This window comes from Pagrus major, chromosome 11, assembly GCF_040436345.1.
Source record: "Pagrus major chromosome 11, Pma_NU_1.0".
Taxonomy (NCBI): Eukaryota; Metazoa; Chordata; class Actinopteri; order Spariformes; family Sparidae; genus Pagrus; species Pagrus major.
The window spans coordinates 21,580,184-21,720,507 of record NC_133225.1 but is presented as its reverse complement, the minus strand read 5'-3'; the positions used below and the strand labels follow the sequence as shown (position 1 = coordinate 21,720,507).

General features: G+C 39.8%; 6 protein-coding genes across 6 annotated transcripts; all 6 read left to right on the top strand.

The window, feature by feature from the left end:
* Positions 1 to 5,458: 5,458 nt before the first annotated feature.
* On the top strand, positions 5,459 to 21,470 carry slc5a5 (solute carrier family 5 member 5). Its single transcript, XM_073476469.1, has 16 exons — positions 5,459 to 5,752; positions 6,685 to 6,750; positions 6,960 to 7,011; positions 8,729 to 8,796; positions 9,513 to 9,667; positions 10,208 to 10,348; positions 14,727 to 14,856; positions 15,161 to 15,249; positions 15,828 to 15,940; positions 16,213 to 16,283; positions 16,576 to 16,662; positions 17,393 to 17,595; positions 17,705 to 17,802; positions 20,163 to 20,248; positions 20,678 to 20,734; positions 21,372 to 21,470. Exons 1-16 carry the CDS (start codon positions 5,459 to 5,461, stop codon positions 21,468 to 21,470), a joined length of 1,809 nt encoding a protein of 602 aa, XP_073332570.1.
* Positions 21,471 to 30,028: 8,558 nt separating this feature from the next.
* On the top strand, positions 30,029 to 35,907 carry cluap1 (clusterin associated protein 1). Its single transcript, XM_073476371.1, has 13 exons — positions 30,029 to 30,105; positions 30,608 to 30,675; positions 30,798 to 30,909; positions 31,184 to 31,268; positions 31,374 to 31,553; positions 32,277 to 32,372; positions 32,867 to 32,950; positions 33,061 to 33,194; positions 33,458 to 33,599; positions 34,018 to 34,090; positions 34,186 to 34,296; positions 34,530 to 34,579; positions 35,547 to 35,907. Exons 2-13 carry the CDS (start codon positions 30,654 to 30,656, stop codon positions 35,721 to 35,723), a joined length of 1,266 nt encoding a protein of 421 aa, XP_073332472.1. The 5' UTR covers positions 30,029 to 30,105; positions 30,608 to 30,653; the 3' UTR covers positions 35,724 to 35,907.
* Positions 35,908 to 36,496: 589 nt separating this feature from the next.
* On the top strand, positions 36,497 to 39,693 carry ccdc124 (coiled-coil domain containing 124). Its single transcript, XM_073476372.1, has 5 exons — positions 36,497 to 36,590; positions 37,201 to 37,378; positions 38,532 to 38,730; positions 38,876 to 38,981; positions 39,129 to 39,693. Exons 2-5 carry the CDS (start codon positions 37,220 to 37,222, stop codon positions 39,331 to 39,333), a joined length of 669 nt encoding a protein of 222 aa, XP_073332473.1. The 5' UTR covers positions 36,497 to 36,590; positions 37,201 to 37,219; the 3' UTR covers positions 39,334 to 39,693.
* Positions 39,694 to 43,934: 4,241 nt separating this feature from the next.
* Positions 43,935 to 51,188, top strand: kcnn1b (potassium intermediate/small conductance calcium-activated channel, subfamily N, member 1b). The gene is made up of 9 exons (XM_073476369.1): positions 43,935 to 45,053; positions 45,222 to 45,641; positions 46,498 to 46,593; positions 46,939 to 47,357; positions 47,554 to 47,695; positions 48,519 to 48,629; positions 48,813 to 48,940; positions 49,171 to 49,240; positions 50,795 to 51,188. The coding sequence occupies exons 1-9, from the start codon at positions 43,935 to 43,937 to the stop codon at positions 51,080 to 51,082; spliced, it is 2,793 nt and encodes a 930-aa protein (XP_073332470.1). The 3' UTR covers positions 51,083 to 51,188.
* A 3,093-nt stretch (positions 51,189 to 54,281) lies between these two features.
* Positions 54,282 to 65,584, top strand: uhrf1 (ubiquitin-like with PHD and ring finger domains 1). Its single transcript, XM_073475788.1, is given in 18 exon segments — positions 54,282 to 54,348; positions 54,351 to 54,429; positions 57,157 to 57,319; positions 57,611 to 57,877; positions 58,649 to 58,800; positions 59,468 to 59,683; positions 60,261 to 60,376; positions 60,543 to 60,729; positions 61,034 to 61,157; positions 61,266 to 61,373; positions 61,498 to 61,602; positions 62,171 to 62,277; positions 62,386 to 62,548; positions 62,761 to 62,898; positions 63,275 to 63,377; positions 63,531 to 63,679; positions 64,352 to 64,450; positions 65,334 to 65,584. Coding segments are annotated over 18 exon segments (2,490 nt in total). The 3' UTR covers positions 65,481 to 65,584.
* Positions 65,585 to 67,959: 2,375 nt separating this feature from the next.
* kdm4b (lysine (K)-specific demethylase 4B) lies at positions 67,960 to 116,293 on the top strand. Its single transcript, XM_073476495.1, is given in 24 exon segments — positions 67,960 to 68,031; positions 68,033 to 68,051; positions 72,243 to 72,256; positions 72,258 to 72,692; positions 73,259 to 73,434; positions 74,535 to 74,649; positions 75,092 to 75,285; positions 84,752 to 84,801; positions 89,573 to 89,676; positions 91,733 to 91,870; positions 99,685 to 99,881; positions 100,120 to 100,367; positions 100,593 to 100,840; positions 101,251 to 101,371; positions 102,362 to 102,522; positions 103,090 to 103,294; positions 105,117 to 105,193; positions 105,487 to 105,542; positions 107,061 to 107,169; positions 110,136 to 110,324; positions 110,768 to 110,944; positions 111,502 to 111,621; positions 112,958 to 113,050; positions 114,180 to 116,293. Coding segments are annotated over 24 exon segments (3,849 nt in total). The 3' UTR covers positions 114,711 to 116,293.
* Positions 116,294 to 140,324: the final 24,031 nt, after the last annotated feature.

Here is a 140,324-nt window from a genome sequence, read left to right as displayed (position 1 = left end):
ATAATCACTTTTCTTTTTTAAATAATCCTTATTGGTGCAACCCAGCTATAATCTTTGTCTTTGTTTGTTTGTGTTGGCAAATTTAGTTTTAAGCGTGTAAGCATGCTAACATGAGCAAACTAGCTCTATAAACAAAAAGTACAGCTGAGGCTGAGACATTTTAGCCTGGAACAAATGATGAAAGACCAACCGAATCTGGGCTGGATCCAGGCATAGGCATTTGTAGGCACATGCCTGGGGCCTCCCTACCACTAGGGGGCCAATAATGAGGGGAAAAGAACATCAACTACCTTCATTAAATAATGTTGAACATATATTTCAAAATATTTGAAAAATCTGAAAGGATGTCAAACTTTTTTCCAGTATTTATGTATGTAATATTTTTCTTTAAACATACACAACATTAACATCTACGTACAGGAAGGAGTTTTTAAGTGGTTTCACCTCTTCAAAAGTCAGGAGAAAGCACATGTAAATGTATGTTTTCCATTTAAATATCTAAATCTGAAAAAGTAAAGACACATTAAAATGAAATGTAAAATGCATATAAATGAAATGTATAATATAGGACTATACATTTCCTATACGTGACTAACCAACTGTAATTTAAATGCAGAAATAATAAACTAACACATATATAAATAGACCCTTTTCACAGCAAACATTTTGACTTCACCAAGCAGGTAGAATTTCTAACATTAGTGATGGCTAGATTCCATTCAGGTGAACTTGTTCCAGGGCTCTGGTTCTGTGCATGCTCACTCTGACATGGCTTACTGGGTCACTTAATAGAATATAGCCATCGTTAATGTTATTGGTGACCTGTGCTTTTCCTGCTTTGACAAGTCAAAATGTCTGCCGTGAAAATGGTCTATTAATGAGATTAATATTCATATGGCGGGTTAAGTTTTTGTTTGTTTACCAAATATCTAAATATGTATATAGTCTGTGTAATCTATCCATTTAATCCAGCCTGCCTAGAGCCATGCTGCTAGTGGGATTCAAGAGGTTTAAAACAAACTCGAATATCCAGTTCTGTTGAGCCAATTACCTTAAAACTCCTGAGCATATTGACATTGGTGCTGCCTTGAGTGTTGAACCTTGTACACCTCTTTCTAGCACCTCCCTCAGGTCTATCAGTCAACAGCACCAGCATGATCTCAGGTAGAATCATTCTTCAGAATACGTATGATCCATTTGAGGGATTTTTGTAAATTTACAAGAAGTAGGGGTCATTTTTAGAAACTGTCAGCCCTTGAGATGATGGTTGTAATTGTTTGGTGTGGTTTGTTGTGGTCATACATCACCTGAGAAGAGGAGGAGGGAGATAATCAGTGTCTACAAGGAAGTGGGATGATGGAGAATTTGTTATTTCACCCGTCCTCAGGTCAAATCCACCTGTTAAGAACAGTCGATCACTGAGAGGTCACGTCACTCTAATTATAATACCTATAATGCCTAAAGTATAATGCCTGGCAGCATGCTGGAACTGGAAGTCACCATGTCACTTTTCACAGTGCTGTGAAGAACTTTCGTTGTTTTGATGCTCATGGAATCTGAATGAACTGGATCACAGTGTTCCCGTTGCAACATGAAGCTTCATCATGCTTAAATTCTTAAAAACAAGAAGGAGAAACCTCGTTAAAGATTCTGGATGAACTAAAGTGATCTCTTTGACTTGGTTAGCCAACGCCTAAACAGCTTGCGAACTGTATGATCTTTAACCTTTATTTCGTGAGAAATACTTTTATAGACTTATGGATTTTACATTATGTCCGCTTTATGATTGACTTTATCTGATGCCGTCTAACTGCTTGTGCTGCCATGTGTCACGCCATCAAGGGTGTGATTTCTTGTTTGGAAGATTTTGGATGAACTGAAGTCTGATTTCTTTGATTTAATTCGCAAACAAACTAAACAGCTTGCGAACTGTATGATCTTTAACCTTTATTTCGTGAGAAATACTTTTATAGACTTATGGATTTTACATTATGTCCGCTTTATGATTGACTTTATCTGATGCCGTCTAACTGCTTGTGCTGCCATGTGTCACGCCATCAAGGGTGTGATTTCTTGTTTGGAAGATTTTGGATGAACTGAAGTCTGATTTCTTTGATTTAATTCGCAAACAAACTAAACAGCTTGCGAACTGTATGATCTTTAACCTGTAGTTTGAGAAAAATACTTTTATAGACTTGATGATTGATTTACTTTCTCTGATGCCGTCTAACTGCTTGTGCTGCCATGTGTTATGCCATCAAGGGTGTGAACAACAACACAGCAATACTTGATCTATAGCCTCCCTAAGGCCTCAGCCAGCAGCCACTTAGCTTAGTTTAGCACAAACCGCTTACCAGCACCTCAGTGTTTAACCTGTTCAAGGACAATTCTGCATTTTTATGGGGTGTTATCTACCCAAGTGTTTTCGGGCAGGTAGCAGGAACTTTCTTTTTCCTTATAGAGAAATATTCTGGCACATAACCCCCTGTAAAACAAGGTACAAGGTAAATATGTGAAGATGTGAAATCTCTCCACCAATTGACACCTTTTCCTGTTTTAGTGTGTCTACGCAGACTGGTCCCACAGAGTATTTAGGCTAAAATATGGTTAGTTGAAATAATACAAGATAAAGAATAAAAGATAATACAGGCAAGGAAAAGAATGATAACGCCAGAGCACAACACATTATCATGAAAACACACACACACACACACACGCACACACGCACACACACACACACACACACACACACACACACACACACACACACGGGTTTCCAGTCCTTCCAGCCACTTCACCATCCTTATGTTTTTAGTCACAGACTGTCAACTTCCGACTGCACTCATGACACACCCATCCACCACACACACACACACACACACACACACACACACACACACACACACACACACACACACACACACACACACACCTAAGCGGAGGAACCTCCACGGGAATTTTCACGGTGTGCGCACGCCTTACGAGTGCGTGCACGCTCATGGAGGCGAAGCAGCTGCTGAGCATTTAAAGGGCTGTCAGCACATTCCTGTTACGACCCGCGGGAGAAACTGGACTTCATAGCGGAGTAGCACACCAGTGGTGAGTCTTTGGACATTTTATTCAGTTATGATTAGGAGAAAAAAAATGCAGATTTATTGTCGGCAACAGGTAAAAACAAGTGTTTCAACCTGATGCGTAATGACCACATTTTAGCTGCAGCTTTCTGTCCTATCAGCCGAATCAGACGCACTAATAGACCTTATTCACATATTATAGATTATTCACCTCCTAAATGAAAGAATATTGAATTATAGGACCACCATAGACTTATATAGGCTACTCTGAGCATGTTTCTAATTAAACTGAAACATTTTGCTCTAATTTGAGAATCAAGATCGCACTTTCTCCAATTCTTTATTCTTTACAATGGAGAGACAACAAAATAAATCATTCAAGGGAAATAAAAAGAAATTAAAATATTCATAAATAAATATTTATAATTGATTTAATTCGATGTTGTATGAAAGCACTCAGTCCTATGTTGTAAATTAATTACTTTAATTGCTGCATTGCTGGAGCTTTCTTTATGACTACACATGCAGCATATGTCAACAGCCCATATGAGCTTCTTTCAGGTCAGGTTCAGCTGTGGTTAGAGGACGTTACATCTGCAGTAAGTTTAGTAAAAGATTGTAATCTTGGTAGTTATGGTGGCACTTTAAGGATTATATAAGCAAAACTTTGGTAAGAGAAGGGTGATTATCGGAAACACTGATTGATTGCATTATTTGCTTTGATTGTTGGGAGAAGACCAACCTGACCTGCATGTCAAAGTCAGGTGATTTGTATACCCATTCATACCCACTGATCAAGACACCTTTGCTGTTGTTTCACTGAGAAAAGATTAAATTACAGAGTTGATGAGAAGTGGGAAATGTTTTCATCAAGAAGACCTGTCGTGGTTTTTTTTAAATTCTAAATGAATAATTAAATGTTTGTGGAAAAATATTATACATTTATTACGTTTTTTTGCAGGAAAAAATTAATTTGTTCCATTGTTTTAGTCTCATTCCCAGTGTATCTTTCCTGCGTACAAGCAGCTAAAAGTTAGAAGATTGTGACCACTAGTAGTACTAAAGAGTAATGTTTTATGAGCAGGTCCAGTTTTTATTTTCACGCACAACAAGATATGCTTTCCCAACAAGAGTTTTATTCCACTTGTTGAGTTTGTGTCAGTACTGAGCCTGGAAGCGTAACAATGAGCCATGAAGGGATGATGAGAGGAGGAAGAAGGAAGAAGAAATGGGAAGAAGGTTTAAAATAAACTACATTTGAAATGTAAACTTCCCTGGGGCTCGTTTAAAGGTTCTCTGTGGAGTTTTTGACCACCAGTAGCTCTACTGAGCGATGTTTTCACAGGTGGGTTTTGTTTTAGTATATTAGCAGCATGATAAACATTCTTCCCACCAGCTATTCCAGTGATCAACTGTTTTTGGCAGTGATGGGCAATGACATGTAGCAGTGCACCAACAAAGACGTAGAAGAAGAAGACTGCAAGCAAGATACATGGCTGTAAAAACGACAGATCAAAGATATTCAAAAAAATTGACTTTGTTTTGGAAGGAAAATGCATTTGACATCTGGGTTTTCCATATGGTTTTGTGGAACGCCTCGGTGCAAGTATCAGGTGGTGGGTATGGGGATTAATTAACTAAACTGTAAACAGGTTGAACCTTGGGGAAATGTGAGCTACAGATCTATTTATTCTATTTAAATAGTTATATAAACGTGCCTGAGTAATATTGAATAAAAATCTAAATGAAGTACGTTAGCCCTTGCTTTGCAATAAAGGTAAAAGTACAACATACCTCTTCACTTCCAACAACTTTATACTTCCCCCCAAAGCAGGAACATTAAAGATCTCTCACTTTTACAACCATCAGTACATACACATGACGTCCAGCCTACACTTTCATATTTAGGTTCACTGTAGTTGGTTGATCAAATGAATTTACATTTGGGATAAAGGAACCCTTGTAGATATTCTGTATCGTCGCCGGGGCATGTTTTGTCATTTATGATTGACAGGGCTTATCTGTGCTGTAAAGATCATTTAGCTGCTTCTGTTGCCGTCCTTTTATCCTCCCTGCTGTCTTAACAAACCTATAATGCCTAAACCTTATCATGGTGGAACACGTGTTAAAAAGATGTCAAAAACTCACAATGTTTTTTGGTGAGAAAAACTGAATGTAAACTGAACTTTTTTCGTTTACATAACATGATTTATTTATGTGAAAGTAACAAATGTCATGCCTTGTGTCTGCATCAGTTGTTGTATGGTCACTAATCGACTCGCATTCCCTCTGACAGATCTATCAAACAACAAGGCAGAGAGCATCAAAGTAATATCATGGAACAGCAGTCCTTCGTCTGGGCTGACTACGCAGTCTTTGCTGCCATGTTGTTGGTCTCCATGGCCATTGGACTCTTCCAGGCCCTGAGGAAGAGCCCAAACGAGGCCACTGCAGACGACTTCTTCACCGGGGGTCGGAGCATGCCGGCAGTACCTGTTGGCCTGTCTCTCTGTGCCAGTTTTATGTCAGCTGTCCAAGTTCTGGGTGTTCCTTCTGAAGCTTTTCGCTACGGCTATAAATTCCTCTACATGTGCCTCGGACAGAGCATCAACTCCCTGCTGACAGCTTTTCTATTCCTGCCAGTTTTCTATCGACTGGGCATCACCAGCACCAATCAGGTCAGAATGGGCTTCTAGCTAGTTTAATATGTTTTCATGTAATCTGTCAGCAAAGATCTAGAGATTTAAATTTTGGATTGTTTAGAAATAATAAAAACTGTTAACAAACAGCAGGTTTTCACAGTAAATTCTTGCGGTGAAGTACTGTAATTATGCTTTTGACATGTATGGCGGGTAAATATTTGGAATAATACCGTAAGATGCTTTAAATTCTAATTTGAGTGGTATCTGAAGCCACCGTTAAAAAAACAAACAAACTTAAAAATGGTACATTGCAAGGAAATACTGTATTAGGTTACTGCACCATACAGCAATTTAGTGATAAAATATTGTAGGCCAACAACAGGCTTACATGCTAGCATGTTACCAGGCCTACAAGTGGTCTAACAAGGCTGCCAGGCTAACATGCTAACAAGCAATATGGTTGGGTTAACATGAAAACACAGCACATTGCTGTAATATAACTGTAAATTTACTGTAAACTTGTATATTTACAATAACTCCAGATGCCTATTACAATAACATAGTGTAATTCTACATCAAAATAATGTATTTCACAGTAACATTGTCTCTGTGTCACTATAGAAACACAATATATTACCGTGATTCCCATCTATATTACTGTGAATAATTACAGTATAGTACTATGAATTTACTACAATTATTAGCCAGTAATCTGCTGTCAAATTATTTGTTTTTGATGGACTTCTGAGAGTTTGATATGAGAGTTTAAACAAACTAAACACAAAATGATGAAGCATTAAGTATTATTCAGCGAACATAGCGTACAAAAAGGGTCAGGATTTCTCTGACACGATGATGAAATGCACCTGTGGGTCATTAAAACGAGGAATATAAGAAGTGAGGAAGGATGAGCGATGCGTGCAGAGATACTCCGCCGTGTTATAACTCCAGCCGTCTGCCTGTCACAGTACCTGAAGATGAGATTTGGCCGAGGGATGCAGCTGTTGGGGAGTATCCAGTTTCTTGTTGCGACGGTAAGAAAGACATCTCTGTGTTCTCTGATACTCTTCAGTGTTAAAGACAAAATCATGCTCAGTGCTCTTACTGTAACTTCATGCAAATATTTGGTTTGGTTTGGACTCAGTCATCTCCAGTCAGACATTTTTGTAGTGCCCACAAACTGATAATGAAGTCTAAAACTACCTGAGCCCAGTGATTGTCACTGTTGTTTCCTCTTTCTCAGCTGCTTTACACAGGGATCGTCATCTATGCACCCGCCTTGATCCTCAGCCAAGGTAGCGGGATCTTCCTGAAACCCATTTGTCTTGAAATGTTATCAATTTTTTATATGATGAACTGGAATAAGGAAATAACATCTTGTGTATATCCTCAGCATTTATGGTTACAGATTGTTTGTTAAGAACATTTCCTGTCCTTGATTAAGCCCAAGGTGAAAGAATAATTAACTAAACCGTTAACAGGATGTTTGAAATGAACCTTGGAGAAATGTGAGCTTCAGATGTATTTATTCTATTTAGATAATTATGCAAAAGTGCCAAAGTGATATTGAAACCCCACTGAAACGTATAGTGTGATGAGGTTTGAGGAATTTTACATAAAGATTTTCAAAAACCTGAGAATGAATATTTGATAAAAACCCAAATTAAGCATGTTAGCTTTTGCTTTGCAATACATTTGTAGGTAAAGCACAATAAACTTTTTCTTGAAGGTTAAAGTTAGAATCTTTAAGACTTATTACACTGTAAAATTCTGATTGTTCAAAATTACCAAATAAAGTAGACTAATAAAAGTTGTTTAGCTCATACGGTTTTCTGACTTTTTTAAAGTAATGTCAACTTTTAAAATGTACAGTGTGTCAGGAAACTGCAGAGGTTATGTTTGAAGTTATCTGAGAAAAACAATGGCCACATTTGCTTGCACACTCATAAACCGATCATTATCTGATTTATGGAGTTACCAGATTATTCAAGTGGTCATGTAAACAGCCTAATGCGATATGCTTAATGATAAAAAGCTGTTATCAGATTATGAGAAATCCAGTAAACACACCTAGTTTTTTGCTCAATGTCACCTTTAAATAGTTTATCCACCAGCACAGGTGTAGAGATTTTATACACACTATGGATTTACAGAAGAACGTTACCTGCAGGTGCTGGATGAGATTTAGATGACAAAAATAATGTGATATTGGAAGACAACAGTCAATCGTGAGTTCGGTATTGCCACGTTATATGTTTGATCACACAGAGACACATCGCTCGAAAAACTGTTGTTTTCTTATGGTACGGTGCGTCTTGTGGGAGCTCCTCTCCTGCGCTCCGGCTAGTTACGTATGATGACCTGATGCGCCGCGCTGTTTTTGCGCTTTTAAAGTGACTGCATCTGTTGTGACGAGTCTCTGTGTGATCTTTAGATCCTTGGACTAAGGCTTTGCAGCCTGCGAGTAATAATAATATATTTAAAACATTATAACGAGTCATTTTTACAAGATGTGTCGGCACAAAAGACCCATCATGACCCTCATCATGAATACAAGGATGCAACAGTGAAGTCCAGATTATTAAATTCTGTAACATATGTGAAAATGAACCTCATAGACCGTTGCTGATTGCTACAGTTTAAGTTTTCTCTTCCGTCCTGATATTACCAATATTGTCATCTCCAAACCAAACACTACATGTATTTGCTTAGCACACAACTACACTAAAGTAAAGTTTAACCTCATCATTCCTGCATGGAAACATTTTCATTTGAACAGCAGAAATTTAAATAATGGTTTGTATGGAACTGCTGCAGGGCAGACAAAGCTTTATACATTGTTTTCAAAAAAGGGCTTTCAACATCACACATTTTGAAAATAAAAGCCATTCAGAATGTGGCGAATGCTGTCAATGACTTGTCATTTTCTGTAGTTTAAAAATAAATGTTAAATTAAAGGGATAATCTGTATTGAAACACTCTAAGAACACCCGTTTCTCTTTTTAATTTCAGCTACTGGACTCAACATGTGGGTGTCTCTGTTTTCTACTGGGTTTATTTGCACCCTGTACACCACACTGGTAAGATCTTTTTTTATTTTCATGTCATCAAACCAGCACAGCGCTTTGCGTAGGCACGCTTAAATCAAGAGGTTTCTGTTCAGAGTCCCATCATTTCTAAATATACTGTGTCCTTGACCTTGATGATTTTATCATAGCTGGATTGTCTAGACCTTCAACCAGTGTTGCAGTTAGATATAGCAGTTCATGTTTGCTGGACCTAACTAAGGACTACTCATGCGTCTACCCACAGTGATGTTAGTCAGTTTTTAGGGTTGTTTCCTGGAGTTGGTTGGGAGTACAATGCCACACCTGCATTGGACGATTGTTGAACTTTCAAAAGACAATACGACAAGCGTGCCCACTTTAATTTGCCTTCTTCAGTTCTTTTCATACATACAAACAACTTCAAAACTATGAGGATCGATATTGGAGGATAGAATTTTTAGAAAGTATGCAACATTATCTGAATTTGAGCAATTATCGTGTCTCGCCTCAGAAAGGATTACTTTTATAACATTACAAATGTATCGTTGGCTGGAAAGAACTGCACTGTGTTTCTCCTGGAAGAACCATATGTTCAGTTATCCAAATGCAGTGCAATGTACTGTAACACCCATGCCAGCCGTAGACACTTTAGTAGAACAGCATAGGCGATGAATACATTCTGCCCTTCTTCAGTTTTTTGTAAAAGTCTCATGTTGTGGTCTGTCTGTCTCTCCCATAATCTCTAACAGGGTGGCATGAAAGCCGTGATCTGGACTGATGTGTTCCAGATTATTGTCATGTTTTCAGGCTTTGTGGCCATTTTTATCCACGGCACAGTTCTGGTTGGTGGTCCTGCACGGGTACTGGAGATCGCCATCAATGGATCACGGATTAATTTTAACAAGTAAAAGCACTGTTATTTTTTTTCCATTTCGACACATGACTATGAGTACACAGTAAGATGCTCACACTGTAGAATCTTATCATAGACCTACAGTTCCTTTGCGACATACTTTTTGATGATTATGTATTGATTTTAGATTTTTTAAAGCTGGTAGTGGCTGAAGATAAATTACTACTGGTAGCCACTGGTACTGTTGACATGTTCTTTCAAGTTTTTCAATCTGGGCAAAAAAAAAAATATTACAAAAGCAATTTGAGGTTTGCTTACCAGTTTTTTCTTGAGATTTCAACCACATCTCACTCCTTGGGATGGACTTTGTTCAGTTGCCCTCACAAGACCTCCGTATGGAACTTCGATGTGGCGATGGCCGTCTTTGTTTCTCTTCAAAGACAGCCATTGCATCAATGAGATGCTCTGGAAAAAGCTAATAAAAGGTCATGGTGTTAAGATTTGGTAACAAAATGACCTCATTGAAATGTACTAAATACTGTACTTATTATTATTATTATTATTGATTTATTGTATAATGTTTTCCAATAGTTTTGATGTTGACCCGCGGCAGCGCTATACCTTCTGGAGCCTGACTGTCGGGGGTGCAATGGTATGGCTGTCCATGTACGGGGTAAACCAAGCTCAAGTCCAGCGCTACATCTCCTGCAGAACAGAAAGACAGGCCCAGTGGTGAGTTGAGACCTGTTTGTGATTCATATAAAGTTCTAGCTGTTCAAGATTTACTATATCAGGTGTTTATGCAATTAAAAAGCTTCCATGAATTGAATTTAGTATGCTGCTCATTTTCAGGTTCATATTTTTATTTTGGGGGGAAGATGAAACAGAGAGAGATGAAACATCTTTAAAAAAAATTAAACAAGTCCAGTTGCCTACGATATAACACTTAGAATCACTGAGCATTAAGTTTTCCAGGAAAAGACATTTAAAAAACAATTACAGGCATCCAACCTATGACCGTAATATTTGGTTGCCTTCAAATGAGGTTTAACATTCAGTTCAGACCAGAAATCTGGACTAAGATGCACAAAAATATTTCTAGTTTAAAAGTCGTTGTGGGAACATTTTCATTAATTTTCATTAAAAAATCTACTAGTTCTTCATGGTATCTTCAGATAGTAGGGGTGCATGAAGAATTATGTGTCGGTTGTTGCAGCCAACAACAGAGAAATTGGTGTGCTTTGCTCGCACCTCTGACAACTGTTACTGGAGCCAGTGTTAGCAAGGAAATAACACCGGAAGCTGGAAGATGGATTTGATAAACTAGGGTCACCTAGCTTGAGGACAAGAGCGAGAAAGGTCTTGTCTCATATTTTGAGGTTCTCTAGACACACCAGAGACACATATTTTTTGTTGAAAAACCTTAAAAAGTGTTCTTTGCTTAATATGTGACCTTTATATCTCAAAGAAGACACACAGAAGTGAAATTACCGGTAGCCATTGAGTCCTCAACAAGCTTTTGAAATAACTAAACTGACCCTCTCTTTCGATAGCAAATTAGGGAAATTATTGTACTGACATTAGGTAACTCAGAACTGTTTTTTAATAAAGAAACGTAATATTTCGTAACCTGGGGCTTCCCATAACCTGAAATCATTTTTTACAGTATATGCAAATAATCCAGGGCTCAGCTGATGCCAGCACATGCCACAGCGTCAAAACTGGTTTTCCCTGCACAGTTTGATGAAACTTTAGCTATAACATTCCCTCTGTATCACACATATTTATTGTGGCATGTGCTTTTAGGTTTTGATGTCTTTGGAAATGCCTGTTAAGTTGGATGTCATGCTAGTTTGCTTGGTCATGCCGCTAAATTAACAAAGTTAGGCTGTGACAGGTCATGGTGTTGAGTCCTTGAACATAACACAGCTAAAATGAAAATGAGGAAGTTGACGCTGCAAGGTAAACTGTTTAAGTTGGCTCTTCTGGTCTGGCAGGTAGTATTGGATAAACAAGAGACATGTTGACATTGAGAGACATCTAGGCGACACCACATAATATTTACCAAGGTGTTCTTTTTCAAACCATTGTGTTTCAATGGAAAGTGGAGTCTTTGATAGTCAAGTTAAAGAACAGGGTTTCATTATTTAAATGGCGCATCGTCACGTTGTTTGTTTTATGTTGACTTACCAATTTACTGCCTGTTTACCTTGGCTGCTTGTAAGGGTGTTGAAACAATGGTTGTATTCATTTATACTGTATTATGAAACATTGAGTAAAGTCTCAGCCGTGTTGGACTGGGGAACACACACACACAAACACACACACACACACACACACACACAAAGATACTAGAATAAATAACTGTGGATTTGGGGAGGTGTCCAGAGAGACTGCGTAAGAACAGGGTTTGGAAGTTTGTGCTACACCCCTGGAAATGGACCGGTATGAGGTATTAATGAGGGAATGGGATGCAGATGAGGAGGTGAGGTTTAGCTGAAATAAAAGGCAGCAATGGGTTAATTGAAAGGGCAAGAAAAGGTGGCTGTATCTCCAAGAATTAGAGATGGGCATTTTATTACCATGTACCATTTATTTTTGTAGGCCAACCCGGAAGTTAGCCTTGCCCTGGTTCCCTCGTCAAAAAGCCTGTGGGATTTTTCCATTGGATTTTGGAATATCCCGGAAATATGATGATACATTTTGTTCAGCAAGATAATCTGCACAGGTGAATTTAATAGCTCAAAGTGAAAAACGTTAAGCGTTAAGCTATAAACACACGACATTGCGGTTGCATGATTTAAATGTCACCGCTACTAAGCGTCTTATTACACAATTACTATGCATGTTTTCTGTAAATTGATCTACAAGTTGTAAAGTTACAGTTTGAATAATTTGTAACAAAAGTCGGTCTTGTAAAGACGGACTAGTGAGGAGATGAGTCTCCGTGTTCGGTGTGATGACGTTTAATGTCTGTAACAACTCAAATCTCATTTAGCCACTTAACCGCCGTTTTTAAGACACGTAGGCCCTGTCTTTACCACAGACTTTTTTTCAGGCATATAGCCTAAAATCAATTCAAAAACCTCATAGACTTTGAGACGAGGGATCCGGATGTGCAAAGATGCGAACCGATTTCCGGATTTTAGGACTACAAGCTCCACCACTTCTAAGTGCTGTATCAGAGGCAACTGGACTGGTTTCAGTTACTTGAAGACGTTTCACTTCTCATCCAAGAGGCTTCTTCAGTTCTAACTAACTGGAGGGGAGTTGCAGGCTTTTAAACTCTGTGTGGGAGTGTCCTTACAGAGTTGTTTAGGTCATGTGTGAAATCTGAGTATCAGAGTCGTTAGCGCCACCCAACCGGCATTCCATATGGGATGTTAGGGTGAGGTGAGCCCAGGTGTGAACATCTCGCATGAAGGCCAGCCCGGGTGGCTGTAGCTCAGGAGGTAGAGCGGGTCGTCCAGTAATCGGAAGGTCACTGATTCGAATCCTCGGCTCCTCCGGCTGCATGTCGAAGTATCCTTGAGCAAGAAACTGAACCCCAAATTGTCCCTGATGAGCAGGTCGGCGGCACCTTGCATGGCATCTTTGCCATCAGTGTATGAATGTGTGTGTGAATGGGTGAATGTTGTAGAGTGTTTCAAGCGGTCAGTAGACTGTAAAAGCGCTATAGAAATGCAAAAGTCCACTTACCATTTAATAACAGATGTTTTTTTCCATGTGATGGAATTCACTTCATGCAATACTTCACTGGAATGTTATTTCCCATTGTTTGCATTAAGAACTTCTCATCTTTACTCAGTTATGCTGTCTTGCACACAGAGCAACTGGGCCAAGTGTGAGTGCGCCCTAACTCCCTTTGGTGTGGGCTTTTTCACTTTGTCGACCTTTTACATGCACAAAAATGCAACATAACACAATAAAGGGAAGGCAAAAAGCAAATTTGACCTCTTTAACATTATAGTAATGTTAGTAGTAATTTTTTATGCCACCTTTGTCTCCAGGCAATCCAAGGCCAAAAGATATGATATACTCCTAGAGGCAGACAGTCTCCTATTATATTGTGTTACATGTGAACTTAAAATAACACAGCGTCACTTAGGATAACGTAGGTAAACTTAGTTTCTTGTTTAGTTTTCAATAGTCAATAGAATCCTTACATATGTATAGATGAATGAAGAGAAGCCTTATTTGGATACTTAGTAGGTCTTGTGGCTCTGGTAAGGGTTAAATACTCCCCATCCAGGAAGCTGCCTTCAGAATTGGTCTGGCACTACACAGTGTTCTCACATGTAATGCTTATGCCTAATCTCCTCGATCAAGCTTCAATAAATGTTTCAGCGCAATACATCCAAGTCTCCTGAACCTCTTCCAGAAACAAGTTGACCAGTTCTCAAGAATTCTTTTATTGTGATGTTATTGTGAAGTAGCACACAACAAGGCGCTGCACATATAACTGACCAATGATCCATTGTGCACTGCTTTTAAATCCCCCTGTCCTCCCCAGCCAACTCTCCCTCTGCTCTCCAAGTGGCCTGTAAACCGAGGATTAGTGGATAAGGAGTGAGGGAAAGTGGAACTAATAATGAAAGGCAATAATGATACGAGAGGCAGAGCAGGAAATGTGAAAAAATGAGACTAATCATGGGGTGGTGTAGGTCAATGGTTGTGACACATTGTCACCAAACACCTGATGGCATTTCCCTCTTATTGTGTATGTACAGCTGACTTCTGAGGAAGGACATGGTTGAAGTTAATGTGGATTTTTTTGAAAGGGTGTAAGTCACCACTCCTTTCATTTTGACTTCACAAATGAATGACATGAATCTATGAATCTCCGGCTGAAGCTGACTACTCTGTATGTTGCCAGTCAAGCCTTTCATTAACATGCAGTGCATCAATACGCACCTAATTTCTCACAAATTACAATAAAATGATGGAACAGTCCTCCAGGTTTTGTGCTTGAAATCATAGATTTTATGATTACAAAACTATCATCAGGCTGTTTGAAGGTGTATTTTTCCCGACCTGCTAAATGAGTAAATAGTGAAAATGCAGAAGACGAACATCAAACCCTAGAGTGAAGTTTGCCTTTATTTTCCAGGGCGCTGTGTGTGAACCAAGTGGGCCTGTGTCTGATTGTGGGCAGTGCAGCAACCTGTGGAATCGTCATGTTTGCTTATTACATCAACTGTGATCCGCTGAAGTCTGGGAAGATTTCTGCCCCTGATCTGGTACTCAAGACACTGCAGAATAAATATTTATAATGATCCACAACTAGAGCATGATTCTGTGAAGGGTTTTGACAGCTGATGCCATTACTGTTATTATTAATTACAGATTCAGATTCAAAAATCATGAATAGGGTAAAAAATGTATCTTTTACTGTTTGGTGAGTCAAGACAGAGAGAAAATGATTACTTTACAACATGAACAATGATTTTATTTTATCCAATGAAGAACAACTTGAAATAGTTTATAATTGTGCAACAAAAATATTAACTTTTCCACTCTCCCCCTCTCTCTCGTCTGATGAAGTATATGCCGTACTTCGTTTTGGAAATATTCGAAAATCACCCTGGCTTTCCAGGTCTTTTCCTCGCCTGTGCTTACAGCGGGACTCTCAGGTATTTCGATCTTGGTTTCTAAACTAAACTTAGTTTCCCACTTACATTACAGGGAACCAGCAGTGGAAAAAAATAAGCACTAAGATATTTAGATGGTAAGAAGTATAATTTTGGGGTTACTGTATTTAACCTGAGTATTTATACTCAGGTTAAATACAGTAACCTCAAAAATTATACTTTGTACGATCTAAATATATAACTTATACATTCATACATACATTTGAGAGGAAATTTTGATACTTTAAGACATTTTTTCTGCTGATACTTTCATTATTATTCATTACTATTGAATATTTTTACATTATGGGATTGGTACTTAAATAAACAACATGAGAACTTCTTCTGTCACTACAGGAAACTAATTCCATCAATCACAATATGTAGAGTTTTGAAAATGTAAATTGTTTTCAGCCTCTAGTCGTAGTATCAAAAGGCAGATACCCTTGCACACTGTTGTCTGATTGACTATATATTTTGTACTGAACTAACTACTAACTTACAAAAGAGAGAATATTAATAGTGGGTAAACCTGACCAGTGAGCAGTTGAGGTGGAGTTACTGGTCTGTCTTTATTACAGCACGGCCTCTACAAGTATCAATGCAATGGCTGCAGTAACGATGGAGGATCTGCTGCGACCCTATCTGCTCCACATGACCCAGAGGAAACTGATCCTTATTTCCAAAGGACTGTGTAGGTTGATTCTCATGTAAAAGTCCACTAAATTGAGTTGTTTTACTCCAGCATGAACTCTTAAAACCACTTTTATTTTAAACCCTGACGTCAATCATGATATCAGACAGAAAACTGCCACTTGATTTCCACCAACTATAGAGCATGAATCATATTTTATCAGTTTCAAATTGACTCATGAGTAGATGATGCCACTTCCTGTTTATTTTGAAACCAGGTTAAATGCAAAAGGAAACATTTTCACAGGTCATTATTTTCTCTTCTTCTCTCAGCGTTCCTGTACGGAATTAGTTGTATCACCGTTGCTGCTCTCTCCTCCCTCCTGGACTGGGGAGTACTTCAGGTATTATATATAAATATTACTATATTACATAATATTTATATCAGTTGTGCAATCTCCAGTGCTTTGTAAAAATGTAGCTTTAAAGGTGCTTTAAATGGAACACAATAGCCCAATAATAATAGTTAGAGCAAGAATTAATGAAGTAAAGCTAATTAATTTTCTGACCTCTTGGCTGATGAGCAATGTTTCAGACTGAACTACAGAATAAGATTTGAACTCTGCAATAACTGTAATAAAGTCTCAGTGGTGTGTTTGGTTACTTTTCCCGAACTGCTTTTTTTTCTCTATTCAGGGCTCGTTTACTGTCATGGGTGTGGTCAGTGGGCCGATACTGGGCGTCTTTATTTTGGGGATGTTTTTTCCAGCAACAAACAAGCTGGTGAGTGGATTGATTTGTCCTGCGTTTGACACCGTAGTTTGTTTGTCCATTCTCTTGAGAAAACCCATGAGAGATTTTCATAATGGACAGACCTTTAAATCATTTCAAAGTAAAAGCCAGAAATGAGGGATTTGGTCTGAAAGAAAGAAAGAAAGAAAGAAAGAAAGAAAGAAAGAAAGAAAGAAAGAAAGAAAGACATGGCTGCCAACGTTGATTTTGTTGCCCCGATCACAAATATTACAACCAAACTATGACTCCTAAAGAAAAAGGGGATGCACAGCTGACCAGAGTGCAACTGGTGGGGAAAAAAACAAAAATTTTAAATGAATCCTGAATTATTTTTAGACGTTTGGATTCATTTAAATGCATTTCCCATAGAATCTCCTGCTTTGTCGTTACTAAACCTTTCTGTCCTTCACCCAATTTATTAAGGAAGTTCATACTTTCGTTATTAGTCACGATATTCCTTATTGACTCAGTGTTTACTGTTTCATTTCCTGATTTCAAGAACGTCACTATGAAAAGCCAAACAAAGACATTTAAAATCATTAACTTGACACCTCATTCATACAACTTTCACAGCAAACAGCCAGGTTTTCTGGAAATCACCCTTTCCCTCACACAAAGCCGACCTCAAACAACTTGCATCTACAAAGACCAACCTTCTTTATGTACTGCTTCCCATTTGCCCCGAATTTCCTTCTATTAAAAGTTGTTCTTGGTCTTTCAGGGGGCGTTCTCAGGAATAACAGTGGGCTTCTGTGTCTCTATGTGGCTGGCTATTGGCTCAACTTTTTACCCGCCCAGTGAGGAGACCATGGGTGTCCTGCCCAGCTTCACAGACGGGTGTGGACCCAGCAACATTACGCTGAATAGCAGCCCGACCCCGGACCAACACTCCATCTCCGTTCCGCTTCGCCCTAATATCGAGGGGTCAGTGAGTTCTTTATTGACGGATCATGTCAGATTAAATAATGAAAACATATCCTGACATTGTACAAGATACCTGTTGCAGCAATAAAACAGTCTTTTCCCAAGCTAGGGGCCTGCACAACTTCTACTCCATGTCCTACCTCTACTTTGGTGCCATGGCGACAAGTTCGGTTGTACTAGTTGGGCTGATAGTGAGCTATGCCACAGGTAAGATGATAAAGAGACTACAAGAAAACTGCTGACACACCATGACATGATCGTTCAGAAGACCTATGTTTATTCAAGCCAATAAACTACAATGAATAGCCAGTATTATAGATTTACCAACCTTCACTCAGCGCACGACAGCACCATTGTCCTGCAATAAAATCTTGTAATGTTCCATTTTTATGAATCAGGAAGCCGTGATTCAACTTAGGTATGAATGTATTTCTCAGGGGTCAATGCAGGTTCATCAGTCAATAAGCCTCTGCGTACACACACACACACACACACACACACACACACACACACACACACACACACACACATACAGTGATAGAGTGAGGAGTCATTGAAATTATACACCCATTGGGCTTGAAACAATTTAAACCAACAACTGTAGCCAATTCCAAATTAAAATTATACAAAATAATTATTTTTGGTTCATTTATAAATCAGTTTTTTCAGAAAAAACCTAATATGGCTAATTCATTCATTCAATAATGCAACAAATTTAGCTAGGCTATATGGTTCAAACCCAGTGTACTTCACACACAGTTATGAAATACTGTGATTCAACCAACCAACAAAATAAACGAAAGTTTCAGAATGAAATAGTCTCTCAATAAAGTAAAAAAAAAAAAAAAAAAATAGACAAGTATGTTCCAATATTGAATCAGTCTTTAGATGAGTTAAACCCTTTCATGAATCTTTTTTGAGTGCGAGTTCAGTCATACCTCTGGGGCTATATGTAGATCCCATAGTTCCATACTGACTGCCATTAGTTCCATGTCCAGGATCAGGGGTAAGACCAGGCTGCCTTGTGGGCAAGTGAGCATCACTTTGCTGGGGAGGATGGGTGTCTGGCTGAAGGGTTTGGAGCTTGTTTTGAAGCACATCAAAAAAACCTGCTTTACTGTTTCCATGTAAAGTTCGCAGTTCAGTCAAGTATCTTTCTGCTAATTTTCTGCCCAGTTCCTTCTGACATATTTCTCGGATGGTCCTCACATGCCATGTCACATTAGGATCTCTAGAGCTGGGTAATTTACCCACAGTTGCAGGATCTAGTCTTGGGATTGCCATATCTGAAGCATACTCTATTAGAGCTCTCTCTGTAGGTTGCCCTGGCTCATCTGGGATCTTAAGAATTTTTGCAACTTCTCCATTTACTTTAAAGAAGTCTGTGATGTCTTTTTCTGAGTACAAAACGTCAATGCCAGTTACATACAGGCAATTTTGTCCGCGTAAATCATATCTGTTACAAAGGTCCATTTTTTTCTGTTCGATATTTTCTTAACACTACATCTAGTAATATCTTGTATTGGTGTTGGTGTGAGACTAAAGTATCCACTATAGTTAAATAATCAAAAAGGGAATACTGCTTTCAAATACACCAAATATCTCCTGGCCTCTAGCTCGCCACTTTTGTAACCAACTTGGCACAGGTAGCCAAGTTTAAAGGGTGGATCTAAGTGTCTAGGTTCTAAGAGGAGACTGGCGCACGATGAAACAGTGATGTACAAAATGACATATCTTAATCCCTCCCTTAATAATAGCTCACACCAACAACTGAATACTTTTATGTTTAACTGTAGAATAGTCTCAACAAAAAACCAGCCGGGATACTCAATAAAAACCAGCCGTTTGGATGGGTCGGCAGCTCCATGGCTGTTGTATAACTCTTCTCTCCAGCTTCCAAGAATGTCTTCTTAGTTATCTTAGTTAGTTTCTTCTCTATTAATTTATCGTCTTATTTCTAATTTCTTGCAAAGGGGCTGCCTGCTGGCACTGCCTTGTGATCGTGTCGGTCTCTCTTTCTGTCTCTCTCTCTTGACAAAAAACACGTCAATATGCGGTCTTACTTCCCTCGCTCAATTACGCCACTAGGGTGCACCAATGGACTATAAAAACAGAGGGAGTAATTATTCTAATACTATCATACCTATTCTGATTAATTAGGTTTTACAATGACTGTTCAGACATACTGGTTACATAATCAACTTATTATCTTTAATAGAGTATGGAGTACAAACTTGAATTAAAATCTAAACCATTCATCTGCATTTTTGTGACCAATAGGGCTATCCGTCATACGGACATACAGACAAAAAATATATAATATAAAAATATATAAAATATAGATATATAAAATATATATACAGTAATATATATATATATATATGTATATACACAATGAATAGCCAGTATTATAGACCTACCAACCTTCACTCAGCGCACGACAGCACCATTGTCCTGCAATAAAATCTTGTAATGTTCCATTTTAAAATTATACTTTGTACGATCATACGATCAGGAATCAGGAAGTATATATATATACAAATGATGTTGTGTCTCTCTACACACAGGAGCAACAAAGAGGAGTCATATAAAAGAGGGCTTGCTATGGTGGGATCTGAACAAAAAGGAAGTAGAAGTCCCATCAAAGTGCAGAGTAAGTATGACTATCACCAGCTCATGACTTTCCCCCTTGTTTTATTGGTATAGATGCACTTAAAAGGACAACAGGATGAACCAAACATCTGAATACATTTGGGAGATTATCTGTTTATCATCACAGGCTCGTTAACACACTGGACTTATTGGTTTACATTCTCTAGGTGTGTGTTTATTTTCCCCATTTAATGTGGAATTCTACCTGGTGCTCTTTATTTTTTAAACAGTCCAAACATGTCTCAGACTTTAATAAGCTAATAAAGGATTTTGTTTCAAAATGTCATACATCCATTTTTTTATACAATTTTACAGCAAAACGTCCCAACAAAAACTGCTTTATTGCTGTTGATGGATCAGTTTGGAACAGATTTGTATTGATGCTGCATGTTTAAATGTTAATGTGTTTCCTGGCTGTGTTTGTTTTAAGACTGGGAGGATGTCCAGGATGTTTCCCTGCCATGTGAACATGAATAGGAATAGCCAGGTAAAAAGATTAATGAATAAATCATTATCTGTGATTAGTTGCTAACAAAAAATGCAGGCAAAATTTCAAGTCAGAGAAATCAGTCCCACTTTTGATCACCACTTGGAGCTTGACACGTGATTTTTCTTTAACTAGAAGCACACTATTGCTTAATTTCCACTACATGGCGCTGCTCGGCTCTGCTAGGCTTGGATCGACTAAATCAAGCTGGGTTGAGACCAGGGGCTGGAGTTAAAACACTGCAGACTACTGATGGAACGAGGAGAATATCGCTACTTGAATCATCTGCGCAAACCCACCAAGTTAGCATCAACACCGACCTGCAATTTTTCATTCACTTGAACCAGATTTGACAAAACACCGTCCCTTCCATCCTCCATTGTTACTGTGTTTGTGTTGCGTTGAAGATGAGCCATACCATTCAGTGGAAATTAGGCTTTAAGGTATGAATCTAATCTAATGTATGGCAGATCTACAGAAACTCTGAAGGGCTTTACCCGACAGCTACCAGAGTCGCAACGCTGATTGATTTAAAAAAAAAAATCATGATCGATCATGTGCACCTAGGCATTACTTTTCAGTATGTGTATGTTTCATTTTTATTGTTTTAAAACCAGAATCTTGGTATCTTTTGCAGGGAGACAAGGTGACCGTTAAACCACAGCTTGTGCCTTTGGAGGACCTGCATAAAGAAGAGGAAGAAGATGGGAATATTAAATCATCACTCAGGGTTTAGGTGTTGGACAACCAAAAGTTTTTATCCAAAATGTCACAGATGACATTTATTTTTTTATTTTTTGTTCATTTTTGTCTCTTTGTTGGTCTGCCATACATTTGGAGGTAAAACACATGACTGTGAATGAAGGTCTTTGTAATTGTGCCAAGGAAGGTGTAGACTATAATCAAATACCCTCTGTGGTTATTTAAATTCCTTTACTGTTGAAAGGCTCTTGTCTCTTGTCAGGACATCCATGCTGGTATGTCCCATATCTGTAGCAATGCCCACCTGCACTTCAGCCAGTGTTAATAGATATGTGACAGGCAGAGTCTGTGTTCGCATCAATAGCTCTTGTTTCCTTCTTCTCCACTCTGAGTTCACCTCCTTTTATGATGTTACATGAAGCTGCCTCTTAAATGGACAATAAAGGGAGACATGGTTTGTTGGTTTGTTCGACTCCTATAAACGTGAGATCTTCTTAGCAGTTATGGCTTTAAATATGAAGGGTAGTGACACTGTAAAGATTTCACAAGCATTTTCAGTCACAATAGGTCTTTAAAAACTTTCGAACTCATGGGTCATCACGAATTTCAGTCTACATAAATTCAGTCAGCTTCACTAGAGACCTAACATAAGCAGTAAGCAGCATCATTATCATCTATAATTTAAGGCAATTTGCCATAAATAGCAAGGTAAACTCTACTCTCTCTGGAGTGAATGCAAAGAAGCAAAGGAGGCAAAGGAGCATTGAAGGCAACTTCTGTTGTGAATAGTTTAGTACTTTGTGGGTCATTTTCCCCCTGGGTTTGACTCTAGTTGCCACTATTCATGTAAGTCATATACTGTATGTAAGCCACTTGTTGGATCCAGTATGAATGCAGGAAGATTAAAATGAGATTAAAATAAAAAAAACAACACAATCTTTCTCTTGCAAATGAAAAGCTGAATTCTTAAGCAATAAAAGACACTGATGCCAAGTTCAATGCTGACTTTATGACTCTTCTCACCTAATCTACTGTTCTGCTGTCTTAGAATAAATCCCATGATTGCAAACACCATCTCTTTATTTTAGATACAGTTTTATGGTACATGTTTATTGTTTATTGAGTCCAAGAGTTGTTTTTCTGTCAGTGACTACATGTATAACATCCCCAGTGAGCTGGAGGTTGGTTGCCAAGAATGTTGTTTTCACCCATATCCATTTGTTGGTTGGTTGGTTTGTCTGCAAAATTACACAAAAACTTCTAAACGGATTTTCAAGAAGCATGGATGGAGGATGGATCTCAGCCCAGAAGACCTCATTAACTTTTGGTGCGGCTCTGGATAAAAGGGCAGATACGGGAATTTTTTCTCACCTTCTTTAACATTGTGAAAGAGTCCACTTGTTTGTTAATTTCTCAAGGAATAATGCATGCGTCTTGATTTTAAAAAAATAAGGTGTATTTGGGTGGTTGGTATCTATAAGTGCGTACATTTAATGCGGTTCCTAAATCTGGTGAGCTTAAATTATGGTTAAAGGGTTTGTTTTCATTACTGAATAAACTGAATAAACAAACTGACCTTAAAGGACACCACAGTTTCATACTATTTAACTTTGTTTATATGTGGCAGACCCTGCCACCTTTCTAGCTTCAAACAGTGTTCTGGGGACCTTATTTTCCTCTGACAACAGCTTGTTTATTCAGTTATGGAGAAAATAAATATGTATTATTTGTATTATTACCTCATTAATATTGTAAATATTAATATTCTGAGTTTGAATTTCTTCTCCAAAACCGCATAGTGCTTCTTTAAGCAGTTAGGGGTAGTTTAAAATTTGGAGTGACAGAGGGCTATCGAGGTTGATATTGGATTCAGGTTGATTGAATTAAAGGGGATTGTTGGGGCTTGGTGGAGGTATGCGCTCTGTGGGAGAAAAATATGATTCTCCCAGGTCATTCTGTCCTCAGGTCATACGTATCCTGTACAGACGTTAAAGTGTGGATAAGGATAGTGAAGACTGCTCTATGAGGTTATACTTCATGGTGTCTGCAATCTAGTTATTCAAAGCTACTGTAGATATGTCTACAGAACAGATGTCTGACGACCCAAGCCAAGGCTAAGCTGACTGTTTGTGTAAAACTCGTAAGGAGGCCTTCGATCTATCTATGTTAGCAGACTTAGTGACTGTGAGCTATTTAACTCCTACTCCTCTGGCTAGAGGTGAGAAACTCTGCATTCACATCCCTTGCTATATTGTTAAACAGATAACCATGTATGGGAGGGATGCCTCCTGAGCTGTAGATATAATTTGAGCATTTGGGAAGACTTGTCAGGATTTTTGGTATTTGGTATTTTTTGGTATTTTTAGATCATGGCATCACTCCGTGCAGACAGACGTGCTGTTATTTTGCTCCTCCATGGCCATGTTTTATAAACTATCTCAACGTAAGTCATCGGTGTCTCTGAGTCTTCTTCATCTCTCCTGAATGGTCAAGCAAGCCGAAATTCCACAACAGAGGTATGCGCTCTACTGAATGCCTTTCTAATGTCAAGAATGAAGCTGGGTCATAAATCATTTCCTGTGAGAGTATCTTGTAGTATCTCTCTAGTATCTTGTACAAAATCTACCTCTGGGTACTAATAAAGTAACTTGAACTTGAACTTGAGGTAAAATAGCAGTGTCTCCTGAGATAATGATTGCCAGAAGCTACTTCACTTAAAGCTGTGCAGGCCTCATTAAGATTACAGATCAGTACAGGTTCAGTTTTGTTGTCAATAAGGGATGATTAGTGGTTAAAGAACTCAGATCCTGTAATCAGTGGCAATTCTATAGTGTACCGGGGCCCTTGGCAAACATTTACATGAGGCCCTTCCAACCAGTGTTTAATCTGACACCACATTTTGAGACAATGCTTTGGAGTGAAGTCTTTCAGCCCTCAGAAGCCCCCTACTGACTTGTGAGTCCTGCTTTCTCCTGATCCTCCCACCGCTCCTATAAGCGGCCCCACTTAGAAGGTTGCTTTGAGGCATCAGTGATGCACTGTATTGTCTTACTGAAGGTTTCAACAGTTGTTATTGCAAAATGTGTCGGAAGGATTTGCCATCGGGGGCCTAAAACATTTGCCTGGATTGCCTCTGCATGCAACAAGTAAAAGTCCTGCATTCAAAACTTTAAAATAAAAGCATGTATGAGAAAAATATACTTAAAGTATAAATAACTAAATGTATAAGTAACTATGTTCTTGTGGATCTGTTGCAATGGTTTCTTCAGTTTATTTTCTTGTAAATTTGGTAATTTTTAAAGATTTCAACTACACTGAATGATAACACCAAAAATAACATATACACTGGGACCCAGTAAGTAGTATTTCATGTCTTCTTTCACTGAGGTGTATTTTTAAAATGAAATATTAAACTTATTGTATTTTTAAGTTGAGAAAAAACCTTTGTGATGATGAAAATCTGGTCACAGTTGGAGCATCACTTAACTGGAGAAGCAGTAGTCGAGTTTTTAACTCTTAAAACAAGATTCCAGGAAGTAACTTAACTTTAACCAAGATGTTTTTCTACACAAGTATATTTACTTTATCTTGTGCAAATAAGAAAAATAACCATAGCCTACTTCTACCTCACACAACAGTTTAACATCTTCAGTCAGTTTGTTTATTTTGATTTTCAGGCCCTTAAATTGACAATAAGAAACTTTGTGGTTATATCCTGCCAGTACCAAGGGTTTTATGCTTTCTAATATATTTTGGTGTATACTGACACCTGCTGATGACTGAATGCCACTTCAAAATTCAGACGTACACACAAGCCTGACACACTTCCATTATGGCTGCCAGATACGTGAAACCAATGAGTACAAAAGCACGTTGTATTACATGATGGTCATTTATTGCATTTTCCTTAATCATTCACGCTTTGTCTTTATACAAAAGTACGCATAACATCTCCAGACACTCTCCTCTTCCAGAATCAATCGGTAGGCCTGACTGGTCTGTCTTTAATGTAGAGGGATCGTGCTTTCTGTGCACATTGGTCCTGAATCCCTCAGCCACCTCCATGTTGCTGCTGCTGCTGCTGCTGCGTCTCAGCCCGGTGCCTCACCACTCATCTGCGGCCCTGTTTGAGTCCTCGTCCGCTACGGCACAGTCCAGGCGCTGAACACCAGGAAGCGCCAGGTCCCTTTCGTTTAGCTTCTCCAGAAACGAGGAGAGCAGTCGTTTGTTTAAATGGTCCGTCAGGGTCCTTTCTTCTTCGACCCGCTCCTTGGCGACATTTCCACCAGACTCCACTTCCTCCTCCTCGGCGTCCGCGCTGAGCTGCGGCGGGGCCGGCCGGTGGTTCAAGGACAAGCCGTTCGACTGCTCGCCCTCCCCGGGCTGCTGCTCCGTCCAGCTCCCGGCGTCCGCCCCTGATTCCGTCTCCATCCGTGATATTAAAGTGGTCTGCAGGGCGGCATTCTCCAGCTCTTTCAGGCGTTTACTGTGGAGGCCGCAGGCAGGAGGCTCATTACCAGCCGGGTTGTTGTTGCTGTGAGGCGGCTCACCAGTTTGCTCCATCATGTTCTGCGTTAGTGCAGCCCATAGACAGACCTCTGAGGGGCAGACTGACAGGTGTCGCCCCCCTGTGGCCAGCCACAGGCATTACTGCATCAAGACGCACACTGTGGACCTTTGCCAGTGAAAGAAAGTGGTAGAAGAGTATTCATCAGCCCTTTAATCACTTAAAGGCACTCTCACAACTGCAGAGTACTGCATTTCATATAAATAGAACATTTTTACCCAAGTAAAAGTACAGGAGCATCAGATGAAATATATTTGTGTTGACCACAAAGAGATGCTCAACATTAAAGTAACATAAGAATATAAATTTAAAAACACAAAAGACAAATAATGGAAATGTGTAAAAGGAGTAAATGCTGGCATAAGAGCCAATTACAACAACAATTAAATCAAGATACATTTAGGAAAAATAAGTAAATACGATAAAAACTAAAACAGACAAAAGATATTGAGAAGTAGAAAAAAAGCTAAAATTGCACATGATTTGCTAAAAGTAGTACTGTCAATGATACTGACAAGTGGAAAAGTAATATTGCACATGATATTGATATTTGTGTTAATGTTGATATTAATATTTTCAGTGCCCATCAAAGATGTTGTCAAGGTGGGGCTAATTTGGATTTAATTGTATAATATTAGTTGGGTTGTATTTTATAAGCTAATTATATTAAATTGTATGTAAGCTTCATCTCCGTTCTAACTAGTAACTAGTGTTAAAGGAGAAAACAGCAGCAGAAAACATGCTGTTGGAGTCCACATGCACGTGGGTCAGACTGACAGTGACCAACTACATGCTGTCCAAATCAAGTAATGTATAAAAAGTTAGCTGTAAGATAAAATGTAGTGGAGTAAAAAGTATATTTTCCCCTGCATGATAGCGGAGAGTAAGAATAAAGTGCCTTAAAATGGAACTCAGCTCAACTATTTGATTAAATCTTTGTAGTCGATTTCTATCTATGATAATAATAATAATAATAATAGTGAAGAATATGGAATAACAAAACAAATTTAGTTAGGTTTTCTAAAAGAAATGTTGGTAGTGCAAATTTAAACACTACAACAAACATAAACATAAATGAATCCATTTATAAACATTCATAAATTCCATATTTCATCACTGGCCACAAGTGGTTTTCCAACAAACTTTGCAACAATGAAAAGCCCACATCTTCTTAAAAAGAGGAGGTGTAGTGCCGAGAAGAGACTGCTTGCCGAAAAACGACTGCCCCCGACGGGAACGCGCATCAGTTCAGAGGAAGTGGGCTTAGGTCTACTACGGGTCAGCTGGCAGACGCAGCACCGAGAGAAATGTTTTTTTTTACTGTGCAGTCCTGTAGCCCAAGTGAAGAGGCTACGGAAAAAGAACGGCGCAGATAAAAAAAGTAACCTGATGTTTCCATAATGTAGGCTAGTTGTCAACAATTGATGAGGGTAGATGCTTTACCTTGCCACTTTTATTGTTGTTGTTGTTGTTATCGTTGTTGCAATGTGATTTTACACTGCTTTGATCTATAAATAAAGTCATAATTCAATATCCCTGTTTCAGTGATTTTATAACGAGGATTAGGAAATCAATGCAGAAAAGAATGCAGGAGTGTTTCCACGTCACATTAGATAGCAATAATATAACACATACTGAGAAATTATTAAGTGCTATCAGAGGTGGGTAAAAACGATTTACATTTACTTCATTACATTTACTTAAGTAACTTTTTGGATAACTTGTACTTTTAAGAGCATAATTATGAATACAATGATGCAGTATATATAGAACTGTATGCTAACTGTAACGGATTGCCTTTACATTCTGCATAACATTCTCTGTTTGCCAGGTGCATGTACAGTGAAGTTGGTCAATCCAGAGTTACAGGGTGCAGTCACTTTTCGGCAGGCCCTGCCGAAAAGTGACTGCACCCTGTAACTCTGGATTGGGAGGGGTTACATTCTCTGTCTTTTCAGCATTAATAGTAGAGGAAACCAGGTGCATGTACAGTGAATTTGGTCAATATCACTCCTTGCAATAAAGACTTACAGGGTGCAGTCGCTTTTCGGCAGGGCCTGCCGAAAAGTGACTGCACCCTGTAACTCTGGATTGGGAGGGGTTACATTCTCTGTCTTTTCAGCATTAATAGTAGAGGAAACCAGGTGCATGTACAGTGAATTTGGTCAATATCACTCCTTGCAATCCAGAGTTACAGGGTGCAGTCACTTTTCGGCAGGGCCTGACTGCACCCTGTAACTCTGGATTGGGAGGGGTTACATTCTCTGTCTTTTCAGCATTAATAGTAGAGGAAACCAGGTGCATGTCCAGTGAATTTGGTCAATATCACTCCTTGCAATAAGGACTTACAGGGTGCAGTCACTTTTCGGCAGGGCCTGCTGAAAAGTGACTGCACCCTGTAACTCTGGATTGGGAGGGGTTACATTCTCTGTCTTTTCAGCATTAATAGTAGAGGAAACCAGGTGCATGTACAGTGAATTTGGTCAATATCACTCCTTGCAATCCAGAGTTACAGGGTGCAGTCACTTTTCGGCAGGGCCTGACTGCACCCTGTAACTCTGGATTGGGAGGGGTTACATTCTCTGTCTTTTCAGCATTAATAGTAGAGGAAACCAGGTGCGTGTCCAGTGAATTTGGTCAATATCACTCCTTGCAATAAGGACTTACAGGGTGCAGTCACTTTTCAGCAGGGCCTGCCGAAAAGTGACTGCACCCTGTAACTCTGGATTGGGAGGGGTTACATTCTCTGTCTTTTCAGCATTAATAGTAGAGGAAACCAGGTGCATGTACAGTGAATTTGGTCAATATCACTCCTTGCAATAAGGACTTACAGGGTGCAGTCACTTTTCAGCAGGGCCTGCCGAAAAGTGACTGCACCCTGTCACTCTGGATTGGGAGGGGTTACATTCTCTGTCTTTTCAGCATTAATAGTAGAGGAAACCAGGTGCATGTACAGTGAATTTGGTCAATATCACTCCTTGCAATCCAGAGTTACAGGGTGCAGTCACTTTTCGGCAGGGCCTGACTGCACCCTGTAACTCTGGATTGGGAGGGGTTACATTCTCTGTCTTTTCAGCATTAATAGTAGAGAAACCAGGTGCATGTACAGTGAATTTGGTCAATATCACTCCTTGCAATAAGGACTTAAAGGGTGCAGTCACTTTTCGGCAGGGCCTGCCGAAAAGTGACTGCACCCTGTAACTCTGGATTGACCAAATTCACTGTACATACACCTGGCAAACACAGAGAATGCAGAATGTAAAGGCAATCCGTTACAGTTAGCCTACAGTTCTATATATACTGCATTATTGTATTCATAATTATGCTCTTAAAAGTACAAGTTATCCAAAAAGTTACTTAAGTAAATGTAAATCGTTATTACCCACCTCTGATAGCACTTAATAATTTCTCAGTATGTGTTATATGATTGCTATCTAATGTGACGTGGAAACACTCCTGCATTCTTTTCTGCATTGATTTCCTAATCCTCGTTATAAAATCACTGAAACAGGGATATTGAATTATGACTTTATTTATAGATCAAAGCAGTGTAAAATCACATTGCAACAACGATAACAACAACAACAAAACAACAAGTGGCAAGGTAAAGCATCTACCCTCATCAATTGTTGACAACTAGCCTACATTATGGAAACATCAGGTTACTTTTTTTATCTGCGCCGTTCTTTTTCCGTAGCCTCTTCACTTGGGCTACAGGACTGCACAGTAAAAAAAACATTTCTCTCGGTGCTGCGTCTGCCAGCTGACCCGTAGTAGACCTAAGCCCACTTCCTCTGAACTGATGCGCGTTCCCGTCGGGGGCAGTCGTTTTTCGGCAAGCAGTCTCTTCTCGGCACTACAGAGTAACACTTTGGACACGCTTGGTGAATCCAAAGCTGTCAATTAATGTCAATTCATTCATCAATTTGCCCAAATCAGCATCAGAAATAAACGCAAATGGAGATGACGCCACCGTCATAATATGTCCTCGCTGGTCTTTTTGGCCGCTTTGAGTTTCCGTAGAGCAAGAATCGGTTGCCATAGAGACCATCCCTGGCAGAGCGAACGAACCTCTAAGCTAGCTCAGATACAACACCGACAGGTAACAAACCATTATTAAGTCCGTAAACACGATATGTCACGTTGCTACCTGCTGATCGGGTAGTTTAGAAAATTCTTCTCTTGTAGCTGACAGGCTAACCTGCTATTTACCTTCAGTGACAAGAGGCCATAGCTTTTTGATTTGGTCGATGTAGCCACAAGCTAGCTAGTTAGCTATTAGCTATGTAGGGACAACTCTGCTATAGAGTTATACTGACGTTTCCTTCACACACTCACATTCACGGTTTTATTTAACGTTAAAATTGCAGTGAGCCTTAGCATAAGGGTTTTTTGTATCTTACATCACCCTAAAATGATGATGGAAGTCAGCTGTATTCATGTAACTCTAAAACATATTTATCTGAGAGGGCTTTACAGTCTGTTCAGCATAGTTATAAAACCTTTGATGCTTTCCTTCAACGGACTCAAACGAAAATACAAATTAATGTTCAGAGTCTGTAGCTTGTTTATCTGTAAACACATCTTCTCTCCTCTGCTGTTAGACGAGGAACCAGTGCATGTTTTGCTGTACTGTTCCTGCAGGTCAAAATGTCCTTCAGAGACTTAAGAAGTAAGTGATGCTCGCTATCTGCTCCCTGCTGTATGTTATAAACAATGAATTTCTTAACCAAACTGCAATCTGTTTTGTGTCAACACACAAGTTGGTAAGTTGTGTTGCATTTCATTTGACAGATTTCACGGAGATGATGAGGGCGTTGGGCTATCCTCGGTTGATATCTATGGAGAACTTCAGAACACCAAACTTCACTTTAGTGGCAGAAATCCTCATATGGCTTGTAAAGAGGTATACTTCAACTAAAAACAAAAATCTAGATTATTGAAGTGTAAAGTCCAATCCCAGAAATCTGAATGGTTTCTAATTTTTACTCAGCTCAGATTAATCACTTACTTTTGCTCTGTACTTTGTTTTTAACCTGCCCTGTGGTTTTGATCAAATGTCTTTTTTTTGTGTGCTTGGATCAGCCAAAACTTGTGTATATAAATCATGTATGTAAATGGAGAATGCTGTAATATATTTTGCTGTTTGTCTTTAACTCTTTGTCCTTCTTTACACGCAGATATGAGCCTCAGATGGATATCCCCACTGATGTTGATACAGAGTCAGACAGAATATTTTTCATCAAGGCCGTGGCCCAGTTTATGGTGATGTATTTTCTTAACTTTACATAATGTACAGATTATTATTAGCTATTGAAAGCTTGCTGTTGCTGGTCAGTCTGTCCTAACCAGTGTCTCACGTGGTTGCAGGCAACGAAAGCTCACATCAAGCTGAACACCAAGCGTCTCTACCAGGCCGATGGCTACGCAGTGAAAGAAATGCTGAAGATCACCTCAGTGCTTTACAGCGCTATGAAAACCAAGCAGATGGCCCTGGGAGATCGAAGTGAGGAGGACAACAGCAAGTTTAAGTTTGACCTCGGATCACGGGTGAGATTTTTATAGGGTTATGTATGTTACGTTGAAAACCAAGCAAATGCCATATATTGTGCAGTTAAGCAGATGTGAATGTGCCGCCCATTCCTTTGTTTTATTAACTTTTGTAACATTATCTGATTTCAACAGTTGATCACCAAGTCTGACCCACCTGCATGTCTCATTTTTAATATATATTTTTAATTTAAGTTATTATTTTGGTGTGTTTTCTATCTGTTAGACTTGGATATAATTAGTTCCCTCAGCTTTCTATTTTATATCTTGTTTACTGTTGCCCTTCCTTTTTAAATCCATCTTTGGTAACACTCTATAATAATTGTTATTAATAAGTTGTAATGTTGTAGTCAATTAAACTTTATTTGCTAGTTATTTTACTGTTAAAATGAAATGCTTGATAAACCATTTTTTAACCAATTGTTTATTGCCATAACTGATGTTTATAATACTTAGTAAATGTTTAATAAATACTGTGAAGTTCACCTATAAACATTATTTGGATGGACTTTACAAAGTTGCAACTGATGATTATACATTTTTGCAATTGCTTAATAAATAGTTTATAAAGCATTTGATTGTTAGTTAACCGTAAAATAACTGTTAATTCAATTGACCATTTTTTAATGATCATAATTATAATGTCTTACCCTATCTTTTATCAAATCCTAGGTAGAAGAGAAACTGTTTTGCTGATTAAGTGTCAATCTGTCTTCACTATAGATCTCAGATCTTAAAGCAGCTCGGCTGCTGGCATCTGAGGTCACATCTAAAGGAGCATCTCTGTATGATTTACTTGGAAAAGAGGTGGACCTAAGGGTGAGGGAAAACACAGATATTACATATATAACACATATAACAGACACACGTTTGTTTCCATTTTTCCTGAGTCAACACCATCGTAGACAGAAAAAAAAAATTAAGAGTTAAATGTTTTGGTAAAACCATAATCCAGAAATGACACAGAAAGTTTTTTTTTCTATGTATTTTTCATGGTTATTACATAGTAATATCTTGGTCGTACAAGACTTATTTTCTTTGTTAAATTTCCAATTTTTTTAATTTTAGTAATGTTCAAGAAAATGATCTCATTCTTCTTCAAGAAACTACATTCTTAATCTGATTAATCTGACATATAACTGTTAGTGGCCATCCAGTAACGTTTGTGCTGGCGAGGGGGATAGCTTTGTTTTTCAGCAGTTAACCAAAGCAGGGATAACAGTCATACAATTACAATGCCATCTATTTGAAAAAACATCAGTGACAGTGATACAGGTGGTGCAGGAGTTAACTCATATTCAATGTCCCCACAGGAAATGAGAACTGCAGCCATCGCCAGACCTCTGGAGATCAACGAGACTGAAAAAGCCCTGAGAGCTGCCATCAAGGAGGTTTTGGTATGAATTTATCCTGAAAACACTATTTTTTTAGAAATTTACACAGGACCTGTTCTTATCTATGAAATGGCACTGAATCTACAACCATGCACTTTGTGCTCATTGTGAAGGAAAGTGTGGAGAAGACCAAAGACATGCTGGGTAACGTTGTGTCTGATGAAACCAGTCTGGACAATAAGATAGAGAAGAAGAAACAGGAGCTGGAGAGGAATCGAAAGAGGCTCCAGACACTGCAGAGTGTCAGGTCAGTTCACAACCTGACAGGTATCAGATAGGAGTGATCCCACAGTACTTTGGATGAATTAAAACAAAGTATGGAGTAAATGGGAATGAGCGTCATATTTAGTTGAATTATTGGCACTCTTTGCTCAAAACTTGTGTAATTCAAGTTGTACTATTTTTAAGCTTTTAGCCACCTTCTTTCTTCAGTCTTGGAACAAAAACTCTGAAAAGTGTCTGTGCTCACCCCTTCTAAGTGCTTGTTTTTTGTTCCTGTCATATTTTTAGGCCGGCCTTCATGGATGAATATGAGAAGATTGAGGAAGATCTGCAGAAGCAGTATGACACATTTGTGGAGAAGTTCAGGAACCTCTGCTTTCTAGAGTCTCAGCTGGATGAGTACCATAGACTGGAGCAGGAGAGATTTGAGGTGTGTGTATGGTTCATAGAACATTGATTCTCAAACTAACACTTGCGTCATTTTGCTAAAGCATATTGACACTTTGTCTCAGTAATCCTCAGCATAACCCAGAGACCTATATTTGTCTGCGAAAATGGGTTTTAAACACACAAAAATATGGAAATTAGTCAGTTTGTAAAAAAGAACTTCACTTACCATCACTTTAGTCTTATGTTTTGGTCTAAAGAGAGCATGACCTTTCCTCTTCTCATGTTTTGTCTTGGTTAAACCATTGTTTTACTGCTACACTAAAGCATCTCTAGACATTCTGTGCAAGTCCAACTAACTGAATTTGACTGATGTACAAAAGTTTGCACATACATACTCTCACCAGCCCTCTTTATTGCTGGCTATACTGTATGTGTTTGTCCATTTATTTCCTCTGCAGGAGGCTGAAAACACACTGAGGATGATGCAGCACAAGCTGAGGGAGGAGGAGAGGGATCTGATGAGGAGTTCCTGTGAGACAGTCATTCAAACACACTGTGAAAGCAAAGCAATAGTCACAAGAGCTTGATGTTTCTTTTATGAATCACACAAAATATGTTTTCTGCAGTGAAAGATGAGGATTCTGACATGGACGTTCCAGAGGACGAAGGATCAGACAGTGACATGGAAGAGATTCGACCTTCGAAGCCACGGCCCACACGAAATGGCATAATGTCAGGTACAGCGAGGAGGGACAGCCATGTTCTTGTGATTATCAATTATTAATTGCTTGGAAATATTTGCTAAGACTTAAGTTAATCATAGACAAAGCTATCTCCCTTTTGTTCTGCTTTCTATGATTCTGATTTATTTTATGTCTGCAGTTCAAAAATAAGTGCCCTACATCAAATTTCACATAACTTAACAGGCTTCTTTCACATAAATTGAGTGTTGTTTCTGTTTGAACCATAGAAAGAGGAGCGCGGTTTATCGGGAACATGCAGGGTGGTGATAGTGATGAGGTCAGTAGCAACATCAATGCAAGATTCCTTCGTTTTCCTTTCCTAAAGACTTTTTTTGCTGATTCTGCTCCTAGTGGCCAAAGATGGTGCCCTCTGTGCTGTCTCTTGCTACAGAATGACATGCTGTGTACTTAAATATTTAACGTTTCACATCCCTTTGGTTTTCGATCTTGTAATCTATTCCGTAATTTGCCTTTCTCTGGTATTCACTTGTATTTTAAAAGCCCTCTTTAGCTGTTTCCAGAAGGTCGATCCCTCATGCCAAAAAACAAAGGAAAGGAAAGGTTTGTGCAGGACCAGGATCTAGTCCACCACTCATACTTCTGTGTGTTTAAAGGAAAAATCCACTCTCAAATTATTGGAAGGGTTTGTTCTGCTGCAATAGTTTCTGCATTTTTTTTCTTCATGTAAGACACTGAAAGTACACAAAGAACATGACTATTTTTCTGCATCATACAACAAGAAAAGCACGTATACAGTCACAACCTCTCTACCCTTGTCTTGATGCATCTAAAGAATTAGTATTTCTGTCTTTTTTTAAATGCATTTTGGCCTGTATAGCGTGAAACGTTGGTGCAGATGTTTTTATGCAGATGTTTGGGATGGATTTTTCCTTTAAATTAGGTAAATGGTTTAACTGGTCCCTGTAGTTATTTGGCTCCAGGTGGACACGTCCCAGTTCAATGATTCACTGTTGAATTAGTTCAGGACTGGGTGTGTTTTCATTACAGCTGAAGAGGTGATTGAGTCATTAGATCTTCCTGTCAGATAAACGTTTTTGTGAGAAATTAGCTGGTTCAGTGTTTAGTTAGAATGAAAACATGTCTGTTCCTGTTGTAGTTCCACACTGTGTGTGTTGACTAGTTGCCCACGACAGTGAAGATGAGTATACGTTTTTAATATTTGATTCTAAAAACTATGAGCTTTTTGTATTAATTGTCGTAATTATGTGTCTCTGCTGTTTCAGACTGAAGACAGCGAGATCGATGTGGACGAGGATGACGAGGAAGATGAAGAAGGAGAGGAAGAGGAGAGCAAGGATTTGGAGGATGACAGTCTAGAGGGCCCAGTGTCCAGGGGTGCTCGCCCTTCCAGGGGGGGCATGAGACCGCCTCTGCTGGAGGAGAGCGACAATGATTTCTGAATGAAGAAGACACACATTGACACACATTCAGATGAGCTCCAGCTCAGATTAGACCATCATTAGTTTTCAGAAATATGTATTTATAATGCTCCATCATGTTGTTACTGCATTGTAACATTATTACAGTTCCCATTTTTGAATATATGTGTAAACTGTTTGCCTTAATAAAATATTTTAAATTGTATTCCTCTTTGGTGTATAAAATGTTATTGTCTTTCAGGTCAATCAATCTTGTATTAAGGTGTTTAGATTTTGTGCAATATACATGACACTTTTAGAGGTAAACTCTGCCTTAGTTTTAATTTTAACTCTGCTTAGGCCTTCAGATAAATAATACTTGTTCAGATTTAAAATTTGTATCTTAATGACATATATTTTCTTTGACAGTAAAAGAAATTAGGAGGTTTGTACTGTTGACTTGCTCAATGACTTTTAGATAAAAACAAAAACGAAATTCAGACTGAAACATATCGTTAAACAATAAAAACTTAATAGATACTTCTTGAGGATAGCTTACAATGACGCAAATGTGTTTACAACAGACCAGAGTTTGAAATTCACGTGAAGCTGTCTGACATAATATTTCATCATTGGCAACAATAATGCATCGTTCCGTTTTAAAAAGCAATAATATTGCTAAATGGAAAAAGGTACGTTTCTTGACATCGAGATATGAATGTAAAACAACTAATACTATTCGTTTATATCTCTAAAGTCGAGTATAAAGTCTAAAAAAGTAGAACATCTCAGCGTCGATCGAGCAGCACGTCATCAGAGTGCGCGGTGCTTTCAGAGGAGGTGGCAGATGCCTCTTCGAAACAACAGTCAACTGTCGTCTACTTACGACCAGTTTTTCCTCTTATACTGGTATGTAACCATGTTTATACGAGTACGTTTGGGTGTTGTGATCATTATCCTCTTAGCTAAAGTTCGGCGATATTATATTTTGAGCGGCCAGTTGTTTGACAAGCAAACCATCCTTATTTATCAGGCTAACATCAGCTAGCTAGAGCTAACTAGCTACACTGACAAGCAAAACTGAAACAATGTGTAGCCCGTTTCAAAGAATTCAGTAAGCTTATTGATTAGTTAAACAACTCTTCTTTTCCAAGTCGCCTGTTTTGTTAAACTGCGTGTTGTTTACCCAGATGTTCAAACTGATACGTAAGCTAGTTCTGATAGATAACTAGCAGGCAGTATCGACTTGCGTTACTGTATACACACGTTATAGGAAATTAATTTAGGTAGATTATTGCTACTAACTATACATGTTTCTCAAAAGAGCTGCTGCACATTGTCCATCGTTTGTTTTTGTCAATATACAGGTGATAAACACCAGTTAAAGTCTTCGACAAAAGTCCTATTTTTGTAGGGTTTTGAATCACCAAATTATATTATAAATAGACTATTTCACCATTTGACACCAGCCTTGAAAAGTGACTTGTTAGTCAGACTCCTCCTTTTCCTTGTTTTTCAGCTGAAGAGGAGCTGTTGGGATGCCAAAGAAGTTCCAGGGCGAGAACTCCAAGGCGGCCACGGCCAGAGCCCGCAAGGCTGACGCCAAGGCAGTGGCAGACGCCCGCAAGAAGCAGCAGGAAGAGGATGCTCTGTGGCAGGAGACTGATAAACATGTACTCAAGAAAGAGCAGAGAAAGGTGAGCTGTCTCTCCAGGGCAGTTCCATGTGTAAATTGTGGATTTTAGCATAGTTGTGCAGCTCCGTTTGGCTTCAAGGATTTGCTGCTACGTCTTTAATCATGTGTGTACAAGTTATGACTGAAACACAAATGACATGGAAGAAAATCAGGATTAACACATCACTCTGGACAGGAACCCTACTTGTGGCCTCTTATTTATCATACACAATTATCCTCATGTCTAAAGTCTAGATGGGATTAGGTGTCAGTTATCCCCAGTTGGACATTTGGGTGTTGTATTAGTAAGGAGTTACAGAACAATAGGAATAGAGCAAAATACTTTAAGCAATTACAAGATCAGCATGTTTTAAGTGAACTTGAGTTTCACCATGTACACTCATTGGCCACTTCATTGGGAACACTTGGATAACCTAACTTAATCCTTACAGTGTAGAAACTGTAAAGCCCCTGATGCACTGTGACTGGCAATTGTGAGCTATATAAATGAAACTGACTTGACTTGACAAAACAACAGCTCAGCCATAAATTCTGCTTTTACAAAGATAATAATGTTCAGTTTTGATTCTTACGCTGTCAGACATGTTTACAATTGAGGTATACTTTGCAATGATGCATTATATTTAGGGGTGTGTCTAATATTTTGGCCACGCCATTTGTATACATGAGAGGGACAGAATATTAGAAATACCTTTTTGACAGTGTCAACATAACCTAAAAATTCTTGGAAGCTGTGGAGCAACATAAAGTGTATATATGCTTGATTCTGAGAGAGGGGGAATTTATTTTGCTTTACTTACTGCACTTTACTTATTGTACTGTAGCTAGCGTTCTCTTAGACACTCCCCCTCAGTTTCAGCTCGGCCTAACTTCACAACTTACCATTTACCTGCAGAAGTCCAATGACTACAGGTGACAGTCTTATTACAGAGTATTTAACATGTGATACATTTCAGCATTTCTTTTTTTAGCCGTGTATATTTACTGCAGTGTCTTTATCCTCAGTGATGTCAGGGGCAAATTAGCAAAGCTTGTTGAATGGTGAAAGATTGCATATGCCATGATACATGTAATAGCCAAACTACTGTAAAACAGCAGATTTTACAGATTTAGAAGTACAAAAGTCTGATGAGAAATGCTTTCTGTCATTGCAGGACGACAAGGAGAAGAAGAGGCTCGAGCTCCTGGAGAGGAAGAAGGAAAACCAGCGACTTCTGGATGAGGAATCTGCCAGGATAAAAGGCAGAGCCCAGAAGGAGGCTGGACCTGGAGGAAAAGTGACTCGTGCCCAGATTGAGGAGCTGCTTCAGAATGAGCAGCTGAAGCAGGAGGATGAGGAAATAAAGCCGCGAGGTAAAGTTGAGGTTGTTAATGATGGCAAAATACTTGGGTTAGAATAAGATACAATCTGATGATGTCTGTTTGGGGTTCAAATCAGTTAATTTTCTTTCCCATGGCACCTCCTTTGTCATCTTTCATGTAAAATGTGTTCCCACAGAAAAGAGCCACATGGAGATTCCCCTGGAGGAGAATGTGAACAGAATCATCCCTGATGAAGGAACCATGGAAGCCAGAACAATAGAAGACGCCATCGCTATGCTCAGGTATTGATTGGTTGGCCATTCATACTGTGTGTGAAATCTGATTTACCTTGTAATTACTCTGATGTTGGGTTTAGTTTAAGTTTCTTAGGCTTACAAAACATGTAAATATTAACAATCCATCGATACATCCTCTTTTCCTGTCTCCAGCACTGGACCTGAGGACTTGGACCATCACCCAGAGCGGAGGATGAAAGCAGCGTTTGCTACCTTTGAGGAGGCCAACATGCCTCGCCTAAAAAAGGAGAACCCCAACATGAGGTTGTCTCAGCTGAAGCAACTGCTAAAGAAAGAGTGGATGAAGTCGCCAGAGAACCCCCTGAACCAACGCTTTGCCAGCTACAACGCAAAATGAATGCACTGTTTCCCCCCATAGCTCCATCTGAAAACTGTCTGCCTATGCACATTGGAGACTTCATTGAAAAATTGAATAATTTCATCTAAAAATGAGCGTTACTGATGAGAGCCGCCCAGAAACAATCTCTCCAGATCCAGAGGACTTGCTTTGTTGGTTTACTCACTAGAAAGGAGAAGCTGATTTTCCCTTATCAAGGTCACAACTGATCATCATGTCTGTGCACGTGGCCTCTAATAAGAAATTAAGCATCTAATAAGTTTAATTAAATTTGATTTTTTTTTTCTCTAGCACTTCTGGGGAGGTGGGAGAGCAGATGTTTTGAGAGTAACTTATTAAAGTTCACCACTCGATCATCAACATCTCTTGTTGCTTTTCCCTTGTTGTAAGAAGGCACATAAATCAACTCACACACACTGAAGTCAACATTTTTGCCAGGTGCTGCTGCTGTACGATCCTTACTCCGAGTATTACATTACAGAGGTAAAAATGTACTTCTCATTCATGCAAAAAGTTTAAGTAAAAACATCCTCACTGCCATCAACAAAAATCGTGGTAAATTTTAAGTAGTTGCTTGAAATTGTTATTTTTTTCTGTCCTTTTTGTTACTTTGGCAAGTGAACTAGCTTGAAATGCCTGATGTTTGTTTGCTTACATAGTAAAACGGTTTGACATTGAACGTAAAACCACAGTGAATTAACAGCGTGAAAATGTGCACTTGGTTTCTACTAAGATATTTTTCCTGTCATCATGTCTGTCAGCTAGTAAACAAGGACCCAAGATGCTCCAGAAGAGAGTCTGTTAAATGCAGCAAATGTAAATGTGACAGTCTTGGCTGCCGGTTAGGGCTGTTGCCTCATAACCTCAAGTATTTTCACAAGATAAAGTTAGTTGATACTTTCCTTCCAATATTTTAAGGCGTCGTTTCAAGCAGAGGTATATCAACTTTACCCAATAAAAGAAACTGTCACTTCGTGGCCTGATAACTCTACTGCAGAAAATAGAGACCTTTAAAGGCTGACAGATGCTCTTCAATTCGTTATTAGTGACAAAAGTTTTTTTTTAGCATACAGCCCTCATCAGGCTTACACAACAAAAATGACTGTTTTGTTATTTTGTAAACATCTCCAGGCCTCAAACTGTGGCTGCCTTTGGCCTCCCTTATCTGCTCTGGCAGACTTCAAGGTCCCATTATCTCCACAAATTTATTGGTGAAATGAGAGTGGATGGATGGTGACCGACTGAAAACAGAGGACACTCAGAGCTGTGGTGTGCGTAGATGGAACTTTCCTTTTAGTCACAAGCCTGTTTTTATAATAAGTAATATAAAGTGCAGAACCGGGTCGTACACTGCTCTCTGAGAAATGTCTCCAGTAGCAAAAACAAAACAACTTCAATCCAATTAACTACAACAACAGAATTAACACCGTAGGTACATACTTCCTGTTTGCTTTTGCCATCCAATCCAACATTTCCAAAATTATTTCTGTATGAGCTCAACACAAACATGGTTGTACTTGTTGCTTCTGAATTAGTTTGCACTCATTTATAAGGCCAGCAATGGTGTCCAGTGCTGCCATTGGTCACAAAGGTTTTCTCCAGCACAGCAACATTTATATACTGAGCTGCTGAGGCAGCAAGCTGCAGGCTTTGTAGGTTTGTCTGTTGCCAGTGAGAGAGACAGAAAGCAGGAGTAAAAACTGAGCTTTAGCAGCCTAAACGTAAGAAATGTTTACATACAATGAGATCACAATTAAATTAAACTGGTGTTATAAAGGAAATGGGGTTTAACAAAACAAGGCTCCTCCAGCAGCATGAAAATTACAGGAAAAAACTGCAGAGTGTAGCCATTTACAAGTTTTAAATGCTCGGTAAATGTAAAAAATTGCTGCTACGATTAGTCGATTATTTGCCAACTATTAACTGTTTATTTGTTCTAAGTCATTTTTGGAAAGAAATGATCTGATTTCAGCTTCTAAAATGTGGACATTTTCTGGTTTCCTTTTGTCCTCTATGGCAGTAAACTGAAAAACTTTGGGTTGTGGACAAAACCAGACATTTGAGGAAGTCATCAATTAATATTTTTCACAATTCATCTGACAATTCATGCATCAAACAACCAGTTAATCAAGAAAATGAATGACTGATTCATCGATGATAAAAATAAATGGAACTTGCAGCCCCCTTTTTTTGGATGATAATCAAGAAAAGCAATTATGTTTCTGGAAATAAGTTTGTATTTTTATGTATGTACTTCACGCAGAAAGGCATCAGACTTGTTTCACGTTTGCCTTTCTGTTTTTCTAAAAAAGAAAACTCCACTCCTGCTGACAGAATGCAGATTTTGTACATCTGAGATGATGGACTTCATCGTATATTTTAAAAATCAATAGTTGTATTTTTTACCTTTTTTTAAATAGAATTATTGCTTGTTATTATTATTTTAAGTTATTCTCGTTACATTCGTTGCTTCATCTCAGACACATCTGAGGAGGCTTTGCACTCACTGGCTTTATCCATTCAGAACCAGATTTTAAAAAAGGCCACCTTTGACTAGTCAGGTTGTTGCGGCGGAGGAGATAAGAGACTGTGCAAAGGCCTTTGAACTGCAGAGGTTCAATGACAAGTTTTTTTGCATTGTACAAAACCAGTCCCTTTTCTTTCCCCTAGCAACCAATCAGCCCATTCCCAATTTATTGAGATTTCTTTGAGCTTGTGCGTGTGATGTTCTGCCTTAAAACTCTGGTCTGATGTTACAGGTTTTTTGTTCTTCTGCATTTAAACCTGTCACTGCACCCTCCCACTCCCTGTCCATTTGCATGGCAACCCTTTACCAGGCCAGCTGCTGCTGCCCATTTCTTTCTTCATGTTGAATTCTAATCATTACTTTCAAAGGAAAGCGTCTCCAAAGCTCCTTTATCAAGTGTCCGTACTGGGAGGAGGCAAGCCGCTGTCCAACACCCACTCAGGCTGCTCCTCTTCATCTAAACACTTCTGATCTGCAGAGCGGGAGTGACCTGCCTTTTCAAGTTTGGACGAAAATAACATATGGAAGAATAAGGTAAGGATCACCAGTAGTAGTGAGGATTTGTTTATATGTTATTTTTATTTATTAAGGAGAAAGTTAAAAACACAGATGTTAGATTGCAGCTGAAGGGTTACATTTCCAAATAGGACATCCACCAGTTGGACTGATTAGGTTTGCACTCTTAGAAAGTGATTCGCACTCACAGAAAACTAAGTTGTAAAGCCGGTTAAGATTAATTATTAGTTCTCACACTGTTATCTTTGAGTGTTTATATGTACTCCAGAGTTAATTTGACAGGGCACACTTCAGCACCATTTGCTAAATCTTTATTTGCAGTATAGCAATGTACTCGTTTTTTGAGCTGAGCTTTAGAAATTAAACATATAGTACACTTATCAGTCCTCTTAAACGTTGTATCAGGATGACATTTGTTATGAAATAAAAGGATAAATCAGAACTTTTCTTTTTTGGTGGTTGAAAGATGATCACTGCTTGTGCTTTGTCACAGTAAAAATGATAAAATAGTAAACGACTCCAAATAACATCTACTCCTTAAACCTGCAATTTAAATCTTTAGCACAATAACAATCAATGATTCTAAATTATGAATTGCTTTTCTCCAAAATGATCAGTATACATCTCCGAGCCATGAGAGGAGGGTGGTCACATCTGCTTCTGACAGAGTGTTTCACATTCAAAACCAGCTGAACACACAGATTGAGAATTAACAAATCATTGCTTTAGCTGAATAAACAGACCACATGTAAGCACAGGAGTGTATTAATAGTCAAATTATAACCGACTGTTATGTTTACTGTTTTTCCTGAACGATTCACATCAAACAAAGGTCATTATTGAGGCTGAAGACAGACAAAAATCAGAAATTAAAAAGCCCCATCAAAGTTTAACAATATTTATTTCTAAAGCAAAATAATACAAGTTTCTTATGTTGCATTACCATCCATATGCTGATACTTCGACATGCAGCCGGGGGAGCCAGGGAATTGAACCAGCGACCTTCCGATTACTGGATGACCAGCTCTGCCTCTTCAGCTGCCACAAATGAAATGCTTTATAAACCATTCATCAAACACTTATTTATTGTGAAGTTGCAACTGATGTTCATAATACTTTGTAAATGATTAATAAATACTGTGATTCAAACATGTGGATGGCCATTTTAAAGCTGCAGCTGATGTTCATAAACTTTTACAATTGCTTCATGAATAGTTCTGTAGCATTTCATTGTTTGTTAACAGTGAAATAACTATTAACTAAAGTTAAATTAGCTATGAATTTAACATTTATGAATGATGATTATAAAAATGTTACTGATCTTTATTTTATGTCATCCTGCTCCTTCTAATTTTCCATCTTTCTTCACAGTCAAAGGTCGGGAGGGCAATTCTGGAGAAACGTAGTTGATTGAAGTGACTCATTCCCAAGTCGTCAAATACTGACGCTTTGGGTCGCAAAATGTCGGTATTTAACGACTTGTGAATGAGATTCAATCAACTATCTGAGAGATGAATGATCTGCGTATGTGATCTAATTTCAGCTCTGCAGTGATGCCATGAGGTTGATTTTAGTTAAACCCACCAATGCAACGCGTCGCCTTGACTCAACGGGTGAAGTCTTCCACGATGGGGACCACGAGCATTGCACCTCAGGACATCCGTCACGTCTGACAAAATCTCCTGAGGGGGTACACGACCGATTCTCTGGTTCCTCTGTGGAAGCATCGTCTTCCCCGCAGGAGACGAGTCTGTGCTGTGTTTCGTCTTCGCCCCACGAAAGGTCAAATGGAATCAGTCCGCCAAGAGTTTCAGGCCAGATGTCGCCACTGAAAACCCGAAACCTAACTTTGTCACAGCTGAGTGACCAGGACTGGCTGCTGCTTTGCGGCCAGGTTAGCAGTGTAGGAGGTGATTCGCCCTCAGCAGAGAGGGCAGGGGCCAGTGTGGGACATCCAAACCATAGTGACAGATGTGGCTGTTCCTGTCCTGATGCACACCAACATTCAGACTCTTCGAGTTTTCATCCACTCTCCAAACAGGACACAGTCCAAGACTGCCTCTCCAGAGTTTCAAACAAGAGAAGCCTTTCATCTTCACCACACACCCATCTTTTCTCCCAAAGCACCCAAGCTCCAACAACCTGCCAGGCTTTACCACAACAAACAAACCAAAGGGATCTTCTGAAACCTGCGACAAACCATCTGCAGGAAAATTACATGCTCCAGTGCAGTGACCAAGAAGGTCGGAAGGAGCCATCGCAGCCTTGCGATCATTCTAAACTTAAAGACGGCGGCCAAGCAACTTTATTCAACATCCCTCTGAACTCCATCGGGCGTGCTGACACAAATCAGAAACATCTTCCTCAGCCTGCTATCCCAGCAGACCTCAACTGGAGAGAGCTTTTTGGTAAAGAGCCACTGCTGGTTCAGCAATGTCAAAAGCATGACTCCAACTGCTCGATGAGCGACGATCAAACCTGCAAGTCATCTGAAGATCCCTCCATTGTCCTCAAGTGCCGCCACCTCCCTTACAAACCTTTAACCAGCGCTCCGAGGGTGAAGAGGTCGTCTACTCCGGCCAGTAACAAAAGCGTCCAGTCCTTCTCCATCAGCCAGTATAGCTCTTTGGACAACCAGGATTTAGTGGAGGAGAGAGCTAGACAGCGACAATGTCAGGTACGTGAATTTTTCCTGACAACTTTATATAAATCTTAAGGTAATGCTGGGAAAGTTTGTTATTATCCGCCTTAAAAAGATAGTTCAGTCCCTGATTGTAAGCAGTCAGTAGTTTGTCTGCTTAATGCCATCTCCTGTACTGACTGACCATCTTACTTTCTTTTGCAGACAAACTCTCAGCACCTCAGTGGATCCAAACCCACTCCTCTACCTCCTGACACCTTTGAAACCGGTGACGTTAACGGGGACGCACTGCGATCTCTGAGCGGCCACGGCACTGCCAGGTCCAGTCTCGCAGATGTCCACTCAGGCCAGCAGCCTCTTCAGCTTCTTCACAGCGCCATCCTGGAGGACGCCTTCTCCAAAGTGATCAGAGAAGATTCCAGCAAGGCCAACAGTGAGCACCTGACCAGGGAGGAAGGCACCGTACCACAGAAGAAGAGCAAGGACATCAGCTACCGGCTGGGTCAGAGGAAAGCTCTCTTTGGGAAGCGGAAACAGTTGAGCGACTACGCGTTGGTCTGTGGGATGTTTGGCATCATCGTGATGGTGATCGAGACGGAGCTGTCGAGGGGATATTACAGCAAGGTACTGTGCTCCTCTGTAGACTCACTTTATTCATAAAGTAAAGCACAAAAGAGTAGAAAAATGTGTCATACTGTGGAGCGTTTTGAAACAGGTATATCAGGTTCTCATCACTTGCCCCTTTCACTCTGGACAAAAAGACCTACTCACAACAGCTGGCCTTTGTCTTCAGTCAGATAAGGTACATTCATTCAGGGCGGCATTCATTTCCAGGTTTTGGGGTATTAATTGGCTCCTGCGCCGGTCAACAGTGACACCCATGTGGACACATTTATAATTGTCACCCTTTTCCAGCACAATGCTATCACTCCAGACGTTGGAGGCCATAAAGCAGCAGTGCTCGCATATTGTTCAGTTTGTGTTGATTTTGAAAGAGAGACTGAAGTAAAAGGTGTAAAAAACAACAACAACTGTAACACACCAGGAATAAAAACAAAATGGCAAATCGTTCTGCTGGCAATGAGAAAGGAGTCATTTTCCCTCTTCTTAGCAGTTCATCCACATTTAAAAACAGCATAAACACCAATTTCTCCCCTCTCCTGAGCCACTTACATGCCTCTGGATGATTGATGCATCATGGAGGAAATAAGTTTTTAAAGCCCTAAACTTGGAAATTAAGCAAGTTTAGGTAGCTTTTGCATTTTGCTCTTTGAATAGTCTGTTTTTTTTCTCCTAAGCACTTGTTTTTGAATATCTAATATGCACAAAGTGGGGTATTTTGAGGTCACAAAATGGCATGCCTGGATATTTCCCCAGAAAAGTGTCCATTTTCAGTGATATTATTAATAAATTTAATCTTGGACCGTGTAAGATTATATGATGCTGACCCATTTTGGTTTTTGTTGTCTTTGTCCTACAGGAATCCATATATTCATATGTACTCAAAGGCCTGATCAGCCTCTCTACTGCTGTTCTTCTTGGACTCATTGTGTTGTACCATGCAAGGGAGATTCAGGTATGTGGATGAATCAAGAGAACTTAAAACATACAGTCCTTAGTTCCTCTGGTAAACCTTATTGTTTTTATTGGCCAAGTCAGCTATGTGGTTCATCTGATTTTGGGCACAAAAGTGGATCTGTTGTCTGATTATTGTTTTGATACAGGCTAAATAATCTTTTAATTAAGATGAAAAGCTTCATCACTCATATATGAGTTAAAGAAAAACATGACTATTAATGCATCAATGAAACCTTAAAATACAAAAATATATAGTCCAAAAAACTATATTAATTAATTTTTCTCTGTTCTTCTTTGGAGGTCAGTTGGGTCATCATCCTTAAATCTTCTCTTCTTTCTGCAGCTCTTCATGGTGGACAACGGAGCAGACGATTGGAGGATAGCTATGACCCTTGAGCGGATCCTCTTTGTCGTGTTGGAGCTCTTCATCTGTGCCATCCATCCGATCCCAGGCCAGTACGTCTTCACGTGGACTGCTCGACTGGCCTTCAGCTACACGGCATCAGTAGCGGACGCTGATGTTGACATCATCCTCTCTGTGCCCATGTTCATGCGCCTCTACCTGATTGGCCGGGTCATGCTGCTCCACAGCAAGCTGTTCACGGACGCTTCCTCCCGCAGCATCGGGGCACTCAACAAGATCAGCTTTGACACCCGTTTTGTGATGAAGACTCTAATGACCATCTGCCCTGGCACGGTCCTGCTGGTCTTCAGTGTGTCCTGTTGGATCATCGCAGCGTGGACAGTGCGCGTTTGTGAGAGGTATCAGCTTAAAACTTCTAAACTTCTTACCTTCTCTTACGTTAGTAACCAGCTGCAGTGCTTCAGTAGAACAGGTTTGTGTATTTCCCCTGATATTCATATGTTGGATATCATTTTGAGAAAGACAAATCAGTGATATTGTAGTGTTTAGGACTTGCATCACCTGCTGTTACAGCCTGGTGTCATTTCTCTCCAGGTATCATGATGCACAGGAGGTGACCAGTACCTTTCTTGGAGCAATGTGGCTGATCTCCATCACCTTTCTGTCCATCGGCTACGGCGACATGGTCCCTCACACCTACTGTGGCAAGGGGGTGTGCCTGCTTACAGGAATCATGGTGAGATTGCAGTACAAACTTTGGCCTTAAATTTAGAATAAACATAATTTGTTATTTGTAAATAAACTCATATAATTTTTATTAAAAAAATGATGCAAATGATATGAAGATCAAATGAAACATTTGAATGTTGTTGTGTATTTACCACAGCAAAAGACGATATATTTTTACCTAACACCTCTTTATAATTCATGATTATTGTAGTTGCATGGAATATCTTTTAAGTTTCTACAAGGAACAAACTTTTAATGCTGTACCACGTAGACGTGGGACGATATTAAAAAAATTCACTTCCAATCATCCTGGCCGAAATAATTGCAGTTCACGATATTATCCCAATAATCATCGAAATATACTTGAACTTACATTTTGTTAAGAAAGAATATTGTGCAGAGATGGGAGTGCAAACTGGAGGTGTTGAATACATTTACACACATCCAATTTAACCGAAAAGATGTAGGCTCCACCCTTGTGATAATTCAAAATAATCTGGAAATCTATATAGGACTGTACGCTAGTGAGCTAGACAGCTTTTTCAAGTCATTCGTGTGAGAGTATCACAATTATCACAAATTCACAATCATCCCAACAATGGAAATTCACCACAACTTAACTTATCCGGAGTGTTTTTATGTAGATTGTATGGAGGCATCCGTATTAAAGACAAACTGTTTCACAACCAGGCAAAAGTTCCTCTGAGTTCAGCTTGGGAGTTTTACTTTTATAACAATGTCACTTAAATACTAGTATAAAGCCTACTGTAGAATGGGTGATACATATACAGTAGATGATATTAATGGTTGTAATGTGCTCTCCTCCTCAGGGAGCGGGCTGTACAGCCTTAGTTGTCGCCGTTGTTGCGAGGAAGTCAGAACTCACCAGAGCTGAGAAGCACGTCCATAACTTCATGATGGATACTCAGATCTACAAGAAGGTCCTTTTTCACTCACACACACACATTTATTTTACTTTTTTATACATACGTTAACAGTAAATATTAAATCTGTTGTGCTGCATACCAGAAAAATAAAAAAAACCCAAATATGACATGAAACAAACATGACCTGTCACATTCCTATTGTGCAGTTTCATCTGCTCGGTGTTCTGTCCTACTCAGATTAAAAACACTGCGGCCAATGTGTTGAGGGAGACGTGGCTCATCTACAAAAACACCAAGCTGGTCAAGAAGGTTGATCGTGCCAGGGTACGCCATCATCAGCGTAAATTCCTGCAAGCCATTCACCAGTAGGTATGAATATGTCATCGCCAGGGAGTGCAGCATTAAGACAAACAGAAAGCTCATTCACATTTTATTATCAATGTTGACAATAATAATGGTAGATAGATGCAGTTTGTTGACATGTTTATACATATATCTATGTAGGTTATGACTTCAGTGGTTGTCAGCACAAACCGTACTCTGCATTTATTTCACTTTGCACAAAAGTGACTCTGGCTCTGATTTTCAATTTTAGACTGCGAGCAGTCAAACTGGAGCAAAGAAAACTGACTGATCAGGCCAATACAGTTGCTGACGTTGCCAAGGTTTGTATATGAGGTGTCATTCACAAAAGATTGTCGAAGCACAAATGTTTTTGCTTATTGTTAACCTCACTTGAATGTTTGACATTCACTGTGAAATTATGTATTTAGCAGAGTTTCACACATTCATCTGCTGAAGGGAGAAAGTGTCTCTGTGCTCCCCCTGAGCCTGAGTTTAACACATGAATGTATGAGCAGGTTTTTGTTACATCACAAGTCATTTGGAAGTCAATCATGGTCCAATTAGCAGCACATACAAGTGTGATGTGGAAACTTGAAGCCTCAAGTACTTTAAGTAGGAGACATCCTGTGATCTGGCAGATTTGCATTTTCATAAATTATGTGTTCTTCTCTTGAGAATTTATAAAATGTTGTAAAAAAAAAGTGTAATCAAATGATTAAACTGTGTGTATTTGATAGTGTAATATGTGAACCCCCTTTCAGTTGAGTTCTTCATAATATTGTGTGTTTACAGTAATACATTTATGGGCCTTCCATGAGTCTATTCCATACATGAAATGAAGTGAAGACCTCATACATATGGAGCAATGAAACAGTCAACATCAAAAATAAATAAACTAGCCTGAGAAATACATTAATATGCCATTAAATACATCAATAGTAATAAAAGTAAATGTAAAAATTAATGAATTAATAAAATGTAACATAAATTGATATTTCTGGATTAATTTCTGTAAGAGATCTAAAAAAGTTGTTTTTACCATATTAGCTTATTATCTCTAGTTGCCCTTTAATTACTGTTATGATAAAACGCACACAATCTTTTAAGAAATTCCCATTTGTTTGGTTGTTACTTTCTGTCATATTAATTGGAACAAGGGATTGGCGATTACACCATTATCTGTATCTGTTCAAATGTATAGAAAAGGAAAGAGAAAATACAAAAATATCTTTGTGAGTTTATTTATTATCATTTATTAATGTATAAATACATACATGGAAAATTATATAATAAATGAATAAGGGGAATAAATACAAAGGTGAATAAAAACAAAAGGAAATTCACAGAAATAACAGAAATACCATTGTATGTCTCATTTTACAAATTAATTAACACCTATATTTATTTCCTATATTTCTGGCGTATTTAATGGCATATTAATTTAGTAATTGTACCATTAATTTATTGTTTTATTTTTGATTCTGACAGTTTAAGTCCTCCATATGTATGAGGTCTTACACTTCATTTTATATATGGATGGACTCACTGAGGGCCCACAGTTTTACCACTGTAAATACACCATATTATGAAGATTATGGAGTTTACATTTTACCCTGACTAAATTTGTGTCTTGTCTGTTATTTTTCTACTATGCCAGTTCTTTGACAACTCATACCTTTTTACCTAAGCTTTCTTTTTCTCAGATAGATTGCATTTTTCCACCAGGGTCGAGTAGATGATTGCAACTTTTCTGCGTTTATAATCTGCATTTAAAAATGTGTGATATTGGGGAGTGAGGTCCCCCACCACGCCGACCCTGATGTCTCCTCAACAGGACCCCAGATGTGTGAACTGTCCTCCCTGTTGCTTTCCAGACTCAGAACATGATGTATGACCTGGTGTCGGAGCTGCAGCATCGCAGCGAGGAGCTGGACAGGAGGATCGTCGCTCTGGAAGACAAACTGGACTCCATCCTTCTCAGTGTGCAGTCGCTGCCCGTTGTGCTCTCTCAGGCAATAACAAAGCTACAAAAGGATTTCCTGGACGACTTGGCCTGTCGAGTCCATTTCCTGTCATCCTCCCTGAGCTCTGAATGCTGTTCAGTCCCTGCCAGGCAGCTCTGTCCAGGACCCACCACACCAGAGACACCATACAGCTCCTAGGCCACACTCTGTGTTTTTTTCTCTTTTAATGTTCATGCTGGGAAGGATTTTCTCAACATGCACACTCTTTTTTGTAGTAGCACTCTGCTACAAATTCATAAAGTTACACACATTCACCCCTGGGAGTTACAGCTGCCGTCTCATACTGAGCAGGTCCAATGAAAAGGGAAGTGCCTCAGTTAGGGGATTCTTGAGGAAGGGGAGATCATTATTCCTTCATTTCCTCTGCCTGTCAGTCCGGGGAGCAGGTTTTCACCTAGAAGTACACAAACATCAGTCCATAGAGCTTCTGTTGATCCATATAGGAAGAGGATTTGTAAGTTGGCTTCATGGAAAATTATAATGTTACCGTCATTGTCAATCAAATCCATGATTAAAACAGCTTATCCTATATACACTCTAATCATGTTAATTCAAGCAACAAAATGAACTAGGAAAGAATTTTTCCTAATTTTTCCAGGACACCTCTGAGCTCATAGACCTCACCTGAATAAGTCTTATATATGTTCGCTCACCGATCAACTATTTGACAAAATTGAATATGAAAGTTTGTCCTTGTGGAGCTGGAAAAGGGTCTTGAAATATTCTTGATGGCAGCTTTGATTGCTGATTATCAATGATCGTCTTAGAAGTATACAAGTCACTGTCTTGTTTCTGCGCTGAGCTGGCAGTGAAAGTGATAAAAAAGGCTGCTTCTCCTTTATGGCTGAGGTTGTGTAGTAGGGCGTGTCCCACAAATGAATATGTAAAACAGATGGTCAGACCAAACCGTTATGATTGTGCCAAATGCCACATTAAAGCCTAGAGGAGGAGAAACATTGCAGTCTGGGCACCGTTTCCTTGTGATATAACATTCATTTAATGCTGCAACTTGTTTCAAAGTTGTTGGTGCCTGTTCCTTTTCTCTTTTCACATCATTGTCATCTTGGTTGTTTTGTGCTCCTTTTGTAACTAAATTTCCATGGTGATTTGCTGCTTCCTGCTTTAGTATTTTTGAAGTTGTAAACTTAATGTGCATTAGAAATAAAGTTAATTCATATTTTAGAACTCGGGAACATTATAGTCCTGAAACCCTGTGTTTCCCTTTGCCTATACAACATTAATATCTTAGTCTTTTTGTATGAATGAGATGTCACAGGTACATGTGTACTTTGTAATACTTTGTAGCAGCCACACATTGTGGTTTTTTAAACTTCTTTAATAAACTTTAATACAGATAGGCCCTTGTCCTTAACCAGCAATAAGGACACCAAGGTCCGGACCTCAGGAATAATTTCCTTTAAACATTTAAAAAAAAAGGGCCTTTTCTTAATATAGCCTAAAAAAACCAGCGCTGAAAACTTTCTAATCAGAAGTTGAAAACATCTGGTCAATCCTTTAGTGTCTGCCTGCAGTGCTACTGTTATTGTATGTATTCATTGACATTATGTTAATAGGCAGGTGGTCAAAAAATCATTACTTATTGGTGTACTTGATTTGTAATTTCATCACAAATAAATACACATGTATGTTCACCTCTTTCTCACTTCTGGTTGAAATAACTCAATTCAATTCACATCAAATAAACAAAAGTGTTAAATCCAAGACCACCAGACTAAAGAACTCTTTCTTTCCTACTGCTATCAGACTCCTTAACAGCAGATAGGAGTTTACAATCACGTCTACCTCATATAACTGTCCCGACTGTTTACATTTGTTTACATTTTCAAATTGCACATGCATAATTGCATGGCTCACATTTGCACTGTTTTTTTGTTATTATTATTATTGTTGTTGTTGCTGCTATTTTCTTTATTTTTCACATGCTGCCTTTAAAAATAGCTTTATTTTGTATATTTTTGTTGTATATATCATATATGTATATAAAGGGATTTTATGGACAGCAAAGGAAGAATTTCATTGTACAGGGAAACATGTTTCCTTACTGTGCATATGACATTAGACACTTTGAATTGAATTTGAATTTGAATTTTGGCTACTCTCTCCTCCTCTTCCCCTCCTTTCGCTGCATCTGAACTGACAGCTACTGTAACTGTGTGGGAGAGACTAAATGAAGAACAGAGATGAAGAACATAGAAAAGAGGAGAAACCTGACTGTGTGATTTTAATCATTTAAGAATGAGACAACAGTCAGGTACGAATGGGTAAAACTCAAGAAAATCAGGAACCCTGAATAGGCCTAAGACTTCCGTTTTCCAGAACACAACATATAACTCAGTCAAAAATATACTTCTGTCACGGGTTTCCTTATGTTTCTCTTGGCAGAACTTGTTAGTAAAGTAACTATTCTGCATGAAAATGGCATCACATAAAGGTCAATTGTGTTACAGACAGATCTAGGTTTTAGGAAATAATTTGTGCTTGTCAAATCCTAGCCTAGGCCTACACTGCTCAAAAATAATTAGATATATTGGGAAATTCACTTGATTGTTTATTCTGTGACATTTCTGAGTTTTTATTTTGTTTTTTGTGAACATTTTTGTAACACATTTCGTTTGGCGTTTTTTCCATATCCCTGACTAATTTAGAGTAGTGTACACGTTTTAATTATTATTTTTATGACTGTTTATTTTTAACTAATGGCTGGAGGGCCAGAATTGAGACGTGAATGCAGTGGCCACAGGGATCAGAGGGCCTCAAGGACAGCCCAACCACACATTTTGCAAACAAACGCACACAATTTATATAATCTATGTACCCAATATAGGTCCTCCCCTCACACAAACGCCTACTTCTGATTTTCAGGGAACTAGCTTGAACTGAGGTGGCCTCTTCCGCCTTCAGCTCCCGCCAAACAAAAGGAGACGTAATTGCACTTCATTAATTAAACAGCATTGTTTGAGTCAATCCGTGGCTTCCACACAAAAGTTGAACAAACGCGGACAATTTGTTTCAAGAATGAGACTCATTGTGAAACCAAATAACGAGGCAGTCGTGCGTCAGAGGTGATAAACAACACGACCAGCGAGGTTGTTTACCAGAACCACCATCTGTCTCTCCGGGTTACCGGTTTACAGGGCGCTGCGTAATCTCGCGATAACTTGTCAGGAGGCGAGCTGCACCCACGAGAATGTCGTTTCGCGCGCTGAGGCTAAGCTCCAGTCACATTCCAGATTGACAGGTCTGCCGGCCAATGAGCTCGACTTGTCCAGAGAAAATCAACCAATAATGAAGCGGACTTTTTTAGAGCAGGCGGGCTATGAAAGTCTTGAAGAATAACTCATTGATCTATCTCCAGCAAGGCATAGAGTTGGTCGTGCAAACCTTGCTTTAAGAGTTATTTGGAGAAAACGTGCGCGTTACTCCTTAAACGTCAATTTCTTGCTTTCACTTGGACGAACAAACAGGTAAAGCAGCTTTTTCCTCATGTTCTGATAACTTTTACAAATGTATTCATTGATATCTTCACTCACTAGCTAGCTTACTAAGGTTAGCTAACTTGACAAAGTCCTACCTCGTTTCTGTTTGGCTTGATGTGCTGCACCAAGTGCCCTGGCCGGCCAGATGTTAAATTAAAAATGAATCAAATCTTTCTGTCACCAGGACAGTTTTCGTGTTGTTGAATGCACTCTGATTTCTTGTTGGTAACGCACTAGTTGAAAGCTCTCTTAACAATAAGTTGTAACGTGGTGTGCTGTAGCTAAGCATTGCTGGGTGGGTGATAAACTTGACTGTTATCTTGTGTTGTTTATCTGTAGTAAAGCTGCATAATGTGCAGCGCATGGTGACATTTCAACCAGCCTGGCTCCTCCACGGCTTCCTGTGAAGCAAAACAAATACGCTAACCTTAAACGGATTGTCTATTTTCCTGTTTTTCAGGATTGTGATGAATTGGCTCATGTTTTCGTGTGCATTTTGAAAACAATGAATGGTGTCGGTGGTATCACGCCTCGTAGGTTGGAGGAAGTCGTTTGTTTTTGGTGTTATTACTCGTGTTTTTTTCCCCCCCACTGGTGTTGGTTCATTTCGAGCCAGCAGAGCGAACAGGACCTCAGCTGAGAGCGCAAAAGTAAAAGGCAAGCAGCCGTCGAGCTCGCTCCTTACCACCACATAAGAGCAGATCACGGCCTCCGCGGGCAAAGGATCGATTTAATATTGTAATAATCGATTTAAAACTACAAACAAGGTAGTATTTCGGCGTGCTTTTATTGTCAGAGAGCGAGGGCACATTGTTTGCTAGCGCTCCCTCCCGTCCGGATGTGCTCGCTTTAAAAGAACTGGGAGTGGCCTGCAGCTCAGTTTCCCGCACTGTATTTAAATCAGCTTGTTCCCTCCCTTTCTCATACTCTGTTGAGGTGACAGCCCAGTGCTGACAGCAGGACAATACACGGGACTGGGACTGGCATAATCATAACTCTACTACTGAGAATCATTTGGGTAATTCACTGAATAAAGTTAATGTGATTGAGACCGTTTTAAAAAAAGCGTCCTGACCTTAAATGATGAAATTGACAGGAAGTTTGTGCTGCAACAATATCCACACAGTCCTTACAAAAAGCAGCAATGTTAAAATGCTTGCTTTTATATGGATTTAATGATAACCTATTTTTAAATTTGACATCAGTCAAAGTCACAGTTCAGAAAGTTCTGTCATGGTTCACAGGGTACAAGACACAAAACAAAGTTGAATACATGTAAACACGAGGCAAGTCATGTCACGCTTACCCTGTCCAGCATGATTGAGATTTGCAATTTTATCTCAATAATCATCAAAATATTCTTAACTTTAAAATAAAAGCTAAAATTGCACCATAAACAACTGAAATCACTTCAACCTTTTAATTTGGCAACAATGAATAAATCCTAAATCATAAGGTCTTCTGGCACAAGTAAAGTGTAAATAGATGGTGGTAACCTCATCTCTCTCATGTACAATGTGCAACCTATGCCTACAGCTATGGTGACAGGCTTAGGCAATTCAAAATAAATCAGAGAACCAATAAAAGACTGTACGTCAGTGAGCTAGGCAGCTGTTTCAAGTCATTTATGTGAGAATATTCATCCCGTCATCTAGATTCATGATTATCCAGATAATGAAAATTCGCCACAATCGAGTTATTGTGAGTCTTTTTTTTCGCAGTCTGTAATAGTCTTTTTCGTTCCATCCGTAGTAAACCAAACAGTGCATAAATAGTAAGAACAAGTTAAATCACAACAATTTTAATTCAAGAAAATAATAAACCTTCAAAATGAAGGTTGACCTGGTCAGTGTCACTGAATTGGCCTTGTCATGATACGAGAATTATTAGCTGAAAAATATCAATATTAAATGGCATGTTTGATACCATGGTGAAGAGTTGACACAACATTAAGGGAATAAATTAGAATTTTATTGAAAGATAAATATAACAAGGCTTGTGTACTGTGTGTTAGGAACAACAGAATCTAATTTACTTCTGGGGTAGGTGGGGCTATGTGGACACGCACTGCTGGGAAAAAAAACAGCTGGTAAAGGTTTGTCTGTACTGCTAAAACTGAATACTGAAACCATTTAAATATTCAGAATCAATATGTCTATATATTTAAATATTTTTACAACACTAGTCTGAACAGCCTCAAAAGGATGTTCATCCACATTTTGATCGTATGCAAAAACATATCATGAACTTTAATCAAGACAACCAATGATCAGGTGTGTTTAATATTACTGTATTAATCCATGCATTAGCAGAGAAAGACTTTAATTTTGTTACAAAGTATACAAAAAAAATCCTACACTACTGTGCTGCTCCAAGCAGAAAATACTAAAAACAAAAAGTTTGAAAATTGGTCCGACACCTAATACTCATATCTCATCACACTTTTTATACGGGTTGATCTGTACATTTATTTCATGTACTCCTTTTGTTTAAAAATGTGATTTGTCAAAGATTTTTGCAGTGACCAAACAACTTGTACTCAAATGCAAATAAATAACACTTTATAGCCGACAAATCTGCTCAGTCTGTTGATTATATTACACAAAACTGGCTAGCTTCTGATCACTGATGTCAGCTGGAGGTGATGATGTAAATGATCTAATAAAAAACTGATTATTGTGGTTATAATGGGTCATGGTTTGGCTGTTTACACAGGGCAGCTGCAATGTGGATTCAAGTGCGCACAATGGATGGGAAGGAAACCCATCGGGTGGATTCCCTGTCCAAACTAACCAAGGTGGATGAGCTGCGTGTCAAAATCTCAGAGCTCTTCAAGGTGGAGCCAGAGATGCAGAGGCTGTTTTACCGCGGCAAGCAGGTGAGGCAGCAAGGTTAAAATGTATTTGAGATCTGTCTTTCATGCTGTTCATAGTGGCATTTGTGTTTTAGTAAGTCCAGGTCTGAAAGCCTCTCAAAGTATGAGTGTTTTTCAAAACGCAACCTCTTAGGTTGACATAGATGATTACAATTTCTTATTATGACAGAACATCTCTTCCGAGTGTGCAGACACCAGCAGGAAAAATGAGTGGCCCCTGAAACAATTGATGAAAATGAAATGCTGCTCATCTTCGTTTTACATCATTTTTTTGTGATATATTTTTTTTCTCAGATGGAAGACGGCCACACCATATTTGACTACAATGTGGGCCTGAACGACATAGTGCAGCTGCTTATTAGGCAGAAGGCGCCCTCTGGTGATGTCGTTAAAAGCAAGGAAAAAGAAGCTGAGCTCTCCGACTCTGATTCTGGTTGTGGCTCAACTCAGAGTGAGTCTGACAAGAGCTCCACTCACGGCGAGGTAGAGGGCCAGACTGCCGGCACCTCTGCCCAGACAAACACCCCAGAGCTCATCGATCCAGGGTTTGGATTTTACAAGGTGAGTTTTTAAAAGCTGATCATTGGGATCAGTTAAGTTGTTAGTATTTAGTGATTACAGGTTACTTTTGCTATGTGCGGAGGGGGAAATGAAATATATCTGTTGGGGACAGGTGGTGAAAGGCTATAGTGTACAACCTGCTTCAGCCAAGGTTGGGAAGAGGTCATGAACCATCTACGACTGTTGTTGCTAATCTGGGTCCTGTGGTTTTTTGGTGGGGCCTCCATGGCCCTGACTTATTCCAGCACAACTGGTGGATGCTCGGTCAGATTGAGATCTGTGGAGTTAGAGGGCCAGTCAGCACCAATAGCTTTCTACCATGTTCCTCCAGCCATCCCTGAGCAGTTTTTGTGCTATGGCAGGGTGTATTGTCCTGTTAGGAGCACTGCCATCAGGGAATGGCAAAGCCATAGGGAGTGTACATGGTCTGCAGTGGTGTTTCTATGGTTGGTGTGTGTCAGAGAACATCCACCTGAATGTCAGGACCCAAGGTTTCTGAGCAGAACATTACATTGTAGAGAGACGATCAATGTCATTCACTTCACCTTCTAGTGAATTTGATGTTTTGGCTGATTAGTGGAACTCTGTGGAATCCAGTTGCTTTGTACCTCGTAGAACAAGAACAAGGTTGAGGTGGCTGTTATATGGTGAACACTTTGAATTAAAAAAAATAAAAAAGAGATGTGGATAAAATGCAGGTGTGATTTTGTTCTTTTTCTATTTCTCTGTGAAAATGTATAATTTGACCCAATGTCTTTTCTGTTTCTGAAGATCAATGAGCTGGTGGATGCAAGGGACCTGAACATGGGAGCTTGGTTTGAGGCCCAGATTCTGAACATTACAAAGACAACAAAGACGCCTAAAGATGAGGCTGCGGAGGCCGAACCAGCAGAGGAGACACTCTACCATGTTAAATATGAAGAGTAAGAATCTTGTATTGTACTCATGATTGATTTTTTTCCAAAGATTTTGTCCATCAGTAAATGATGGAATGAGTCCCGTCTTACAAAACTGATGTTTTTGTGAAAATCAAACCGTATTGAGCCCAGCTAACATACCATAAACCAATAACCATCCACCTGCAATGTGGAGTTTGTTTTGGTTGTCAGGAATTATATTTGCAGATGGAGAAACTAAATGTTTAAGTCTATAAAGTCAAAACTGAAAATCATAATTGATAAAATTAGTATGTATTCATTGTAAACAGTGTTTTGATAATGTTGGCTTGCTGTGTGTATTATAGTTTGCTTGCTAGAGTACTAATCTTGCTCAGTGAGCTTGGAAACTTGAAATGGTTGTGTCCTCATATATTGTGTAAATATGTGAAGAAAGACATGGTAGGACAGAAACATGTTAGATTAGAAGGTGAACCCTAGCAGCTGAAGCATTGGGTTTGTTGTGGCATCCTTTTCCCTCTGAGAGGCGCTCTTGTGTTGGTGAGCTTGCAAGTGCATTAGTGTTGGATGTCTAAGTGGTGTAGTTGTGCAGACCTGCTGCTCGCATACATTCAGCTATGTAGGAAGCACCTGTGGTGATGTGTGGTTCGCCACTGAACAGCAAACTGACATGGCATCACGTTTACTATCACAGCTACCCAGAGAATGGGGTGATTCAGTTGCTGGACAAGGATGTTCGTCCACGAGCCCGTACGGTCTACCAGTGGCACCAGTTGGAGCCAGGAATGGTCGTCATGGTCAACTACAACCCAGACGACCCCAAGGAACGCGGCTACTGGTATGACGCAGAGATCCAGAGGAAGAGGGAGACACGCACCCTGCGAGAGATCTATGCCAAGATTATCCTCGGGTAAGAGCTTTAGCTTGTTGTGGTTTACTTGTAGCATTATGTAGTAGAACAGAGTTGGTAACTACCATTAGGGCTGCAACTAGCAATTATCAGCTAATCTGTTGATTAATTTCACAATTACTTGTTTAATCTGTTAAAATTGTGAAAACTGCTCATAACAATTTCTCAGAACCCAGGCGACATCTTCACATTGCCTCTTTTGTCCAACCAACAGTTCAAAACTCATAAATGACAAAAAAAGCAGCAAGTCCTCCTATTTAAGAAGGTGGACCCAGCAAATGTTGATCAAACAATTCGATTATCAAAATAGTTGAGTTGTTGGAGCTATAACTGCCGGAGGTTAAATGTCTGCTCAACCTGCTACAGTGGCAGGTGTTCATCGGGTTATGTTGACATGTTTTATCGATATGTCACATTTTTAAAAAAATTTTATGCCGCAGTAGAAGGTGGGCAGATGTTAGCTTCCTACTGTGGTTTCAAAGTAGATCACCTTACTTTTTATACATCTATAACATACTGCAGTTTTCTGTCTGTACAATTTTCTATTCTCCCTCCTAAGTTTCATGTGTGTTTGCAGTGATGCTGGTGACTCGCTTAATGACTGCCGGATCATGTTCCTGACTGAAATCTACAAAATCGAGGAGCCTGGTTCTTTGGGTGACACCCCAGCTGGATCTGAGAGTCCACTTAAAAGTAGGTTTAAAGATGAAATGTTGAACGTTTTGTGGTAGTAGCCATTGAAGTTGTGAGCGGTTTTGACTTGTGAATCCTCAGGGTTTTGAAACGGCTCGACCCCATCCTATTAAAATGTTTTATAATAAAATGGAACACAATATAATGAAATGTCTGTATTCTCCAGGATCAAATGGGCCTGAGTGCAAGCACTGTAAGGATGATCCCAAGAAGAACTGTCAGTGGTGTAACTGCCATATCTGTGGCATCAAGCAGGATCCTGACAAACAGCTGCTGTGTGACGAATGCGACATGGCCTTTCACACTTACTGCCTGAACCCTCCGCTCACCTCCATCCCAGAAGATGAAGACTGGTCAGTAGGATTAGATCGAGAACTTTCTGTCTTCATTAAATACAATCACATATATGAATGACATTTCTTTGAATGTAGTCATAAAGTCAGAATGTGTTCAGGTCCTTCAAAGCTTCACTTGTAGCCCATTTGTTCTGTAGTTGACTATTTAAAGCCTTATGGTATCAGAGCTGCTTGGCTGAATCAAAAAACTGAACACGACACTGTTTTTGTTAGTCTGAACTCAACCGGCCAAACTGTGTGTTTGTGTTATTGATAAGTTGAGCTTGACTTGAGCTTTACTCTACCTGTCATACTGTCTCAGGTATTGCCCGGGTTGCCGCAATGACACCAGTGAGGTTGTGAAGGCCGGAGAGAAGCTGAAGGAGAGCAAGAAGAAAGCTAAGATGGCTTCCGCCAGCTCCTCCAGCCAGAGGGACTGGGGCAAGGTGAGTGCTGGGCTGACACAGGGCTGACAGCTTACATGCTAGCTATGATGCTATACTTGATGTTAAACTCCATCATTCTCAAATGCAAATCACGTACTCCTCCCCTAGGGAATGGCCTGTGTTGGTCGAACTAAGCAGTGCACCATCGTCCCGTCCAACCACTACGGCCCGATCCCTGGCATCCCTGTCGGCTCCCTGTGGAAGTTCAGAGTGCAGGTCAGGCCAACAACAGGATAATTTAATTAATGCTGTTACAAAAACATACTGCATTAACAATACAATAGGTTTTGTGGTCATCTGTTCCAGTGGACAGTACTAATGTTTTTATTCTGCTTTCTAGGTCAGTGAATCTGGTGTCCACAGGCCACATGTAGCTGGGATTCATGGCAGGAGCAACGATGGTGCCTACTCTCTGGTCCTAGCAGGAGGCTATGAGGATGATGTGGTATGCTTTAATATCATTTTTTAATTGTAATATCAAGTCAATTTCATTTATATAGTATAATCACAAATTTCCCTCAAGGGGCTTTAAAATCTGTATCTTTTAGAACCTTGATTTGAATAAGGAAAAACATCCTAAATCTCACTCCTTTGGGGAAACAATCTAAGAAACCTCAGGAAGAGCTACGCATTTGTCTTCCAGGATGGACAAGCATGTAGTAGATGCCTTGAGCACAGCATGGATAAATGTGGTCACATCATCAGGGTGAGACGGGTAAAATAGATCGTAAATAAATAAAGAATTTGGATCTAGGAGAAACCGAGCAACTTATAGGTGTTGCCAGACCTGTAGGACCTGAGCAGCAGAATCGCCTCTCCACCATGTAGACCTGGAAAGAGGGCAGAACACATTAAATGATGTCCGGACTCAAGTAATATCTGTTTTAAAATGATCAGAATAGATGTCCCGTGACGGTTTGAAGCACGTGTTTCCATGCAACCAGTTTTGGTTAAAACCTTCTGTGTATTTGTGTGTAATATTTGTGGTGTATGTATTTGTTGTTGCATTGTAGGATGATGGTAATGAGTTCACTTACACTGGCTCTGGAGGGAGAGATCTTTCTGGAAACAAGAGGACCGCTGAGCAATCATGTGATCAGACACTCACCCACATGAACCGGTACGACTCTAAAGGACATAACATACTAGAACTGCCTTTGAATCAACAGGATTTCTGAATTGTTTTGCTGCATTTTATTTCTCATCTAATTTGTCTGGTTCTCAACAGGGCGCTGGCTCTCAACTGCAACATACCCGTCAATGCCAAAAATGGAGCGGAGGCCAAGAACTGGAAGGAGGGTAAACCGGTTAGAGTGGTGCGCAGCTGCAAGGGTCGCAAGCACAGTAAATATTCGCCTGAGGAAGGAAACCGATATGATGGGATTTATAAGGTATGAGGGAACATTGAACAGGCTTCTGTTCGTGCTTTGTAGCTGTCAAACTGGCTGAACAATTATGAAAACTATTAAAGTATCAAACATGGGGTGTGACAATCGTACGTTATGTTGATAAATTGAATGATTCAACTGCAAAGATCTGCTGAAATCTTGTAACTTTGAGCATGTTTTTCGTGGTTTTAGTTCATGTCATTGGCTTTTTTCAGATTGTGAAGTACTGGCCAGCAAAGGGCAAGTCTGGCTTCTTGGTCTGGAGGTATCTGCTGAAGCGTGATGATGATGAGCCAGCGCCATGGACTAGAGATGGCAAGGAACGTATCAAGAAGCTTGGTCTCACCATGCAGGTAGAGATTCAGTCTACAGTTTTTGTATACAAAAAGTCCAAATATGTATTTTAAGTGTTAAATGAATGAAAACAATTGCCTTGCTTTGAAATCAAGTCCTGAATATCTCAATGAACTTGGACGACTTTCTAACCTGCTGATGTTAGCATGATTTCTCAACATTGCACTAGCATTATGTCCACTAAAGATATATCTTTGATCTACACCCTCAGTTAGTAAACATTTGTAATTGTTAAAAAGGAAATGTTGAATTCAAATCTAATCCATGATAACCTGTCAAAGAAAATGTAAATAAACATGCAAATGTTTGCTGTGCTTTGAGCTCATAGCTTACAATAGCATAACTTTATTTTAAATGGACGCAATCTTGTTTCAGTATCCTGCTGGTTATCAGAAAGAAAAGGAGAACAAAAATGAAGTGGAAGAGGAGGCAGCGACACCCAGCAAGGCAAAGAGGAAGAGAAAATCTCAGGGCAGCGGTAAGTTCTGTGTGTTTTTTACTTGACCATGGTATTTAACAGGGGTTTGTACAAACTGCTGCAAATCACCCCGGGGCCATGCATACTTAAGCATGATCAGCAACCAACACACTCCACAGCTCCTTGAATTTAGAATTTGTTTCTTTCTCTCAGAATCCACCAAGACCTCACCAGCCAAGACTCCTAAGAAAATGAAGGTAGAACAGTACAAGCTTACCAAGGAGCAGAAAGCGCTCATCAAGAACGACGAGGCAAACAAGAAAGTGTGGGGTGAAGCCATGGAGTCACTGTCACTTGGACCGGTGAGAATGCCTGTTTTTATTTTTTGAAGCTTATGTTTGGAGGAAATTGTATATGGGAACAAGAAAGCAGTAAACTGAGCTTGGGAATTTTAAACCACTTCAACACCTTTTGCATTCTGTGACATTTAGCCAATAAAATTTTGTGGTGATAAATGAATCATGTAGAGTTGAAGAGAAGCCCCGAGCATAACAAATGTACTACCAGTCAATACTTAATGCATCACATAGGTGTGATTTCAAGTGGAAAAGCCTAAAATCTGCAGCATGTTATCCCTTTTAGAAATGAAGATGTATCATGTTGCCAGCACCACGTGGTTCTAGTGATAACAATAATAAGAAATCACAACAGTGTTTATGCATACAAAATATTAAGTCTCTGATTACAGTGGATGAATTGTTTAACTAAAAATAGGTATTATGTGACTGTTGGGTAGAAGGTTGTCAGTGCTAGATTTATTGTTACTTGAATCCACAGTCTGAATGAGTTGTCTCTAGGTGATTAACTTGTTTCTGAGCATCAGATAAGCTTATTTTAAAGTGTAAATGACAACTGAGGAATGTGTCACACATGGAAAAACCTGAAATGGCAGAAAACTGTTCCTGAGCTCTCAGCTGCTGCAGTTTGTAATGCATTTTCATACATTTAATTTTTTATTTATTTTTCTTCTGCAGAAATTCTTGAACAAAGTTGAAGAAGTTTTTCTCTGCATCTGCTGCCAAGAAGTGGTCTTTCAGCCCATCACCACAGAGTGCCAACACAATGTCTGCAGGGTAAGAAACTATCATGGTCTCAAAATTCGGGAACCCAAGGAACTCTGTAGACTAAGGAAAGCTGGATTTACAACTCAATAGCAGGTGCAAAAAGTAAACATTTACATCACTTTAAAATTTAGAAATTGGTGAAGGAAAGTTCTTGTTTTTTTGTTTTTTTACTTGACTTGTATGCAGTTACACAATCCCTAACAGTAAACCCTTAAACAGCTGAGGGATGTTTTCGATGAATAATACACTTAACAAAAATAAAAACTCAACACATCTTTCAGAAGCTTAAGTAAAAGATTTAAGACTTTTATGCACACAAAATAATTATTTCCCTCAGATTTTGAGCAGAAATCTGTTGATCTGTGTCAGTGAGCACTTCTGCTCTGGACACTTTCCTGCAGTCGGCATAACAAATGCACAGTTCCTCAACTTGTGGCTCAAAGAATCTGTGGCATAATGTTGTGTGATGTGATGAATAATTTTGGCAAAGAGGTGATCACTAACAGATTTTAACAAATGTGTGCTCAAAATTTGACAGAAGTATGTATTTTTTTATAAAGGTCTTTAAGCTTACACTAACTTAACAAAAATATCAACGCAACACTTTTGTTTTTGTTCCCATTTTTCATGAGTCTATATGACTGAAAAAATACCCGTTTTTTTATTTTATTGTGTTGCATTAGTGGTGGGGTTAGTCTGGTTATCCTAAATGTCATGGTACCTGTAGTAGCTTTTGATCTATTGACACATAACTACCTTACACCTGCCTCTGATAAAGAAATGTTGCTGAAATTCTCAAATGACATTCTGAGGAATGCAGGAAACCATTAAAGAAGCTTACAGCAATCTTAAAATCACAAATTAATATTTACTTTGTTTCTTTTTCCTCCAGGAATGCCTTCAGCGGTCCTTCAAAGCAGAGGTGTACACCTGCCCGGCCTGCAGGCACGACCTGGGCAAAAACTACTCCATGGCCGTCAACAAATCCCTGCAAGACATTCTAAATCAGTTTTTCCCAGGGTACAGCAATGGGCGATGATTATTGGTTCTGCCTACTCAGTGCTTGAGGAAACGTGATGTAAACTGTAAGGGGAATTTTCAGTAGAGGCAATAAAGAATCAGTTTCTCTTAATATATTTTTAATGATTATAAAACTACATTTTTTGTGGACTTCAATGCTACCATTTTTCACCTTGGATCTGCCATGATGCGTAGTTAATGATAATTGAAAATTCCCTTATGACTGTACCATTACTCCGTTAACGCCTTCAACTGTGATTTTACTCCCAGCTTTTCATTTTGTTCCATTAACTAATGCCTAATGTTATCCACGTAAAATGTTTGTTACTTTTAACAAAATCCCTCCATGTTTAGCACTCCATAAGAGAACATAAGTCAAAGGTGGTTTAGCCGTTTGCCCAACTTGTTTGGAGATTATTTTTTACATGGCTGTTGTTTAGAATCTCAATCTTAGCTGGTCTGCCGTTAGTTTGGCTGTGGTTGGTCGTCATTTTGGTGCCATTTCTTAAAGATCTGATCATTGCGGTCTACATCACATCTAACTTGGAAGGCCCCATGTCTCCTGTAGCAAATGACTTGTCTGTACTGTACTTTGTAAACACTGAGACAAAGAGCTTGCTGCAAATTTTATAAACACAATGCAGCTTCCTGTTAAGAGAAGTTTATTAACTATACAAATTATCAAGATGATAGTCTTATGTGTTAGTCCTGGCATGATCAGATGATAGAGATTGCACTAACATGACATTTTGTGAGAAAAGTTCTTTGTTTTTCTCCTTCAGCAGTCTGAGAGGAAGTGTCTTGTTGGTGAGCAGTGTCATCAAATGTGGTTGGCTTTTCTAACTTTCTGTATTGGTTCCTATTTCCACTATATAACTATTTCCATGCATTAATTTTATATTTCTATTTGAGAGTTGGTTTAAAAGTTACTATGAATTTGATAAAACTTTGAATGCTAAACACGTTAGATTCTTACGGTTCTTATATTTTGTTATAGATTTGGATTCCCCTTGTTTGAATAAGTTCCATTTGATAAAGTCCAAAGAAACAAGTGCTTAACCAAGAGTGTAGTGTAAATCTCCCATCTATCTAGCTCTTAGACATTGTCCCTGACACTCAAACCCAATTGAGTCTAGAAACTTTATTTGTACTTTTTGCTAAAAATTTAAATTTGTACCTTTTTTTTTTTTTTTTTTTTTTTTTTTTATAATCTATAACTGCCATCTGTGGGGTGGGGGGTGGGGTGGGGTGTTCATTCAGACTGTTGTCTCCTGTGGTCACTTGTAATACCTGACCTCAATTTAAAAACAAAAAACAAAATGCTGGGATTAAGTTGAACAGTTAAGGAAATTCCACACACTCTTCTTGAAATTTGATATTGAATCAGCTAAATTATCTGAATTTGTTATATATTTTGCCGTTGCCTTTTGTCTTGAATATGAATATTTGGTGTTGAATTTCAACAATAGTGTGTGACAATGTCCATCCACATGCCAGCATTTTGAGTTTTAACAGAGACAAATATTTGCATAGACTGGGAAATGTATATTTTCAGAAATTGTATAATTTTTAGTCCATTTTTAGTTTTGATATGTAGTTTTAGAATTGCTTGCACACGTTCGGTGCAAAGATTTGTCAATACATTTTCAGTGTTATTCAATAAAAACATGAAAATTAGATGTTTTGTCAAGTTTTTTTTGTTATGTATAATGATCTTCGCACCTGGGTTAGCTTGTCCTGTCTCCCCATGACACCATGGTTTTCTGTTCCTCTTCATTGTGTGCATTGAGGGACTACTCAACTGTTTAAAATTAGTAGTGTCACTTTTTGCACACTCCACTGTACACAATGCTGACAATACTCTATACCTGTTACCATCAGCTTTAACTGTCTAAAAGACGGAATTAAACTTGCATGAATACACATGAATAAGAAGAATATGGATAAATATAAACCTGCTAAAAAATATATTTCTCAATCAAAATAATATTTTTCAATAATAGATTTAGGTACAAAAACGATTTCAAATGTTCTTATTATCTACTAAAGGGTAGGAAGTCACTCAAACACAAGATTCAGAGAAACTGGAAAATGAGCACCTTAATCGGGCATGATGTGTTCTTCTCTGGAAAATGAACACCTTAATGGGGCATGATGTGTTCTTGGACGAACTCCTATCGGGATCATCATTAGGTTACTGGTAAAACATGTTTATTTGCTTTGTGGCTGTTTTATTTTTGTCATGGTCAATAGAGCATAAAAGCCTTAGCGAACCCGGCAGTGTCTACGTGAGGTGCGTGCACATCGTTTAAGTACAAGCACCGATGACGAATAGTAGTAAGTGCCTATCATCATTGGTTGACTTGTGTGTCAATAAATCAACAAGCCAATCATGTTGTTGACTTTGTTGCCAAGAATTCTATCATCCGGGTGATTCAACCAATCGCAAGATGTGCTTTCTAAAGTGGGCGTGACTCCAATATAGCTCCAGCTAGCTAATGCTAGAAGAAAATCGATCAAGGGAATTTTTACAAAGCGAAACCAAATCGATTGAAAGAAACAGAGAGAGGACACTACTTTGCTGCAGGAGGTAATATATTTCAAAAGGGCTCATTTTATTCATTTTCGATGACCGTATGCTCGTGTAATAGTGATGTGTGCTGTCTGTCGTCGCGGTGTTTTGTTTTTTCTAAATGCAGATATGGAAGTAGCTAGCTACGAGCTAGCCAGTGTTGGCTAAGAGCACATAAACGTTTGGGTACGGTAAAGTGCAGTTCTGCTTGAACGGTTGCTTTCACGTCTTGGCACATCTCTGGTGGACCCTATTAAATGTTAAAGCGAGTTGCACGTTGTATTAATTTGTTAGCGTGTCGGCTACAGTTTTTTGTTCGCTGTCATCTTAGATAAAATGCTAACAGTTAATGTCAGCTGTGCAGAGCCATCGTCGCCCTTAGCAGCAGTAGCCTCAACAGCTCCATTTACTCACACCAAGCAGATAAAGGAGTTAGCTATCAGGGGTTACGTTACCAAAGCAGTTTGTGCGTATTAGCATCTCAGTGCTCATTGCGGAGGGCAGCGTGCTGCAGTATATACACTTCAGGCCCGGATGAAGTTAAAGGGGCTTTGTAGGCCCATTTTTGTTGTGGTTAGACAGCTGGGGGTCATGTGGCCTTGCACCTCCTGAATAGGTCAGTCCCGGTTTCAAAGAGGGTCCTTGCTTGTGAGATAACGTTACACGAATTTGGATGAGTGGCTGTTAATATTTTTTTAAGTAAAGATTGCTGTAAATTGTTACTTTGGTTGCTTTATGAACCGCCAGCTATGCCTTTCTCAGTCACTAAGGAGGACACACTGTTGTGTTGGAGTGTGATTTATTTGTAAATGTAATTTTAAAGCAAAACATGCCTAACTACTCTATTTTCATTCACGTGGTTGAAAGCTGACTGTGCTGTTTCAAGCTCTGGGCATGTTTTCATGGACTACAGGCTATTTGTGCTTCATGCAAATGACTAGTTGAATTGTCTCCATTTGCCTTGGATTGCAGTAGGAACTCACAGTGGATCTACAGCTAGTGTTGCTTTTTACCTTGTGGATGACAGATGTTTTGTGTGTATTTATTCAGTTTAAGCCAGAAACAATATTCAGTATATCAAAGCTTGTTTAAGTGTTTTAAAGCAAATTGTAATGTTAAATGGGTTATCATTTTCTGACATGCCAGTCCTGAAGCTGAAATCTTTTTTTAAATAAAGATATCATTATTATACCCGTCTATATTGTCAAGTGTGATTAAAAAAACACAAAGTGGCACATTTATTGCAGTCACCGAGACATATTTATTGAGGTTTTGGCTGTGTGGTTGACAGTGCCAATGTCATGTCAGTTCAACCTCAATCAGATAACATCTTCATCTAACAGTTAATATATTGTCACCTGCATGTCTTGTGATGGGAAATCTCTCAAAAATAACTGATGCATTGCAGTTCTCTCTTGAAAGACACAACTCTATTCTCTCTGCTGACTATAGTACCTGACTAAATGGACACATTTTTGATTTTATGAAGTATTGGGGGAAAGGAACATAGCCAAATAAGACCCATGTAGAACATATGCTGTTTTCTCGCCTAGATTAAGTATAGCTGCAACTATCAGCTATCTATTTTTTCAATTGTCACAAGTTCTCTGAGCACAGTGTGACATCTGCTTATTGCTTTGTTTGTCATACCAACAGCCAAAAACCTAAAGATATTCAGTTTAATATAAAAAATGAGAAATCATCAGATTGGAAAAGCTCAAGCCAAGAGTGGATGGTCATTTTGCGTGAAAAAATTCCTTCAAGATTGAAAGATTCTCAAAATAGTTGCTGACTCAAATTTCTTTCAGCTGACTAATAGATTCATTGACTAATTGCACCAGTAACTGGAAATTAGAGCTGAAATGCAGTATATGCACCTGTGGCCTTGAAGCTATCAGGAGAGAGTTTGCTGTACTTGGTGCTCCTGCATAGTCATACAGAAGCCTCAGGGCTGCTAAAGTTTTACAACGTCTGTTGAAAAAGTAAGTAAGCATTAGTTGGTAGTTGTTTCAGTATTAGGGTGTTGGGAGGAAATATCCTGTAAATTGAAGTTAAGTCTGACTGGTCTTAGGAGAGAGAGATAAAGAAAGGGAGTATGTGGATGACAGACAGAAAGGGAGATGGGCAGTTGGTGAATGATGTGAGGGAAACAAAATGTACTTTATCTACCATCTGTTTAAATGTTTATGCAAAAACAGATAGGCTTACTATATAACACAGGGCTTCCTCCTGAAACATTGTTAGGCCCAGTAGCAGTTAACCTTAAGTTTTGTTTCTCAGAGTAATTTTTACCCTTTAAACAATACTGCAAGTGGTATTCTTCAGGTGAGCATGGATACCTTGGTTCAGACAAAAATTCAGAAATGGTGTCCAGTTGGGTTGTTTTTGGTCACATCAGTAGTAGTTTCTGCCTGGATTTTTTTCCATGAACACTATTGACAAAAGTTAGTTTTGACTAAAAAACAGAAACTGATTCTAAAACCAATCTGTGTCTGCTGTTATGATCTCTAGTTTTATTGTACCAGCTAGGGATGTAACGGTTACCGGTGTCACGGTAAACCACGGTAAAATTCCCGACGGTGAAGGTTACCGTTTAAGTTTTAATTACCATGGTAACCGCCGCGGTCGATAACCACGGTGTGGAAAGCTCGCGAGATACTTTATCCAAGTCTCCCTACGCAGGCGCAGCGTGCAAAGTGCACTTGTTATGTAGTGAAGAAGACATGGTGGAGGGAGGACGTGATAGTAGGCATTTTTCCGCCTTCAAAGAGAACCAAATCTGAAGTCTACGCGTATTTTGGTTATTATAAGAATGCTCAGGGACAGCTGGTCGAGGATGGCAGCCCTATCTGCAGGAGCTGCAAGAAGAAAGTTGTTGCGAGGGGCGGCAACACATCCAATTTACTTACTCATTTGCGCGACCATCACCCTCAACTGTTAAGCGAATGCAAGGTAAATTAACCTTAAGCTGGGGTGCATGATGTGTGTATGTCGAGTTTTCTCTGTCTAATTTGCTGTTGTCACTAATGCAAACTGACCAGATAGTGGTATAACTGAACGAAGTTGATCCGTGATTTGGCACGTTATCTGAACCACTTATTAATTGTAGATTTCACTTTTTAAAGTCGACCTAATAATTCCCCAAATATTGATGCAGAGCTGCAGTGAGGAGGATTTGAGACAAACACGTACTGGGTGGACTGAGTTAGTGAATGCAAACTGACTGAGATGACTGACTTTCATCTCAGCTCCGTTCACCGGAGCAGCGTCTACCTGTGGCTCAGCAGCCATTTGACCAATCAGATTGACCGAGTCCATTGACAACAGACGAGCAAGCAGACAGAGACAGACAGCCAACATATATATATATATAAGTAATATCAGAAATATATAATACTTGTGGATTATTTGTAGAATAGACTATATATAAAGAATAATATAAAATGGTGAATATAACAAGTGTCTATAGAGATAAGAGCCAAAATAGAGTATTCATAATTAATTTAACAATAATCCTTTTTGTTTTGATCTAAAAAATTATCCAACCTGTTTCTCACAAAAGTGATATGATCTAGATTGTGAGTTTTGTGATCTGTTGGTTGCACCCTTAGTATTAAGTAACAATGACAGTAATAATTAATAATGACATTTTCTATTCATTTTTTTCACAGAGAGGGTCTGCTGGCCAATCGAGTGCTACTGCCAGTACATCTCATTCTACCTCTGTAACGCAGACATTACAGGACGCGTTTCAAAAACAGGCTGCTTATACCTTAACCCTTTTAATTTATAATAAATCTATTTAAATATAAATCTTGGTGAAATTATTTCAATTTATCAGTGTATCAGTGTTTTTTCAACATTTTGAAGACATTTTAAAAATACCGCAGTATACCGATAACCGTGATAATTTTGGTCACTATTACCATGGTGTGAAATTTTCATACCGTTACATCCCTAGTACCAGCACTATATGTACATTCTTCTGCCCTTCACCTAATTAGCCCGGTTGCTCAAGCCACCCATGTCTTGTGGTTATGTTGGAAAAAGCACCATGCACTCCTTTAATAACTTCTAGATACTTCATCCCCTGAACCTGTTGTCCACCTTGCAGCTTCTCCCAATTTGGTTTGCAGGAAAGGTTGTGGCATTTTGAAAGAAGCTGAAACAGACTGAATATGCTCTGATTGCCAATGCTTCCCCTTCCAGGTTTACCTGCAGCCTTTAAAAGACCCGATGGCTACAGACATGCCCATGGACACGGTGCCGGCTCCTCACCCTGTCCCAGCCTCACCCCCCGACACTGCCCCAGACTCTCCTCCTGACCTCAGCCCCAGTGCAGCCCAAGACCAGACTCCTACCCAGGAGCCAGTCATAGCTGAAACGCTTGAAACAGCGGGGTCCTCAGAACATGATGCTGCTCCAGATCTCATCCCTTCTCAGCCTATAGACCAAGATGTGATCCCAGGCCTTGTTCCAGGTCCTGACCTGCCCCCGCCCCCTCTGGTGCCACCAGTTTTGCCTGTCCCGCCAGCCAGCACCAAGAACCCCAGCTGCAAGATCATGACCTTCCGCCCCACCATGGAGGAGTTCAAAGACTTTGCAAAATACATTGTCTACATGGAGAGTCAAGGAGCTCACCGTGCTGGTCTGGCAAAGGTGAGGACAGCACACATACATTAACACACTCTCATGCATACACAGTCCTGTTATGGTGAGGTTTAATTGTTACACATTGCATCCTGTCAGCAGCTACTGCCCATTCCTTCTTAATCTGGTGTAGTCAAGCCTCTATTTAAAACAAGTATAGATGTCTACAACTATCAAAACTATATTGACAAATGCCTGTTACAAGTTACTTACAGGAAAATCCCATATTTTGTTTTGTATATAAACAAAAACCCAAATATTCATAATTTTAATGATAAATTTAAAATGTTTTAATTTTACATTTTAGAAGCTAGAATCATCAGCTATTGTTTGGCATTTTATGTTATGTTGTGTCAGAAATAAATAGATAGTATCAATTTTTCAAACCGTCTACAGTGGAATTAAACAGGATTTGAATGTCAGTTTAAAGACCTGTACCAACCCCAGATAATCCACAATAAACTGGATGGGCTGTTAGTAATATTCTTGTTGACTGTCAAGATGCATGTGCTCTACAGCTCATTGTGTCAGCTTACCGATGTAAACAAATGGTAAACAACTGTCTCCTTCACCAGGTGATTCCTCCAGAGGGCTGGAAGCCACGGAGGTCCTATGACACCATCGAGGATATGGTGATTCCAGCTCCCATCATGCAGGTGGTGACGGGACAGTCGGGTCTGTTCACTCAGTACAACATCCAGAAGAAATCTATGACTGTGAGCGAGTACCGCAAACTGGCCAACAGTAAGAGGTAAGTTCCCGGTCCAGTGGGCTTTCTCATGAATGCGGTTCCTTTTTATCTTAATGGACAGATCAATTATTCATTTAGGAGGCACTGAATCTAATGATGTGAGGCTACTATGTTGCTTTCGTCACCCCAAGCAATATTTGCTCAGTGTCATACAAGTGCTGAGATACAATTTCTCCTCTGACACAACCATTTAAAATAACTGAATACATAAAATATAAGCTTAATGACTGAGGAACATTGGTTTATCAAAAAGTAAAAACTTCTATCACTTATCCAAACACCCCTACATCTGTAACAATGTCATTTGTATCTTTGATTGGCATGAAACTCTAATAGCAAGAAAAATAGTTTGTTTTCTGCTTGAGTTACATCAGAATATACTCTTTTAAAGCTGATTTCAGTGGCAGCTTTTATTGATTTTATTTATTCTCCATTTGCAGATGATATTGTCTCAAAGGGGATTTTCTATGATTCATTTAAATGAAAATAGGGTATGAACATGCATTTAAGAGTATCTTTCAATTGATCAATGTTAGAAAAAATCAAAGTTAGAAACCAAAGAAACATGAAGAAGACGAAGAATACCTCTATAGGTAGTGTATGAAACCTTGTTGCTGCAGACTTGATTTGGAGTGTATTTTCTGCCCTCTAGTGGTTATAAAATGCAAATGAAGTTCACTAAAAACAAAAGTTAAACCATATCTATATTTATACAATATATCTATAGGTGATTTTGTCTAGGCGTGGGCATGTAAAATACTATCTATTTCATATAAAAATGATGAGAATGTCCTTTTCTTTTCTGCTGTTGAGAAGTTAAAGCTATTTAGAAAAAAATCTGAGTCTCTTATTAAAAGCATCATGCATCTGCAGCACACATTGAGAATGTCAGCACAAATAAGTTGTTCAAAAATAGCACCTGCTATAAGAATGTATTTATCCTTCCTTATGGGTTGTTGGGCCTCTTTTGGTCAGGTTTCAGTCACTAGCATGTAGCTTGCTACCTAATGTAGGTCTACAAACTGAACTGAAAACTGTTTATGGTACTGGGCCATCTCCCTGCTCACTGTTATAATTTGACTGTTGCTGTGCTTTTTCAGGTACTGCACACCCCGGCACAAAGATTTTGACGACCTAGAGAGGAAGTACTGGAAGAACCTCACTTTTGTGTCACCCATTTATGGCGCTGATGTCAGTGGCTCCATCTATGATGAGGTGAGGGTTGTTTGTTAGTGCTCATTGGATAGGGCTGATTTGCTGACATTGCTGATTAGGCTAGATACTTTGATCAACGTGACTATTGCTTGGTGATTTTTTATATTTTACATTTATTGTTTTTTTGTAGTGACAATAGACCTTTTTCAGAATTGCTGGTTTACAGATATTACTGGATGATAATATTACCCATAATAATGGAAGTAATATTATTTCCTTGATATAAGACAGCTACTTTGTTTTTATGACTTGTTGCCAGCATCAAAAAATGTCTCTGCACCAAATAGTGTTATTGTAGTACTCTGCTCAGTGAATTTGACACTGTGATAACCAGATCAAAAATTAGTATACAGCACCATCTGGTGGTCATTGATAGACATTCAGGACTGATTTGTGTGTAGTGTGCAAACTACTCATAAAAATGCCTGTTGTCTCTGTTCAGGACATTCGCGAGTGGAACATTGGCCACCTCAACACACTGCTGGATATGGTGGAGCAGGAGTGTGGCATTGTCATTGAGGGTGTCAACACTCCCTACCTCTATTTTGGCATGTGGAAGACCACGTTCGCCTGGCACACTGAGGACATGGATCTCTACAGCATCAACTACCTGCACTTTGGACAGTCCAAGTCCTGGTGAGTCCATGTTTTTTGTTTTCTTAAAGCTGTCTGTACACACAGTCCTACCACTTGTCATTGTATAAACCTGGGCTTGGTGCACAGAGAGTTTGGTCATTTTTGCTTAAAATGATCAATCAGTTATTAAAATAGTTGCTGATTAATTTGCAGTCAATTGACTAATCAACTAACCACAGCAGCCCCATGTGGAGTAACAAGGGGGGGGGGGGGGTCCAGGGGCATGCCTCCCTCTGGCCTCTTGCACATTATCATGCCATTATTACGGTAAATACACCGATCTTAATTATTTCATATTTTAAAGATTTTGTTTTAATAATGAGGCTACTAGAGTACAAAAATCAAACGCATAGAGAATCGCAGCTTGTTTGTCGAAACACTTTTATTGGAATCAAAAATCAATGATGAAAAATGTTGGCTGCTTGGCCGGCAGCTGGTGTTTATAGAAAGCACTGCCCATGACGGTGTTGAGCGTATTGAAAAATGCAGTTTTCTCTTTTCATTTTAAAAAGGTAAATTGTATTTTGGGTGGAACTTGGTTTAAGAGGCACTGGTATGAAGAGACAGACCTCCTGTTTCTCACACACAAACTTACGCACAGGGACAATGGCACAGACATGCACACTGAAGAAGATCATCAAAGCATAGTAGTCAGGACAGGAGCCCTGTGGCTTAGTTCTTCCTCTGTCACTTTTCCTGCTTTTTCATCAGGCCTGTATCGTACACCAGGGTCCCTCAACCCATTTATCTCAGTGAATCAGTCCAAAGCACACATGACAGACCAGGGCTAGAGGGTGGTAGGTTTCTATTGGGTATTAAACTACACAACTCTTATGTCAACTTCATCATTCACAGTTCTCCAAATCTTGTTCCAGGCTTGATTTTTCAGGAGCAGTAAGCTTTACATATTTAGAAATTTGTTGGAAATCTGTTTATATGTGCTACTTTGAGCATGATGCTGTGTGTTCACAATATGAAGGCCTCTCATTAGTTATTTCAACATCTGAGGGTTCCTTATTTGGCAAGTAAACTCTTTTTTTTGTTGGGAATTGACCTTTCAGGTATGAGGACAAACACTAACCCTAACCCAGCTGTTTTGGTTAAGAATTATTTGCAAATGTTTCCTCTTTTATTTTTTCCTATCCTTATCCTCAGATTCCTCAAGAATTGCAGTTTGTATAGTACATTTCAGAAGAATGTTGAAGAAAAGAAAAATGGTACATCATGACCTGATTTTCACAGGTGTTGTGAAATGTGAGGGTACATCGTAACGTCACACAGAATGTTTGCTGAAACCATTTGCAACAGCTGTTGTATTGGTGTTGATCATTATTTCATTTTCTTCTTTATGTCGCTCACCCCTGGAGGTCCCTGGTACCTGTGGAAAAATAGTTTTTGTGTGTATAGAGAATACATAATTATCAAGCTGTGATTTTCAGTCCGGTGTTCACTGGGCAGTGGTGGCAGTACCAGGCTTATACAGCACAGTACAGCTTTATGCCTGCATTATTCTTTAGCCTGGATGGCCTCATGGTATTGAACCCCAAACCTTGTTACTGATGCAGTGTTACATTTGCAAGTCGTGGGTAGGCAGGGTGTTATTGCCTTCCTCATGCACACTACACATGGCTGAAGCAGGCGCCTACATTACCCACAATGCAACTTAGTCACAGTTCTTTTGTTAAAAAAAAAAAGGAGATAAAAAGCTGAATGAAATAAAACATGAAAAATTCTTTAGAGGCTTTTACTCCTAACAGGACAGCCCTTTGAGGCAGATTTGTATACAAATGAAATTGCATGACCGAGGACAGCAAGTCTAATCTGCTCCACCAAACAGCTGTCTCCTCACTTACTCCATTCTCTTTGATAAAGTCAAAAACATACATGATTGTGCCCATTGTTGCATTTTATTTGACACCTGAAGCACATACCAGATGTAGCAGAAGAAGTAGTCAGTGGGTGCAGTTTTTAGGATGTGCAGCAAAATGTGGTTAATGATAAATGCAGAAGAAAAAAAAGTCATGCCTTTCAAATATGCCAGTCATAATCTACAGCAATTAATATTATGAAATATTTTTTAAATAAAAGTGTATATTAGTTTCTTTGTGGTGTTGGACAGATTATTTATGTAGATGTCACACTGCTGGTGTGCTCATCTGGAGTCTGTATTTTACCAACACATTGATGCATATTAACTTTCTTGCTTTTAAACTTGCTCTCTTCCCCTTAGACTTCCACTTACTTTGCCCGTACCATGATCATTTGTTAAGACTAATTCACTCTTAGAAGGATGGATGCACACCATTCATTTCTTTTTAAAACACGGCCCTTTTCTTTTTCCTCTCTTTTTCTCTCCTTCATTTAATTCTCTCACTTGGTTTTATTCTCTCTCTGTCACTCTCTCTCGGTGCTCACCAAGCCTTCCCACCTTCATTTTTTCAGAAATTGAATCATTTTCACTTTTACACTTGTGTTTGGTGGGGTAATTACAGGCTGTTAAACAGAGCATGGCCCCTTAAAACACACACATACACAGACACACTCTTCCTCTCCTCTCATAGTGCAGCCGTTTGTGAAATTAAGTCCATTCCCCCTGCAACTCGGCTCCCATCAAAGTCAGACCCCACCATAACGACTACTACTGCTACACACATACATACGCACACACTGGCGGATCTGCAAAAGACCTCAGCCATAGCAGTCTGTCACTTTCTCCCTGCCTTTATCCCTCCATCATTCTTTTGCTCTTTATTTTCATTGCCGAACCCCTCTCAATCACCCCTCTACCCCAACACACACCAGTGGATCTGCTGTCAGATAAAAGATTAGCCTCAGAGCATGCGAGGGGAAGGTAGGGAAAGACTGACGAAAGAGAATTGAAAGGGATATTTTGAAGTGCATCCCGGCTGCAACTTCCCAGTTAAGGGAGGAGTTTATTATGAATCCATCAGTCCTCAAGCTTTTCTATAGTCTAAAGGTTTTGAACCATTCTCGTTTGACAGTTTTTTTGTCCCAGAGGAGAGAAATGGAGAGCTGAAGATCTGCATTTAACATTAGTTGGGTTGGAACTGCAGTTTGGATGTTGGGTGGAGTGTTCTCGGCTTTGATTTAGTGTTTGCACTGAGTGAACGCGCTTTTTACAGCTCCCACAGTGTTCGCTTGTAATACGTTTCAAGTGAGCTCTAAGAGGGTCTGAGATCTGCTGCCAGGAGCATTCCTCTTGTCATGATGTGCCCTTCGGTGCACAATTATATGTGTATGTATAATATTTATCCATACATATACATTCAGGTGTACATGTACATCAAAAGGTTTTGCTTATGGAGGTGATGTAGTTAATTAGAAAGAGATATTAAGTGTGATTGTCCAATGTTTGATAAGGCACAAAAATACAGTACATGTGAAGTGAACCTTCACTGAATGCTTAAACAGTACTTAAGGGCTACTGAGTTGAAATAAACGTTCCCGTCAGTATGCTAGTTGTAATTTGGAGTCTTAGATGGCTAGAATTTCCATCATTGACAGTATCTAACAATCTGAAAACCACTACAGCAACCAGTGGCAAGCAACTGTAAAGTCGCCACCACTGGCAGCTACTTTGAAATAAAATCCACTATCAATCTTAATACATTGAAGTTTGTTAATTTTGTTTCATGTGATTAACCAACTGTTCCAATTACACAACACTGCAAAGGTAGCAGCTTGGTGTAACTGCCCTGGAATATTATATGACTGTCAAGGGCTGCCCCCAACTGAAGATTTTCCTATTAGTTGTTCAAGCATTTAGTTAACTAGTTGACTAGTTGTTGTATGTTTGTGATATTAAGTTAATGATTTAAATATATATTTTTGGGGCACAGATGAAGCGAACCTTCTATTAACGATGATTCTTACAGCAAAAGCAGTAACGTAACAATACTGAATGTGTCAGAGCAACACACAAGGAGACAGGACAATCTGTGGTCTGTTGATTTCAACACAGTATAATGTCACACAAGTCTCATTCAAAACACGGGAATAAACAACTTCCAACTTCACAAGACATAATATGATGTATATTTAAAAAGTAACTTGCTACAAACCTGCTCCTCTGCTGCTTCACACTTTTCCTGTCCCTACCTGAAACTGTCTTCTCTCTCACCCTGTTTAGTCGACTATTAGCCCGAGAACAGTCCCTAGTGACGGGAGGTTTTCCTGTTCTTCCCAATCTCCTCTGGTTGTGCGAATGCAATATAATGCTGTTTTTATTTGGTCACAATTTTACAAAATATATGATTCAGATTGCGAGAGGAAACATTCACCCTGCTACAGCAGAGGATTGCAGTATGCTTTCTGACCTGCAAAGCATTTAAACAAACCACCTTACACGTGTGTTCTGGTGGACATGTGCACTCTGTATTTCAACCTCACTTCAGGTTTTTTCAAAGACAGTTATGATCGGCTCTAGTTGCATGTAGTTGTTCTTTTAAGAATAATTTGTTAAAGAAGAGGAACCCGTAGTCATCACCATTGTAGTGCAACAATAATTAGTTCCTCTTCATACATGAGGCCATGTACTAGAAATCACTAGATTAGAGGAATAGTCATCAAGTAAATGTAACGTGTCTGTAGTGGTGCGAAACACACTGCAAGACACATGCTGTCTGGCTTCTCATGCTGTTGTGACAGCTTAGATCCACCTTTCTGAGGAACGCTGTCCAACCGTAGATAAATCATACTCTTCCTCAGAGAGGTGGAAAAGTTCAAGCCTTCATTTGCTGTGTGTTGTTTATTTGTGTGATTCTCTCTCTGCTGCCAGAGTGACAGACGTGTTGCTGCCATGGCAACTGTGGCCTTAGGAGGGAGGGAACAGGAGGAGATGCGCTGATCGGCTGATTTGTTTAGTTTGATGTTGGGATGGAAGGGATCATCTGAGGGATGTTCTCTTGCGCAGGCTGCTTTGCTGTCTGCACATTTACACAGAACCCTCTGCAATGTGAGGCTTTCCAACGATAAATTTAGCTTTAAATGAATACTCCTGACATTTTAAGAAATGTACTTCATGCTGTCCTACAGAGAGTTACAGTAAAAGAAAAGATCAGCATTAATTTAATCTTCAAAACAGAGGTATATCTCTGATGTGTTTAGCCAAGCTAAGAACAAACACTGTAACACACATTACTTAACGCCCACCTTGTTTAATCTTCCGGGTATGGCTGAGGCCCAACATGACATCCTACCTAACATCGTAGTGAGGAGTTCAGTGGGAGTTTAGTTGAGTGAACAAGTTGTAAAATATCTAGTTATAAAAGTGTCAATTGCTGCTAAAACACGAAAGAGCTCAGTACGCACAGTCTATGACCCAAAAATCGTTTAATAGATTAGTTCAGGGTCTATTACAAGTCAGAAAATGGTGAAAATTGTTCCCAAAGCACACAATGACATCCTCATTTGTCTTGTTTTGTCCACAACCCAAATATATTCACCTTACTATCATAAAAGGGTAGAGAAACCAGAAATTAAGCAAATATGAGAATTTCTTTCCCTTGAAAATGACTCAAACAAATTGATTATCAAAGTAATAGACTGTAATTGTTGACAGTTAATCAATTAATAGTTGCAGCATTATTTCTAAGGTAGCGAAAAGGTACCAAAAAGTAAACAATGCACAGTGATCCAGAGTCTGTGTTAAATCTGGTCATACAGGAAAAGGAATGCCTGTTCCTGTCATGAAAATCCAAAATCCTAGGTTAGTTTTAAGTTGATGCAATGTTTTCTGCTCTCATTGTTCTTTGCCCTATAGTCACATAACAAAAGACAATCTAATATGATAACCTGGTTCCTTACCATTGCATCAATCATCATGAATAACCTTAAAAATATGTGATCATGTAGAGAATGATTATGGTCTTCCAAGGTCTGAAAACCAGCAGATATACTTACATATTTACTTACTAAAATACCTCTGAGACAATCCCCTGCATTTCAATACCTCTGTTGCTTGTCAAATGTCATTTGCTTGCTCCCAAATGGCATGAAGGACTTTGGTCACAAGCCTCTAATGTGGGATACCAGGCCAGAACAATAAATGGTGGGGAAGGCTGCTCCTTGAAACTCAAAACTTTCGTCTACAGGTGGCAGTGTGGTACCATGTCTTGGCACCTCTGACTGCAATCGACTTTATCTTGCACTTTCTTTTGTATTTATTATTTTTATCTCCCCCTCTCTCTCCGTCTTCTGCTCTTGCTCTTTCCTTTTCTGTCTCCCCCTAAGTGTTGTTGCTTCTCACCAGCTCTCCATCTTTGTTCTTTCATTCTTCATTTTCACCTCTCTTTCTCCCTTTGTTTCAAATATCCATGTAGTTGTTGAGGCTTTGAGTAAGAAGGGAGAAATGTTGGCTTTTTTTCACCCATAGTTCATTGCCCAATGTCTCTAGAGGGTTAGACAACCTAGAGGATATTATTGCAGTAATAAAGAGCATTGTAATAACTTCACAAATGAACAGATCAGATCTGAGCTTTGCTGGCTCCCTCCCACACCGTTTTAGAAATAAACTCGCTTTCTAAATGTAGCATCTGACATTTGTTTTAATGATACATACTTTAAAGCGCCTACCTTATTATATTGACTTCTTGGTAACGTTAGTACTTTGCTCTACCTGTGTAGCAACACTGAACCAGTGCCATAAGGCCACTGTATTTGTACAGTGATAAAACAAGGAAAGTCAGAAGTAGGAATAACACTAAAGTATGATAAAAGACACAAAGAGGGGGTTTTAACTGCTCATTTACACAGATATCTCAGTTTCAAAACAAAGCAGTACTGGACAAAGACATATCAGAGTAGATCAAAGCAAGCTGATAGCAAAAACTTTAAACCACTGTCCAGCAAACATGGAGAAGAATAATGATTGGTTTTCAGTATGGGTGCATGTGTAAGAGAAGGAGAGGGAGGAATGGTGAGGTGTACGTCATGGGTAATTTCATTTCTTAAAACGGTGAGTGCTGAGGGCAGTGAAATAACCCAGCACTCCCAAAACAGTAATTTCTCCTTGTCCTGCCCTTCACTGGTCATTTAATCTTTTCCACCACCCTCCCTTTTCTCCTTCTTCTCCCCTTCAAATATAACTTTCAAGTATCTACACAACACTGTTATATAGGGCAGTGATTGATACTATTGTGTCAGCTTTAATTCTTAAAGTATGTTCAGAGTAAACTGTTATTTGCCCCAATTTGATCGTTGGAGTGATTTTACTGTCCATTACGGATTATTTTCAATATTGATTAATGTCTTGATTAATTTCCAGATTAATTGATTAATCTCTAAAAAATTGTGAAAATCGCTCATCAGTCTAAACGTGACGTCTTCAAATTGCTTCTTTTGTCCAACACAGTCCTAAACCCACAGACTCTTCATTAAATGACAAGGAAAAACAACAAATCTTTACATTAAACAAGCTGAAACTAGGAAATGTTTTACATATTTGCTAGAAAAATAACTGAAATAATTAATCGATTATCAAAATAGTCGACTTATGGATAAATTGTTGCAGCTCTAGACTGTACAGACATTAGCTGTATCTAGCTAGTAACAATCACATAACCATGTGGAGTGTGCCATTGCATTGTCAGTGTGACAGCGCAGACTTACTGATCTATAAAAATGAACAAAAATCTTTATTTATTTTTTCCTTTATTTCCTTCAAGCAGTTTCCTCTGATCTGTTTCTTATTGTGATATTTGACTCTTACCGGGCAAATATGTTGCTCAAGGTGAATGTTGTCACATGGCATGGTGACATCGTATCTCTGCCTTAATTTTCACGCCCAGCATGAATTTGCCTCTAACAATGACTTTGCATAGACTTTATATTCTGTCGTATTGCTTTACAATATGAACATTGAATTTTATGGAAATACTCCAAAGCAGTATTGCGTAATATGGCTCCTGCTTTATTCAATACCACTAGAAGTTGTTAAGGAAAATAGTGGTTTCAAGATGCATTATCTTGAATTCCAAGAAGGCAGCCCAGTCACGATCTGACAGTCTATTTTAACATCTATTTTACTTGCAAAATCCTTTGGTCAGAAAGGTCTTAAAGTTGTAGATTCACTTGTAGATAAAACTTTGAGATTCCTCGTAGATCAGCTAAGGGGCAGAAAGAACCCAAGGGGGCTCACAGGTCAAAGATGTAAATATCTTGTCCTTTTTAAAATAATATCTGAGAATATGTTATACATACTGAATGGAGTGTTTCCCACAGGATTTGGTGAGACTATGGGGGGTGGACTTTGCACTGGGGGGTCAGGGGGCATATTCCCCCAGAAGAAAATTTTGCGCATTTTAAAATTAAATGTATCAATCTGGTGCACTTCGAGAGAACAATTAAGAGGCTATCTCATAAATAACATGGCCATAAATGGGGAAATTGTGTAGAAAATAATCGAATATAACACCAAGCTTAGACTCTGCTGCCTGGTGATTAGTCCAGTCCTCACAATTTACTCTACTACAAAGCTCTGGCTATACAATGTTAGCACAGGCCTATGAGCTATAGTCAATATCAGTCTATTGCTTTTAATCTTGTAGCCTATTAGTCCTGACTTGTAACTAAACCTTGACTGAGAGACCAGAGGGTGCTCATAATTTTAAAACAAGACAATGGGTGCCATCTTAACTATATATTGTCTGGTCTGTGTGGTTGAGTGCCATCTTAACTATGTATTGTCTGGTCTGTGTGGTTGAGTGCCATCTTAACTATGTATTGTCTGGTCCGTGTGGTTGAGTGCCATCTTAACTATGTATTGTCTGGCCTGTGTGGTTGAGGTTGCTGCTGGAAACGACGGTCATTTCGTGCGAACTGCACACGCATGTGAATGCGTGTACGCACTTAACGGGGTTATCTTTCCGAGCTGCTGTTTATAAACACTGCTGCCCATTGGCACTTATCAAAGTTAATGTATAACATGAGTTGTATTTCAGGCTCATGTTTTTCAGGCACAGAGTCACAGAACAGCGCTGGAAGTTGTCTGGTTAATAAAACATAGACAGAGAGATATAGACTATGTACTGCCCGGCTAGGTTGCCAAGAGAGACAAACAGATTGGAGAGAGATTGACTATGAGATAGCACACTGACTGAGAGCTAAAGACGCTTTGCTGAAGTAACGGCGCAAAACGTTGGAGATCTTCAGCGCTATTATGACCAGTGAAAACATTTTTGGATCAATATGAGACTATGGTGCCGCAACTTAGACTATGGGGTGCCGCCAGAGTCTTGGTAATTAATGGGAAACACTGCTGAATGTGAGAAGTTCTTGGAAAATGCACAAGAGCAATGAGAGCAAGCAGTAAATAGAGATTTAAAAAATAAGCATGGGGAATTTTTCTGATGGTGCTGCTCATGTCAAAATTGTCTCAGGCACTCTTTCTTGATAATAGGTCAACTTTTAACTAAACTGATCACCTTTTTTCCCCATCCCTCTACAGGTATTCCATCCCACCTGAGCATGGCAAGAGGCTGGAGAGGTTGGCACAAGGTGAGGCACTGAAAACCCTTTTTTTTGCCTATTTTACCATGTCTTAGCTATGTTTGTCACATTAAGGGAAGAAGAATTTAGTGCTTCAAACTGTTAAGCACGCACCATCAAATCATACACATGCTTTACATTTAGCACATACACAGAACTAGCACACATCCAAAGCACAACTACCTGTTATCCCTTTCACAGGAGAATAGAAAGTAAAATAGCACGACTCAGTTACAAGCTGCCTAATTTCTCTTTAGCACAGCATGCGCAACACTGTTAATACACAGTGGTCCTCACAATGAACAGTTTGGGCAACACTGTGGGCCTCACATTGAAGAAAATTTGCATGTACTTAGTTGGTGAGAAACTTCGATGTCCCACTTTCTCAGCACATACAACAACATAGATTTCACCTGGCTGTGCTTAAATGGAGCTTGAGAAGCAGAAGCAGCTTGAAGCACTTAGTGTGTGCAGTGACTTGTACTGAAAAGATCAGGAGGACTGTAGATGCTGAATTTGGGGGAGAGGCTGGTTGAACTGAAGACATCGGCATCAATTGAGCGTTCTGCAGAATGAGTTGGAGGAATCTTTCAAAGCCCAAGTGTCCCAATATATGTCACAACCCAAGATCATTGCAGATTATTACAAAATGAAATATACCAGAGACATTTTTAATCAGGGTTTTTACAAAGTCTTGAGAGTTTGGAAATGCAATTGAAATTTTGACCATTTTAAGGTTAGGAATAAGCTTGAATTCCAGCATACCACATAAAATTGATTTTCAACACTTGACTTTCACTCTTAAAGTGGTATGCATCCTGTTTTAATGAGTGCCAGACTGCATCTCTAATTCACTTCTGCATTATGTGCTTTGCTGAATATTATTGCCAGAGTTGGTTCAGACACAAGGGTTATGTCCTAACTTCTAAAAAAAATCCTGTGTGACTCACATAAATAGGACCTGAAGTGCAATAGTCTTTGACCACTCTTCCTTTAGTTTTTTTCATCAGCCATTTACCCCTCTCTCTGACATAAGATTTCTCCTTGCACCTCTTCCTTTTATTTCCATCACTCACGTTCTCCCCCTCCTCATCCTCTGATTCCCTGTTTTGATCAATGAGGATTAACTTGTGTATATCATGTTGCTCAGAGTGAGGTGTAAGATACAGGGATGATGATGGAGAGTTTCCCAATCCCAAACTACTTTATATAGACACAGCGTTTGTCCTTGTTGTTGCTTAGAGCTGAGAATAAATCTATACTCACCAATGCCATTTGCTATCCTTCACTTCTACTGGAGTGGCTAGAATGTTTAACACACGGTATGTAACGTAAGAAAAAAAGCACCATCATGGTAATATTAAACACACTATTTACAGTTAAACTGATGTTAAAGGGGCACTATGTAGTTTTGGAGAAGAAATTCAAACTCAGAATTTTAATATTTACAATATTAATGAGGTAGTAATACAAACTCAGAAATATTTATTTTTTCCATAACTGAATAAACGAGCTGTTTTCAGAGGAAAATAAGGTCCCCAGAACACTGTTTGAAGCTAGAAAGGTGGCAGGGTCCGCCAAATATAAACAAAGTAAAACAGTATGAAATTGTGTTGTCCTTCAAGGTCAGTTTGTTTATTCAGTTTATTCAGTCGTGAAAACAGTTTGTTTATTTAGTTTGTTCAGGCATAAAAAAAATCAGTCATGAAGAACTTTCTCTTCTGATTAAAATTCCCTCCCCAAAACTACATAGTGGACCTTTTAAGACATGCCATTAGGACAATCAAAGATTTAGCTATATTCCCCTTTAACTACATCACAGTCCTCTAAGGCTGTGGCTTTAACGTTATAAATGGAAATCACAAGTGTAACTCATAAACATGGGCTCCATTTCAGGTGTATTTGCTTATTTTATTGACAGCCTAAGTCGCAGTACACAGAATGTCTTTGTTGATTAGGACAGCTAATCAAATTATTATTTTAAGCTTGTCAACTAGTTCTGAATCTGGACCAGGAGATGTTCCTAAAGACAGAGCCCAGGTATTTCCATCACAAACGGAAAATTTAATTTAACTTGGATGAGATTTGACTTGTCTTCAAGCAAGAAAAAGTTCAGTCAAATTGAGTGCATTTTAACCTATAAGGTATTGTCCAAAGCAATATTCTGTATGTTATTAACAGCCATTTCTTTTCCTGAATTTTTACCAAAATCGGTAAAAAGATAATCATAAGTTCAACTGGCTAGTATTTCTAGTCTTGACTAGCGAGGGTAGCAGTGTGTAATTGACTAGTTATCTATCCTGCATGTCTCTAATCTGCACCTCAATATAAGTGAAGCGAACATTTCCTCCGCAGCTGTAGTAAAAACTTGTTGAAAACTAAACCTAAATAGATTTGATAAGAGCCTCCAAAGGATTCGGATTTGATAGTGAGTTCAGTGCTGGGTTCAAAATACATACTGTATACATCTTTTTATCACTCTTCATGTTTGCACTGAGCTTTCAGTCACAGTCAGTTTGCAGTTTTCCTCTGTGCTGCTATCTAAGCAGCTGGCAGTGGGAGGAAAGCAATGCCAACGTTATTTAACAAGCACCCACTGACCTATCAAAGCCATCGTCAGCACAGGTAGCCAACTGTTTACGAGGTCCTAAAAAGACAGTTATGGGCGTAGTAGGAATGCCTAATGGGGCTGGGACAATGGTCTTGTTACTTGAAAACTCCTCTCCAAACATTTGACACAGCGACAGCCGTTACTCTTATCGCTCCTCATCTCCGCATTATTTTTAGTCGTGGCTTCACACTAGCTGGGTGGGGGGAATGGGAGGGGAGTGCGCAGGGTTGGAGGCAGGAACTTAATTTTAAAACTCAAAAGGACAGAATGAAGCCTTTAAGTTAATATTACCCCGCGGAGAGCTCAGAGAGCCAGCTGCATTTTAATGGGGATTAATACCCGGGCTCTGTCGGCACATTATTCACCTTTATCAGCTCCAACAAGCAGGCAGGCGATGAGAGAATAGAGGCCCTCTCTCCCTCTTTTGCTTTGTAGGGTGGAACAGAGGCTGAAACAATGCAGTGAAAATGAAGGATGAAATGGGCACCGATTATACTGTCAGTCACATTAAAGTTTAACTGGGTGGAGGCTTGGACGGACCCCCCTTTGAGGCACCAGCGGGTACAGACAGTAAAGAGTGGGAGAGCAAGCGATGGAAGAGAAATTCTTGCTTTTGATTATGTAGAGACAGTCTGAGTCCCTCTGTCTCCAAGAGCTAAAGCAAGCCTTTGTTTTAGAGAGAGAGTTGGGGCTTTGAAAGCCCAAAATGTCAGAGGGGTATATTATGATCTCAAAGCAGTCTGGGTTTTAAGAAAGTAGGGTGGTTGTTTTGCAACATGAAAGGTAACATTGCAAAGTGTCAGCAGCTATGCATGTGTGCTGTAGCTTATATTCATTTTAGTTGTAGTATAGTTGCAGTCAAACGTTTGCAATTTGAGTGTTTTTTTTAAGATATGAAGACTGCAGATATTTTTTGACAAATGACCTTGGGGGCATAGACACCAATAATTAAAGCACAGTAGTTTTATATTGTTCTGGGATTAATTATGACGGTAAACAAATGAGACCATGGGAAAGACACTTGGTCGTCTCTGATCTCCAGGCTTGTGCTGCTGCTTCTTAGTTCAAAGTAATCGTGCCATATCAATACACACTTTTCTGTCATTGCAAAGTAGATCTTCAGGCAAAAGTTTTCTGTTTGTTTGTGCTGAATGGGATCAAGATTTTTGGAAGTGACAACACCCAGTCCCAATTTTGTGGTGTAGTCTTTTCTTGGAGACATAATACAATCCAGCACATATCCCGTGAAATTGTACCGGGAGGCACACAAACAATGCATTTACATGCACTGTGGTAATGTGATTATTCCACACTTTGGGCAGTAAATTAATTCACACCCATGTCAATTTCCTTTTCCAGGTGGTGGGATTAACAATAATATAGTAAACACAGCTACAGTTCTGCTGGAGAAATCAGTTGAATTGGCAAGGATTATCTGGCTTTCTTTGAAATTCTTACTTGCCAGCTAGTCATTCCTCCAAAACTGCTCTTGTAAGACTCTTGTAAAGCAACATCTTATCACTAAATAGTTGTCTATTATCTTACATCAGAAACATTGGGAACAATACAAATCAGAATACATTTAAAAATAGTTCAATAGATATATGGAAACCGCCACATGTATAGTAAAATAAAGTTAAGATAAAGTGTAGAAATCTTACTACTGATCAGGCAGCATGTGAACTGTGAATTCAGTTGAATTCAAAACAGTTTGTCAGTATATTTTTTATTTGTCCACATTCTATTGTTATCATGATATGTTATTATATATCACTTAGTCATCAAATTGACATACTGTTGATGATTTCTTAAAAATCTCATGATATGTCTCAGTGTTCATATGTAAAAAAGTAGTCATCCCTACAGCATCTCTGCAATATCGGTATCAAGGCATTTGGTCAAAAATATTGTTTATATTTTGACACCCAGTCCTAGAATTTACGAAGAGCTTTGGAGGGCATTTTAAGTTCTCGTGGTATACGTCACGCATCGCGACATAGAATAAAAATATCACACTATTATTTTAAGGTCATGTATCATAGCCATATCACACATACGGCTGCATAATGTTTGTAGTCTGGACCCGCTGGTATTTGTATAGTTATCCATGACTTTATCAGACAATTTGTTTAGATCACGTTTCCCGTGTTCTCTGTTCTCCTTCTTTAGGCTTCTTCCCCGGAAGCTCCCAGGGCTGTGATGCTTTTCTTCGCCACAAGATGACGCTGATATCTCCATCCATCCTGAAGATGTATGGCATTCCCTTTGACAGGGTGAGTGACAACTGGTCCTTATTGCGTGACATAAATTGAATACAAAATTAAATATGATTAATTTTGGTCTAAGCACAGGGGGCAAACTCTGTGCTGCTGTTGGACACTTGCATATTGTCACTGAATTATTTAATCCAATAAGTGACTAAAATCTACCACGACTAACAACCTAACATGCACGTTTTTACATATTAAATCATTCACAGTGCTTTATATTAGAATAATAAGCTTGAAATATATTATATTTAAAAAAAGGAAGTGAAGGTATGTGTTCCTTACTGCCTGGTTCTAACGGCATTTGTGGGTCTTGCGTAAACAGTAGAAGAGATGGTTTCATTTTGAATGATGAATGACAACGCAAGGGAGGTTAGTGACTCAGCTTTGACGCAAACATTACAACTACGGGCTATAATAATGATACAGTAGGAGTAAAACCCTCTTTTGTGGCTGCCATAGGAAATTAATTAATTGGCTAATTGGCCTTTTTTTCAACTTTCTGTTTCGGTTCGATTTAGTAGTTAATCTAAATCCTCACAGTCCAAAAATTAATGGAAGATTGAAGAGGAGGAAAAAAACCCGGGTACAATGAAGTCATACAAAGTTCTCCACTGTCAGTAGACTGTTACCCCTCACCACATTAATCTCTTCACTCCCCCCTTAGGACGTCATTATCACAGCGAACATGTTACTTGTTACACACCTACAGTACCTCTCTCGATTCATGTGTAAAAATAAAACCGTCTTCTTGCGCTCCTGCAAGAGCAAAAAAGGACGTTTGATATCTGAACCACTGCCTTTAGTTGAGGAAGTTCATCTCCCACTCTCAGCCTCAACCCCCGTTTCTCCCCTCATGCCTGTCACCTTGTCTGGCTTGATGTGTCTTTTGATTGCCTGGATCCAGGATTCACAAAGAAGTTGAGATCAGCAACCAGACATATAGGGCTTAAGTTTTGGGGCAACACATTAAAAAAGAATGTGCTTAACTTGTCCTCACATTTTTAAACATTCTCAGAATAACACTGAGCTCATGGGAAGACACTTGGAGCAGCAGTCATGTTCGACTGAATTAATTTTGCTTGCAAGTCAAAAAAGTTTAGAGAGAGGTTGTTTCTGAGGAGTTGAACTCTTAGAAACTCAATGGCAGATGTTATGGATGTGAAACTCATGATTTATAACAGAATACATTTTTAGATCAGATGATATTTTATTGGTCATAAAATTGTGAGTCACAATGACATGTAGTAATTTCGTAAGAACAGTGCATCATAAATAAGACAAAGCAAAAGGGGGAGCGTACACATGGAGAACTGATGATTTCAGCACTTTGATGTACAAAATGGCAATAACTGAGTAAAATTAAAGGGTATGCAAAGTGGGTAATTAATGAAGGAAGGGCTGGATGGAATGGTCACAGTTAAAAGAAGTATGCCTTTTAAACACTTAATCTCCAAAGTAAAGACTATAGTATACTTTGTAAAATTCATATGATCTTTGCCGTTAAAGGTCCACTGTAGAGGACTGAGTGGCATCTAGCAGTGAGGTTGCAAATTGCAACCAAATGAATATCCATCGCCTCACCCTCCCCATATGTTGGCTGTATTTCTGCCCCCTGAATCGTACACACTGGACTTTTAAAGGCCAAAACCAGTTTCTTTAAAATCATTTTAAGGACCCCTTTACAAAATAAAATGAAATGTCCAATAAAGGTATCAAAACTGTCTAGAAATGACCATATTCATGATAACTGAAGAAAGACTTGAACAAGTGTTTGCTCCCAAACTAATTAGAAAAGACGTTCCCTCCACAAGAAACCTAATTAGTTTTTATTTAGTGAGTATGAGATTCATATTTGTCAGCATAGACTTGGTGCTAATACATCTTAATCTCAATTTTAGTGGTGACTCGGTTGGAATTAGTTTCGCAGAAGGGGGATGGAAATTTAAGAAATCTTTGATACACATGCACACGAAGCATTTTTATTTATTTATTCTTTCATTTATGTATTTTTAAAAAATTCTAAAATGTCCCAATACTTGTTTTCGCTCTCTCTGAACAGGTCACTCAGAATGAAGGGGAGTTTATGATCACCTTTCCTTATGGCTACCATGCTGGATTCAATCATGGTTTCAACTGCGCAGAGTCCACAAACTTTGCCACCTTGCGCTGGGTGGACTACGGCAAGATGGCTACCCAGGTAAGATGAGACAGACGGACAGTGTATATATTCATCCTGTAGCAGGAGATGAAGTCAGTGTAACAGAGATTAAAGTGGTAAATTCCACAAAGTGAGATCTGGACATTTAACAGAACACTTGAATGTTTTCTTATTTTCTGTAAACTATTGGCATCAGTAGTGTCAATCTATTCGAAACAAGGTATGAAATTTTGAAGTGAAAGTAAACATCTTACACATGGCAGGGTACGCACATCTAACACTGCACTTGAAGAGGTTTGATCCGATGTGTGATTCAGCAGCAACTTTGCAGCCTTCCTGCTCTGGCTGTTTGGTTCTCTGAAGGGATGAAGTAATAGATCATATCGAAATATAAAAGCAGCGTCTGGTTCTGTGCTGCACACCATCTGTTACCGACACTAACCGTCCCCTCGTATCCTTCCATTGACTCAAACTGCTGCTTTGCCTGTGGGCTGCTGAGCATGAAATTGACAGGGTATGGGTTGGTTGTGGACGGGAGCCCAACTACAATGTCCTCTGGAAGAACCTCCCCCCTTGTCTCTTTTCTATACATTCCACTTCATTTTCCTGTTCAGTTCCCCCTCTCTTCCCTTCCGTATTAGTGTTCACATATGTGTGTATGTGTCCCTTTTTTCCTGCCTTCTCTCTACTTGGCTGCATGTCAGATTTATGAGGTGCCAGTTTGCAGAAGTACATCTCCCTCTCGTCTCCCTGTTTCTCATTTTCGGCCTTCCTACTTTGCCCATGTGGCCGCTTGTAATTTAAAAACCAGTAGTCCAGGCTCCAGCAGTTTTTCCCTCCATCCTGCCCAGTGCTCAAGGGAGCATCTCCACTACACTTGTCTCAGTCTGATAAAGAAGAGCGGTCCACTCTGCACTGCTAATCCGAGTCGACAAACCGACAGCGCAGCACCGCACACAGACAGAGGAATTTGAAAGAGAGCAGCTCGGCCGATGAGACGGGCTCTTTCTGCCAGTCCATCTCCTTCTCCTTCTTTGTCTTTCACACCGATGTTTTTATTCTCTTGGGGTGGTGGAGTAGCATGCTGGTCACAGATTGTCCTGTAACCAGTGCTGTTTAAATTCAGTCCTAACAGGTGTACTGTATGTCCGCGAGCTAGACCCTGAACCGCTTCAGGCTCTGCTGCCCCTCACTGGGTGTGGCTGTCCAAAAAGGCACAATTTTCATATTTCCTCCTTAATGTATTTTAAGTGTTTTGAACCATTTTGAAATTCTTGGCAGTAACCAAAGCCTTTCTCTTGACTGCCATAATAACAAATAGGGGAATAATGCCATTAGACGAAGACGGCGACATTTGCTTCCACAGCAACTTTAAGTGGCTCTTTTGAACATGCTCTTAGTTCTTGAGAGTGAACACTTACTACAGACACATCTAGAGAGTGTATTTGTCTGCAGAAAATGTCAATATATTGACAGGAACTGGTTACCTTTTTTTTGGTATTTAATTTCAAATGCCTGCAGATCCTGAACAGTTTTTCAGTCAAGTTTTTAAATCCAGTTTTTTAAATATATTTGAGTACAAACTAGCCCTTTTAGCAAGACTATGTAACATTAAACGGAAAAAAAAAAAATACCTTTGTCCTTTCTTCAGCCTTGGCCAACACAATACACTTTTGGTCTCTGAGGTCAGCCTCACTTGTGCATGGCAGTGTTGAATTGAATTGAGTGTTGGCAAACTTTAAATGCATATTTTAGTGTCAATGACAAGAATATTAATTTACAACTACTTAGATAATTAATTTTTTAAATCTTAAAAAAAAAAGTCAAAATTTTCTGGTTTCTTTGCTTGTCTATGACAGTAAACTGAATATCTTTGGATTGTGAACAAAGCAAGACATTTGAGGGCAATATATTGGGCTTTGGGAAACACCATTTTTCACTTTTTTCTGACATTTTATAGAACGAACAACTAACAGATAAATCATAAGTAAAACTAATTTATATTCTTTACGGCTCTTCTCTACTTTTGTTGGTAACTCCATGTTTAAGCCTTTTCTAGTCCGCTTAAACTTTTGCTGGTCACTGTATAATAAAAGTGACTGAGGTTAGCTTTAAGTAAAGGCCTGTTCTGTGTATAGTATTGTGCTGTATTGTATTGTACTGTACTGCCTTTTCAGTGAGATATTTGGCTGTAATTTTATTTCCTCTCCACTTTAATTTCATTTGAGTAATTACTGTCATATGTACATAGTTATAGTTTTATAAAGCTCACCCACAACAACCACTTACTTGGCAACAATGAAGTCTCTCATTCTCTGTTGGTCTTTAACATAACTCCCCTCATCCCTCTCTCTCTGTCTTTGGCTTGAGCAGTCATCTGTTAACTCAATAGGCCGTCTCCCCTCCCTCTCCCGCCCTCCCCCTACTGAGCTTTATTCTGTCAGCACCAAATAGGACAGTGAACGATGGGGCTCGGGATCGAATTTGTCACTGTTTTGGGGCTGCCAGCACACGATGGAGAGAAGGAGGGAGTGAGCCTGGGCTTTCTTCACGTCTCTTTTTCATGTCTTCTTAAATACAAGCTCCCCAACTGCTGACCCATCTGTCTGACTTACTAAGCGAACACACCTGCAGTCAAAGAAGTCCTACTGTCAGCACTCCTTCCGTGCTGTCGGCATGCAATTAGACTTCCATTATTTCAGACTTTGCAGCCTTTATTAACCTTCTTCTCAACCTTTCTGACTATGCATTAAGCACAAGCCATTTAATTTCTTATTTTTGTAATCCAGGGCTTCAACAGACATGACTCACTCTTCACTCAAATTGACTATTGTAGGGATCATCTTAAAAAAAAAAAAAATACATCCGTCCACATAACCTCACCTTCCCAATAGATGCCGGGGCGGGGACACATTATTTAGACTATTTTGGTGTTGTCACAAAGTGTCATCCAGCGCTAAGAAAAACTCTCTGTCAAGCTGTTGAGTTTGTACACTGATTTAAATACAGCACATGCAATTTTTGGCAAGTTTGATTGAGAGCAGTTCAGTTGGAGCCCACCGAGGCACTGCAGATGGCAAAAAGGATCTTGCAGATTATTTATGAAAATAGTTATGTCTGCTGCACCATTATGCTGCTGAATGTTAACAGTTCCTATGTTCTGGCTCTAGTATTCTCAATGAAAGCCTCTCTCAGTTCGTTCGGTACTCAGTCACACTTTGCGACTGTTCCCGCAGGCCTCCATGGTGATTTTTCCGTCTGGGAGAGGAGCAGAAATCATCCTCCCAGTTCCCAGACTAAATCACATCACTTTTTCATCTTGAGAGTGAATTGCAGAGGACTCACTGTGCACTCTGATATTTGTTTGCAGGCATGTCTAGTTTTGGCGTGGCCAGACATGCTGTGATTGGACATGCTGAATTGTTATTAGATGTTGCTTATGTGCAACCTATGCCCATGATAGCCAATACACAAAATGCATTCTTCTTCATGTGTGGTAGGCTTACTGCATCATTGAACAGTTAAGAGTCTCATTGTTCCTGGAGAAAATGCTGCCTGGAGCCCAAGACGAGTTGTGTCCACTGACACAAAAACGTGATTATCTGCCACACAAACCTAGCAGTAGAAAATAATTCCCATTGTTTTCCCAGTGAGTTTACAAGGGCACTTAGTCACATTTGGTGTTATCATGTTCTCAGGAGTTTCACAGAAAAATATGTCACACAAATGCAATAAAGACCGTTAACCCAGACTTTCTTGATCACACCAGTGACCTGTGATTTGAGCCCACTGGCAGCCTTTACCGCAAAGAACCTCCAGTACAGCACAGATCAGAATTTTTCTAAATTGCATTTACTGAGGCAGTGCGCTAACATGACAAGCACAGAGACTTCATTATGTCCTGATGTTGGTGAAAGTTGCTGTTCCAGAAGGGGCTATTTTTTCTGTTTCTAGTTCATTTACATGTTACGTGGTTGACTGATGAGCTTATTTTAAGGATGGATGCATCAGATCCCTCCAGTGTCGATGCAAGCTCTGTAATACCCAGTCCACCCTGCCACTATTCGCTGCTATTAGAGGGCAGCCATAATATAATGAAGGAGTAGATCAGAGACTTGGGGCCACACAGTGTGATTAGCGGGAACAGTTTCATCACAGTTGAAATATTGCTGACATTTAAAAAGGAAAACTTGGTGCAACATAAACTAGAGAGATACAATACAATGCTGTATATTCTGTTTGTTATGCACACAATAGTAAGTGGTGTATGGCTTTCACAGCTGTAGATCAGACATTTTTAAATCTCCCTCTTTCTATTCAAGATATTAAGCAGCTGTTGTTGGATGGGGATGTATATTAATAGATTATGAAGGGAAAGAAAGAACAATTAGAGTAATTTAGTTTACTTGGTCAGCATTTTCTCTCCAGCGTGCATCTCATATGAGCAAATAAACTTCAGGTAAGTTTTCATCTCATCTCGCAGTAGTTTTTAAGAGCATGTGTGATGATATTGACCGAATCACCATGACGTCAGGCTAGCAAGAGCTAACAGTCAGGGTGATTTGAATTGCGGAGATATGAGATCGGTAACCTTTTTTATTTCTCTTGTCACATTTAGCTATACTGTTATATCTAAAAATATATAGGTAATCACGGTCGACCAATAGGTCTGATGTTTCGTCTGTGCTCATTTTATGTACTGTGTTGCTTGTTGTCTTTGATATCTGTTAGGACTGCACGATATTGGGACAAAACTGACATTGTGATGTTTGGGTTTTTCTGCAATATGCAATATGAAAAAAGGAATTTTCATGACATTGCACGTCTTGCGATGTGACTATTGCGCATGCACACACTGCGATGTTGATGCTGAAACAACATATTGTGCAGTCCTAATATCTCTCAAACAGCAACATCTCGCCACCGGTTGGACAAATCTGCTAGGTTTGAGTAAAATCAAGCTGTCATTTTTTTTTGTCTGTAGCACAACAGGCAAATCAGGTCTCCAACCTAACATTGGTGACAGTGTTGAGGTGAATGAGATACGAAAGCATCAAACATGAATAGATGAATGAGATGTATACACTTTCTGCTTTTTGCATCTTGACAAATTTTGATGACCTGTCAAATCAATCTTCATTTGTTGGATCATCTCTCTGGTTATTGCTGTCTTCATCAGCGATAGTGTCATCAAAGCCAGCATAAAGAATTTTGGATAGTCAAAATTTTCCAGTTACTGTTGGTCAGGTCACACAGGTCAGACTAAAACCCTGTTTTGCTATCAGTTCTTAGCACATCCTTTGAATTCACAGATCCATACTGAGTCCCCAGGCTCTGGGTTTTCTGTGGCTTCAACAATTTAGCTTCATTAGGAGCCAAAGTATACTTCAGGGCTCATTGACTGTCTGCCTCAGGGTGAGTTTTTGTTTTCTCAGATCTTGTGCATTTCCAAATCCGTTTCCCTCCTCTAATTAAGTTTTTATATGATAATAAAATGGAACTCATCCTGGCCCTTGAGGATGGCAACAATCTCTATAACCTCTTAATAGTTTTGTGAAAATAAAATCAGCCATTCAGTCCTTTTTACAATTGTAAAAAGCACATTCTGCCAGGTACAATCAGTGCAGGAGCGATATTTATCTGTGTTCTTGTGCGTCTGTAGTTTCCTGGTATGTTACTATTTTTATTAAAGGTTTCATGATGGTAACAATCAGCTGTACCCATGCTCACTTGCCCCCCTCTGCCCTCCCACTTTCCACTCGACCACCCCCCACCATATTTTAATGTTTCCGTCTGTCAAGTGGTGTCTAGATGAGATGTAGGCTGGATATTGTTTTGCTGGGGAGGGCGAGCTGCTGTGTTTCCAGTAATTGAACATAAGGTTCTCAGTACAGCTCAGGAAATAATAGGGCCAGAATGTAATACAGCAAGCAAAGCACAAAAAAAAATTCCCCATCCCTCCTTCTCCTCCCCCATCTTTGTTTGTTTCATCTCCCCCCTTTTGTTTCCTTCATTCCCAAACTTCTCTCTGCTGTAACTGCCATTTTCTCTTACACTCAGCACTGTGGTTTCATTTAACAGCTCTGCTGCTCCTCCTGTCACTAGTCAGCAGAATGATTCATTGACCTGTATTGTCATTATGAAGGTTTGTGGAGTCACCTTGAGGTGTAAGTGCTCATAGGATGCAGGTATCACTCTCATTTACCTCTGAACTATTTGCACATTACCACATTTACCAAAGGCTTATTACCTGCACTATTTGACTCACTTATTTTACAGGTCCAGTGTGTAGGATTTAGGGGCAGAAATGTAACTTAATAACATTAATAATTACGTTTTCTGTTTTCATTCAGTGTATAATCACCTGAAAGCTGAGTTTCCATTACCTTAAATTAAGTCCTTTGTATCTACAGAGGGAGCAGGTCCTCTTCCACTTAGGCCGCCATGCTGCAGCACCATGTTTCTACATTAGCCCAGAACAGACAAATCAAACATCGGCGTTAGAGAGGGCCTTTTGCATTTTTCACCTTTTTAGCGGCCACCATAGGAATGATGAGGCAAGGGTTGTGCAGACTGAACAGATGGAGACTACTAAATCCTACACACAGGACCTTGAAAGTACATTTGCTCTTTGCAATTTTTTTAAACTCATGGGACACCAATTGTTGCCCACTTCAATGTAACCTTATCGTCTGTCTGATGTGTGTGTTTGTTTTTCTAATGGAGATTAGAGTGTTTTTTTTTTTTTTCAAATTTACGGCCAATTTGCCTTCATCAGCTTTTTGCTTTAAAAATGACCAAATGCTGCACTTTAAACTATATGCGTCTTGTTGTACCCATGGTAAAACGAGGGCTAGCACAGTGTCGCAGTTGTTAGCACTATTGCCTCACAGCGAAGGGATCCTGTGTTCAAATCCTGACATCTTCTCCCTCTCCTTGCATGGGTTTCCTCCGGGTGGTCGGTGCCCTTGAATGCAGAGAACAAGTTTCACTACATTGTATGATTGTATGTGATAAATAGAGTTCTATTTATATATTGATTTCTTCTGCTTCTAATTCCTCATACTGAGAGACTCTCTATATGGTAACAGGTGTTGCCCTCAGCTCAAATCCAACCTGACCCTATTTACTTGTTTATACACAAAGTGCTCTTTTCACTCCACACTGCAGTACTATGTACAATACCAAAATAAAAACCACTCTCATTCATAAATATGTTGTCAATCCTATACAGTGGCTGCATAAATGTTTTAATGTCTCTCCCTCCATATAATGGATCTAATTAGGGTGACATCAGGTTATGACAGGTGTATAATTAATGCTATTTGCACACATTTCAAATACACAATTGGAGCATATAAATAATGTTTATTTAAGTAAAACCTCTTCAACAAGAGACTCGTTCTTGGCAAAGTGCATAACACACGTGCCTTACATGTGAATCAAATGATAAATTAATTATAAAACATTACGAATTTGTTATATGAATTCATCTAATTTAAGTTCAAGGACCATCTCTCTGAAAAGTGTGATTTCTGCTGCTGCTCTCCCCTGCTGTTAGTTACCATCCTCTTCAAATGCTGTTTTTTGGGCTTCTTCATCAGTGTGCCAAAGACTGTTACATCCCCTTTTGATCACTCACTGCAGAGCTTTCTGTCAAAAATCTGTGAAGTGCAACTAAAAGTGTCATCTGTAGCACCTGCTCCATATGTAGACAATCAGTGGCATCCTCTCACTGCGGAGGATTTTATTTTTTATTTTTTTAACTGTGGAACATAGTTTGCTTCATGCCTTACCTGCAGCTATTCTCTAACTTTCAGTCATCTCTTCCTTCTCTGCTTGTTCTTCTCTAGTGTACCTGCCGTAAGGACATGGTGAAGATCTCCATGGATGTGTTTGTGCGCTGCCTGCAGCCGGATCGCTACGAGCTATGGAAGCAGGGCAAAGACACCGCTGTGTTGGACCACCTTAAGGCCACTGAGCTCAGCAGCCCCGAACTGGAGAGCTGGAGGCAGCATCGTGTAACCCATCGGGCAAACCTACTGCGAAGGTGAGAGGTCAAACTACATTTCGTGTCTAAATTCTGAGGTGTTGATGTTCTTACACAAATTTCTCCCTTGTAATCGGGAAACTTGAAGTCATTTTGGTTTGCACACTACATGCCAATTTCTCTTGAGTCTCATGTGCTTCTTTCCCGAACATACACGGAGGCTCTTGTTTGCAAGCAAAAGATAAATGTAGATATGTTTTCATATGAATTTATTACGGGTCTTTGTGTCCCACCCCAGAGCCATGCAGAAAATGAAGCAGCTCCGTCGTCTAAAGCTGGAGGAGGTGAAGGTGCTGGCAGAGGACGGCATTGAGCTGAATGCTGCTGATTACCAGCGTCAGGTTGAGGAGCGCGAGGCCCAGCGGAAGCAAGAGAGGGAGGAGCGTCTAGCCAAAGAGGCCATGATGACCCTGGAGGCCATGGAGCGTGAGGAGCAGGAGGCTGCAGAGGCCGCTGCCAAAGCAGCAGAGGCTCCAGCTGTAAAGGGTGAGGACAGTATGAGCAGTAATATAAATATTTTTTTATCAGCATAGTTGTTTTATTTTGAATTTTACTCGAGATCTTTTTGAACTTTTTGCTGCTGGTTCATGGAATATGGAAAACTGAACTTAACTCAAAACATTCTGAATTTCAAATTCCGCATGTCTGTCACCTTCCTCCTCAAAGTTTGTGAAGAGTTAAGTTTTTTTTCCGTCCATTTCTCTTTGCCAGCAACAGAACCCGAGGCCAAACCTCAGAACTTGATGGAGGACATTGAGAAAAAGAAGCCCAAAAAGCCGAAGAAGACTACAAATACCCACAACTCCATCACTGGGTTTGAGGAAGCGTTTGAGCAGTTTGCTACATCCAACATGAAGACTTCAAATAACGTTAGTTTCGCTGAAGAGGTGGCGAAACCTCTTATCCCAAAACAGAGTGACATCCCAGCAGACAACAAGCTGGATGTGAGTGCCACCCAGGTAAGCCTATTCCAGATCAAAGCCGATTAAATTTTTTTCTTTGAGTAGTAATTGTGTCCAGCATTGCAGCACACTTATTTATCTCACGCCACAGTTGCTGGTATTTCAATACGGAAATATGAAGTTGCTCGATCTGAAAATGGAGTTGAACCTCTAAATTTTAATTGTGTTTAAGCTGCAGCTTACCAACAGTTACTGATATCAGTTTGATGCACAAATTGAATCCGCTAAAAGAATCGGGACACAGATGATTGAACATATTTATAGAAATCACGTGTCCACAGTAAACAGTTTACAAAATGAATTTTAACTTGTAATATTTTGAAAAGATTGTAATTATTTGCTGCTGCATGTGTCAAGGTTAAAACACTGAAAGGGAAATGTAAAGAAAAAGTCTTGTGTTTTATCAGGCATGCTACTCCAAGATGAAGATGCCAACAGAGGTAAAAAAGAGTCGCCGTCACCCCCTCAGCAAGCCACCCAAACGCTCCCCGTTGTCCATCTTAAAGCAAGATCCGACCAGCGACAAAGGTGTGCATCTGTCATTGTACATGTATTTAACCTTGCGTGTATTTTATGGTAAATATTTTCTTATTTTTAACACTTCTACAGAGAAATTGATGATAAACACTGTCAGATTGTAAATGCTGTTTAATTTCTTGTAAAAGTTGAAATACGTGAATCATAACTGAATACTAAGTTACATTTTAAGATAGATTATTCACATACAATTTACTAAAAACATGATCTTCATCTATCATTATGCTTTCTTTCCCTCTGTCCGCCACTTTATTCATCCCACTCATTGTCCTCTTCATCACGCTACTTAAAATGAAGAAGACACACCATTTTTGTTTTGATTATCGATCTTGAGAAAGAAAAACAAGCAGGACTAAAGCTCCCTGTGGGGATAATGAAATCAGGACTGCAAGGCCTCTTTTCACTCCCCTCCCTCCTGTCTGTTTCTTCTCATTTTCTGACTGACACTTATTGATCCGGGGATCATGACTTCCAATTACCTGCTTTCAAAGTCACTTTAAGTTGGCAGCAGGGGACCCGACTCGGGGCCTGTCCTTCAGAAGGGTGGATGAGGTACAAGGAGAAAGAGAGGGAGAAGAGAGAGAGTTAAATGGCAAGCTTTTGAAGAGTTCCTCCTGCCTTGTGTCCAGGTTTAACAAACACTCTGGATCAGTAGCTTCAGGGGCTTCACTGAAAAATTGATTCCAGCCCCACAACAGCAAGTTGTTGACGTCTGTGCTATTTGTGCTCATCGGGCAATTATATCAGGGATGGTGTTGTTATTGTCTGGAACAGAATGTGCTATTTTTGTTTCTTGGCAAGGGCTCCCTTATTAAAAAAGATCCTTGTGCTTTTCCAAAAATGCTTCACATGCATTTCAGAAGGAAGTAAAATCAGTACCAATGAGGATTCCTCCAACATCGCTTCTGTGTGCGTCACTGACTTCAGATTGTCTTCGTTTGGAGCAGCATGTCTTTAATGTCTTTATTTTTTTACCCGCAGAGCTGTCCTCCCCCATGCCGCTGGAAAGCGACATGAAGAAACAGGAGCACCTGTGGCAGAATCAGTCACCCAACTTCCTGGCAGAGAAGGCCTTCAATGCTGCAGTGGCAGCACTCCAACCACACTGTGCGATCTGTTCGCTATTCTGTCCCTATGCAAAGGTACAGCCACACACTGCAGCATATGCACATATGTGTCAGTGAACTAGAATTGGTAGTGATTGCAGTAGCAGTTACAAAATCAGTAGTATTGTGTGTATTAGTTTAGCAATGTTAGCATAAGTGATGTTTCAGTAGCAGTAGTTTAGGTTAGTTCTGCAAAAGGATAATTTACATTATGGATAATCTGGATATTACTTTCACACTTAAGCGCTTTAATTTCTGTCTATAAATCAAAAAAAGTTGTGAAAAATGCTCACCACAATTTCCAAGAGCCCTGAGGGATGTCTTCCGATTGCATCATTGCTTCAAAGACTCTTCATTCATTATCAATTGACAAAGAAAAGCATCGATTCCTGTCATATAAGAAGCTGGGACCAACAAATGTTTGCTAGAAAAATAGTTGCCAGCTATTTTGTTTCTACTGACTAATCCTTGTAGCTCTCATATAATTTTAACAAAGAAAATTGTGTGTTGTTAACTTTCAATTCGGCTGTTGTAAAGACTGACCAATAATCAGCATGTTAAAATCCACTAACTGTATTATCTTCATTCCTCTGGCCTCTCCAGCCACAGAAAGACGCCTTCGTTTCACCCGACGCCCATCGCGCCTCCCTTCCTCAGCATGGCAGTCGGACACGTCCACTGGTCCCAGAAATGTGCTTCAGCGTCGGTGCGCGCAACACTGAGCCTCCACCCACCAACTATCACATTGCAGAGGATGGCACCAGTCTTCTGCTCCGCTGTTCATCTTGCCACATGCAGGTTCACGGCAGTAAGTATAAAACCAGTCAACACAGCAATAAAGGATGCTGGCTGTATTTGAGTAACACTGTGACCAAACATAGCGTGCTCAGCCCTGTTAGCAGTGGAGTAATAACACCCCAGGGACAGCTGCAGGAGTTAAAAAGTTGGCTTTTTCCATTTATATCTAAACAGGGCTTCTATAAGATGAGCTGTAAAAATTAATGTGAACACAACACAGTGTTTGTATGCTGTTAATGAAGAGCCAATAGTCAGCTCACAGCTGCAGGAAGCTTATTTCTAGCTTATACACTGATGAAGCTCTAGGAATTATGAGTATAGTCTCTCAGAACAGCCTTTACTCAGGTCTAAACCTGCATTTTGACATTTGGTTTTATTTAATTTGTGAAATAAGTTTTAAAAAATGTAACTATTAAGGGGATTGCTGAATTTGCAAACGTAGTTAACGTCACATACATATGTGGGATATACATCCTAATGGATGTGTAATAGGGCGAAGTATATAATGTCTTCTTCATAACACTATTTTGTGGATTAAAAAAATAGGAAAAGGTCCTTCTGTGTATTGTTGTAGGAAAGTTATGTTTGATTCTGTAGAACTGGGAGGCGAGCAGCTGTGGGTACACTTCAGTTTGAGTCATAACACTCAAAACTGTGGTCTCAGCCAGCCACAGACAGATACATGGACTGACGAGCTTTACAGAAAGGCTCTGCTGGGCATTTCACTACTCTTCTCTATTCACAACTTTTTATTTCTGAACCCTTGAGAATAGAGTTGAAAAATAAGAGGCACAGAGTATGAGACTCCACTACAGCAGTGTAACAACCTGTCTATTCAATTCCCCTGTTACCACTCTCAGTGAGGCTTCATAGTTTAACTCTCCTTGACTCAGGTTAAACTAGCTAAGTGGCTGCTCAAGCAACGCAAAGGCCTCTCTGAAGGCTGCACACTATAAACTTCCCTAGCTCTTATTTACCGTGCTCTCCGCTCTTAACCATTTTTTACAAAGAAATCCGACTTTTAGGGGATATGGCTTCTGTCAAAGCAAAGCGTGAACGGAAAGGCAGCTTGTTAACTTTGTATATGAGCCATGGGATCACTGTGCTTGTCTCTACTTCTCATTGCCAAATGTTAACATCAGTCATGGTGCAGATAATATAATAAATGCTCATTTTGTGGCATATGTTAAAAAATAGTTTTACAGTTACACTGATATATCTGCTTTTTGATTTATCATGTGTGTCAGGCTGCATGTATAACCAAGATACTTAACGGCAAGGACATGTGCACATGTCAGTAACACACACACACACCAACCCTCCTGGGTTCTTATTATCCCTAAAGCTGGAGTGCACCTTCAAAAAGGCCAGTTCATTAGTCATCCAGGGATGAACTGGGCTCAGCTGGAGAAGCAGCGCTGCCATTGATAAGAGGACATGAAGCAGAAAGAACTTCTGTCAAAAACAGCAGCTCTGCGCTCGATCCTTTTGCTCCTCATTGTTTTGGATTGGACATTCATTTAGAAATCATTCAGACCTTTCAAGGTGTTACATAAACATTCAATCCGTCTGGTTTAGTAGCTCAAATTAAAGGTTAAGGCTAAGGTCTATTCACAATGCTAACAAAGTGGTTGGTTTTTTCAAGTGGTTTGTAGAAAAGGACCCAAGTATTTTAATAAATATTTAAAGTGCCAGAGTTTGACCAAGTTGCCATGGAGCCCATCGTTACTAATCATTATTACTCTTCTGCATCCAGATTGTGCTTTGGAAACATTCAATGCAAACATGTTAAAGGAAATATATTAAAGCTTTCAATCTCCCCCCTCTTATAGGTTGCTATGGTGTAAAGCCGGAGTCTGTCACCGAACCCTGGATGTGCTCCCGGTGTGTGGCAGGAGCCTGGACAGTTGTAAGTAAAAAAAAAAAGCAACAATTTACAAGTCTAGAAAAGCAGTGTGATCGTCTCCATGACTACATGTATTGGAATTGGACAAGAATCAGAAGAAATACTTGAAGATGTTTCTCAGAGTTGACTGGACTTGATGCACTTCTCTATTTCTTCATGTATATTAAAGTTGGCTGTTAAAATTTTTTCCAGCAGCTATTGCAATACCAATCCATGGTATGAGAGCTCAGAAGATCTATGTTTGATCTGTCCCTCGCTGCCTAAACTTCATCCTCATCATGCTTTGTCTTTTTCAGGAATGTTGTCTCTGTAACTTGCGGGGAGGAGCTTTGAAGACTACCACAGATAAAAGGTTAGTGCGTGTGCTTTGGTTTTAATGTGGCAGTTTTTCATGTATGCAAAATTTGCTATGCATATTAGAATAACAAAACCTCAAAGGCCATATTAAAATGTCATTGCCAAATAATTTTAAAAAATGATGTCAAAAAAATGTCAATAAAAGATTCAATAGAAGTGTATTTTATTGAATCTCTAGTTAAAGCAAATTTCTCTGATGGAGATTTTCATTAATTAAAAATATTCGGAATTAAACTTAAACTTGTAGCTAAAAGGACCAACATTTAGCAACAATATTAACAAAATTAGAACAGTAGTAAACTGTAAACCACAACACACATAGGTTACGAGATACTCACATAGCTCCTAACAAATTCAATCAAGTTCTGTAGATTGCTGTTGGAACAGAGTTTGTAAAGAAATAACTAGAGTTGTTCCGATACCAGTATTGGATGTGCCACTGATACTGTCGAAAATCCAGGTATCGGTATTGGTGAGTACTTTAGTCTATGCACTGATCCGATACCACGTAATTTAGAAACAGGACACTGCTACTTACCAGTTAGCTCCGTTAGCTCTGCTTAACGTTACACACCGGAAATCAATTCTTCTTCGCTGCTCTCAAAGCCAACACAGGACGTTTGCGCTGTGCTGCCACTGCCAACTACTGTCCACGCGAGTCAGACGGAGCTAGCAACATGTCAGCTATTTGGCAATATTTTACGCTGGATAACCCCACCAGTAAAACGGCGACATGTTCAGTATGCAAGGCTGTAATGTAGAGTGATGGCATGAGTGTTGCCAATTTCAACACCAGCAACCTCACAAAAGCATTTGAAGATACATCACGCGAAAGAGCACAGCGACTTCGCCAAGGTGAAGGGGGAAAAGGGCAAACTGCAGCAGCAAACTTTGGAAACTGCAGTCCAACAACGAGAGAAATTCCCCAAAGACCACCAAAAAACTACTAAGATAACTTTAAAAATTGTCGAGGTCATGGTCCTAGATGACCAGCCCCTATTTGAAAATTACATTTTTTTTTCTTTTACAAAATTGGGGCTGCACTTTTAAGTTTTTTAAAGGAATTATTTCTGGATTTATTTAATTTAAGTTGCTGTTGCGTGTTATTTATTCCTTAATTTCTGTTGTTGTTCTTTTTTGGTAATGACTAGATAATAAAAGAATAAGAATGTTGTATGCAAATCATTCTCTGCATGTGTTTGTTCATGTGGGGTTTTTACCTGAGCCAAGGACACATAGCAATCATATCACCTCCATACAGGGTTAGTAATATATACAGCTCTTCTTCTTCTTTTCTTTTTTTTTTTTTTTTTAAACACACACTAGTATCGGATCGATACTCATTATTGGCCGATACCCAAAGCCCAGGTATCAGGAAGGAAAAAAATGGTATCAGAACATCTTTGGAAATAACAGAAGAAAGGAATAACACATAGGTTGATACTAGCAGTCTACCTCTGTTGGATTTTTGAAGCCTGAAGTTTTTATGGTGTGTGTCTCTCTGTGTAACCAGGTGGGTCCATGTCATCTGTGCCATTGCCGTGGCTGAAGCTCGCTTCGTCAACGCCATCGAGAGGGAACCAGTGGATGTCAGGGCTGTTCCAGAATCGCGCAAGAATCTGGTAAGTAACTATGGTGTAGTGAGATGGGCAGGAGTCAACTTTTAACCCAAGCAAGACCACCCAGTCCTGTCTCAATGTTCTCATTGAATTTTCTCTTATGCCCTGATCTCATTCTCTCACTCCCATGTCCTTTTCCTACATTTAAGCAAGCCTGTCTAGGGATGGGAATTAAGATTTTATTGATACCAGTGCCATGATCGATTCTGCTTATCAATCCGATTCTTTATTGATTCCCTTATTGACAACTGATCAATTTTCTGTTCGGAAAAAAGTAGGCCTTCAGCGTCAACAAAGCAGTTGTATTTTCTCCAAGTCTGAACACAGTGTAGAAACAGAGTAGAAAACAAGGCTTGCATGTGACTCAGGACGGCAAAAGCTCCGCTGTTTAACCACTGAGTAATTTGGAACCAGTTCTCGATTGATTGGATGAACTGAGAGAATATTTGTACTGCATTTAGGTTTTCTTAGAATATGCCTTAATGGTGCTAATCTTATTATAACACAAGATATTCACCCTTTGTAACGAACGTGCTGCCCAGTTGGGAAACAATGGCACTAACTACTAGTGTCTAACTAGTAACTAGTAACTGGTGTTTGCACCTTTACTTGAAGTGATCCTTTTACAGGCATTTCAACTAGTACGTTTGTTGCCTATGGACCATTTCTCCCTCACCCCCATGACTCCTTTTTTTTTTTTTTGTAAGTTTCCAACAGCATAGACACAAGTTTGACTTGATTATATTGCAGTGTGCAACTGTCAGAAAATCACACCAGCATCAATAAAAGGAATTGATAAGCTCGGAGACATACAATTCCAATTGATCAGACAATTTCAAAACGGTTGTCAACTGGAACAGGTTCGTCATTCCCATCCCTATGCCTACTCACTGTATCTGGTACTCTCTCCATTGTCTTCCCTCCATGGCAAATGGACAGATCATGTTTTTGTGGGCTGTGGAGGACATGGGGTTACACGTATGTGCTGAGGGGAAAGACTGAATAATCAGCTGTCATTTCTGAGCCAAATGAACTGAATTGATCCCAAGGGGAGGAGGCAATTTCCTCATTGCTGCCATGTCTTTGAACACACATCCTGCCCTCCAGTTCTCCTCCCCAGTCTCCGCTCCCCCTCCATTCACCTGATTCCACTTCACAGGCAGCTGCAGTGCTTGCTGGTGCATTATCACAAATCTACAAATAATGTCACCTCCCTCCTCTCCTCCTCTGAATAATCTATCAAACAGAAGCTGGGTGACATTTGCATCCGAGTACTTTCAAAGCAGCTTTCCTCCATGTCTTCTTAAAAGGCCATGAGAAGAAGCTCTGCGGTCTAATGATTCGGATGACTGCGCTGATCAAATGTGAACACGCACCCTTGAAACCAGTTAATATTGCACCGTGTTCAGCAGTCTGTGCTTTTTCCCTCCATCTTTGAACATTTGGTTTTCAGGGACGGAGAGATTTCATAGAAGCTTTTTTTGTCTTAGTTGTTTCAGAATTTCTCAGGCACAGTAACACTGAGTGAATCCTCACAAGATGTAGCTCTCCCAATAGTGGTGTTGCATCTTGCACCTACAGGTACCTGGATTTCTTTTCTTGTGAGAAAACAGCCTCACGCTTGGAAAAGCAAGCTGCTTAAAAAAATCGTCAAACACTTTTTAAAACTATTTTTCACCTGCCATTCCAGGTAAATTCTCCTGTTGCATTGCAACAACACTGATTTTCTCATTTATTAATTGCTTTATCAAATTTTGGAGTCCGCACTTTACATAAGAAGGGAGATTCGGTGCCATGCAGTGTTTCTTTTTTAAGTCGACATGCCAGGAGAAAACTATAAACCATACCAGCCCGTGAAATATCACACAGCACTGCTCTGTTGAAAGCCGTTGTACATTTCTTTCTGCACCGGTACAAAAATGAAGTATTGGCACTTTAATAAAGAATTTTTATTTTTTATTGATCGGCCATGAGCTGCACTACAGCTGCTCACAGTGTGATTTGTCAAAAGGGGGGAGGAGGATGAAGAAGGACGGATGAGGGATTGGAAAGACATAGTGTGTGATGATAGATCATCACAATAAAACCAGTTCATAGAAAGATAGCAGTGACATAAGATGAGACGGCTGTCAAAGCTGTTGGAGTAATAGGTTGAGCCTTTCTCTTCGATCGAAGATTGTTGTCATGAGTTAAACATTTATAATTCGACTTTTCTCTTATCGAATGTATTTCCTGGCAGGTGATATCTTAATAGATAAATGTTCTTATCAGAATATTGAAGGGAAGTAATGTTTCTGGAACACACCTACACCAGTGTATATAGAAGGTAACTCAATATGACAGGCCAAATTCCTGCACATGCTGTTAATCTTTCCTTGTCCCTTCCCGAGGGTCGAGGGACAAATGAGGGATGAGGAATGAAAGTGTAAAGACAAAGGGGGGTAGACAAAGGATTGAAGGATTCAAAGTGAACTGAAAATGAAGAATAAAGGTCGGGGATTTGCATGTGCTGGGTTACATGTAAAAGTGTCTTGGTGGAGAGTAGACTAGGTTCCTGGCCAAAGGCAAATACTTGGTTGGCTGGTGGTAATTTCACACTCAGGATGTGGGGAAGGAATGAAGGGATTAAAAAAGGAAAGTGCTTCAAGGGAGGATGGCAAATTCATGTATGATTTGTGAAAGAGTAGAAGTTGAACAAGTGATGCAAGACTCCAAGAAGGATGCAGGAAAAACAGAAAGAGGGAAAAAGTTTTGAATATCATAAGAAGTTTATGTTCACAGGAATTGAAAGCCAAAACCAGTACTTGCTTAGTTGCTCAGTCTACAATGCAGAGCCATAATACAGTTTCCATGATCCTTGAACATTTATGAAAGAGAAAGCAAGAAAATAAATCTCTGCTCAAGGTCAAGGGGAATTCTACTCCAACCCGAATCACAACCAACCTCTTTATTTTCTGTTTTATTTGTAGAAGTGTGTATTCTGCCACAGCAAGAATGCAAATCAGAACCGCGGCGCCTGCATCCAGTGCTCATACGAGAAATGCGCCACCTCCTTCCACGTCACCTGCGCCCAAATCGCTGGAGTTGTCATGACGCCAGCTGACTGGCCTTATGTGGTGACCGTCACTTGCCACAAGCATAAACGGGTCCCTCCAAAGGTAAGGATCGATCAGGATCTTGGTACTGTACAGTGAAAGATTTTTGGAGTAAAGCAGCCTTCCTCCTGATAAATCCTGAGCTCAACCAGAGCCCTCTTCAAAACAATATTTATTTCAGAAGCTAAAATCTAAATTCTGTTTCCTGTGGAGAGTTTCATCTCTCCTGTCAAGTTTATATCTACAGCTTTTAGTTTTGCTGTGTTAATATGTCATAGTATTTGCTGCATTGACAGGAGGATTGGTCAAAGTATAACTCCTTACTTAAAATGGATTTTAACAATTCAGAAATCGATTTATTTTTTGCTTTAAGTCATGTGTAATGAGTATGTGTTTTAAATAGTAAGTGTCTTTTTGGATTTACTATAGAAAGATTGCTTTCTTATTTTTTGTTTTTTCATCATGTCTTAAACCCAAATTCTCTTGCCGGATTTTTCTCCCTCCAGCCTCGGAAAGCGCCCAAAGCCACACCGGGTCTGAACCTGGACCAGAGGGTGATTGGTCGCAACAATGATGGTTGGTACTACCACTGTACCATCATCGGCATGGCAACGCAGACATTCTACGAGGTCAACTTTGATGACGGGTCGTATTGTGACAACCTGCACCCAGAAAACATATTAGTGAGTGTTTTTACAGCTTAGACACTGACAGCTGTGTGTAATTTATAGAGATAACAAATGATGCTCCCTTTTTTAAACACAGGAGGAAATATCTTAGCAACTACCATATGCTTTGTTGCTGGAGCATCTTTCCAAATGAAAATGTAACATGACTTATTGTAACTTCAAATAACCTTTAATCACTCACTGCTATATATTAGAAACACACATAACTTTAATAACAAAGGATAAAGGATTATATTCAATAATGAAAAAGAGCTGAATTAAAAAAAAATGCAGCAACTAGATCAAGCAATTGAATGTTATAAAATAACAAAACTTATGCACTTAGGGAACTTAAATTGAATCATCTGCAGCCGAGGAAACCACATCAAAGCGGCTTGTTCTTTTTTAAGTACTCAGTCAAACTTCATCATCAGGGACAATCAGGGACCTAATAATAAGACATTTTTCTTTTGTCTGTTAGCTGCTCAATTTCATGTAATAATCCATGTAAATCAGGAGTTCTTCCTCTTTGTCTAAATCCTTTTACTCTTCCTTCCCCTCTCCTCCTTCAGAGTCACGACTGTCTACATAGTGGTCCTCCTGACGTGGGAGAGTTGATCATGGTCAGCATGCCTGAGGGTCAGCTCCTCAACGCTTCCTTTGTCAGACAGCACAGCGTGCAGTTCTACCAGGTGAGGAAAAACCCAAATATAAGATAGCAGCCTCACTCATCTAAGGCCAAACCTGCTAAAATCTTTGATTAAAAGTTAGAAAGTCATTTATCCACAGTTTAGATTTATGATGTATGATCAATTGATGGGTTATTGCATGTTTAAAAAAGGAATAGAAATCAAACACATTCCCTAGCTGCTGTTCAAAAGCAGTGTGTGTAAATGTATGAAGATTTCGAACTAAAATCAAACCGTAAAAAGGCTTGTACATTTGTTTAAAAAAAAAGTAAAACATTCGGCTCGTACTCTGTGGGCAATAGCATAACTTGTATATATCATCTGATGCTCCTCTTCCGAATGACTTGGAAGTGGTTGAACCACTTTTGGTAACAGGGTCCTCTGTCTAATTGCCTTTCCAGCCTCTGGTTTGGTTCCCCGATCTGGTATTTATCAACGTGTGAAAAGCTTTGCTGCCCTTGTAGATTATGGGCGAGCATTTTGATACAGTGCGGCATTAAAACATAAAGTGGAGAGATTTAGCATCACTGCATATTTGCCCCATAAATTTCCCAGCATGCACCATAGTGCTTACAAAGTGGAAAATGTGGAATTGGAGAAGATGATTCTCTGGCACAGGGGAAGCCATCTTGAAAAACACTTTCATACACAGATACAGGAATGTAATGGCAGTAAAGTTTAAGTGAAGTTGTTTATCTTAGATTTTGCTAGTTTTGTGAGCACATCTGCAAATGTTTTTTCTGACATACACACACATGAACACACACAGAATGGGGATTGTGTTTATGGAGGCCGCATCATAACTTAAGTATCAGTTGCTGAACAAGCTATTAAACTCTGTCTGTATCTTACTGTGCTCCCTTTATGTCGCTGTGTCGCCCGTCTGCAGCTGCAGCACTGAGAGAGTCCTGTTAAAGAGGAGGAGTGCTGTTATAATGAATTCAAAACAAGCCTCCAGCTGGTCACTGTGTCAGGGCCACAACCCTGACCATGTATTTTTTTTTTTTTTTTTTAACGCTTAGCTAATGCTCCCATCCAGTCAGTGAACACCTTTGGGGTTCAATGTCATGGTCAAGGGCATTTTGACAGAACACATGGTTGTTGATGGAACCATTTATAATGGCGGGGATCCCATCTGTGACTCTCTGGGTACAAGTTTGTGTTTTTGCTCACTAAGCCACCCTGTGACTCTTTTTCTCACTAACCAAAGATGTGTCTTCTTTTGCCAATGATGTGGTTTTCTGCTGATTCGTGTGTATTTGGATATTATATTTGACAAACCAGATGGAAATGTTTATTAAAATGTTAATTAATCCAAACTTCTATTTTATCTGCCTAGGTTGAGTTTCAGGACCAGAATCAGCTGATGCTTAAACCCTCAGAGATCCATCAGCTGGATCAGGAACTGCCGAAGAGGGTCCGAGCCAGACTGGTGAGTACATTTACTGAAACTCTGCTTTCTACTCTGGTCACACACCATACAATAGGCTGCTCAGTGTTCTTGTAATAACAGATAAAGGGGAAGACACCTCAGCCTCGCAGATATCTGGCTGGGTTAGATACAGATACATTTCTGAAATGCTAGAGCAGCTTTTCAGAAATATTTGTCTGAGGAAGGCTGTGATCATTTTTAAAATCCTAATCAATTTTGAAGACACTCGATCTTAACACTGTTAACTCCGGCAGCATTTCTGTATTTATAGAATATTCCAGTCCTTTTGTGTTTTTGCAATTAAAAAAAATATGCAATTTAATATAATTTTAGACCATTATTATGACAAAAGCCGCAATGCAAATCAGCTGCCAGTTGTCCACTCGGAAGTGACTGTTGTTAGTGCAATGTCAACGTGATTTGGTCTACAGTAGATATATACCGAGCAGCCACAAAAAAACCACCCTTAAAACCACGGACAGGTGAATTATATAACATTTATCATCTTATTACAAAGCAGTGATCTTCTGGGAAACCTTGGGTACTGGCATTCATGTGGATGTGACTTGATACAATCACCCACCTAAACACTGTCAGAGCCAAGTCTGATCCATAGAGGCCCCAATGTGGATCAGACTTGGCTTTGGCGCATCCGACGGATGCTGGATTGGATTGGGCTCTTTGGAATTTGGAGGCCAGTTCGACACTTTGAGCTTTTTGTGACGTACCTCGGACTGTTCCTGTGCAGTTTTTGCAATGTCACAAGGCACATTGTCCTGGTGGGGGGGCCACTGCCATCAGGGAGTGCCATCGCCACGTGGGGGTGTACTTGGTCTGCAACAATGTTTGGGTGGGTTGTTCGTGTCAAGTGGCATCCACATGAATGCTAGGACCCAAGCAGAACCTTGCATTACAACAAGATGATCAATAATATCCACTTCACCTGTCAGTGGTTTCAGTTTTGTGGCTGATCGGTGTATTTTTACATTTCTAATTTAGACACTCAAATAAAATGGCGGACAGATAGATTTAGCGCACTATATCGTAAACAGGGAGTGATTTCGGACACAGACAGAAACTCCTGATAATGTGTCCTGAATTTAAGTCTGTACCTGTCGTCTGTTTTCAGGCCATTAATGCACCACAACAAGAGGTTTCCTCAGCAGATGAAGCTCAAGCAGCCAAACGCCGCTGCCTGCCCTCAGGTTCAGCCACGCCTGCTGAAACCCCAATGGAGACAACCAGTAACCCCGCCTGTCCCCTGACTACAGCCCCGGTAGCAGCACCAGCAGCACAACATCACAGTATTAGTACACTGCCGACCTCACAACCTCTGACCCAGCCCACCACGACCCCACAGGATGTCCCCACCCCAACCAACAGGATTCAGATCGACACTGTGACCCCAATGGACACCAGTGTCGCCCTCACCGACACACCAACGGAGTCAGCCCCAGCCTCAGACCCGGTGCTGACTCCGCAGTCGACCCCTTTTCAGTCGACATTGAACTCTGACCCCCTCCTGTCCGTTCCGTCCCCTCCCCCGCCGCCCCAGCACATGTCCGACGGCTACATGCCGAGCAGTGGCTACGTCTCCTACATGGAGACCCTCCTCAATTCACATTTCCCTCAGGACGGTGGCCCCGGTCCCCTGTATTAAAAATCAACTCCACTGTGCTATTACTCGGTCAGTGGAGGCTGAGCCCATAGGAAGTAAGCTAATGGAGGTGGATTCTACTGAGTGCTGTATTAATGGACACAAACATTTCCTCTGTTGGCTCTGAGGGCAGGAGCAGGAGAAAACACGGACACACGAGCACTCTTTTAATGCATGTACCTTTTCTTTTTTTTGTTTTAATGTATTTGCAGTGGTGCTTCAGCCTGCTGAAGCAGCAGCTAAAGAGGACACATTTTTTTTATTAATATTATTATTATTTGGTTGTTGTTTTTTTAGGCCTTTATGCTTTTTTCAGTTTTTGGTCAGCTGCTGTGCTTTTCTCCTCCATCTTAATATGAATACTTGTCTGGGTGGTATCAACTCCATACCTCGTTGCATTAATCCAATAATGGCACACTCCTGTTTTTTGTTGTATACGAAGCTAATTACTATGATCATGCCTCTCAGCACTGAGGCCCTGGTGGACTTTACTTCTTTTTTTTAGAATCAAATAACCAGCAACAAAATATCTATTTTTCAATCCAGCCACTCATGGCTCTGAACTGGTGGAACTCAAGTGTCACACTGTCCATCTACAGGATATTTTCACTAAGGTGTTTTATTGTCAGATTGCAAGAGGTACACAGGGGGATGGGGTAAAATATGTATTGTAGGGGGAACTCAGTATTTAATTGTCTTAGTCAAATATTGAAAGAATTATTTGTAATAGAAGAAACCTGTTGAATGCAAACACTAGTAGATTTGTCTGCAGGATGCATTGAATTTTTGTGAAGATGTGTCACAGTAGTTAACAGATGAGATCTTTTATGTATTGACGTCATACAGTCATTTTTTGGTGGCTCCACTTTTCTCACCCAAAACTGTCTCAGGGTTCCTACATGTGGAAAATAAATTCAGTTTTAACATCCCAGTCTTCACACAGTTAAGGAAGTGCAGAACGGCTCAGAAGGTTGCATCAAAAAATGTTCTTCAGTCATAATTGGCACTTCAAATCTGTTGCTTTTATATTGTCATATTTGCTCCTGATAACAGTTTGTCTATTATACTGGGTGATGCCTTTGTTTACTGTCACTTTGAAGTCGATTTAAAAGATGAAAGTCTGGAAAATATGTAGGAACCCTAAAGTCTGGAAATATTTTGTACCATTCTTGGTTTAAAATATATGTATAAATCAATATTGTATATTAATAATGTTGTCCGTTTGACTTTATATGTTCATTTTCTGAATTGAATTCAAAAACTTGGCCGATCCAACATGAATACCTTTAATTTTTGACAGATTTACTCAGTTTGTACCCATAAAAACAGCTTTTCTTTTCCTGGATGTGGCCATTTTGTGCTACAGCGGTGCTACAGAGATATTAAGTACTGATGAACTGAGTTTCCTAACACTGTCACCTTGTACTGCAGGCCTTGTGTATTGTGAATGAAATTTGTAAATGTCGCACATACCTTTTTTCTCTGTCATCACAACTGAGATGTTGGAACACATCTGTGTTCTTGTATCCAAATGATTTCCATCAAGAAAATCTGATTTCAAAAGGGATTAAAGTGGGTTGCTAGTCGCCAGCTCGTCTGTGTTTTGTGTGTTCAGTAGCCCAGAGATTCAGAAAGTTGTTTCTGGCTGGAATTGAAAAGACAATGAAAAAGTCTTCTCAGTATCTACTAACACCTTCTGATTATCATGGAATATTGAGGGATGGGTGGTGTTGATTTAAAAAATGAGTTTTTGTATGTACTCCTTCTGGAAACTCAGTTCTCAGTTATTGATAAACTAACCAGAGAAGAATGTCTGATTCTGGCTAATCCAGTGAATTAAATGACTAACAAATCAAGGTGACTCGTCACATTGATGTAACAATCCTGTAAACCCAATTATGCCATGAAAATGTGCTGTTCATTAATTCACAACATCACCCATAAAGGCCCAATACTTGCCTGTCTTTGGACAGAGACAGGGTAGCCATTTTCTCCTGTCATACTTTATGCTAAGCTAGCTGTCTCATGGCTGCAGTGAACCAACCACCAGTGTGTCATCAGACCTGGTTAAATAAGAACCAGGACAGTCAGTATACAGAAGAAATGAAAACCTCAGCGTCAAAACGTAGAATAACCAGTGTAGGAATGTAACTAAGTACATTTTACTCAAGTAATGTACTTAATGTACAATTTAAGGTACTTTTACATTATTAATACAAAAATATAAATCCAATGATTATATAAGCTGGGTAGCTTAACTTTAATACATCCTAATTCTTTATAAAGTAATGAAAGTGAGTTCCACCTTTACCAGCTGCAACATTCAAGTAATGCACACACTAGTGCATCAACAACTAGAATGGCAGTAGTAGTAGAGTGCATATCTTCACCAAAGCCCAACAGTCCTCTTTTGTACTCACTCAGATACCAGCCACCAAAATACACCTGATGTTTTTCATTAAGATCCATTATTCTCTGAGAAAAACACCTCTCATCTTGCAATGTTAAAGAAATGTCCAGAGAGTCCTGGATCTGTCACTTTAGGCAGATCCATGCAAAAAGAGAGAAATTAGTAGTATTATTAGTATGTGAGACACTGAAGTCTGAATACAGAATTTAAGTGTTCTTGGTTCCAATAATATTCTTATTTGAAACAACAAACCCTTACACAGATGACTCTAATACAAACCTCAACACAGCCATTTCAACTTTTTGCTCAACCCATTGATGATCAATAACCTGTTTTTATCATTTATCTAAACACAACCTGCTGGTTCAGGAGGACCAAGCCCAGTGCTCTGGATGGGATCCAACATTTTGCTTTTTGAAGAACATGGTACCAGATCCCACATCACATTTTTCTACGTTGAAATACTTTTCATTGAAGGCCTTGGCAAAAATTAAATTGTTTCCCATTCATTCATTTAATAATAGTGAAATTTAATTAAGGCCGTCAGGGTTGCCGTCGGTCTGTGGTGTGTAATCGCCTTTTTAAGGGCAAGATCCTCCGCCGCCTCTTCAGATGAAAAAATTGTGTGTATTTTCAATAATCGGCAGTGCAAACAGCTGTTCATTCCTCACTGCAGTGTCTCTTTGGCAGGGTTTCCGGATTTGCACATTAAGCACACAGCAGGGCAGCATGTTTTAGTGCTTCCTCGCTGGGTTTGTCATCGTTACAGTTATTTTTAGATTGTTTGGATGGTGTTTCCTGTTAATTATACCACCTGAAACTCCCTCTGAATAAATTCCACATTTTGTATATTTGTATACTGAATACATTTCTCTAAAAGGAATGATACCAGTGTGGATGGTGGGTGAATTGGGTAAGTTTATTCATTATTTAAGCATTTGATCTAGGTAAAGTGCTCTTGTATTTTTGGTGTGGGATCATGAACGTCTGTTTCAAAATGACTGTGTTCAGTAGTTTGAGCGACTTATTGACCGTCCCGGGTGTTCAGGTGTGGGCCTGCTCCTCCCTGTTGTCCGTGAAAATTAGCTTAACAAGGGAAATAAACCTTACTTTCCATTTTCCCTAACCCACAAGATGATCTTTTCCCAACCCCAACCAAGTGGTTTTGTGCCTAAACTTAACCAATCATTGTTTTATATCATTGAGGAAGCAATCGTTGATGTCGTACTCTGTTGGAGCTGTTGAGAAAGAAAGTGATGTCATACTCTTTGCCACAGGATAAAAATACACCACTGACAAACACAATGGGACCATTAGGAGCTGTTTTTAACAGCATCAGTGTTTTCCTCCTTCACGTCCGGAGACTAACAGGATTCACTTTGACTCTTCGGTGTGAAGAGCTTCTAAATTTGGAAGAAGCCCAACAAGAAGCGGAGAGAGAGAAGGTCAGTGGAAGAACAAGAAATCTGTGTCTTATGGACAAATCGTTAATGTGGGCATGTGCTCTCTCTCTCTCTCTCTCTCTCTCTCTCTCTCACACACACACACACACACACACACACACACACACACACACACACGTGGACTGCTAGCTGTGCATATGCCAAGGCTGCATTGCCCTCGCTGGATCACGGTGGCCATTAACATTCTGAAGTGCCCGCTGCGTCTTTGGAGAGGAACTGGGGACGTGCCAGCTTGGCAATTACTTTAACAACTCCAGCGTTTGATTTCTTTATTCAGTTGAACCCAGCCAGAGGTAAAACTAAGGAGAAACTGGAGGAAGAGGACTCCAAAGGAAGTAAAGTTTGGGCTGACCCGACTGAAGTTTAACAGGGAAAGTAACAGAGAATATTTGGTATCTTAATAATATCTAACAATATGACCAAGAGGAAATTACGTGATCGCTCACACTCACACTCACAGCTGTAAGTTCGAAGTTCGTGACAGCCAGCGAGAGTCCGTCACCACCGAAATGTCCTTGAGGACGACACTGAAACCTCTAACCCGCTGGACGACCATCAGACAGCTGAATGGCTCACATGGAAATGGAAATCAGTGAATGCAGTGGGATCTAATTGCAGATGGAAGTGGCAATTATGTTGACAAGCTGGTTGATATGACAGGCTCCATTATAGCCTTAAGCTTTTATTACATTTCTGCCTAGTAAATCACATCAGTGAAGCAGTATTACCATAATGACTTAGTGGAGCTCAGTCTGTCAACACAGTCCCTGGTTTCAAGGGGACTGGACCGAGAAGTTGGAGGTGGCTGAGCTTTATGAACTTCGGAAAAGGACTTACGAGTGACAGTGTGGAGGCCACGCTGGGTATCAGCTCTCAGGTGACACTGGCGGTGTGAAGCTGTTGAAAACACATGGAATTCGAAGGGTGAATTTCCCTGCTGTTTGTGTCTCGTTAGCTCCATCGCTGCGCTGTTGTTGACACAGCTGGTTTGTATGTTAGTTCATTTATCAAGCAGAGATGTTAGAAGCACGAGCGCATGTTCATTTTTCACTTTTAGCAGGGGAACATCTGCTGGGAACTGCTCAAGCCACTACAAATATGAGACAGATGTGTTGGTGACAGGATGGCACGTAAGGGGACATCTTGAAGTGAATGTTTTGTTGATGCAGTCTGTAAGTGTAATTTACACCGGCATACTCGTTTGTGTACAAAGAAAGCTGGTGTGTCACTGATTGAGAGCTGCAGTGTGTTACAAGAATGGTTGGTGTCTAACATGAGTGCATCTAGAAGAAAACAGGCTGGCTGGCAGTATTCAGTATGGTGTGGGCTTACCTCCAGTCAGCAAGCAGTGGCTAGCTCCAACCATCAGCTCCCCACAAGCGACCAGCCCGGACACTTTTACACTCAAGTGTCGTCTCTGGAGGTTGATTCCAAGATGAAACAAAGCTGCAGATCGCAGGTCTTCCACATTCATGGCCAAAGAAAAAGGTTGCTCCGGCATTGGGTCGCTCACGGTTGTTCACAATGGTTCAGTGCCAAAATGGACACCGGATGCTGTTACACCGGATGCTGTTACTTAACAAGATTCAGGAGATAATTGTCTTTTGAGCCTTTACACAGTGGAGACGTTTCCTTTATGTAATTAATGCATGGCACGATTTTTTTTTTCCAAACTTTTTTGGAATGAGGTCGATATTTCAGGCCTTATGCATGCAAAACACAACCTCTCTCTTTCTGTCAGTCCCTGGCCTGCTTTGTCTGCAGCAAGTACTATTTTAATGTGATAATATACCCGTGTCACTTCTCCATTTTGGAGTCCAGTGGGAAAGGTGCAATCAAAATCAAGGTCAGCACGACATTCTTTTAAATGTCTTATATTTTATCTCTACCTGCTTTCTTTTAAATAAATGTAGTTCCCGTTTTATTCCTTTTATGCCCGTAAACTTATAATGTATTATCTATAGATTGTGTTTTACCTTTTAAAGGGTATAAATACAGGAAAAACACTTTGAGCTAAATGTTGTGTATGGTACGTGGTGTAAAAATAAAGTGTATTACTATTATTCCAACACACTGCAAACACATATGACCTAAAAAGTGATTCACAAAAAAAACTACATAATTACCTTTTTAAAACTACATCTGCTTGGTGATCTGATCAACACAATCAAAATAACAAAAATTACTAAAAAGTACTATTTTATGATGAACATTCTGCATTAGCTGTCTTTTGCAGTCTTGGGATACTTGTCACTTTACCTTTCACTGTACATCCTGTGGTGTAAAATGAAAGTTGCAGGGAACAATCCTTGAAAGACATTAACACCAAACACTCTCCCTCCCCCACAAAACAAAACAATCTCTTTAATATTAATTATTTGCCGCCATGCAGGTTTCATACACTCCTCGTGGAATGCTTTATTGTTGTACGTCTGCTTTGAAGTGTGATGTTTTTAAAATCATGTCTGTACAGGCTTATCATTTGTTTCTCCTGTTTAGATCATTTTTATATTTGCTTCTGAGTGCACTTGCCAATAACCATGCACATGCCACTAAAAGGGTTGTAAACAGAAGATGGATTAACAGGAAGTGCACTATACGTTCTCACTAAGGATTCTCAGACAACTCTAAGTAATAGATATGCAAGTGGCTATACCTCACAAATGCCTCCATATGGATTCATTGTCTGTTTATGTGCGTTTCCAAACAAATGCATCACGCTTTGATCTATCATCACTTTTTCCAATGTGAAAGGTTTCCTCCATTATGGAGGGAAACTTTTTTGTCTCAGATGTCTTGATGTGGCGCTGCAGCTCTTTTGCTCTGCTGCTGTTTTCTCCCCATTTGTTTTCTCTCGCTCCAGACACAATTAACTGAAAAGGAGAGAGGCTTGTTGGAGAGCAAGACGGGAAAAAAAACAATGTTGGTAAGTGCCGGGCCTTATTAATGAAGTGAATCTTCATCCAGTCACACACAACAAATAAATGGCCGCCCCCTTGAAGCTCTTAATCGGCCCATTAGTCTTCGAGCGACCACAGCCTCCTCTTCCCCCCCCCCCCATCTTTGGCTTGTTCCCTTTAGACCACACCAGATACATCCATCACCCTGTATTTGCATGCCGACCGCACACGCTGACAGAGCTGAGTGCACAGCTGGAGATGCTACATCATATTTAGCTCCTTACTTGTGCCATAAACACCGTTCCCCACATCTCGAGCCCGTCTCCCTCCATCATTTAAATACTCGCATCACTCCTTCTTTTCACAAGTAACCTGGAAACTCATCTGTTCCAGAAGCTCCGTTACATCTTGTTCACTTGTATCCCCACTTGCTTGCACTAAAAATACTCTTGTCTTCTTGTAATACTTCTTTTCCCTTGCACTTTCTTTCTCCTACACAATCTTTTTAGGGAAGGTTTTGTTCCATCTGTTGTCAGGCTGCAGTGACTTTTATTTGCTGATCTATGAATTCAATCTCATTCCGTGACTCACTGTAAACTGCTCTGCAGAGGAGTGCGTCTAAATGACTGAAATGAAAGATGAATGCGCTAAGTAATGACAGGGTTTGCTCTTCTAAGTCAGCCTAATTAATCACCAGACGGCGTCCTGTGTGGTTTAAAGAGCTGCACAAACACAGAGTCAGACTCGCAGAGAGCTGGCATGCTTATCTGTATGTGACCTGCGCTTATTTTCCCTCCACTTTCCCTCCATTTCTCAGCTGCCATGCGCTGCACCCTCTGCTAATTCAGCCGCTTAAAATCTCATTTCCGACACAATTAGCCTTTAGCCTATCTGAGTGCCGTCGCCCGTGGTGTTTTTTTTACTTTCATCCTTTGTGAACATTTCCTCTTTCACTCCCCGATAAAGATCATTATTGAGGTTACTGAAAAGGAGTTTTGATCATTTACAGGAGAAAACATATTAAAGGGCATTTTAGCAGGCCCATTAGGACACTGTTAAGGCCCTCGCTTGTTGCCACGCCAGGGTTATCAATGCTACTGGGAGCCTTTAATTCACTCCTTTGCGAGAAGTTTTTTAATTACATTTGCAGCGAGAAGTTTCACTGCAGCAGAGCCCGCCCCTGCTGCTGTTATTTATTTTTTGTTAAACTCTCGACTGCAGAGCTTGCAAAATGAGGACGCTCATCATTTTTACTCTGCAGCAAGTCACCACATAATTTTACTGCGTCTGCTCTGCAGCTGCTTCTGAATGGGTTGATTTGTCAGATGCACATTTGGGTAATTTTTGTTTGGATAAGTGCACAAAGTAGTTTTCTTTGCCAGATTGGTCTGTAATGTCTCTACCTGATTATGTTTATTATCAACTGTCATCAAAGTCCTCAACATCACAGACTTTTTGAGGTGGGGTTGATAATGTGGCCTGGTGATAAAATCTGAATGTCAATTGGGTTTTCTCAGGCTACAAGCCAGTTGCCAAACAAGGGATACGTGCACATTTTCTCGTGGCATCGTACCATATCAACTATTTCTACAATATGCATCATTTCACTCTCAGATTTCAAGTACATTAGTACATCAATCACTTTCTTTCATGCCTTGAGGTGGCGTAACATGTAGGTGACAAGGCTGCCAAAGCCAGTGACCGCAGTTCGAGACTCCATTTCAACATATGTAAGTGTAAAACCAGTGGATATTTTGAAGGAGACATTGGGACGATTTCTGTTGTGTTTCTGATGTCATAAATCTTGTGTTTCTAACGATGCATCAGCACATTGAGATGTGTTTGTGGCGACGAAACCAGGTATTTTCAGCCAAAACAAGATCTTTTCCTAACCCTAACCAAGTGGTTTTTGTGCCCATACCCAAAGAAAACTGAACCTAAAGAAAATTGAAGTGAGAACAGATGTGGTTTGCAGAAATGTACATTGCCAACATTTATTCTGGTGACTGGGTTGACTGATGTACACCAAAATGATCCACCATATCTCTACGTTTTTCATTTAAAAAGGTGCAATATATAAGAATAATAAGAATTTTAGTTAAAAACATTTTAAAAAATAAGTGACATTATCAATAGAATGTATAGAAATAACAATTTTGACATTATGTCATAGATGTCCTTGTAATGTGTTGAAGAGATATCTACTGAAGTTAGCATGCTCACCAGCTAGCCCCAGGCCTGAAAACCTATTTCTCCCAGCTGTCCAAAGCTCCTGCTAGCGCTGCAAACACCAACATTCCCCTGGTAGTCCAGCTAGCTGCATGGCTAACTGAGCTAACAAGCTAACAGAAGCTACACTCATGGATGTATAAATGGATGACAGTTATTTTGTTGATATGTGTTGCCCCTTTTTGTTGGGAGTATTAATTCAAGGTGGCTAATTCTTACGTATTGCACCTTTAATTATATTATGTCCCTTGATGTCCTTTCAGCCCTAAGCCTATAAGGGGGATCTCGTGGCTACAATGTGAGCTGGAAGCCATCATTACAAATTAAAAAAATGTAGGGTACATGATTAGATCAAAGTTAGGATATGGTTATGTCTGGCTGGATTTTGGTGGAGGTTCTATCCAACTTTTATTCAGCTGCGTTACTCCCATCTATCCGTGAATTTCCATGGAAATCTGATCTGAGGGCTTGGAGATCTCTTGAGAAGCAAACTTAATAACTCTTCAAGGTCATAAAGCCAAGAAGTCACACTTCGGTTCAGCATGTGTGAACGCTCAGCTACATGGTGGGTCTTACTCCCTCTACCTGCCTAATGACTGCTATTTCCTGTCGTGAGCAGGAGCATAGGTTCTCAAGCGACCTCGTCTCTGTGCATCCAGGGAGTAGCCTGGGAAGCGCGTGATTGCTAAGCTGAGGGTAATTATGCAGCGAGAGCTCGGCTGCCACAAGGTGAGAATGAGAAAGCCAGAGGACAGAGAGGGGAGGAGGCTGTAGAGGGTTGAGTTGACAGAGAACAAGAAGATACTGACAGGTACATAGATGGGGTGAGAGACAGGTATGTGAAACAGTAGATAGCTCGTTTAGGAAGTGGGCTTTTAAAAAGATGTATTGCAGTGGTTTTGATGTTTCTGTACAAGTACTGTACAAAACTAATGTCAGGTACAGATGCTGCATGATGGGCTGTCGGCAAGATTTAGACTGAGGTTTTCCTCAGTGCAAACCCACACAGACAATTTTTATTAGCCACCGAGTACGGAGAAGGAAAGTATCTGCACACTTTGAGCCTGTACTCCAGAGGGCTGAAGAGAAATTCGAGAGGTTAGATGTTGCAGTTGGAGAGGAGTTTGGAGTTTCTGAAGGACCTGACAACAAGAATTCATTTCCAAACAAATTCTTGCACCGAACCACAGAAGTTAACTTATGCCAACTTTTCATGCATTCATTTTTGTTTTGCAAAGACAACTGTCTTTTAAACAGTCCTTTCTCGACATGCGTGATATCTTCTTTTCCAGCACAAACTCAGCTATACGTTTGACTTTCATTTATAAACCCATACATGTGAAGGGATTTTAGCACAACTCATGTTTGTGTCTTTTACACTGTTTCTTAATCCGTCTACACCTGTAAATCATTGAAAATATGAATAATTCAGTTGAAAAAAATCTTTAAAAATTAGTAATGAAGAAATTGTATTGTCTACAGACAAATGAGCATCAGCAATTCATCTACTTTTCTAAGCTTGTAAATGTTAACATGAATTCAACTTGCTGAGGATATTAACAGATGGACAGACAGACTCTTCTGAACTGTTAAAGGTGGGGTGATCGATGGCGATTGTTGCATTTCTTCCTCTTCAGAGTGGCGTTGAGATGAATTGCAGCTGCTTTGGGTTCAGTTCTTATTTAATTGTTCGTCTTGGTTTGCAGCTGAAGTAACATCAATTCTGAAAAGTGGCCTAATTAATAGAAACACAACACCAGATCAGTTATGATGGTGAACCCTGATGTGACATGTACGTATGTGTGTCTGTCTGATGTGTTTGCATTAACATTTGTGTGTGTGTGTGTGTGTGTGTGTGTGTTTGTGCGCCCCTATCTTCATGTTTCGATGTGTATGTGCCTGTCTGGCTGTGTGTGCCTGTGTGTTTGTCAGCGTGCGAGAGAGTAGGAAGAGAGATTTCTCCCCCATAATTAAAAAAGTCAAGATGCAGAGGGAAAGGGAACACTTTAATGCCACTAATTATCCTCCTCTGCTCGCTCGCCACACCTGCGCCGCCGGTGGAGGAATTTAATTTGAATAAAACTGAATTAAATCAGCGTCAGAGAAAATTATGTTGGTGTGTGTTTGTGTGAGAGAGAGCCAGGGTCAACATTAACAACCAGAGAATTAAAAAAGAACATATTTGTTACTTCGTCAAGAGTCGCTCTCTTCTCAATGAAACCAAATAACCTCATTTGATTAATTGTTGGCTGAGTCAGCAGAGGAGAAAATCTCTCCATCCTTCATAGCTTTAGTGAGAGGCTGCTGGCCAACAGAGGGCGCCAGAGCATCAACTGTGCAGCATAAAAAAAAATGCTTTGTTGAACAATTTAATTTGATCAGTATACCTGTCTAAAGGTTTCTCGCCTGGTTGCTGTTATTGCCGCCTATTATTCTTTATTCACTTTCTATCTCCTGGATTTCGTCTGGTTTTAAAAGCCTGTAATTCATTAACTTGCTGCCGGCCTCAGGCCAGTATGTAAAACAACCCTACAGGGTGTAATAGAGCATCACATTGTAGTGACCTGCAGTCAATGTGTAAACAAGGCTTCAGTGGCAAAAGTACAAGAAGCTACGGCATAATTTTAGCAGATAAGTATGCTTGCACTTTTTTAAGTGGCCACTCAGCACATTACTGGATGACACTCATGTCTTCTCTGGCAAAAGTAGAGCCAGACATTTTGTAACACACACAACTGGATATTTATTTTCGACACAGGCCACAGTGTTATTTTCCGACTGTACCCTGATCTAGTGATGACTTAGCTGCTCATCTGGAGCAGTTAGAGGTCTGGCCAAAATGTGTTTTATTCAGGAAAATTACACCTGAAATAGCGTGCTCACCCGATGATGGCGGACTACACAGAAATGTAGATTGCCTCAGACCCGACAGCTACCTCTTTTATTTTGCACCGAATTACACAGCAGCATGTGTGCACCAAGCAGCCCGAGTTGGTCAAGAAAGACCCCATGAAGAACGCTCAGAGCATCAAACGCAGCATCATAAATGGATGAGAAAAAGAGTAATGACAAAAACACGACAAATGTTGATCAATTTGAATGTTTAAACTCAGCACCTCCAAACTTGAATAAAGCTGCCACCCTGTTGCTAATATTTTGGGTGCTTCCCACCATGTGAGCTTATTTGTCGTCTAATTTAAGGTTGAAGATCTTTAGTGTTTGTTTCCATTTGCAGTGCATTAAGCTGTCTGAGCTCTTCAGTTTCTACTGCTGCAATACCTCCATGAGTCATTTGAGGCACTGAATCAAATATAGATTGAAAGTTTGTGCACGCAAACTAATTATTTCGAAGGAACTAATTAAAGGGGAACGCCACCAATTTTACAAAGTCTGTCTGCAGGACTTAGGGAGTATGACTGCATAAGTGAAAAAAGTTGTGTAAAGCCTTTTGTGGCTCCAGAGGGAACTCTGAAGTCTATTTTAATTGCCTCAAGGAATTCTCGGACGAATATGATGAATACAAATTTAGGAATGAAAAAAATCTGGTGGTGAGGATTTAGAAAGAAGCAAGTTCATCAGACCCCTTTAGTCTGGTCCTTATATCTGCTTGAGGCTTCATGAAATGCTACTAACATAACGCCATGGATAGCTATTTCCCACATCCCATAATGTATCACCAGCTGGAAAAACACCACTTGCTCCTCCGCAAGTTCTTTACACACCAACACTCAAGGCACTGGACAAGTGCCTGTTTTTGGACCGGCACACACGTACGGAAAGCAGTGTCCCTTTTATGTCATCGCTTGTCCAACTTTGTGGGAAGGAAACTCCACAAGTTTTTTTGGACATGTGGAAAATAAGTTAGCCACTCATCTGCGGTGAATTCTGCCACGATGATCTCCCGCCATTCAGATGGCCTAACTGTGCTTCAACTGAGTGGTGCTTTTCGGCAACGCTTTCTAAAACCGAAAAGAAACAAAAGATGAAATGAACTGCTATGTAATTTAGTTTACATAGATACGATAACCAAATTTGCTACATAGATAGAGATACTTTTAATGGATATAACAAACAAGATTGTATACATACTATTCAAAGAAGGAGGCTATTCCTGTAAGCAAGCAAAATGGCGCTTCTTCTTTCTGGTGCCAATGCCTTCAAACATCGAGTAATAGCTTCCTCTTCTAGATCCATGTCTTTATCCCGTCTCCGTTTTCCAAGCAATAAGCAGTAAATGACAAGCAAATCGTTACAACAGCATAGAAATCCACAATAAGAACAGAAGTTGGTTAATAACCGTTTCACAATGCGATAAGAAAATGTCATCGACTCAAGACACGCCTCAAGACATGCCCTTCAAGCAGGTAGCATGCTCTGCCAGCAGAGACAGGCCGGCAGCTGTGTTCCCCCTCTGTCGGCAGCCCTGCACACATCTGTTAATCTTGTTTAGCTTATTCACCTTCAAAATGTCTTTATCCAGAAATAGCGGGGTCAATATTTATTAGGGGCCAATACGGACTAATCTGTTTCTTAAGCGGCTCCCACAAAAGAAAAAAAAAAGAAGAAAAAAAATCAAGATGTGTATTCATCAACTACGGTCTTCATTTTTTCACACGCGCAGACACATGTTGCACGCAGGAAGAGCCCTATTACAATTACATCCTATTACAACAACCATTATATAATTCATTATTTAGTATCTCTGAAACATTAAAGACTCGCTGTCTGTATGAGGGATTTTTCCCAAAAAAAGGACTTCAGCAGGTTCCTATCTTTAAAAATGAACCATAATGTCTCAGTTTTACCTTAAAGTAGGTGTCAAAATCTCATTTCAGAAAGAAAAATTACTTTTCATCATCCTTCATGTCGACACACACACACACACACACACACACACACACACACACACACACACACACACACACACACACACACACAGGCTATCACCATGTTTGATGTATTAACAGTGTAAAATAGGGGCAAATCCATCATTTTGAAAGCACAGGTGACATCTCATTCAAATGGCAGATCTCATTTTGCAAAACGAAACATCCGATCCATACGTGAATCGATTCACCCGAGCTGTTATCAAACGGCCGTGAGCATCAATCTGCGCAGAGAGCTACATCTGCAGCGCTGATGCAACAGATGATGAGCCGGCAGCGCAGAAGCTGAAAATGGAGACATCAACCTTCACCGTATCTGATTGGCTATCCCTCCTTAAACATCTGACAGAAATGCACCACGGGATAAACCACCCCTCACTGCACTGACATGTCCTCACCAGCCCTCCCTCCTCGGCTCTTCCTTATCGTTATCACAGCACCCCAACTTCAGTTCAGCTCCCCTTCAGATAGAAACCTTTTATTGTTCTGGCTGATTGAAAGTAACAAAACACGTCCTGCTCTCTGCTGCAATCTCTGAGTGAGGTGTTCCTCCTGGGTTCTTCTAACTCCTCAAACTAAAAAAAGCTTTTTGTTTATGTTTCCAATGAGGAATCCTAAAACTTACATCAGGAAGAACATATGAAAGGTTTAGACCAGACTTCAACTTTAAGAGACTCTGTGTTGTCATTTCTCTGTGAAAATGGAGCGCTGTCATGCATCATCTTCTCTCTTTGTGTTGAAGTTCTATTAGTGTTCTGATGACAGTTACTAATCCTCATCAGATTCGCGCAAACACACAGCCCCAGTTTCTGGCACCAAAACAACAGCTCAAACAGAAACCTGAAGACAACTAAACTGAAACAATCAGCATCGAAACAGGAACAACAGTCATGTCTGAAGTCAACAATTGATATCTTACTACGATGATTAAGAAGGCCTTTTTCCCCCACAATCTTTACTTATTCAGCAAAGCAAAGCAAACTTCAACACTTTTAATTTTAGGCTCAACTAGGCTTTTTAACCTGTACCTGTGAGTCTGCATTTTATTTAATGCTAGTTTGAGTCATTTGTACCATTTAATACTTATATTCCTGTATTTGCAGTTTTGTAAGTTTTAATGCTTTTGTTCACAAGGCGCCCATGCAAAGAAGTGAGCAGCTCTCACTGGACACAACCTCTACTGTATGAATGAAGAGATATTAGTCGGCTTATTGCTGCTGCTGCTGCTGCTGCTGCTGCTGCTCTTCTGTCTGCCAAGTTAATCCACAGCGAATACATTTCTGAGTGTTTGCTGCAGGGAAACAAAGTTCAACAGGAGTAATGTCGAGGGACTGAACCTTCTTTACAACAAAGATGCAGCCGGCTCCTCAGCCTGCCTGTCAATAACAGCTCTCATCCTCCCTCTTCAGAACGAACATGCCGATGTGAGAAAGATGAAGGAGCCATGAACAGCGACAGTCCTCGTATCGTGCTGACAATATCACAGGTGTTTATGTCAGCAAATGAAAGTCCATCTATTCAGCTTCGGTCTCGTAGTAAGGTGACGTACACTTACCTCACAACCCACCTTTGCTTGTGAGCGCATCGATGTCCACTCCTCCACATCGCCTGGAAGCTCTGCCCTCTACTCCTCCATCATTAAAGCTAAATTCATTACTTCAACAAAAGGCCACAGCCCATTTTCCTCTCACCGTCCTTCCTGCAGTGGTGGCTGCTGCTGCTGCTGCTGCTGCATGTCACCACACGGTTACTTTACAAATGGAGCCGGGCATTCACATAATTAAAACCAAGATGCTAGGACATAATTCTTAATTAAGCACTAATGTGATAAAGCGTTATAGCGGGACAGAACTCTCCTTTAAGGGAAGGGAGGCCTTTGTAATGAGGTGATTAATGGACTTAAGAGGGGAAGAAGATGTAATTGGCTGGTTGTCCCTCCCAGCTGTAGAGTAAGACACTGCTTGTCGTCTTCTGCAGTGGGTGGCACACAGAACAGAAAGTGAGGCAGTCCGTCTGCAAGAAAAGGCGGCTTTCAACACAAATGTCTCTCAATCCTAAAGAGTTTTCTTTAAACGTTTTATGTCTGTAAATATTGATTACAATTCTGTGCTTCAGTCCAGTCGATGTGCTGTCTGTCTAATCAGACTGCAGATGTGTGTACAGTTGTGGCTCAGCTCGAGAACACCACTTGACAGTCACAACATGGCACTGCTCTGTGACCTCAGGTGTGCGACGCAGTTTTGTTCAGTCCTCCACGCAGCTTCATATCCCACCGGGAGCGTTTCAGCAGAGCAGCGTCATGCTGGCCTAATGTTGTTGAATTGCGCAGATTTAGTTTATTATGTAATTTGTACTTGATTTTTGTGCTTCCACTGTGGTTGAGAAGGCTACGTAATTACATTTTTTCGTTGTTTCCCTGTTTTAAGTTTGTTTTATTAATATTTCAGATGTTTTTGTCCTGTAGATCCTGAGTCAGCTCAGGATTTTTGGTTTTGAAAACTGATGACATGCTCTATGCTGTTCCTATGTTGACTTCCTGCCTGGCTTAGTCTGCTCTGTGCAGCTTGATGCAACTTCTGTCTGCTTCCGTCAAAGATGGACTTCTGTGATGCCTCTGAAACAAGACGTGGCACCACAGGGCATTGTCTAAAGCAGCTGCAGTAAGTTGTGTATGCATTTACCGCTTATCGGAGTCTGGAATTGGGAAACACTTACTTCAGTGTCAGTATTTCAGGATATGACCTCATTCTCTGGTCCTCTGTGTTGTAGTTTGATTTGAACCTGACACTTGAGTTTGTTATTGCACCCATAACCGCACCCAACAGTGATGTCAGTGTACCGACACAGTACACCTCCAGTACACTTCTACATCACTGCAGCAAGGTTGCAAGCAAATATTTTCACCTGCTGTTTTTTTTAAAAAAAAGTGCCATGTGACGTTTTATTGTGAACAAGTAGTTCATTGTAACTTACTTTTTACCTGTATCATAGAGGTCTAACAGACATGATATGCATTTCTGTTTTAAAAATGCTTACAAAGCAGTTTTAAACACTTTTAATTCTGCATTGTTCACATCCTTGTTTGCTCACTCAGAGTCATCTTCACCACATTCACCATTGCGACAATTCTTTGTGTGTTGCCGCCTCAACTTTTAATTTGTAGAATAGCATTCAAACAGTGGCAGGACTGTAGCAACATTGCAATATGATGGCAGCTCCATGCATGACAACACGCAAACATCGTCAAGAAGTTTATTTGATGTTCAGACCAAACATCAGAATGTGGAAGAATTGTGATTTAAGTGACTGCGGAATGATTCATGTTAACAGTAAGCTGATGTAGAAGCTCACTAAATGGACAGCTGAAGATGGAAAAACATTGCCTGGTGTGAAGAATCTCAATTTCTGCAACATGCAGATGGCAGGGTTAGAATTTGGGATGGGGAATATCTTCTTGGCACACATTAGGCCCCTTAACACCAATTAAGCCTGGTTTAAATGCCATAGTGTTGCTGCTGACCATGTGCGTCCCTTAATGGCCACAATCTGCACATCTTGACATGTCTACTTCCAGCAGAATAATGTGCCATGTCACAAAGCACATTTCATCTCAAGCTGGTTTCATGACCATGACAGTGAGTTCAGTGAACTCCAGTGGCCTCCACATACTAAAGATATCTGTCTAATAGAGCTCTCATAGTAACAATAATGAGAGCTGTATATGTTTAACTGCATCGCAAAATAAAGCAAGCAGTAGATAAGAAGGGATGCAGTTTGGAGTGTAAGGGCAGTGACAGAAGTTAATGACAGTAAAATGTTATTATAACGGTATAATTTACAACTTTGTGAACTTCTGTCTGTTAGTTCCATCACATTATGTTTACAATCCTTCCAATGCCATTTCTTGTCTCCTCTGGCATTTTGCCAGATCACACTAGGGATGCCATGGTGAGGAAATCTTACCATCGGTTAATAAACTTGTGACAACAATGGGGTTACAGATAACACCTGGCAATTAACAAGAAAATAAATCTGAAAATATATACGTCGATGACAACTCACCTTCTATAGAGAGCTGTATTAATTTACTGCCGATGCAAACTGAATATTTTCTACAGCTTCAAATCAAAAGCATTTACCGGTTGAAACACAAGTTGAATTTTATGATGAACTAATCACAGGAAATGAAATGTGTTTGTTTGTTCGTGACTTTAGACCTTACTTTTATCATTCATCAAAAAATGCATTTACACAAAAAGACAGTGGTCATTGTCAGCATATATAGACGGTGTATCAGTTTGAATTTGTCAGGGAATAGTTTTACACATAGTCAATGGAAGTAATGGAACAAGAAGAAGCTTTTAGATGAAGAGCTGCAGGTGATAGGCTCCAACTTCTCAGTAAGGTAACCAACTCCTTTTCCCTCATTAACATTATCAGGTTCCTATTAGCATTGGGTTTGAATATGAGGCATTACCAGGTAGGCGCTTTTGCTCTTTGACAGAAAATCTTCTGCTATTGTCAGTTAGTGTGACTCAGCAGATGTAGACTGTTAGTATAAAGCTGTCATGATTATCAGAATCACAAATCCTTTATTTGTCCCGCAAATGGGAAAATTCCTTAGTCACAGCAGCCAAAGGACAGTATCACACTTAAACAATAATAAAAAGTAAAAAATAAACAATATAATAAGAGATAAGAGATAAGAAATAGAATTAACTCGTATATACATAGTATTTACAATATGAACTTAGTATTTACAATATGACATAGTATTTATAATATGAACAGTGTAAGTATAAACAGTTTGGTATTTTTATTTACAAACAATAAATAATAAATATGGGTAATAAAAATTGTCCAATTAGTGCAAACCAGAAAGTGTGTGGATATGTGTAGAGTTTTGTATTGCACAGTGCACATGTGAGGTCTACTGGGAGCAGTGCTGGTTGTACAGTCTAACAGCAGCAGGAAGGAAGGACCTGCGATACCTCTCCTTCACACACTTGGGGTGTATCAACCTGTCGCTGAAGGAGCTGACCAGTGCGGTGATAGTGACCTGCAGGGGGTGGGACTCCTTCACCAGCAGCGATGACAGCTTGTCCATCATCCTGCTCTCTCCCACCACCTGCACTGGGTCAAGAGGGCATCCCAGGATGGAGCTGGCCTTCTTGATAAGTTTATCAAGTCTCTTCCTATCTGCTGCCGAGATGCTGCTGCTCCAGCAGACTACTCCATAGAAAATGGCTGATGCCACCACAGAGTCATAGAAAGTTGTCAGGAGTGCCCCCTGCACTCCAAAGGACCTGAGCTTCCTCAGCAGATGGAGTCTGCTCTGACCTTTCTTGTATGTTGCTGCAGTGTGATGAGTCCAGTCCAGTTTATTGTTCAGGTGAGCTCCCAGGTACTTGTAAGACGTCACCATCTCAATGTCCGTTCCCAGGATGTTCACCTGTGTGCAGGGTTGTTTGCGCCTGCGGAAATCCACCACCAGCATTACCAGGTAGGCGCCTTATGCATTATGCACATTATGGACTCTTTGTAGTATTTTCTCAGTGTTTTGTGTTTTGGATATGGTCTGTGTTTCTCTGAGTTGTCTTGCAGAGGCTGGGTGATTGGCTGGAGCTCCTGCTGCTCACACACACCTACAGCCCATCTACTCGTCAGCACCAGCTCAGAAGCCCTGGTCTTCTCTGCACTGGCTGCCAGATTGATTCCACTCCACGTCGTGGTATTGATGGCTTCACAGTAGCGTTGCTTCTAGTGATTTCTCTTGTTCATCTACCTTACCCACCTACCCCCTCCTTAATTTGTTCACGTGATAAGTGAAATCTGACTCGAGCGACTCTGCACCGAGCAGACACTTTCAGTCTGTAATTGTAGTGTCCATTGTCCAACTAAGTAGGGACTGATAAAGAAAAACAGTGAATTGTCAGGCTAGCAAAAAATGACCCAAATGCAAGACAGCAAGACAGGTTGAAAAAAACAAAAACTGAGCTTTAATAAAATAAAGCTGAAATTCATGGAACAAAACTGGCAGGCAACAAAAAGAGAGGAAGCATGCAGGGACAAATCCAAGAACTAAGGAAGTACAAAAACTAAACTCAAAGCAATGAGGCGTTGGGAACATGAGGGGCAAAACAGACAAACTGACAACTGAAAGAGGGAAACACACTGACTAAATCCACAGGGGCTGATGATCAGGGACAGGTGAAACAGATTAGGGCAATCACAAAAGGAGGGAAAGAGATGGACAGGAAACAAAGCATGACAAGGTGAAACCTGCAAAATAAAAACAGGAATAAGCCCTAAAAGCAAGTCAGTTTCACCCTGTATATTACACTTGGATTGCGCCATGAGGCAGTAAATGTACTGACACTCCTGCCCTCCTTCCAGCCGGTTACATTTTGACTCCAGAGCTCATTTTATGCTATACAGAGGCTTCAGGTGTTGAGGAGCAGTTGGCAAACACAGCTGATCTGCAGAAAGATTTAGTTAATTTTGATTAGATTTTTCTGTTGGTTCCAAATTAAAATTCAGAATAAGATGGGGAACGGTTTAAAAATTACAGAGTGTAGCTGTAGATTTTTTTTCTTGGGAGAAAATAAAACTTGATTTATGAGGCGACCTTGGATATACAATCTTAATAACTCTCATCATAAGGGTTGTAAATGATGCAGAGATGTGCAATGCCTGAATCATGATGGGACTGTCTTTTTTTAACTGCAGACAACAGCTGCTACTTTAATTTGGCCTTGTTAGCTAAATACATGCTTGTAAAGGCTTGTTTTAAAAAAATGGGTGAATTGTTTTGCTAAGTGGCAGAAGTGGATTAAATACACTTAGGATGGATCATTACCAAACGTACAAATAAAGTTTGGCTCATCAATGCAGTGATGTGAATACAAAACAAAAGCAAGGCCAAAGCGGGGGATAAGTGAGGAGATGTGCACAGGAAGAAGTGCCGTTGGCAAGTGAGCAGAAAACCCTGATGCCTCATGGACTTTTAAACCTGTCCTTGGGTGACTCCAATGAAGTAATTATTCAGCCTCCGAGCCTGTGTTGGTTAGAGCTGCAAAGATTAATTGATTAGTTGTCAACCATTGCATGAATTACCAACTATTTTGATAATTTATTAGTCAGTTAACTAGTTTTCTTTTTTTAAGATTTTCAGATCAGTTTTTTAAATGTGTCTGGATTCTGGTTAACTAAGTATCTTTGGGTTTTGGTCGAAACAAGACACTTGAGGATGTCATCTTGGGTTTAGGGAAACGCTGATCATCATTTTTCACCATTTTCTGACATTAGACCAAAGAACTAATTGATTAATCAGGGAAATAATTGAAGCCCTAATGAAGGTGGATCTAGAACTAGAACACATTGATCGAACTTTGCATAAATGTTGAAATAATAAGTTGTTTACTTGCTTACATGACTAATTAATCATTAGAAAATGATTACAACAAATCTGATGACTGATTAATAATTATTAGTATTTTAGCAAGGAGTAAATGGCAACGTTCAGTTCCAGTCAAAAATGAGAATAAACTGCTTGTTCTTTTAGGGTTGAGCGAGTTATTATGAGTAAGTATAATGTATCAATATCCGTACTCTTGATGAAGGAAAATCCTCATTGGGTAGCTGACTGAAGTTTAGTCATTCAAGTTTCTAAAACACTCCTGTAAAGGACTCTCTTACTCTTGCGATCATAGACATTGATCTGAAGCTCAAGTCTCAAGCTGTTTTGTACATAGTTTTCAAATAATTAATAAATATAGCAACTTCTGATCAACCTGTATCAATCTCTGTTATAAATTAGCAACTTCCTAATAGCCACGCCTACTCTGGGTATAAGCCCCACCCATTCTGAGTACAGGTGTTTACACAGACAATTTTAGCTGAGTGAATAGATACGGATACAAATTCAGATAATGGTGCACTCGTTCATCCCTTCTTTTTGTGGACATTTTATGTCATTGTTGAACCTTGAACATCGTTCTTAAAAAATATTACTGACTGTGGGACTTTCACTTCCTTTAGACAAGTAATTGACAGTTTCTTGAGAACGTCAAATGTTCTCACATCCCAGCTGAATTAGATTCAGGTTGCAGCAGGTGAACGAGGAGGCAACTGATGAGACCTTAATTGACAGAATGCAGTTATAGTCCTCCTTTTGTCTTGAAAGCCAAACATGTTTGTGTCTTCCATTGCCTGGATTTAATGGTTCCACCACGAAGATGTATTTATAGTTTCATGTTTTTTTTAGGCTACAAAACAACATGTCCATTACAGCCACAGAAGCCCTGCTTACCATTTGAAACAGTTTAGAAATGCCACTCACAGTTCTTGTCCTCTCTGCTCTAATGAAATGTTATTTTACATCCCGCAGGAAAGGAATTTACAGCTTTCATGGAAAATCCAACCCCGAACCTCCCAAATCCTGCCTTATGAAAGAACAAAGCAGCTTAATGTTGCTGCTGTTTCTCCCTGAATATGCTGCTGTTTAAAACTAAGAGTCGTGCTTAGAAACAGTGGCGGTGATAAGCTGCAGGATTTGCTGAATTTTCCTCTCCGTCGCAGTTGCTTTGATAGTGTTGAATCAGGAAAGAAATCTTACCTGGAGAGTGTTTAAAGTCGATCAGAAGAGGTGAAACACGATGATCTCCTCTTTCTCAGTGTAGTCTCATCACCAAAACTTGCTCTCAAGATCATTCTGAATAATTTCATAGCCTCGACATGAACATTTCTTTTTCAATCAAAAATATTTGTGTTTGAACTCCACAGCTACTAAAAATAATCAATCAGAGTTCATGTTTGCATCCAAATGAGCGGGACTGCAGACAAACTCATACATCATGAAAAGGAAACAAAATGTCTCAGACAGCTTGGCTCCATTGCCTGGCAACATGAAAGGTCCAGAGTTGTAGCTGCGTCTTGGCCCAGGAAGTAAAGGTTGTCTGTTGGCATTGTTCTCTGCTCTGTACTTCACCACTCAACCTGGACGCTCCTGCGCCTAATCGGGCCTCTGTGCCACCGTGAGAAATGGCTCGACAAGGAGCGATGGCAGGAAGCCCCAGTGGAGAGAGAAGCTGATCCAAAACTAGACGGACACAACTGTCAATACTGAATCTCCTTCTGCCTCAAAATGTCCCCCAGCAGCTTTCTACAACCTGCTGCAGGCTCTGACCTCTGGTTAAATGTGGTGACTGTCCAACAGGAATGTTTAAATAAGTTGCTTTACTAGTTTTGTTTTAGATCATCTTACGTTGCTGAGATCCTGAGGGTTTCAGACAGATTAAACAACATTAACTTGAACACATACTGTACCTTCTGCAAAAATCAATCCTGACACATTCTCTTTAATATCATCCAGTAATATCATACTTCTTCTGGGCTTCTGTAGAAACATGGCGGTGCAACATGGCGGACTCTGTGGGAAAGACCTGCTTTCCCACAGTTTTACTCTAAGGTAACGGAAACACAATGTTTCTTGTGGTTATACACTTATGAAAACAGTCAGGTTTATTTAGTATTCATAATTATGAATATTATATTCCCTGAATCTCACACACTGACTCCCATGATTTGGAGCGCTTTTCGATGAGTTGCTCTGAACAATGTCTCCGTGTCCATGTGTGTTGCATCATATTGGTCGTAATCTGTAATTTAAACGTGTTGGTGTCAGGCAGAACATAATGTTCCTCAAACTCATCAGTCTAAAGAACACTGGGAACTGTGTGTGAACACACACCACCATAAACACAAATAAAGTAAATACTGTATGTAGCCCGTCAAACTTACAAGGTCATTAACGCGGCTGTGTATAAATCCCTTAAATTGAAAGCCTAAATGCTATTATCTTCCATCTGCTCACTCATGCACTGCGGAAATCTTTCACTATACTGTGTATTCAGTGTCTTGTATAACTAAAACTTTTACTCCCTTTTTCTCTCTTTTTGTTTCATTTTTTACACATCTGGCTCATGTTTTTCTGTTCCTATTCCTCTCAATTTTGCCTTTTTCTGACTCACCTTCTGTGTTTTTCCTTTCTATCTTTTCCTGTATTTTTTTTACATATTTTTCTTTTGCTCTGTTTCCATCCATCTATCTTTGTTCTGCGGTCAGACCAGAACTGCTGGGGATCAATGTGATTGCAAGCTGTTACACAACAGTAGACAGGACAGGAACAGACATGGGTAGAGTATTCCTAAAATGAATATCACACACTGTATTCTCTATCAGTGTCCCTGCACTCACATCCACCCATGCAGTATGTCTGCTGCCGCTTGTTTTCTTTCACCACGCAGTTACGTAAACAAGGATACAGTCAATCAATATTTCCTAAACAACGGGTCAGTCTCAGCCTGCCTTTCAAACTGGATGGACTCACTATTTCCGCCACAAAGGAAGCACACTCTTGAACATGTTGATGAATGAGAGTTGAAGCGATGTTGGCGGAAGCTGTTTCAAGTGTGACCGAGCCTGTACCTCGTCTGTCTGCTGCTTTCTACGGCTCTTCTAAACCTAACTCCATCTGCCCTTTTTTCCTTGTTCTGTTTGTCAAGGACAGCCCTTCTGTGCTTCTCCATCTGAATTAATCTTGCTCCATCTCTTCCCTCTCTCTCACACATACTCACTCTCACTCTCTCTCTCTCTCTCTCTCTCTCTCTCTATCACACACCCACACACACACACACACACACACACACACACAGCTGCCCTTTCATAACTGGTCAACTCTCTGTCCATATGTTGACACTAGGGGGCAGTAAAACTCCACATGTTTACACATGATAACATTGTGTTAATGTGTCCCCACCCAGTCTCTCTCTCGATCTCACACACACACACACAAAAATGCACGAGGACATGCGCTCAGTAAATGTGCTGTACTGTAGTGAGAAAGTGATTTGACTGTTTTAGTTTAAAATGACACAATGACATTAGATGCACTGCATGAATTTAAAAGCTTCACATCAATTTTAATCAGAAACTATGAAGCCAAGCTGTGTCAACTGACTGTTCCACCATTCCTCATTGAAACAGAGTGTTGCACTGTACTGTTTAGGTTGGTGTGTCTATGTGGCAGCAAGGTTCACTGGTTAGATTCGTAACAGAAATGTTTAGCATACAATAATACAAATCAAAGCAGCCGAATAATAACAACAAGAAAGACAGACGCAATATTGCCTTCGCAGCTCTTCGATCGAGTGGGTACAAGGGCGCATATGGCTTAACAAGTTCATAACACAATGAGAAAGGTTGAATTGTTTGAAGTGCATGAAAGTAAACAGAAAGCAAAGGTACCTGACAAGTAGCAGCGGCACAGCATTTTGGCTGCTAACCGTCAGACAGCAAACTTAGCTGAGACATACAGTTTTAGCTGCCTCCATGAAAACAACACGGGCTGGTAGAGAGTACCGTACATCATGTTTGAAAGTGCGACAAAAGAACCAGTTAACTAGGTCAGCGCTTACAAAATGTAAAAGTGCATGGCGGAAAAAGGCTGAAGGTACGTGTCCACAGCATCCGTCATCCGTCATGTCATCCAATTCATTGTCTATGTGCAATGCATTCTCGTAGTAACGTGTTGTGGAATTCTGGCTACCTTATGTAAAATATTTATATTAAACATTGTTGAGTTCAAATAAAGCCAGATTCTGCAGCTGCATGGCTCCAGACACACATTTCGCTAAGCTGTTTTTGTAATACAAGAGTTTACAAAACGA

What these genes read in the sequence shown, in the direction of transcription:
- slc5a5 (XM_073476469.1), top strand. Translation starts at nt 5,459, where the DNA reads ATGTTGTTGGTCTCCATGGCCATTGGACTCTTCCAGGCCCTGAGGAAG. An exon ending in GCATCACCAGCACCAATCAG is followed by an intron (nt 5,753 to 6,684) that starts GTCAGAATGGGC and finishes TGCCTGTCACAG; the next exon opens with TACCTGAAGATGAGATTTGG. An exon ending in TCCAGTTTCTTGTTGCGACG is followed by an intron (nt 6,751 to 6,959) that starts GTAAGAAAGACA and finishes CCTCTTTCTCAG; the next exon opens with CTGCTTTACACAGGGATCGT.
- cluap1 (XM_073476371.1), top strand. Translation starts at nt 30,654, where the DNA reads ATGTCCTTCAGAGACTTAAGAA. An exon ending in GTCCTTCAGAGACTTAAGAA is followed by an intron (nt 30,676 to 30,797) that starts GTAAGTGATGCT and finishes TTCATTTGACAG; the next exon opens with ATTTCACGGAGATGATGAGG. An exon ending in ACGAAATGGCATAATGTCAG is followed by an intron (nt 34,297 to 34,529) that starts GTACAGCGAGGA and finishes TTTGAACCATAG; the next exon opens with AAAGAGGAGCGCGGTTTATC.
- ccdc124 (XM_073476372.1), top strand. Translation starts at nt 37,220, where the DNA reads ATGCCAAAGAAGTTCCAGGGCGAGAACTCCAAGGCGGCCACGGCCAGA. An exon ending in TCAAGAAAGAGCAGAGAAAG is followed by an intron (nt 37,379 to 38,531) that starts GTGAGCTGTCTC and finishes CTGTCATTGCAG; the next exon opens with GACGACAAGGAGAAGAAGAG. An exon ending in GACGCCATCGCTATGCTCAG is followed by an intron (nt 38,982 to 39,128) that starts GTATTGATTGGT and finishes TCCTGTCTCCAG; the next exon opens with CACTGGACCTGAGGACTTGG.
- kcnn1b (XM_073476369.1), top strand. Translation starts at nt 43,935, where the DNA reads ATGAGGTTGATTTTAGTTAAACCCACCAATGCAACGCGTCGCCTTGAC. An exon ending in CGAGGGGATATTACAGCAAG is followed by an intron (nt 45,642 to 46,497) that starts GTACTGTGCTCC and finishes TTTGTCCTACAG; the next exon opens with GAATCCATATATTCATATGT. An exon ending in ATACTCAGATCTACAAGAAG is followed by an intron (nt 48,630 to 48,812) that starts GTCCTTTTTCAC and finishes TGTCCTACTCAG; the next exon opens with ATTAAAAACACTGCGGCCAA.